Here is a 113,373-nt window from a genome sequence, read left to right on the forward strand (position 1 = left end):
TTCCTGAGTAACAACCAGGTCTGCACACCTGTGCAGGGGGTGGGTGGGCGTGAGAGACAGCTTTGGCCAGGGCCCTAGTCTCCAACAGCCTTCTCTGGATAGGCAGCCATGTAACTTGGTCCGGAATCAGGTGAGATGGGGCTCAGGTGTCCTGGAGGCCTCAGCAGGATTCCAGGAGGAGATGGCAACTGAGGAGAATCTGAGGCAGAGAGCGCTTCCCCCACTAGGCCTCGAACTTGGCTTCTGGACAGAAGCCGGTCACTGCAGCTTTGGGACTGGGAAGTGACATTCGGTGAGATCGTCTTCAGGAAGACTGGCCTCGTGGCATGTGCAGGATGCGAAGGCAGGGCCTGGGAGCCTGGAGACCTAGAGAGGCTGGAAGGCCTGGCGGGGCGCTGGGGTCAGAGGAGAGGTCACAGGTCTGCGGGTAGGGTGCACAGACCTGGCCAGACTTCACCCCAGCCTGTGGCTGGGCCTCACCGCACCTTGTCCCCTTCTCCTCCTCGGCTGATCAGGAGTGGAGGGGGCAGAAAGAGCAGGCAACTTGGGCAGCTGCTGCCCAGCAGCACGGGCTGTCCAGAACATCTGTCGCTGTGGGAGCCCCTCCCAAGGCGCAGCCTCCACCGCCCCCGACCACCAAGTGGCGGGATCTGGGACGCTGTGATGCCCAGCCTCAGGGGCAGACACTGCCCCCTGGTCAGGCCCTGCCGGTGCTGCAGCTGAGACGGGTGGAGCTCTGCAGCCTGGAACCCCCTTGAGCTCTGTGCTCTAGTTTCCCTGCCGACCGACTCGGCTCCCCCAGACGCCCAACCCCAACCCCGCCCGCCCAACTTGGGCCCAGCTGCTCCGTCTGCTCCACAGCTGGAGGGGCCAAACAGAGAGGGCCCACAGGCCAAGTTTTCATCAGAAAACAGGTGTCCCCAGCAGTTAGCAAATCGTCAGCTCCTAGCGTGCCAGGACCGCAAGCCCAGGGTTCCGCTCATGCCTCTCCGGGAGCCAGGGGTGCTCCGCGTCCCAGGAAATGTGCAGCTGTCAGCGGAGCGAAGAGGTGTCCGCAGACCGAGACGGGCTGCCTGGCCTCTGCAGCTGCAGTGGTGGCCCTGGAAGGGACTCAGGTACCCGGCGGCCACGCTCTGAAGCCTGCTAGGGGGTCGGGGGGCAGTCCAGAGGAGACACAGGAGGGACGCCAACTCAGGACAAGGTGGCCACCCTTCCTCATGGCCCACAAGGATCAGAGAGCATGAAACCAACCCTCTTAGGGACTTCCCTGGTGGTCCAGAAGGTAAGACTCCATGCTCCCAGCGCAGGGGGCCTGAGTTTGATCCTTGCTCAGGGAACCAGATCCCCCACGCCGCAACGGAAGGTCCTCCACGTGGCAGCGAAGATATCCCATGTGTTCCCACTGAGACCCAGCTCAGCCAGAAAAAGAAAGAGGCCCCTTACTTCACAGTCAGGGAGACTGATGCCAGCAAGAAGGGGGCCTATGTAACAGCTCTGCTGGCCCCCAGACTTGAGCCCAAACTCTGGGGGGGACAGCTGTGTGACCTCGAGCGTGGCCCTCAACCTCTCTGCACCTCCAGTTCTTTTCTGAAGAATACCAGTATTCCCACACTGGTCAGGGACGCTGGAGAACTAAATAATAGGTCGCCACCTCAGTAAGCACCCCCCGCACGCTGTGCTTCTCTGCACACGCAGTCACATGGCCAGTAAACAGTAACGTCTGCGGCCCTGGAGACAGTGTCCCAAGGGCAGAGCCTGGCACACGCCAGGGCTCCGGAAATGCTTCCTTTATGCCAGCAAACATGGAAACCTCAGCAGTGGCCACAGGGCTAGAAAAGGTCAGTTTTCATTCCAATCCCAGAGAAAAGCAATGCCAAAGAATGCTCAAACTACCACACAACTGCACTCATCTCACACACTAGCAAAGTAATGCTCAAAATTCTCCAAGTCAGGCTTCAACAGTACATGAACCAAGAACTTCCAGATGTTCAAGCTGGATTTAGAAAAGGCAGACAAACCAGAGATCAAATTGCCAACATCCACTGGATCTTCAAAAAAGCAAGAAAGTTCCAGAAAAATATCTATTTCTGCTTTATTGACCACACCAAAGTCTTTGACTGTGTGGATCACAACAAACTGTGGAAAACTCTTAAAGAGATGGGAATACCAGACCACCTGACCTCCCTCCTGAGAAATCTGTATGCAGGTTAAGACGCAACAGTTAGAACTGGACATGGAACAATAGACTGGTTCCAAATAGGAAAAGGAGTACGTCAAGGGTGTATATTGTCACCCTGCTTATTAAACTTATATGCAGAGTACATCATGAGAAATGCTGGGCTGGAAGAAGCACAAGCTGGAATCAAGATTGCCGGGAGAAATATCAATAACCTCAGATATGCAGGCGACACCACCCTTATGGCAAAAAGCAAAGAAGAACTAAAGAGCCTCTTGATGAAGGTGAAAAAGGAGAGTGAAAAAGTTGGCTTTAAGCTCAGCATTCAGAAAACTAAGATCATGGCATCTGGTCCCATCAATTCATGGCAAATATATGGGAAACAAAGGAAACAGTGAGAGACTTCATTTGGGGGGCTCCAAAATCAATACAGATGGTGACTGCAGCCATGAAATTAAAAGACGCATGCTTGCTTCTTGGGAGAAAAGCTATGACCAACCTAGACAGCATATTAAAAAGCAGAGACATGACTTTGCCAACAAAGGTCCATCTAGTCAAGGCTATGGTTTTTCCAGTAGTCATGTATGGATGTGAGAGTTGGACTATAAAGAAAACTGAGCACCAAAGAATTGATACTTTCGAACTGTGGTGTTGGAGAAGACTCTTGGGAGTCCCTTGGACTGCAAGGAGATCCAACCAGTCCATCCTAAAGGACATCCGTCCTGGGTGTTCATTGTAGGGACTGATGCTATGAAGCTCCAATCCTTTGGCCACCTGATGTGAAGAACTGGCTCATCGGAAAAGACCCTGATGCTGGGAAGGATTGAAGACAGGAGGAGAAGGGGACGACAGAGGACGAGATGGTCGGATGGCATCACCGATGCGTGAGTTTGAGTGAACTCCAGGAGTTGGTGATGGACAGGGAGGCCTGGCGTGCTGCGGTCCATGGGGTGAGCAATTGAACTGAACTGTCTCTCATCTTTGGGTCCCTGTCCACAGAAAGCACTCTGGTCCAGCCTCCTGGTTCCACCTCCACGAGGACCCCGAGAAACAACAACACAGAAAGGGCAGAGGGATATTGAGCCGGATCAACAGGTTCCATGGAAACGTGCCTGAGCCTCCACTCATGTCCCTCCGCCTGCCTGTGGCCCTCTCCCGTGCCAAAGTGTCGGATTAAATCTCGATTTAACAGGTGAGGAGGGAACTCCCTGGCGGTCCAGTGTTAGGACTCAGCGCGTTCACCGCCCAGGGCCTGGGTTTAACTCCTGGTTGGGGAACTAAGATCCCACAAGCCACCACGCAGCCAAAAAAACCCAAAAACAAACCCGCTTTACAGGTGAGGAGAGTGAGGCCCAAGGACCTACGTGAGTGGCCCACGCCATGGCCTGTGGGCCCTGGGGCCCCGCCCTCAGCCGCCAGGGCCCCCTTGCAAACTAGCCTCCCGACAAGCCTGCACACACCCCAAGGCTCGCAACACACCCGTGTCTCTTTGAGAATCAATCTCGGGGCTGGCAGCCCATTGTTTGAAAAATTCTCCCCGTGAGTGTAGCTTTCACTCTGGGGAGGCCTTAAGCAAAAGGGTAAAGAGGGCGGACCTAAGAGTACGTCCCTTACCCCGTGTGGAACCCAAAGCAGGGCTGGAACCCAAAGCAGGGCTCTGTGTAAACACGCTGCGTTTGCAGGAAGCCCTGAAGGCGGTTCTGAGGAGTTCTGGAAAGACCCGGAGGAAGGGCCAGCCTGTTGAGGAAACATAAGGCGTCCTGGGGGGCCCGTTGAACACTGGGTCAGCAGGCCCGCCTATGGCAGCAAGAGGGGCCGGGAGTGGGTCAGAGACATCGGGCTGGAAGTGGGTCAGCTTGGCCCTGAGGGGCCCGGAGTTCCGCCCAGAACCAGGCTGGCCCGGGCCTGGTGAGGGACGTGGGCCGTGCGGCGAGGGGTGGCAGGAGCCGCGGGCTTGGCCATGAGGTTCGCTGGCCTGGCCCGGGCCGGGGGTGGGGGGGAGCACTCCCCGAGCCCGCGCGGTCACTCGCCCAGCCCGGGGCCCAGCGAGAGGGCCGTGCTCCTGGAGCAGCTCGGGGAGGACGCGGGTCCCAGGCTTGGGTCCGCAGCCAGGGGTCAGAAGAGCCAAAGGCCTCCGTCCGGTGGGCCCCGGCGGCCGTGAGTGAGAACTGCGGTCAAGGACACGCGCGGCCCGCACGGGTGTCCCGCAGATCTGGAGCCCGAGGTCAGAGTGCAGTCCGGGTTGGTTCCTCCCGGGCGTCTCTTCCTGGCTTGCAGCCTCTCCCCGTGTCCTCACACGGCCTTTCCTCTGTGAGCAGCGCAGAGCTCTGGTCTCTCGCGCTCTCCCCCCCAACCCCCAGCCATGCCTCATGGCTTTTGGGGGTCTTAGTTCCTCAACCAGGGATCGAACCTGGGCCCTCAGCACTGAAAGCCAACCACTGGACAGCCAGGCAGCCCTCTCTCGTCTTCTTACGAAGCCATCAAGCCTGTGGATCAGGGCTTCAGCCTCTGCTGGGCCTTAGGGCTTCAGCACTTGAAGCTGGGAGCACAGCTCCGTCTGTAGCCACCTGCAGCGGTGGAGTCTGGAACTCCCGGGGTGTGGGGTTGGGGGCAGGTGTCTGGGGCGAGGTTACACCATGTGGCTTGAGACTCAAATGGGCCAGAGGCCAGCCTGCTGGGTGGACAGGCGCCTGCGGCCACCGCCCACTGCCCACGAGCCCGAGTCTCTTCCTGGCCATCACCGTAAAGCACCTGGCGTGGGGAGTGCCCCTCAGGGGTGCAACGTCTTAACGGGGGGACACAGACAAAAGTCAGGTGTCACAGCCTCACACCCAGGAGTCCCGGGGGGGAGGTTGCAGGTCTGGGCCAGCCACCATCCAGGCAACGCCTGCCCCTGGGGGTGGGGTGGGCTGCTCCCTTGTAAACCCCGCCCCTCAGGCCCCTTCCTCGGCCAGAATCCCATTTGAATCTACCCTTCCCCAGCAGCTGCGCTTCTTAGCAGGCGCTCCTGGTAAAAGAATCCGCCTGCCAACGCAGGAGATGCAAGAGACGCAAGTTCGATCCCTGGGCTGGGAAGAGCCCCTGGAGGAGGACGTGGCAACCCACTCCAGCAGCCTTGCCTGGAGAATCCCTGTGGACAGAGGAGCCTGGCGGACTCCAAGTCCAGGGGGTCACAGAGTCAGACACGCCTGAAGGAACTTAGCACGTACACAGAGCTCTTATCCCAGCAGCCCAGCTCCCCTTCCCAAGGGAGTTTCTGTTCAGGCCCGCCACAGGAGGGGAATGGAAGGGAGCTGGTGTGCAGACTGGGCCCTCATGATCTGGCCGAATGGGCCAGAGAGGCTCCCAGAGGGTCTGTCCCAAGACACGTGGCCTGTGATATGAGGACACCCAGAGGAGCAGCCGTGCCCCACCCCCCCACCCGCCAAGCAGTCTCCCTTCCCAACCTGGGGGCATCTCAGATGCAGCAGGGCCCCGGCTTGCGGGACCGTGACCGTGGCCGCATGACGGTCGCGCTGTGCCTGCTGTGGTCTCCCTGCCGCCCCGGGGGAGCTGGGTGACGGGCGGCCCCCATCCTGCCCGCTGACCCAGGGCATTCGCTCCAGGAGGCCATCAGGGCCTCCTCAACAGCCACTGTGTCTGTCGCCCCTCGCCTTTTCTGTTTATCTTTTCAGAGCTGTTGGGAACAGCCCATCACTCGCTCCATCATGGAAGTAATTCCTTTTAAGGCCACTGGGGCCTTCTTTTTTGCTGGGGGGTGGGGGGCGGTGTACAGGCTCTTCTGAGGTCTCTACACAGAATCCTGCCCATCTTCATCCGCCCGGCGTACATGTGTGATGCCAGGCCTCGGCTCGAGGCTAGCACAGTTGGCCACGTCTAGCCCAGAGGAGAGGGAGCTGGCCTGTGGGGAGCGTGGAGACACTGGGTCCCCAGCCTGTCTCTGCTCTTCAAACAGCCGAGACGGCGGGGGGGCCTCTGTGCAACCTCCGTTTACCCACCTACCAAGCAAAGGGCTTGACTCCGAGGGTCTTTGAGGTCTAAGGCCTCAGACCCCAGAGCAGTGAACGGCCCCACTCCCTGGTTGTGCCACTGGCCTGGGCGTCTGGACAAAGCCCCTGCTCTCAGGAACAACGGGGAACCGTCAGCTTGTCCCCAAATCGATTCCTCATGAGAGAGACGCGTTGGCGCTTTTCTTTTTATTAAAGGTTTTCGAATAGGACCCGGAAGGTAGGGATAGAGAGATGTAACTAGACTTTCAGGAAGATTCCCCTGGAGGAGGGAATGGTAAACCACTCCAGTGTTCTTGTGTGGAGAATCTCACGGACAGAGGGGCTGGGCCTGGTGGGCTACAGGCCAGGGGGTCTCAGAGACACAATGGAGCGTGCACACACACAGAACTGCCTTCCAGGGGTCAGATCCGAGGTAGGGGCCCGCAGCAGCCCTCTCCTTGTCAGCAGGCGTCAGGAGGGCCGCAGCACAGTGTCCATGCAGCTCTGCGAACGCCAACCCTCACGCCTCAAGGAAGGCACCCCGGAGCAGCCTCCAGGTGTTGGCAGGTGTCAAGGACAGCAATGCAGGTCCCCACCTGGCATGCCCATCTCCATGGGGGGCACGGCTTCCCTGGATACTGGGTGGCTTTTTCCGAAGGCAAGGCTGATGGCAGATTAGGGGACCCATGCTCTGCGGCCAACAACCCAAAGGCTGGGCCCGGGAGCACCGGTGGAGACCACCGAGGCTGAGGGCTTGGATAGGGCTGCTGGGCCCGGGAGCACCGGTGGAACCACCGAGGCTGAGGGCTTGGGCAGGGCTGCTGGACCCGGAGCACCGGTGGAACCACCGAGGCTGAGGGCTTGGGCAGGGCTGCTGGGCCCGGGAGCACCGGTGGAGACCACCGAGGCTGAGGGCTTGGGCAGGGCTGCGCTGGGCGTGGCTGGACCCCCGCCCCCGGCACTGGGCAATGCCCATGTCCCCGCAGCTGTTCACCCCAAACCCAACGGCCCCACGCCTGGCAGGGAGGCGGCATGTGGGCAAGCGGACGCCCCGGGCCGGGCCCATCTGCAGCGGTGCCCACCTCTTCGGGGAGGCCTCCTGGATGCCTGCCTGCCCACTCCACCTGCTGCCGCTTCCAGCCCCAACACCACCCCCAGCCCTGACCCATCAGCCCCATTGGGGGTGCCCCTGGAGCCCCTGGTCCCGGCGTTTCTATGGCAGCCACCACCACGGATGCAAGTCGCCTCAAGGAACTTTAATGAAAGCGTCAGCAGTCTTTCCCTCCCCTCCCTCTGTGGTGGGAGAGACAGCCGAGCTGGAACTCAAGACACACGGCCGCCTAGAGACCCACCACTGGCCCCAGCGTGCGGCCGGGCTCCAGACGCAGGGCCCAGGGCGGCGAGGTGGAGTCCGGCCACTGAGCCTCGTGGAAGGTCACGTCCGGCCCCCAGGCGGTCACCCGCCCACCGGCTTCGGAGATGCCTGGGGACTCAGAGCGACCGCTGAGAAGGTGGGCCAGTGAAGGAACGCCTCGACAGCCGTGGAAGAAAGAAGTCATCCCACCACGCGACAGCGCGCATCCTAAGTAAAGGAAAAGCTGAAACAGGGGGAGGAGGTGCGGCAGGGAACCGGAATTGGCAGACGCTGAGACGGCTTTCCAGTTTCAACGTGATGGGTGCAGATCATGAAGGCTCCAGGGAAACAGAGACCAGGCCACGGCTTTCCAGGCAGAGTGCGTTCCCTCGGCAGGGCTGGACGGGACGGGAAGCCAGGCTAGAAGAGGTCGGGGGCCGGAGGCCCCTAGGAGACCCGAGTCCAGAGAACATTCAGGGACAGAGGACACGCCCCCTGACCTCTGCTACACCCTCATCCCCCAGGGGGACCACAGCTCTCCCCACGAGTCCAAAGTACGACCAAATAAATACAAGATGAGGACGTAAGACCTTCCAGTGGCTTTTCTGTCCCCCGTGTCAGCAAGTCCGCGAGCAGACAGGATGGGCACGTGGCCCCCACGTGCCTGGAGCTTCTGCCCGTCAACACGACGGGGGTAGAGCCTCCCGCCCCGCCGGGGACACGGGACGGGGCCCGGGCAGTGCCCCCCCGTGACTGGTCTAATCCTGTGGCAAACCAACGCCTTTTCCTGAGTTGGTGCCTCTGCTACCCTCCTCTGGTTCAGCGCATCCTCTCTTCCAGCGCAAGTCCAGCCTGGAAACTTCGCCTGTTTCTTTTCTCCTTGCCCCCACCCTTCTTAGAAAGAGGCGATGCAATTCTTCACAGACGCACGTCTTCAAACTACCTAGAGGTGTCCCCAGTTCTGTCTTCTAAGTCAGACGGTCGGGAGGGTAACCAGCCACGTGCTGGCTTCAGCACAGGGGCGCCGAGTGTGTGCGCCGGGCAGGGTCGGCCCCTCTACCTGCTCTGGGGCAGGCGGCCCCACCCTCGGCCTGTTCCCAACCTCTCCCCCCAATTCCGGGTGCCCAGGAGACTTCCGGAGCAGCTCCCGATGGAAAGAGGGCTGCCGTGTGGAGGAAGACGAGATGCCGCTGTGGACACCGCGTGTCCACAGAGTACATTCTAACATCTTAGTGGGTATCTGAATCTTTTTAGGAAAAAAAAAATTAGAAACTGTATAAAACTCAAAAATATTCAAGTATCAAAAGGCTATCCGAATCAAAGTTTAAAACAAGCTGCCGCTACCACCAAGAGAGGAAAACCTTTACAAGAGTCTGCGGGGCGCGAGCGGCGAGGGGGCGCAGCCAATCTGGGTGTCAGGGGTTTGGGGGGGCGCGGTGTGATCAGGGGACTGGGAGGGCAGGGGGCAGACGCGCCAAGGGTCGGAGGAGGCCGGCGACCTTCTGGACGGTGCGCGGGTCCGCCCTCCCCCGACGAGCAGCGGCCAAGTGCGCAGCCCCGGGGCTCCCCTCCCCTGGTGTCCGGGCCCTGCACGTGACGCGGGTCGGTGGGGGGCTGCCCGCGAGATGGGCAGAGACAAAGCAACGGAGGGCAGAGCAGGAGGGAGACCCGCGTCTGCCGCAGAGCCTTCTGCAGAGAAAGCGAAGCCGGGAGGCGAACGGGGCCGGGCGCTGCACGGTGCAGACTCGGCTCCTCCAAGCCGGTTACAAAACAGGAGCCGGGCGTTCTGATCTGGGAAACCGACACGCTCCCGCCCGCACGCGAGGGGCCCGGCCCCCGGGCGTGAAGCGGCGGCGGCGTTTATTCAGGACGACCACCCGCGAGCCCGCGAGTCCGCTCCTGCCGGCTCCCTTCGCCCCCGAGACGCGCAGGCGGCCGTTTCGCGAAAACCGCTCGGCGCGCCCGGCCCCGCCCGGGCCCACGACGGGCGGCGCGCGCCCCGGCCGCTCCCGCCAGGGGGCGCTGTCTCTCGCAGCAGCGCGGGCCGCGGGGGGGGGCCGGCGGCTCCTCCGGGAGGCTCAGCTCCCGCTCTGCGGCTGGAGGGCCCGCGTCCCTGCTCTCTCGGGGCGGGCCGGGGGCCTCTAGACTTCGGTGGAGAAGAGGACGCTCTGCCTCCTGCTGTCCGGGGAGGGGATGGCCTCCAGCTGCAGGAAGTACAGCAGCACCTGGACCTGCGGGGCGGAGCGGGAGGCGCCGGCGGCTCAGAGCGGGAGGCCCCCCCGAAGGACCCAGGGCCGCTCACGGCAGGAGGACCGCCAAGCGGGGCGGGTCCTGGGAGCCCCAGCCAAGAGCAGAGGGGGTAGCCGTGGCCCACCCTCCCCACCCCTGTCTGCCTCGTGGCCCTGTCCCGACCTCGGCCACCTCCCCTGCGCGGCTTGGTGGGAGCCACTGGCGGGACACGGGGTACGGGGGGTGCGGGGGCGGGCAAGCAGAGGCCACAGGTCCAGGCCCGGCAGGCGAGGCCACCGCACCTGGGACATGACCTCCAGGGACCAGCTGTCAGTCATGGACATGGCCTGGCTGGGGTTGGCGGGCGGCTTGCTCTCCTTCTCTGAGGGCCGGAGCAGTGTGGGGCCGAATACCGTGGCGAGGTTGTGCAGGGACATCTTATTCACTGTCTCCTTTTCCGCCACCCTGTGGGGGATTGCGGGGGGGAAACTGCTGTTATGCCACCTCGGGGATGGGGGCATGGAGGTGGGCAGGGACCCAGGCCACCCCAGCCGGGAGGGCGGAAGGGCTCCTCCCCAGCTGACCCACCCCCACCGGGCCGCAGAGGGCTGGAGGCCCACACGGGGAGGGCGGGGTGGGGAGGGGACACCCGAGCCTGCGGCTGGCCACGGCGCAGGGGGAGGCGGGTGACGGTGGTGCCGGTACCCGGAGGGGCACCCCCAGATGGGTGGGAGCACTACAGAGGGAAGGCCCCGGGTGCCAGGGAGTCTGATGGGCACAGGGGACCCACTGGAGCCCTGAGCACCCCAGAGGAGGGGGGCTACCTCTTCAGGTGGTCCAGGAGGAAGAGGAAGGTGAGCAGGTTGGCCTCCGGGAGCGACAGCAGCAGGCTGAGCATGCAGCTCTCCTTTGCCACGGGGTCTGAGAGCGCTGCGGGGCGGGGGTTACTTCACAGTCACAACCCGGGGCTGGAAGGCGCCCCCAGGGCCCAGGCCAGTCACCGTCCTGCCTCCCATGCTGGCCCCCGGTGAGGGCCCTGGGTGGGAGCCTGGCCACCCTGGACACCTTTTCTGAACCTCAGAGTGGTGGAGGGCACCACAGGGACCAGCGTCAGGGGTGCTGGGCACAGCTGCCCTCCTGGCCCCTAGGCTCTTCCCATGTCCTGCTCAGGGGACGCGGGGGCCACAGACCCCCCATCACATGAGCCTTTGCACCTGGGTGGGGGTGGGTGAGGGCAGGTCCTCTGCTGAGCAGCCCTGGGGCAGGTGCAGAGGCTGCGGCCACCCAGAATGCCAGTGCCCCCCACCCTCCAGGTGGGCCCGGGGTCAGGGGGTACTCGAAAGCCCTGACGAGCCAGGGTCTGAAGCCAGTGAGGACAGCAGCCTCCGGACCCCACACTGGCGAGTCCACAGCGTCAGCCCCCCTCTCCGCGACCTCAAGGGACAAGCGCAGAGGTCAGCCCGCAGAGGCCTCCCAGGCTGGGTTCCCGGTCCCCCACCACTCGCAGAGTTTGTGCTGAAACTCGGGATTCCCCCCTCACCAAAGGCGGACGGGAAGGGGGACGGGGGACGCCCCGTGCTCACCAATGCCCTCAGCGAAGTTGGGGTAGAACTCGTCGGTGAAGAGGGGCTCGGGCAGCTCGCGGAAGTAGAGCTTCAGCGTCCCAGCAATGGCGTTCACGTCCATCTCGCTCATCATCACCGACACGTCCTTGTTGTCTGGGGAAGAGCGTGGACGTGGAGGGGAGCCCGCTGTGGACCCGGAGTCGGCTGCACCCTCTGAGCCCCAGCCGGCCCGTGCGGGTCAGCTGGCAGCTGTAACTACAGTGGCGGTGACCCCCACCCGGCGCCACACCGTCCAGGGCTGCAGGCCCCCTGCCACAGGAGAAATCCACCGAGGACAACCCTGGGGTCTCCCGCCGTATCTGGCAATCGGGGCAGTTACACCAGCTTCTTGGCACCAGACTCGCCGACCCCAGGGCTTGGTCACACTCACACACGGGGCGGGGCGTGGGGCAGCTGAGCCCCCGGGGGGAGAGCAGGGGCCGCCCCACGGAAGCCCCTGGTCTTACTTGGCCAGAGCCACGCGGGTGGTCAGGCCGGGTTAGGAACCGGCTTCTGCCAAACCGCCCTCCCCAGCGGCGCACGCACCACGCCCACCCGCTGAGACACTCACTGACGTCAAAGGCCGCCTTCAGGGCCTGGATGTCCGTGGCCACTCCGGACACGCGGTAGATGCCCACCTCCTCCATGCCCCGGCGCTCGATCTCCTCGACGCACTGGCGCACGATGTACGGCACCTTGGACCGCTCCCTCCTGCGGGTGGGGGGGGGGGGGGAAGGGGGCGGTGCCTCAGCGTCCGGCAGCCCCGCCCCCTCGCCCCTCAGCACCAGAGCCTGCCTTGTGTCCCCCCTGGGTTCTGCGTCTCACGATCGTCACAGCCTCCATCTCATCAGGGTCTTTCCAACAGTTCTGGGGGGCTGGACACCCTCCGAGCACACCCGCCCTGGGGGTGCGATCGGGAGGCCTTTCTGATTGAGCTCGGCTACTGGAGGTCAGTCTGGAGCCCCCAGGGGCCCTGGGTTAACGGCTGACTGACTACAAGGGTCCTGGGAAGCGGTCTGGTCTCTGAGTCAGGCGGGGGTGGGGGGACCCCTCCAGGCCTCAGGTAGAGGGGAGCCCCGCGCCCGGCAGGCAGCCAGGCCAGAGGACAGAGTCCGCGGGACCACCTTGGCCCTGTGCTCAGCTTGGAATCCTTCGACGCTGCCCGTCTCTCTTCCGCATCCTAACAGGACAATTCTAGCCCCTGCAGGCAGGGCACCAGAGTAAGAACTCTAAGACTCTTCACAGTAAGAACACAGTCTGGAGGGCTGGTTCGGTCTAGTTTAGCGACTGCATCCACGACCCAGCAGAGTACCGTCCCCAGCCCCTCTCACCAGTGTGCTCGTTGGGAGTCCCTGCTCCTGCCCAGAACCTCCCAGAGGAGCTGGGGGGACGGCTGGGTGTAGCCAGGTGTCCAACTTGACCACCAGTGAGGTCAGGGCCGGGCCAGGCTCCAAACCGGGGAAGGTGGATTCTGGAGGAAGCGGCTGTGCCCCCAAGGCCCGCCCTGAACCTGCACCCAAGTGTCTCCTGATGGCTGACCCGTGATGCGCGGGGGGCAGGACAGGAGCTCGGATCCTGACAAATCCCAAGGCAGGGAAGGGAACCCTGGTGAGCCCGGCTCCGGGGGCAGCACGGGCAGGGGGCAGCACGCAAGGCAGCCACGCACAGAGTGCTCCACGGGCCCGCAAGGGGTCCCCGCACAGCGACCGCGCACAGAGAGAGAGGCCCACACCGTCTCCGTCCTGCAGAGACACCTGGGGCGGGAGCGCCCTCCGCCCTCGGAGACGAGACACAGGAGCCCCGGCCACTCACTTGGTGACCACGGCAATCTTGACTCCGAAGACGCCCGTCTGTTTTCGGGAAGGCATCCTCTTCAGGCTGAACTCCCTGCTGGTGAACTTGATTGACAGCTTCACTTCAATCTGCAGGGGAGACGGGGGGCGCGACCGTCTCAGCCTCCTGGTCCTCAGAGCCTGCTCCCAGAGCCCCGCGATGGCAGGCTAGGGTCCGGTCGGGGGCGGGCCGGGAACAGCCAGGGCAGTCTGAGGACCCGCTCCTGCACAACCTCCCCCCACGACCCTGTGGCTTATGCTTCTCATTTAATCCTGATTAGAAAGCACCATGAGACTCCACGTTGCATGGCAGCCTGGATGGGAGGGGAGTTTGGCGGAGAATGGATCCATGTATCCATATACGTATCCACTGACTCAATGGACCTGAGTCTGAGCAAGCTCTGGGAGTTGCTGATGGACAGGGAGGCCTGGCGTGCTGCAGGCCATGGGGTCGCAAAGAGTCAGACACGACTGAGCGACTGGACTGAAACGGACATGCGTGTGTGTGTGGCGGAGTCCCTTCTGTGCCCACCTGAGACTATCACAAGGCTGTCGCCTGGCTACACCCCAAAACAAAACAGACAGCTGAAAAGAAGACAGCAGAGAAAACGCATAGAAAACAGCGCAGCGACACGCCACCGATCGCCTAGCAAGTGGTGGCCCTGTGCCCTACATGCAACTCGCTTCAGTCGTGTCCCACTCTGTGCGACCCCGGGGACTGCGGCCCGCCAGGCTGCTCTGTGCATGGGGTTCTCGAGGCAAGGGTGCAGGAGGGGGTTGCCACGCCCTCCTCCAGGATGCCCTACAAGCTTTTCTGGCGAGCGCCAGTGCTTTTCCTTAAGGTCTCAATTCTTATGGGGCACCAGAGTCTAATCAGGGGCCTCAGTCTGTATGGGCAGACCCCAGGGTCCAGGCCCCCTCCGTCCCCGTGATGCCCCTGAGCCCCACTTGAGGAGGGACGCCCAGTGCCTGGCGGGTGACCCGCACTCCGGCCACAAGACTCCGGCCTGCGTGGACTCGGGCGAGCACGCTGTGGCTTCTCTGTCTCCTCCAGCCCCGAGGGTCTCAGAAGGGACTGGAACCACCCCAACCCTCTGCAGGCAGCAGAAGCCAGCCCAGCGCCGGGGGGGGCACGTACCCCGTTCATGGCGATGACGGTCCGCTGCCAGTCTCTGTCCTGCAGGGTCTGAGGGTCCAGCTGAAAGCAAGGGGTTGTGGTTACCGGAAGCCCTGGGCATCTGAGCAGAGGCCTGGCCAGGCAGCAAGCCCAAGCCCGCCACTCCTCCACGTCCAAGCAGAATCAGCGGCGGGCCTCGGCCGGCACCTCTCTCCGGAGGCCAAGCGGGGTTCCGACGGAGGACCCGCTAGAAAAGTCCTGGAGCCTCAGAGCCGTTCCGCCCCCAGACCCTCGCTGCCTGCAGCCCAGGCTCGGCTGGGGGACGAGTCAACGGCCACTCCGGCCCTGCACCCTGCTCCCCCGGGAACCCTTGCTTCCCAGGGGTGCTCATGCCCGCCCTGGCAGCCTGGGGGGCTGGGAGCTGTCCTGCTCCCCAACGCCTAGCATCACAGAGGGCTTCACTCAGCTAGGAGAAGGCTGCCCAGTCATGTAGGCGGCACTTTGGGAAGCCTGATTTCAACAGCATCTTCTTCTGGGGGCTGGGGGGTGGGGTGATGTTTCATCTAAGAGCTGGGGACCCTGTCTTCCCCTTAGTGCGGCCCTCTGGCGTGGGGGCCTGTGCAGGCGGGGTCTTCAGTCCAGGCCTGGGAGGTTCTTGGGGCCACACTCTGGGGCCGTGGGGACCCCAGCCTGAGGGGCGGGTGTGCGAGCAGAGAGCTGGCACAGACCACTGGCCCGTGGGGCTTGCTGGCCCCCAGCCACGGTCCCACCTCCTCGGGGGCACCAGCGGGCGGGGGCACCAGCGGGCGGGGGCAGGGGGCACCCAGGGCCCTCGCGGCTCTAGGACCAGAGGAGCTCCTGGGTCCCGACCAGGCCAGGTGTGTGGGGGCGAGGCGCCCGTGTCCTGGCCTCCCAGGAAGCAAGCCTGCTCCCAAGGAAAGGGACAGGGTCCCTCCACTGATGGTAGTTCTATTATTTTAATTAAAAGCAAAGACCTTCTCTAGCCACGCTGCTGTGCAGCATTTGGGTCTTAGTTCCTTGCTGAGGATCGAAGCCTTGCCCTCTGCAGTGAAGCGCGGCGTCGGAACCACTGGGCCCGCCGGGGCATCCCTACGGGCAGCTTTAAACGGGGAGACAGAGCAACAGGAAGACGCCCTTTCCGGTTCCCTCCAGAGGCTGGGGATCCCTGGGCCCTTCTCCCCATCCCTCCCCTCCTCTTCCAGAACTGAGACCAGCACAGCCAGCAAGGGGACAGGGCTGGGGAGGGGGCCCGGTGGCGCCCACCCCAGGGATCCCCGGCCTCCCGCAGGCCCACCTTGCCCTTGTGCACGAGGCTTCGGATGTGGGTCCACAGGGAGGTGCTGCAAGCCCGGTTGCGGCCCGCCAGGCCAGGGTGGAGGTGCCGCAGGAGCGTCTCTAGCGCGGCCGCACCCGGCGTCTCCAGCATGCTTGGCCCCGCTGCCCAAGGGGCTGGCGGCGAGGCAGCAGCGTGGTGGATGGGACAGCGGGCAGGCAGCAGCATCGGGCCGGAGTGTGCCGGGCTCCGGCCCCGCTGCCTTTTGACCCGGCTTCTCAGGAAGCCCTGCCCCTGCAGGCTCGCCTAGTCCCACCGCTCGCTTTGTTTGTGTGGGAAAAACACCCCCACCGGCAGCCTGTTGGTTACGGGAACCCCGATGCGTCACGCTTTCCCTCCAGAGCCCAGAAAAGCCACTCTTCCTTCTCAAGGGGCTGGTTTCCTGCTGGGCAGTTTAGAGACGCTGAGTAACCCGTGTCTGCCCGGCCAGCACGCCACACGGCTGGACCTGCCCCCCCACTTCTAGGTTCTGCGAGAGCCACGGCCGCGACCACATCCATCCCTGCCGGAGGCGGACTCGGGTGGGAGAAGGCCCCACAACCCCTGGAACCGGCCACTCGGCCCGGGGACCAGGGGCTCAGTGCCGCCGTCCACCCCTCCACCTGCCTGCCCTCCGGCCCCGGGGGTGCAGGGGAGACGGTCCACAGGCTGGCCCGGCTCCAACAAACAGCGGGCGGAAGCCACGTGAGGATGGCCCCCCGTGGGCCAGGCTCTGTCCACAAACAGTGCTCATGGCGGACTCGCGCCCGGGCTATTTACAAGACAGGGAAGTGAACAAGCGGGAACCCGGGCTGGAAACGGAGCTCACTGGGGAGGACCAGGAAAGAGCCAGTGCCTCCGGGAAAGCCCTGGGCGCATGGGGTCTGGGGAGGAGCGCGTGGGCCGGGCGGGCGGGGCTCCTCCTCCCCGGACAGAGGTCAGCATCTCCACTTGCCTCCCCCAGGGCACGGGGCATCCCCAGGGCACAAGGGTGGGTGGCAGGCCTAGCGGACGGCTGCCCTGAGCTCTGCCTGGAAGGCCGAGGTGGCCTGGTAGTCAGGGATGGGCGGCCTGACGGACACACTCAGAGCTGCTCTCGTCCACCCGCCCCAGGAGGCAGCAGGACCAAGACAGGGCACGTGGCTCCCTCCTCACCCGCCTCCTTGGAGCTGCGGTTTCCTCCGGGACATGGTCAGCGCCCAGGACGGGCCAGCAGGGCCTCCCCGGCCCTCCGGACCAAGCCCCGCGCGGTAACCTGCTCCCAGGAGTGGTCAGGGAGGGGACGCGGCCCTCCAGCCTCCGTCTCTCTAGCACATTCCCGGAGCTCAGACGGCTGCGTCGCTAACTCCCTCCTGCCCTCCCCCGGCCCCAACCAGGCTCCAGCATCACCCCAAGACCCAGAGGACAGCTCTGATCAAAAAAAGACAAGACAGGGGACGTCCCCAGGCGGTACCGTGGTTGAGAATCCGCCAGGCAAGGCAGGGGACGCGGGTTTGAGCCCTCAAGCCACACCTAGGGAGTCCACGCGCGGTGACGAAAGAGCCTGCGTGACGTGGCAGGGACCCCGAGTGCCACAACGAAGACCCGATGCACCCCAATAAACAAGCAGACAGTAACAGGGGCTTGTCGAGGACGCTGAGAAAGAGGAGCCCTTGGGCACCTCCACGGGGACGTGAACCACTGCAGGCGCTCGGGAAGAGCAGGCCAACAGCTCACGGCGCCAACCCTGGCTGCCCGACCCAGCGATGGCCCCAGCTCTCCACACAGGAAGGAGGAAACCCTCGAGAAGAGCAGGCCAACAGCTCACAGCGCCAACCCTGGCTGCCCGACCCAGCGATGGCCCCAGCTCTCCACACAGGAAGGAGGAAACCGTCTGCTATTGTGCTGATATCACGTTCACACGCGCTCACCGTCACGGCCGCGAGCTGGAAGCAACCCAGGTGGCCCCACAACTAGAGAACAGACAGGGAAGCAAGACGTGCTTTGTGGACACACGGGCGAGGCCGGCCCAGCCAAAAAAGGGAATGTGGTGAGCGCACCGTGACACGGGTGACCCTCAGAAACGTTTCGCTAAGTGGGGGAAGCCAGTCACAGAAACCGCGTCACAGAGCGCAAGTCTGTTTACACAAAACACGCAGTGTGAGCAACTGCTGAGTCAATACGTCCTGTCCGACTCTTTGCGACCCCATGGACTGTAGCCCGCCAGGCTCCTCTGTCCGGGGGATTCTCCAGACAAGAATGCTGCAGTGGCTTGCCATGCCCTCCTCCAGGGGATCTTGCCCACCCAGGGATCGAACCTGCATCTCCTGCCTTGCAGATGGGTTCTTTAGACTGAGCACATCCCATACACAAAAAGCAGATCAGCCTGGGCCTGGGGGTGGGAACAGGGAAACCACTTTGAGAGGATGGAAATATTCTCAAATGTGATTGTTGTTAACAGTCGTCAAACACTGTAAATTACTAAGATCACTGACTTATCTCCCTGATGGCTCAGACAGTAAAGAATCTGTCGGCAACACACAGACCTGGGTTTGATCCCTGGTTCGGGAAGCCTGGCGGGCTACAGTCCAAGGGGTCCCAGAGAGCCGGACGGCTGAGTGACTAACACTTTCACTTTTCACTGGCTTCTTCTCTACTTGAAAGGGATGCTGCGGATGTCAGTCAATGAAAAAAGAGATGCAGGGGCCCAAGCGGGACCCCCGCTAGAGCGAGGAGGGCCTGGGCTGCGGCGCACCGCCCCGCACGGTGGCAGGGACCCTGGGACTAGTCCCGGGAAGCTGAGTCCCGAGGGGCTCCGTGGCTGCACACTTCTGCAGCCTCCAACCGGCCTCAAATGGTTAACAACCACCTGCACCCCTTTCACGCTCATGGGGCTGGAGACCCCGCGGACCTGCCCACTCCAAGGGGCTGTCACCGTTGACGCCCTGAGACAGGTTCGCACCTCGTCCATCCCTGACCACCCCCCAGCACCCCCCCCCCCACTTCCCAGCACCCAAGCGGCCCTGGCACGTGAATGCCCACGGGGAACAGGACGTGGCCAGCCCTGAGACGGCCCTGCTGGTGGGTGGGCCTGCGGACTGATGCCCCTGCCCATCTGCCTCCAGGGATCCCACCCGCACTCTGGCTGGCTGGGGTTAGGGGCAGAAGGCAAGTGCCCCGAGAGCTGAACAACGACGACGTCAAGGCACCCTCTGAGCAGAAGAGACGGACACTGCACAAGGCGGCGAGAAGGAAAACGGAAGGAAGCGACTCGCGACGCCTCGAGGCTCCACCCTCCCTGGGCTCTGCCGACCCCGTGACACCCCCGGCTCCCAGGCCGGTGGCTCCTGAACCCAGGACTCCCCAGCACAGCACCGCCCGGAGGGTCAGGTGGACCCAGAGCCCTGACCTGGGGGGCGAGGACCCGGCTCCCCGGACGACTGGGACGCCTCCGGCCCTGACACCATGTTCGGCCTCTGCCCCTGGCCCCTTGGGGCCTGCTGACCCGGGCTGGCTCCAAGCTTGGACATTGCTGGCTGCTGTGCCCACCCGCTGCTCATGGGAAGGGCTCTGCACTCAGCTTCTGAGTTGAGGTGTGTGTGAGGGAGGGGGAGAGGGCTGGCGGGGGTGTAGCCACCCCTCCCCCACAGCAGGACAGGGCAGGGCCACACACCCCTCGCACGTGGTCCAGCTGGGAGACTACCTAGAACTGCTGGGAAAGACCCCATTTAGGTAGACTGAGCCCGGGAGTCACCGACAGCCTCCCTGAGGTGCCCCCACAGAGATACGTGTCCACGGGGAGGGAGGGCAGCTGGCTGGGGTCCCAGGCTGTCAGCACGACCGGCCTCCCGACTGCCTTCCTTCCTCCTGCTGAGGATCCAGACTCGTAAACAAGCCCGGCTGCCCCCAGCCTGAGTCACAGACCCCCTCCCGGCCCTCCAGGACGTCCCCAGGACTGATGACGGCTCTGAGTCACGCCAGGGCCCAGGAGGGCAGCGGGGCTGGGGACCTGAGTCCGCAGACAAGCCCTCATTTTCCCGTGCCCCGCCATTTGCATCTTTCACAAGTTGAAGGTGTGGAGCAAGCCCGTGTTGACAGGTGCTGGTTGGCACTTCTTAGTAATGAAGTTTCGTGTTTTTCATTAAGGCACGTACACTGCTTTCTTTCAGGCGTGACGCTATTGCACACTCTGACCTCAGTACAGTGTCAACATACCCTTTACACGCACTGGGAAACCAGAAACGTCACGTGACCTGCTCCACTGCAGCACCTCTGAGGTATGCCTGCAGGTCTTGTCTCCAAGAGCTGGGTTTTAGCAAGAACCCTGCTGAAACAAAGAGTCGGACACGACTGAGCGACTGAACTGAACTGCCAAGTCAGTTAAGCAAAAATCCCCTGCCCTAGGGACGCCCCTGGTGGTCCGCCCTGCGGTGCTGGGGGTCGTGGGTTCAATCCCCGGTTGGAGAACTAGGGTCCCCAAGGGCCACAACACAAAGTCCAAGCCCTGAATGACAGCTCTTCTGTGCCGCAACCGCAACTAAGGCCCGACACAGCCAAAAAAATAGAGGGTAAATATTTAAGAAAAAATTTTTTAAAACTCCCACCCTCAATATTTAACCATCCTCAACATGTGACCACGCTGTTCGTCCCCGCCTTCCCTGGTGACGTCCGAATGAGCTGGGCCTGTCTTCAGCAAGAGTCCCACTAGAGCAGCGCCTCCAGAAACCCCCTCAGTCCCGCTGTTATCTGATTACTACCGCTCACTCCCTGGTGGTTCAGACGGTGAAGAATCTGCCTGCCACACAGGAGACCCCAGTTCAATCTCTCTTTCCAGAGAGAGAGCCTCACTCCATAAAGGAGGAACACGAGCGTTCCCTTTCCTATCTGAGACCCCCAGTTACCCAGCAGCAGTGCTCAGAGGCCCCGGTTCAGACCCCGCCACCCCCGGGGCCCCAGTCCTGCAGGAGGACGCAGATGACATCAAGTCCGAGGTTGGAGGAACCAAATTCGAGAAAAGGAATCGGGCACCCAGCCTGCCAGCTCACCACGGGCTGGGCAAGGTGTGGGCAGAGCCTGGGTGTGGGGCACGGACGCTGGGGCAGGGGGCAGGTGCAGGAGGGAATGAGGGGGTGGGTACAAAGGAGGCCAGCCGTCCTCGAGCACGTAGGCGATGACCAAGGCCCCGAGTGATGACCAGCACCAGGCAGCTGCCTGAACACCACCGTGCTCAGAGGCGTCCAGCTCAGGACGCCCACGGAACAGTCCAGTCTGGGCAACGCCCCGCCGTATATCAAGGACAGACCAAGGCGGCCTCCTGCCAGGGCGGGAGACATCGGTTCGATCCCTGGTCCGAGAAGACCCCACTTGCTGTGGAGAAACGTGTTCCACGTTAGCTGCTCACAACTCCTGAGCATGTGCTCTAGTGCCGGGGGCGCCACAACCACTGAAGCCCCCACCAGAGTCCGCGCCACTCGGAGATGAGGAGCTGCAGCGGTGGGAAGGCCGCGCCCTGCAACCAGCGTAGCCCCCGCTCACTGCAGCTACAGAGGGGCCCGCGCTGCGACAAAGACCCAGTGAGGCAAACGATACGTACGTATAATAACAAATTAAATAAAATTTTCTTTTTTAAGTAACCACTTAAAAAAAAACAAAACCGGGACGGTGAGCAGTGAGGTTGGAATCCCTGGGATTCCATGCAGTCACAGCCTCCTGCCCGAGAAGCACCCAGCCCCAGGCACCGTCAGCTTTCTGTCCTTGGGCAGCCAGGACTGGCCGTGCCACGCCCCCCCGGCACCCTTGCCCCATGGTGCCAGCTGGCAGGTGGCGGATGGCGGTAGAGACAGGTGATCAGAGGGACACCCTGGCTCTCAGACCCAGTCCCAAAGGACAGGGGTCCCTGGAGGCCCCAAGCCGGCCAGTTCCCTAAGCAGCTTCTCAGGCATCATGCCCCTCCCGGGAAGCCAGCCAGCCAGCTGTGGCGAGGACTCCCCAGGGTTGCAGCGGAGAGGAGGAACTCTGCGGGGTGTGAGTCACCCTCTCTGCCTGGAGGGTTTTCACTTCCTGCACCGGGCGGGGGGTGAAGGGCGGCAGGGGCTCCTGGGGAGCCCTGTCCTCCCATGGCTACCTGGCACGTCCAGCCACTCCCCCCAGGAGGCCTCGTGGTGGGGTCGGGGGTTCCTGGGGCACTCGGGGAGCAGTCAAGGCCCACCTCCAGGGCAGGGCAGGCAGGAGCCCCCTTAGCTGGGTCTGGTCAGCTGCCCCGTAAGGAAAGAGGGTGCTGGCGCTTCCTCCTGGGGTGCAGAGCCGTGCAGGTGAGGCTGTTAGAAGGACAAGGCGGGTGCTTCTGTGAGAGCTGGGGGGCCCGTCCTGTCCTCGGAAGGCTGAGGGCCCGGAGGGCTTGGACCTGGGGACCCCTCCCCGATCCTCTGTGAGACTTCCTTCTGACCCACCAGGGGCTCCTCTGCCAGCTCTGGGGGCTGGGGGGACCGGCGCCCGCCCCACGGGGGGAGGCAGCTGCAGGCCTGGAAGTGGGGTTTACACGCTGGAGAGGGGGCACCAGGTGGGGAGACTCAAGAGTCTGGTTTTTCCAATTAGAGGCGGCTCCTGACTGCCAAGGGCAACCCTGCAGGGCGCCACGTTGGGCTCTCCAGAGGCCAGGGTGGCACAGGCCTCCTGGAAAAACAGGTAGAGCTGGAATTCCCTCGGGACAAGACGCTGAGTGGCAGACAGGCTGGGTCGGGAAAGGACCCAGGACGGCGCCAGCCCAGGCCTCCCACGGCCGACGATTTGGAGCCGGGCCTGCCTTGCTGTGTCCCCCGACCCCCGCCTCGGTGTCCCCGGGCGTCAAGCGGGGAAGCGCACGGGGCACCCGGAGGCGGGGGGCGCGGGTCCGAGGCGGGGGGATCCCCCGGAGCCCACGGGCAGCGGAGGGGCCGCCTCACCTGCGCCTGGCCCTTGCCCACGATCCGGTCTGCGTTCTCCCCGCCGTCCTCCTTGGTGAGCCTCGTCTTGTGGTAACACTTCTCATAGCACAGGATCCTCAGGGTCTGCGAGCCCTCCAGCTCGATCTCAAACTCCTGCGCCCCGGAGAGAGGAGGAAAGCCCCGGGTTACCGGAAGGGCCCTGCAGAGGGGCGGCCAGCGCTGCCGGCACAGACAGCTCCCCTGAGCCCCCACGGCGAGACCCTCCCCGCTGTCACCCCGCGATGCAGACCCTCGGCAGCCGCTGCCCGGTGAGGATCACACCGCTGGCTAGTGTGGGAGCTTCCGGAAGCTCCGGGCGCCTCTCACGCCTAACCCAAGCTCCGGGACATCTCGCACACCTCCTGAACCACCCGCAGCAGAGGCCCCGGGGCGGGGGGCTGGTTACGAACGAGAACCCCTGTGGGCTCTGGGGGGAGTGTCTCTGGGGGCCCACTGATCACGACCAGCGCCCTCGAGGTGGGTCGACACTGGGGGGCCAGGGTCGGGGACATGGGCGTGCTCTGTCCTGCTGCTGCAGACCCTCAAGCTGCTCCGAGGACAGTCTATTTGAAGGGAAAACATAAACATCGACCCAGGGAGGCAACCCAGGCGAGGCGAGAGAGGGACCCGGGAGGAGAGGCTCTCCTCCAGGCTCTCAGCGTGTCTGCCGCGGGGCGCGCAGGGTCTGCTTCCTCCTCCGTCACCCCCAAGACACCCCAGGAACTCCGGCGTTTCCCAGCAGGGTTTCGCCAGCATGGGTTCTTGGTGGGGAAACGGGGGTCGGGGGTCAGGAGAGCAGGTACTTCTGAGCCTGATTGGGGGGGGCGAGGAACGGTGCGCGTGCTGGGAACCTGCGAGAACCTAGACGGTCCACACGTGCAACCAGGGTGGCGGGCTGCCCTGAAGCCCCTCAGCCCAAGCCCGGTCTCTACAGCCCCCTCGGCATGCGCTGCCTCTGCGGGGTCACGCCCTCCTGGATGAGCCCGCCTGGCTCCGATACCCCCGCCCCGCCCCAGACAGCCCGGGCGCCCGGAGTTCCACCGGCTCCCCAGGACCCCGGTCCAAGGGTGGAGTGTGGCAGGTCTAACGATCACAAACGTGATGCTGAGAACAGAGCCCAGGGTCCTCTCCAGCCAGCAAGGCAACCCCCGCCCCAGGAGCAGAGCCCTGGCTTCCGGGCCTCAAGAGTGTCACGGTGCCCAAGGCTCATTCCAATTTCGGAGCAAAAACACAATGGAAACCTCCCAGATAAACACTCAGCAATAACAAGGGCCTTAACGGTAAGAAGCACTTTGAAGCCCTTTTTCCAGACGCTCTGCCAGCAAAACAAGTGTCTCCGTCACTGGCGGTAGGGGGCGGGGCGGGGTGTGTGTGTGCAGGCGAATTCTCAGGAACACGGAGATAAAATCTCCTGGCCCACCTGCTCCCCCGGGAGATTCCGGGAACGGCTGCTGGCACGGAGGCCGGCAGGGAAGCCCTTGGTGGTCACAGCCCGTGGACCGAGCGCCTCTTGCTTGCCCGGAAGCGGGGCCTCACCTCGTTCCAGTTGGGCTCGGCCGTGTCCCTGTAGACGCGCGTCTTGGCTTTATTTACAAAGTAGCCGAAGGAATCCACCTCCAGGGTGCAGTACAGACCTACGGGGGCCACACGGAGAGCAGGACTGACCACCTGGCCCTCTGCCACCCACACTTCTCATAAAAGCAGGTGTTATTTTCTAAGTCATAAAGAAAAAAACAAGTGTCTTGGGGTATTTTTTTTTTGGTAGCGCTATGATGCCTGCGGGATCTTGGGACCCCAACCCAGGATGGAACCGGTGCCCCCCTCCATCCCCTGCAGTGGAAGAGCCAAATCCTGATCTCTGGACCACCCGGAAAAGTTCTCGGTTTTCTTCCTAAAACAAGACACCAAAGCAGAGCCATCAGGACAGCCTCACGTCTCACGAGGGCAGCTAGAGGCTGGCACCTGTCACGACAATAGCTCCCCTGCTCACGGGCAGTAGCTCCGCCCTGGGAGGGAAGTGGTGCAGGGCCGTGGAAAGAGCTCCGCCCTGGGAGGGAAGTGGTGCAGGGCCTTGGAAAGGGGCTCGGTCCATCGGCGTATTAACGAAGTTCTCCAGGCAAGAGTACTGGAGTGGGTAGCCTTTCCCTTCTCCAGCGGATCTTTCCCGACCCAGGGATCGAACCTGGCTCTCCTGCATTGCAGGCAGATTCTTCACTGTCTGAGCCCCCAGGGAAGCCCTGTTAATGAAGCTACTGTAGGGTAAAGCGAAAACGTGTATTTGAATAAGTATTCAGGCCTATTCAAATCAGTTATGGTTTTGACTTTTCCAACAGAAACGGTGTCGCTCCCTCTGAAAAGCGGCTCTGCTAAGGGATGAACGCCTGTGCCCTCACGCTCGCCCATGTGAGCGTCCAGTTGGGCGCCTTCGGGTGAGTCTGCAGAGCTCTGCAGGCATCACAACCGTGCAATTTTAGTGCATTTCCGTCACTCCTGAAAAGAGCTCTCTGGCCCATGTTTCCCATTCAACCACAAATCTATAATAAATCTGCTTTTTTTGTCTATCCAAATCTTTTGCTCATTTTTAAAAGACGGGGCTATCTCAGGCATGGCACTGTAAGCCTTCTCGATATATCCTGGATACAAAGCTCTGATCGTATCCACCCGGCCTGGAAACAGTTTCTCTTCTGGGGCTCATCAGGCACGTCTGGTTCGGTTTTGTAGCGACGGTGGCATGGTCAGAAGGGTGCGTGCCCCGTGTCCTCCTCCAAGGGGCCCTAAGAGCTTGGGGGTCAGGCTGACAGGTGAGTGCGTGCTGAGCCTGCGCCAAAATGCGACCAACCCCCACCACTCCAGAGTGGCTGGGACAGATGGCTCCAAGGGGAAGGATTAAAAGGGTATCCCTTCGGCATGTCAGAGCAGCAAAACCTCCCCGGCACCAGGGTCAAGGTGCCAGCCCTCAGCCTCCTGGAGACCTAGGCTGCATTTTGTTGATGTTCAAGTCGCTCAGTCCTGTCCGACTCTTTGCGACCCCATGGACTGCAGCACACTAGGCCTCCCTGTCCATCACCAACTCCCGGAGTCTAACTCAAACTCATGTCCACTGAGTCAGTGATGCCATCCAACCACCTCATTCTCTGTCGCCCCCTTCTCCTCCTGCCCTCAATCTTTCCCAGCATCAGGGTCTTTCCCAATGAGTCAGCTCTTCGCATCAGGTGGCCAAAGTATTGTAATTTCAGCCTCAGCATCAGTCCTTCCCATGAATATTCAGGACTGATTTCCTTCTCTGTAGCAAAACCTGACCTCTACAATTGCACGACCTGCCTGCAGGGAACAGCTCCCAGCTCCCAGAGTCTGAACAGCCAGGTGCAGGTGAGGGCTAGGTCCACCCCGGAAAGCAACCCCACACCCAGCGGGTGTTAGCGAGTACCACGCCTCCAGGGGGTCAGCCCCCTCCCTGGTCCCCGCACCCTCCGGCTCAGGGTCCGGCCACCTTACTCCCCACACCAGCCACCTACTTGAACTCTGCTTAAAGCCGGTGGCAGAGTGGACGATGACATTCAGGAACCCGTAGAGCCCAGGAGATTCGTCATCTGTGCAAGAGACCAGACAGGTGAGCGCCCGTCCTCCTGGGAGGGGCAGGCAGCAGGCAGGGCTCTGCTTCAAGGACCCTCATGGGTGGGGGTGGGGGACACCGCGTGGCTGTCACTGGCTTAGTTGGGGACCAGGCGACAACGTGAGCAGAAACACATCCGCTGTGGCCTCCACTCGGCCTTAGGATGGAGCGCTAAGTTCACAGTGTGGGCAAACCAGGGACGGAGACGAGCTCTCAGGACAGGAGAGGGGCGGGGAGCACGTCACGTGGATGAGGCACAGTGTGCAAAGCATGCTCTTGTGTGCGAGCGCGTGTGCACGAGTGTAACAGTGAACGCAGGTGCGGCACGACCACACGTGGGGGTGGGTGGGGGGACGGGAAGCAGGGCCAGACCGGAGCACAGAGGGTCTGAGGAGCAGCTCGGAACTCGGGACCAACTCTCTGGTCCCCTGGGTCACCCCAACTTGTCCCGTCCACTCCAGGGGGACGCCGACAGGAGCACACACACGCCCGGGCATGGAGGCCCCGGCCCCAGGACAGCGCCGACAGCAGTAAGGATCGGCGGCCTGGAGGGTGCGGGGTGGGGGCAGCCCACCTTCCTTGTTGATGGTCAGCGGGATGCTGTGGACGGTCTGCAGTTTGACACACGAGTTTGTCAGCATCTGCAGCTCCACGGACGTCAGCGAGAAGCTCTTGAAACCTGAGACGGGGAAACAGGGGCGCCAGCCAGTGAGTCCACCCGGCTCCTTGGAACTCCGGGACCCCCTGGAGTGTTTTTTCCAGCTACCCTCGCAGCAGGCCCTCAGCACACCCCGGAGAGGAGGCCCACAGCGTCCACGTGCTCCCAGGGAGGAGCCGCTAAGGGACGGGGGGCGTGGCCCGGGGAGTGTGGAGGGACTCTTTGCAAGGTGCTCACACAGGGTCGCCTGCCACCTTGGCTTGGCCATATGGCAGTTGTGAGGGGTGACCCGGGGCAGCTTCCTGTGGGGTCTCCCCCGACACCCAGCACAGCTCTGTCCGCTGCGCCCCCGTCTCTCCCCCAGCTGGGGGAACAGGCCTCACTTCTGAGCAGAGGACAGCCACTGTAAGTAGTCTGGGCCCCTGGTTGCAACAGGACACCCGTGACGGGAACATGGGCGGGGTCCCAGGCACCGGCCGTCAGCGCCACCAGGAGCACCCCATCCCCAGAGACGGTGCCCTGGGGGGGACAGGGCAGAGGCGTGTGGAGCCCCCCACCCACCCGGGATGCGGGGTTCAGCCTGGCTGCCCCTGCAAGAGGCACACGCGGGAACCTCTCAGCAAGAACGGCTTGGGAGTCCCAAGTCACCGGGCGGGGGGGCGGCAGGGAGCAGAGGAGGGGAGCAGGCAGCCGCAGCCCCGGGTCCCAGGCAGGCTCTGCCCTCCAGCCCTGAAGGCAGCCAGGCAGCACGGGACAGCTGTGAGCTGAGCAGGAGAGACCTACTAACACACAGGGAAGCGCCCAGAGAAGGGCCCGTCCTGGAGCGGGGTGCAGCCCTGTCCCGACAGCGGTCAAGCACAGGGGAGCAGGGCCAGCAAGGTGTGGCCGCCCAGCCGGGCTCAGCCAAGGGCCCCGTGGCGCCAGCATCTGCTGGGCTGTGTGGCAGGGTGGCGGGCAGGCGAGGAGGGGGTGGAGGAGTGCCAGGGGCAGGCAGGGGTCAGGGCAGGAGACCCACCAGGCAGGGTCGGGGTGGGGGAGTTCAGGAAAGGCCAGGGGAGCAGGGGGGTTCATGGGGGGAGGTCAGAAGGCAGGCTGGCGGTGGGCAGTTACGGAGGGCAAGGAGTCCTTTCAGGACAGCCCCTCCTCAAGCATCTTCTGTGTCAGAGCTCCAAGGCACACCTCACTTGGATGAGTTCCACGGCCCAGCCCGCTGGGGAAAACGAGCTCAGAGACCGCAGGGCCAATGCCCGAGCCCGCTTCTGGAGCCCCCGCCCGGCCCAGGGGCCACTCACACTTCTTCTGCTGCTCCCGGACGCTCTCTCTCCACTCGGCCCGCTCGTAGTCGGAGGAGATCAGGAACGTGTAACTCTGGGGGCAGGGGGAGAGCACGCCCCAGTCATCACCACCCTGCTGAGTGGGTGCCCAGCAGACCGGGCTCTGTCCCGGCCATCATGTGGAGCCAGCAGCGAACCCGCTCGGGGCGCCCACAGCCCCGCGCTGCACTTGTCAGAGCCGGGGGGTAGCGGGGTGGACTCGCAGCCCTGCTCCCGCACCCCCTGCCCACCTGGGTCAGGGTGATGCGTCGCAGCACGGGGCCACCGGGTCCCCAGGACGGATGTGCCGGGGGAGGGCTGATGCCCACCAGCCTGGGCGAGACCGGGCTGAGAGACCCCCGCAGAGACCCTGGGCAGGCGCGTGATGCCCAGAGAAGAGCCCTCAGGGTGGAAGGGAGGTGGTCCCTCAGGCCCACGGGCTCCCAGACTGCATCCTTGCACGGAGAGCCTGTGAGCCCCCAACCCTGTGGAGACGCCGCTGGAGTCCCTGCCACCTCCCAGCTGTGGGGGTTCGGGCCAGAGCCCCTAAGGGGAGCCCTCGGGCCCGTGTGCCATGCTGCACAAGCCTCTAGGGCCGAAGAGGGACCACAGGCAGCCAGCAGCCAGCGGGGTGGGGTGGGCGTGGCCTGGGGTGGGGGCGTGGCCAGTGGGAGAATGGCCGTGGTCTACAGGATGTGAATGGTGGGTAGGGCTGTGGCGGGCGGGGAGTGGGGCGTGGCCTGTAAGTGGGGCGTGGTCTACAGGGTGTGACCGGCAAGTAGGGCTGTGGCCGGCACGGGGCGTGGTCAGCAAGCTGTGTGACCACGCCCGTGACTGGCGGGCGGGGGGCGTGGCCTGTGGGCGTGACCGGTAGTTGGGCCGACATGTGGGCGTGGCCTGGCTGTCACATGGGCGTTGCCTGTGGGCGGGCGTGGCCTGCGAGGTGCGTAGTCCGCAGAGTGTGACCGGGGAGTGAGGGCATGGCCTGTGGGCGTGACCGGTAGTGGGGACGGGCCGGCATGTGGGCGTGACCTGACCGTCACGTGGACGTGGCCTGCGGGCGTGACAGGTAGACAAGGGGGAGGGGCGCACGCCGGAGGCATATGGGCGTGGTCTGTGGTGGGGGCGTGGCCTGAGGTGTGTGTTCGGCTGAGCGTGGCTGGCGGGCGGGGGCGTGGCCTGCGTGGCGTGGCCGGCGGTCACTCACCTTCCCGTTGCGGCTGTGCACGCGGAAGGCCATATTCGGGGACATGAGGAGCAGCAGCGACTCCTGCTCCGACAGCTTCTTCCTCAGCCTCTCGATGGCCTTGCTGCCCTTGTTCGCTCTCTGCGGGGAGAGGGTACGGCTACATGTCCAGCCCCGACCCAGCGCTGCGCGCTCCTGCTCAGCCTGCCCACGGGCCTGGACCCTCGGGCCGCAGAGGACAGAAGCCCGTGGACAGAGCCTCGGCCACACCGTCCAGGCCAGGCCCAGGCTGCCAGACGTGCTCACTGCACGCTCCCTGAGGGAGTAAGGCTTCCTCTCACTGACCTCCCTTCCTTCACTTTCCCCAAACTTTGGACAACCTCCAGGGGCCCGTCGTGACCCTGAGGGCCCCGCCCTGCTCCCGGGTCTGCAGATTTTGGCATCGAGTCACCTGGGAGTGAGGGTCCTGTGCAGGGCGAGACGCACCCCCAGGACCTGGTAGGGAAAACCCTCTTTTTTCCTGCCGTGCACCGCCCTCCTGAAGCCTCTGTCCCAGGGGCACGGCCTGGACACGTGCAGCAGTGGATGGGGCTCGACAGCCCTTGGGACACTGCCCCGGCCAGACTAACAGACAACCCAGAGTTTGTGCTGGCCCGGAGCTCCATGCCTCCCCCATCCCCCGGGGTTTCTGGAGCAGCAGGGAGGGCGGGGGGGGGCAGCAAAGGACGCCTGTCCCGCTGCACCCACTGCAGCAGCTGGGGTCCCTGGACGTCAGCCTTCTGGGGACCCACCACGTGTTTGGCTGCCACACAGTTCCTACAGACTGACCCCACAGGTTGGGGGCTTGCTTCACTGTTCCCTCAGAACACTGCTCCTCTCCAGAAACCACCAGGGGTCTGCCAGGTGCAGGTCAGACCCTCCGGAGGGGCCGTGTCCCCCACCTGGGACTCGCTCCCCATTGGGGCAGTTATAACAGGGACAGCAAGGCAAACCCCCCGCCCCCTCCGCCCGAGCCTGGACAGCTCCGTCTGATGGGATGCCTGGTGCTCCGAGTGCTCTTGGGGTCCCAGCAGGTCCCAGAGACCCACAGTGGGTCAGAGGCCCAGCAGAACTCGCCCACTGGGAGGTGCTGCTGCCCCCGGAGCTGCAGAGCCAGCCTGGTCCCCCCCCCGGCCCTGCCCGCGCACCTTCTCTCTCTGGATGTCACTCTTAATCTGGGAGATCTTGATCTTCATGGCGTCCAGCTCCTCATCCAGCACCAGGGGGATGCTGGGCGCGGCCTCCGACTCGTCCACTGTCTGGAAGCTCAGGTCCGTGAGCGGGATATACCACTTGCAGTCGTACTGCTGGGTTTTGCTGGGTGGGGGGGTGGGGGGCACGTTAACAGGCTGCCCACCTTCCTCTCCTTAAGTCACTGTTTTTCAGTCTGGGAGCCCTGAGGTCACGGCCACGACGTCTACCTGACCTTCAAACCCTGTCTGTGGTCCCCGAAACAGGCCAGGATGAGGTCACAGGGGGACACTGGCGACCCAGCCCCAGTGACCCCTGTGCAGGGACACTGCTCACGTGGGACGCAGGCCCCAGGGGTCTGACATGCCTCATCCACTCTTTCCTGACACGGCAGACCACCTAGGCTGCCAAGGACAGGACAGGACTGCAGACGCCCCCAGGGCTGCAAATCCACCCAGTGTAACCCCCCCACTCTTGACAGACGGGGAAGCTGAAGCGCTCTTCTGATTAAATCCACTCAGCACGGGGACGGCAGAGTGGCTGAAGAGCCTGGTCTCTTCCTTCGTTGCTGCCCCTGCACCCTGGGCGATCTGATCCGAGGGGCCGGGTGGGGTCTGCAGGCCACAGCTGAGAGCCACGCAGAAGCCACTGCGTTCTTGGCCATCGGCTGGTGATGTCTGCCAAGGGCCAGGGCGGGGCAGGCACCATGCATGCCCCACCTGCTGCAGACCCCGCACCCCGGACCTCTCTCAGTCACGACCTGACAGCCCCCCAAAGTCACAGTCGGGCTCCCCTGTTCCTGTTAAGAGTCAATAGCCCAGTCACTCACGCTGACCCAGGATACATGCTAATGATGACCTCTGACCTTGAGCCTGGCACTGCGTCCAGCTGGAAACAGACTGTAGCTTAACGAGAGGCCCACAGGAGGTGACCTCTGCAAGCTGACTGGCAAGAACACCCAGTCTCCTCCTGTAGATACCGCCCCGGGTGCCCTGGACCCCGCGCCGGGCCGGGGCGCCACACGGCCACTCACCCCCCGCTCTGCTTCTTGAGCTTGGTGCAGAGCAGCAGGTCGGTGAAGAGGAAGACGTGCCGCAGCTTGCGGGCCCCCTCCACCAGCTCCACCATGAAGCTGTCCTTGAGCAGCTGCCGGTGCTGTGAGCAGGGCGAGACGGGGTGGTCAGGGCAGGGGTCGGGGCCTCTGCCCCCACCTCCACCTCCCAGCACCCCCTCTGCCTGCAAACACCTCACACCCCTTGCCCTCTGTCCATTAAAGTACCCAAGAGCCTGGGGCACACGGCCTGTGGGGGAAGATGCGTGGAGGCCGGAGAGAGCAGCCCAGGGGATGGAGAGCCCGTCTGAGCAAGAGCAGCCCGGGCCTCCCTCCCCAGGACAGCCCTAGAGACCCGGGCGGGAGGCCGGCCAGGAGAAGAGGGGACAATCTCGTGTGGGGGACCACCACCACACCAGCAAGAAGGGCCCGGTGCTGAGGGTGGACAGCCGCCTGGTGAATGGGGAGGGGCCAAGCAGAGAGGACTCCGAGAGGGGGGCAGTCACGCTCAGGGGCAGGCCCGGATCTGCGGGCATCAGAAGGCCAGGCAGGGGTCCCCCAGATGGGACCCCGCATTCCAGTCCTGCTCAGGTCACGGCCCGCTGATGGACAGAAGCCCACACAGGGGTCACGTGTCTGATGCAGGCCCCGAGCCCCGAGGAGGCCTTGAACGGTGGGCGGACTCGAGGCACCAGCGCCCTGGCAAGCCCTGCGCCTCTGCCCTGGGGGCTTCCCTGAAGCACAAGGGCGGGTCTCCCCAGCTCAGACAGGTCCAGGGCGTATAGCAGTAGATCGGTCGCCAGCTGACAACCAGCAGCCACCACCTCGTCACCTGGACCAAGGCTGTGCCCTGCCGAGGACAGGCGCAGAGGCTGGGGGTGGGTCCTTGTGCCCATTTTACAGACAGGGAGCTCCGCCACCCACCCCAGCAGTGCAGAAAGCGAGCAGGGACTCAGGGGTCTGTGCCCGGAGGGAGAGGGACTCTGCCCACCCAGCCTCAGGGAAGGCCCCTCAGAAAATGCAACCTTCCCCCCAGTCTGCGACGGCTGGGGTTGGGGGGGGGGGGGGGTGGGGCAGTGCAGCGCGTCAGGCCCGCTCATCACGCAGAACTCCAGTGCTGCCTCACCGCGGCCGCCCCCGGCAGGTCCAGGCACCCGCACCCTACGTTCTTCTTGGGGAGGCTGTGCCTCTCTGAACCCCCTGCCAACGCTCACCCAGAGCCCCCCAGAAGCTAGTGCAGCCTGGGCCGGGGCCCCCACACTCACGTCACCATCACGTGCGGGTGGGCTCACGGCAGCCCGCCAGGCCCTGGCACAGAGCGCAGACGGTTCACATGGGCGCTGCCCACGCCGACCACACCCTACGTGCAAGAGTAGGAGGGCTGCCCGCGTGCCAAGGCCACGGCGTGCGGTCACAGCCCTCCACCAGCCTGTGGCGCTGGGGGGTGTGCGGGCGTGGGCACCTGATGGCTGGGTATGTGCTGGGGTGGGGGCAGGTCCCAGGATGCTTTAGTCCTCAAGAGACAAACGGGGCGATGTCCCCTCAGCAGGGACTCGGCAGAAGGTTCTCCAGCCCCGGAGGCAAGACCGGGGGACCTTCTGTGAATTGCAGGGGGGACCTTCTGTGAGTTGGAGGGGGAACCGAACGGGCTGAGCTACTGGCCGTCGCCAGCAGAGGGCGCCCGACCTCCAGCTCAGAGGAGGACGGTCCCCCGGGCCGCAGGGCCCGAAGGCAGAATCGCCCGGGGTCCCGGCCGGACGGAGCCCCCGTGAGCACCCCCTCTCCCCGCCCCGGGCACCACCTGCATCCTCCAGGGCCGCCAGCATCAGTTCCCGCACCCGCCCCTCCCGGCGCCGGCTGGGGGTGGGGAGACTCAGGGCAGACTTGGCTGGCAGCCAGGCCGCTCCCCATTCACCCTGGGGGCCGCGACGGGCTGTCTCTGTGTGTGCCTGAGTAGGCGCGGGCCGCTGTGTGTGTGTCCCCTTGGTGTGCCTGCGTGCACACACGTGTCCTCCCTACCCGTGTCCCCACGTGCCCACATCCCGGGGCGTGTGGGGGCTGGCAGGGAAGGTGCCAGGGCTGCGGACTGGCACCCCCTGCAAGAGACGCGGCCTCATCCTCGGGTAACCATGTCCGCCGGGCCCGGCCCTGAGTCCGCACCGCCCTCCTCTCTCTGCAGCGGGGTCGCTGGCTTGGCCGCCTGGGTTCCCCAAGCCTCAGTGTCCTTCAAGCTGGGCACGAAGAGACCTCCCCGGTGGGCTACCGGCCCCTCTCTGCCGAGGCTTCTGGGGGTCGGGTCCCTGGTCCACAGTCTCCCCGTCCTTAAGTCCCCGCTGAGCCTCACAACGCCTCTGCAGGGGAGACACCATCACCCCCATTTCCACAAAGGGGTTACACCAAGTGTCTCAGAGGAGCGCCTCTTTGCCAAGGGTCTCCCCCAGGCCGGCCAGCTGCCTCCGGCTGCCACCAGGACAACATGGCCCCTCGTCGGCCATGCGAGAGCAGGAGGCAGCCCCCACCGGACCCCCGAGCGTTGCGCACGCGAGCTCCGCTTCCATCTTCCAGAGCCGTGAGAAGCTTCCACCCCTCCAGGCGATGGTGTTTTGTTACAGCCTGGCCCCGGCCCCAGCCGACGAGGACACGCCCCCGAGGGAGCTGCCGTTCAACGGGGGCGCCACTGGAGGCGAGGACCGGGGTGGGCACGTTCTGGCACCTCGGTGGGGGTGGCCCGCGGCCCAGGAGAGGGCTCCGCTGAGTCACTGAGAAACCCAGGACAGGCGTCCTTGAGACGGCAAGGGCTGGGGCGGCCTGGGAGGGGGCTCCCTGATCATCAGTCGCTGACTGACTAGTCCTGTCTGCCCTGGACCGGCCAGGTGTCCGTGCACCTGCCTTCATGCTGGTCTGCTGGTGACAGTTTAGCCGCTCAGCCGTTTCCGACTCTTCGTGACCCCATGGACTGCAGGCCCCCAGGCTCCTCTGTCCGCGGGATTTCCCAGACAAGGATACTGGACTGGGTGGCCATTTCCTTCTCCAGGGGCTCTTCCCAACCAGGGATGGACCCCGCTTCCCCTGCCTTGGCAGGGAGATCTCCTTGCTGCCAGGGCACCCCGGAAGCCTGTGTCCCGGCCTAGCTGCCACCTACGTCCCTTACCGTGCTCCCGGCAGACAGCCCTGAACGGAGGGCCGCGGCGGGGCAGACCCCTTTCAGGGTCACTGGCCCTCCTCCTCGCTTTTCACAGCCAAGGCACCCACATGACTCCCCTCGAAGAGCAGACGCCACAGGCCACCAGGACCAGACGCTGGTGGGGTGGGGTGGGGTTGGGGGGCAGGCAGAAGCCCGGCTCCCACGGAGCCCCAGCCCCTCCGTACTCCATCCCGCTCAGGCGCCCCGGGACCCCAGCCACGGTCCCTGGGGAAGGAGGCCTGTGACGAGAGACACAGGAACGAGAGCCTGGCTGCCGACCGCAGGCGACACCTGACCAAAGGCAGCTGATTCCAGCAGCCGGAGGAGCAGGAAGGCTCATCTCCTCAGGGGTGCCCGCTGCAGAGGGGGGCGTGAAACAGACTCGACGTGCCCTGAAGCCGCTTCCCGGGAAGGGGGACAGAGCCACGGCAAGGCCGTCCTGACGGAAGCAACTCCCGTGTCTGCTGACCGTGAACTGGTGGCCAGGGGGGCTGGGCACTCAGGCACGACTTCCCCGGAGGAGCTTCAGGCCGAGAGCTGCTTGCCAGCTGCCCCGAGTGCCCGGCGGGGCAAACTGGGCACTGCTGAGCCCCGAGGACTCGAAGAAGCAGGAAGAGGAGGAGGTGGCTCCCGGCGGTGGCGACCCACACGCCCTGTCCCTGCCTGCACCCGCCCTGGCGCACGTCCAGCACAGTGCTCACGCTGGAAGCCAGCCCCCGGACTGGCATACCTCTGCCATCTCGCTGCAAGCTGCCTGGCACGGGCGGGCCTCTCCAGGGAAGGGCGAAGACTGCCAGGGTGGCACCTGGCCCCTCTGCGCCACACCCTCTCCTCCAGGGACAACGGAGGGCAGGAGGGGCTCTCAGTGCGGGGGGAGGAGGAGAAGGGGAACCCCCCCGAGGACGTCAACCCCGTTCTCAGCTATGAACACACCATGCCCCGCTCCCTTTCTTCCCCGGGAAGTCCTCAAACCCGCTGTCAACTGTCTTATCGTGAAAGAATAGTCAGGGGGTCACGGAGCAGTCTCCAGGCAGACAAATGCCGACTGCCTTCTGGCCCATCTCTGGGACCCCAATCTGGCAGAAGTGTGGGGGGCTCTGGACACAACCCCCGCAGTGAGGCTACACATCCCTGCAATCCCACCCGGACGCCCCGGCGCCGGCCAGGGTCCCCCCTGGGTCCAGGGCCCCCAGGGCCGGGTGTCTCTGTGCTGGGCTGAGCTGCAGGGACACAGCGGGGCAGTGGCCGCCGCACTCACCTCTCCCTTCTTCACGGTCATGGACTGCCGGCGGGGCGTGATCTCCTCGTTGATGCTGGACAGGAAGTTCTGCGAGATGCGGAGGGCGTCCTGCAGCAGCGGGTGGTCAGGGTGGCCGGGGGGCGTGTGTTTCAGCAAGTCCTGTCTCGGGGGAAGGGTTGAGTCAGAGCCTCTGGGCCCGTCGGACTCGTGAGCCGCAGACGCTCTGGGGGGACCCGGGGCCGCCCCTCTGACAGCCCGGGCCGCATGGCAGAGCTCCATGCCTGGGGGAGGTCCCGAGCAGAGCCCACAAGCCAATGCTGTTTGCACGCTGCCGAGAGGGGCTCCACGCTGCGGCTCTGGGGCAGGTTTCTCTCGCAAGGGCCGAGAAACTCTGGTGGGGCAGCCCCGTGCCCTGCAGGAGGCTGGCAGCAGCACTGGCCTCTGCCCACTCAATGCCAGCGGTGCCCCCTCGTGTGTGGTGGCATCAAGCGAAACCGCCTCTGGACGTGTTTCGTGTCCACCGAGACCACCCAGGTGCGCTGGCCTGTGCGAGGCCAGCAGAAAGCCCCAAACCTTCCTGACTCCTGCTCTCTCAGATCAGAGCCTGGGACTTTCTCTCCACGGGGGATGCCAGTAATTCGAGCTCAAAGTCAATGGCTCCGTGGTCCAGAGCCACAGAACCCTCTTGTCTCCCAAATCTTACGGCAACGAGAGCCTGGGAAGATGAGACAAGTCAAGGAAGACCCTGGTGTGGGGTCCCAGAGCAGCCTCTCCGCCAGGCCTGAGCTCATCGCTGCCCAGGGGCCAAATGGAGGGTCTCCAGGGCTCCAGCACCAGAGCCTGGCAAACGTGTGCAAAGCGCACGTCTCAGCTCATCTCCCTCCATCCACGAAGTCTCTGTGACGTAAGACATTACTAAACGTGCACTGCGTGGGAAACCAGGCAGCTCAGAGAAGCATGAGGCAGGGCTGCCTGGGCGCAACCGCCCTGACCCAGCGCACAGGGGCAAACGCCACGCAGGCAACCGCCCTGACGCAGCACACAGGGGCAGAGGCCACGCGCGCAATGGGAGGCCCAGCACACAGGGGCAAACGCCACGCGGGCAACCGCCCTGATGCAGCACACAGGGGCAGAGGCCACGCACGCAACGGGAGGCCCAGCACAAACGGGCAAACGCCACGCTCGCGACGAGAGGCCCAGCACGTCTCTGTGAGTGATTAGAATACACCGCGTGTGCTGGCACTAAAGATCCTCCTGGCGGTGGGTTTGCTGTGGGCAGGGAGCAGGAGAGGAAACGCACGCGTCACACGCTTCTGCGGGCCGGTCGTACATTTTTTAAAACGCGCGTGTAAGACTTGCTCTAAAGACCTGTGGATAGGGTCGCGGGCAGTAGGGCTGGGGGCCTTCCTCCCTCTGCTTTTGTTTCTCGGGATTAAGATGACCAGGCTGCCCAGGCGGTGAGTGGTAAAGAGCCCGCCTGCCAACACAGGAGACGCAAGGGACGTGGGTTCGATCCCTGGGTCGGAAGATCCCCTGGAGGAGGGCGTGGCAAGCCACTCCAGTATCCTTGCCTGGAGAGCCCCATGGACAGAGGAGCCTTGCAGGCTACCGTCCAGAGGGTCGCCAAGAGTTGGACATGACTGAGCACGCACGCACACACGAATGCCGAATGACAACCACCTAGTAACACATGAGTGACTCCCCGCTGTCCTCGCAAGCAGCCCCGCTGGGCGGGCCCCCTCACGCGCTGTCCATCTGGTGGGCAGCCCAGGTGGGCACCTGGCATCCGTGCCCTGCCCCCTCCCCCATTCTAGAGCCCCTCCCCATCCGTGCCCACTCTGATGAGGCACTGGGAGCCCTGGACCACTCCCCACCCCAGGAGCTGGGGAAAGGAGAGGTGCCTCACTTCCGCATGCTCAGTACAGGAGGGGGCAGCAAAGAGGGCAGGTGAGCAGAGCTGACCGACAGCGGCGTCAGCCCCAGGAGAGCAGAAGCCAAGAGCCCCAGGGCGCGGAGGCCTCGGGCCCCAGAGACTCACGTGCAGGACCAGCGTGCTCCGGGTCACCCGGTCCACGGGCTTGTACAGCAGGGCTGCGGGGAGACAAGCAGGAGCTGAAAGGTCGCAGGTGGAGGAGGCCGACCACCCGCCCTTGCTGCAAGGGTGGAGGAGGAGGTGGCCCTCACCCCACATCCCAGGGCACCCCACCTCCCCTCTGCTTGGGGACTGGGGTCGGGGGGGGGAACCCGGCGCCTTAGAAGGCTGGGGACGTCGCTGTGGGCTTTCGGTCCATGACGTCAGCGTCGGGTCCGGGGCTGATCCAGGACCCAAGCCTGCGAGGCTGCCTCGGCAGCAAGCACTCAAAGGCAGGGGTCAGGGAGCCAGGCGGCTCCCTGGGAGGATGGGCCGGCGCGGGTCCCTGCGGGCAGACCAGCCCGCCGGTCTCCACGCGGAGCCAGGCCTGGCGCTGAGACACAGCCCCCGGGTGAACCGGTGGGTCAGCTCGTTTGCTTTTTACTGCTCATGTACGCAGGCTGTGCCGGGTCTAGGCTGAGGCAGGCTCTCTGATCTTTTTTGCTGCGAGCAGCATCTCCAGCTGCCTGCCGGGCGTTTCTGGAGCCCCAGCGGCCGGGCCGTCCCCTCTGCTCCATGGGCGGCACGGCCCACTGCGGGCACAGGTCCCGCTGTGTTTCCGCCACTGTCGGCGGCGTCTCTGCCCGTGGCCCCCTCGAGCACTGCCAGCTCTGCGGCCACCCCATTTCACAGACACGGGGGAGACCGGCTCCAAGCGGGGTGGAGCTCCGGCCCGGCTCCTACCACACGTGCTCTGCCCAGCCACTCGGGACCCGCCTTCTACCCGGGTCCTTCCATCCTAAACCCGTCGTGTCATCCGGAAGAAGGGACGATGCGATCCCCCTGCAAGGTCGCTGGACGACACCGTGGCGCTGGAGAGGCCCGGGGGGGCGTCCCGCGTGATCCCTGGCGGCGGCCACAGGTCCTGCCCGCGTCCCGCCGCGCCCACCACTGCCCGCTCCCCACCTCACCACTGGAGGTCTGCAGCAGCAGAAGGCACCCCGGCTGGGCGCCCTGTCCCCTCGCAGCGGCCACCCCCCACCACTCCCCCGGGGACACACAGGGGCCTCAGCACTGAGAACTCACTTTCCAGAGAGTTCTTGGTCGTCTGGTCCTTGGCCTCCTTGTTGCTCCTGGCTCGCAGGTTCTGCAGAGAGAAGAGCGCGTTTTCACGCGAGGCAAACAGAGCAGCAGCGAGCTCACCCCCAGGAGCCTCGGCCTCCTCTCACACCGCAAACCTCAGGGGTGTGTCTGGGTCACAGCGTGGGGGGCAGGGCCGACTTCAGCAACGGAAAGTCTCTGCTGTGAGATGCCCTGGAGGCTGAACAGCCCCTCCTCCTGCTGGGACGTCCCCAGGCATTGCTAGGCATCCCCAGGGCACACAATCGGCCCTGGCCGAGACCTCTGACGCAGAGGATCGTGCAAACCCAGACCAAAGGCAGCACTCCTCCTGGGAGCGTGGACCGGCTTCCTTGCCTCAGTTAAACAGCATGCTTGGATGAAGGGGCCAGGGGCCAGGGGGGTTCAGAGCACCCCGCCTCAAGGCAGTCACCAGCAGGCATGCTGCCTCCATCCCTCTCCGGACTTTGCAAAAGTCCTTGCCCGGGAAGCAAGCAGGGTTTTAGCAGGTGGGTCATTTTTCAACATAACAGCACTAACAGGAGCTGCCGATTCGGTCCGAGGTACCAAGAGAAAGGGAACGGAAGGGCCGTGTGCCTGAAATCGTCCCTGAAAACCCAGTGCGAGGACTGGGAGCGAGAAACCCCAGCTGCAGACTGCGTTCCTGACCTCTCGGGCCGCAGGAAACCTCCGGGACCAGCCACCCGACAAGCCCTGGTGCCCCTCCGGGGAGTTTAGTTCTCCGAAGGGGCTCCTCCATCGCCTGCCTCAGCAGCTCCCAGAGGGCAGGGGAGGGGGAGTGGGGAGCAGGCGTGAGAGCTCAAATCTGCACACTTCAGGTGCTGCTCCGGTGAGCCGGGGCGGCAGCCCACGCTTGGTGCCTCTGGAAGGCACGATGCACGTGGGCCCCTTCATCGTCTGGGGGCTGAGGGGGGGGGGGGGACTGCCTTAAGGAAACATAAGTTTGGTTTAACCCCGCAGCTCCCAAGCCGACTACAGACTCCAGAAGCCCTTTTCACTTGATTCCCGTTACCTATTAATCAGGGGCTTCCCTGGTGGCTCAGATGGTAAATGAAATGCAGGAGACCTGGGTCTCATCCCTGGGTCTGACCCCTGGCTCGGGAAGATCCCCTGGAAAAGGGAATGGCTACTCGCCTGAGGAACTTCACGGACAGAGGAGCCTGGCAGACCACAATCAATCCACGGGGGTCACAGAGAGTCACACAGGACTGAGTGACTACCATTTTCACTGTTTCCCTCGCCACCTGTTTATTGTCCAGGGAGCCTGGGCTCATGGAACCCAGCAAGCGCAACTCCAGTCTGACCGGGCTGACCAGACGATGGCAAACGCGGATTGCGCAGGCTGGTCCCGGGAGAGATGAAGGGCCACTGCTCCGTGTCCTTGGAGGTGGAGCCGCTGTTCCCACGGCCGAGCTCTGACCCCCACCCCTGAACGCAGCCCCTACACCTGTGGCCTGCTCCGTGTCCTGGTGGCTCTTTTCTCATCCCGTGTGGTTCTGGCTTCTCTGGGCCTGTTTTTTTGCTGTTTGTTAGTGATCTGGCTCAGTTGCAGCACACGGGATCTTCGCTGCGGCATGTGGGGTCTAGCTCCCCAGCCGGGGATTGAACCCTGCACTGGGAGCAGTCTCAGCCACTGGACCCCCAGGGAAGTCCCTCTCTGCGTCTTTTTTGAAACAGGGATGGAGAACCCGAGTGGACACCGCCAGATGGTACAAAACTTCACGGCAGCCTGGCCGCTCGCTGCCCCCGAGCGCAGTCCTGTTTCCTGTTCCCCGAAATGGGCTCGGATCCCCTCCTGCACGTGGTCGGTGGGACCCCGTGAGCCCCGCGTGGTGTCCCACCGTCGCTTCCTCCCGTTTCTGCAGGAACCTGTCTGGGTGGATGTGGACGTGGCCCCGTTTAAGTGCAGCCTGATCTTAAAAGGTTACGAGTCTTCATTTGTCAGGGTCACCTGGGGACTCAGCGCCCGCACCCCAGCTGTTGGGGGCGTGAGCGCTGCTAGTTTAGTGAATGAATGAGAGGAACAGACCAACGCTCCAGGCCAACCAGGGCAGCTGTGGAGGGCAGCGTGGAGCCAGCCTGCGGCCCTGGGCGCGTGCTGCCTATGACCAGCAGCACCAGGCTCGGGGGAGGGCACCGTGGGCTCTGGGGGACGGGGTGGCACGTGTTAGCACCCTGGGGGCACATCAGCGCTGGGACCCGCAGGGCCCACCCCCTGACAGGCTATAAGACAGCACGAACGCTCCGCAGCAAAGCCCGGATGCGGCTGTCGGCACACATACGGTCAGTCTCCCGCAAGAGAGCCGCCCTCCCTGTTTCTGGCTTCCGTTTCTCTTCCTAAAGCTGAGTTCTCGGGGCTCCCTTGGGGGCCCACTGTTAAGACTCTGCGCCACCAATGCAAGGAACATGGGTTCCCTGGTGGGGGAACTAAGATCCCACAAGCAGGCAACAGGAAGAAATGAAAAAAAGCAGCTGAGTTCTCACTCAGAGGTCTTCCCATGCAGAATCCTTGCTTGGCGGGGCAGGCAGGTCAGGGCTCTGAGGAAGATGAGCCCCGGAAGAGGAAGGTGTCCCCCCACTGCAGGGAACAGCAGGATGGGCAGGGCGGGGAGGCCCATCTCCTGCCTCCAGGGGCTCTTCCAAGGCCCCTCCTTGTACTGACACTCCAGGGCTCGAGGTTTCAGAGCTGCTGGGCTGGTGCAGCTGGCAGCCTGCAGCCCCCCTGTCGTGGGTGGGCAGCCCGCCCCGCGCTGGCTGTAAGCCCCAGAGGAGCAGAGCACGAGGCCCCTGCCTGCTCTCTGCCCGCAAGGTGCAACGTCGGCCTCTGGCTCGGGTGTCGAGACCCCTCTGTTCCTGGGGATCTCATAGACAAGCGCAAGACAGCATCCGTCCAGGCTGCCCAGACGGACTCCCGAGCCGGGCCCTCGCAGCTGGGAGGGCAGGAAGTGCCCGAGGCTGCTCGGGACAGTGCCCCCAACCCCGGCTGGGGCTGACAGGGCCCACCCGCAGGCATCCGGAAACACAAGCTCACGACCAGACCTCGGTGTGCAGCGCGTGCTCTCAGGGGTCACGGTGTGCCCATAATCGCCCACGGCACTCCCCCCCGGCCCCACCCAGGGAGGCGGAGGGGCACACCTCTCTGAGCAGCATCACGCGTACCTCAGAGATTTCTGCAAACTGAGCGTTGGCCTGGCAGCACTTCTCGGCTGTTTCCATGGCAACTTCATAGTTGTCCACAAAGGCCCGGTACACACCCAGCTGGCTGGCCTGCAGGGAGGAAGGGGGAGAGAGTGGGACAGGGGCCGGGCAGGAGAGGGGCAGGTGGTCTCCAACTTCCCCTAGGCCCAGGTGCAGCAGCCGGTGCGGGGCTGCAGGAACCTCAGCTCCCTGCGCACTCACCGCCGCCCCCCTGCTTCCCCGGCCCACGCGCTGAGCACACTTCTGCTTCCAACTCGACTTGTGGGGAGGTGACTCACAGCCCCAGGCAGGCAGAGGCTCTCTTCCCAGCAATCTCCTCCTCCCACCCTGCTTGTTTAAACCGGGCCACCAGCAAACGGCTGCAGTCCCAGGATGTCAGTGAACAAAGATGAGGGTCTCCAGCAGGTGGGAGGGGAGGCCCCTTCTCGTCCCAGCTGCAGACGCCTCACGGGACCCGTCCCCGGCCTGGGGGGCTGCACCGCTGTTGCTGCTGTCCAGTCGCTCAGTCGTGTCCAACTCTTTGTGACCCTGGACTGCAGCCCACCAGGCCTCCCTGTCTATCACCAACTCATGGAGTTTGCCCAAACTCATGTCCATGGAGTCGGTGATGCCATCCAACCATCTCATCCTCTGTCGTCCCCTTCTCCTCCCGCCTTCAATCTTTCCCAGCATCAGGGTCTTTTCCAATGAGTCAGCTTTTCTCATCAGGTGGCTAGAGTATTCAAGCTTCAGCTTCAGTATCAATCCTTCCAACGAATATTCAGGGTTAATTTCCTTTAGGATTGACTGGTTTGATCTCCTTGGATCACAAAGAAGGCGGAGCACCGAAGAATTGATGCTTTCGAACTGTGGTGCTGGAGAAGACTCTAGAGAGTCCCTTGGACTGCAAGGAGACCCAGCCAGCAAGGAAGGGCTACACAGCTCTGCTACTCTACGACCTCTTCAGACACGTGAGAAATGCGCAGCTTAGCTGCCCACAGAGAAGACAGGCTCCCACTGCCCAGATGTGAGCCCCATCCAGACCCGCGACCGGGCTCAGGCGTCCCTCGGCACACCTGGCAGGCGGGAGGCCTCCACTGCCGGCTGCAGAGCAAGCGGCGTTTGTCCTGTTCTCCTGCCCCGACACTCAGCTGCGTCAAGACTTCCAAGGTCGGGGGCAGGTTTGTCTGCGGCCACCACCATCACCAGGGCCTGGGTCACCTCCAGAGGCAGCAGGGAAAGCCCAGCCCGGGCAGGTGAGGGCAGACCCCGTGACCAGCTGGCTGGGTCTCCTCCACTGCAGCCCGCCGGGAGCCGCAGGCCCAAGACATCTGCCGATCCTGGCGTTTGCTCTGCATCGAACCTAAATTTTATTTCTACGTGCATCTGCATTTGTATCGAATTTTACATTTCTTCGGATGGCAAGGGCAGATGCCCTCCGCACTGTCTGGCCTTCTGGCCCCGCTCCCTGTGGGGGTTGCACCGAGGGTCTGGGGGTGCCTGAGAAAAAACAGCAGCTGGAGGGGGCCCTGGCCGGCCCTGGCCACAGCGTTCACCCGGACAAGCCGCTGCGTCCAAGAGCCCAGGTCGCCTGTCATACGGTGGGACCCAGAGCCCCTTCTCCCCCCACTTCCCCGCTCAGTGAGAGTCTCCCGCCCAAACAAAGGCCCTGCTTCAGGCACCGTCACCACCAATCATTCAGACACAGTGCGTGTGGCCGGGAGCAGAGCGCTCAGTACATAAATAAAGAAACGCATAATATGACGGGTGGCTGATGGCAGAGCAGGGGAGAACAGCGGGGCTGCCGTAGGTACCGTGGCTGGGGTGACCTTTAGAAGAGGCAATGGCTCAGCCTAGTCTCGAGGGGATGTTACTACTGAAGTGTGTCCCTTGGAATCTCTAAGTCGAAGCCCTGACCCCGAGCATGTGACTGTAGCTGGAGATGGGCCTAAAGAGGTGATGGGGAGAAAATGACGCCATTACGGGACTTCCTGGGTGGTCCAGTGGTTAAAACTTCACCTTCCAGTGCAGGAGGTTCACCCTCTGATCAGGGAGCCGAGATCCTACGTGCCTCGTGCCTCGAGGCCAAAAACCCAAAACGTAAAACAAAAGCAATAGTGTGACAAATCCAATAAAGAATGTAAGAATGGTCCACGTCAAAGTAATGTTTTAGAATACATGAGGCTGTTCGCATGGGCCTGATCCAATCTGACAAGGGTCTTTAGGCGAAAAAAAGATTAGGACACAGAAACAGCCGGATGACCACGTGAAGACACAGGGAAATAACAGCCACTGACGCATGGAGGAGAGGCCTTGGGAGAAACCAGCCCTGCCAGCGCCTGGATCTCAGACTGCCCGCCTCCAGAAATGCGGGGAGGTAGACCTCTGTTGTTTGAGCCGCCTGGGCGGTAGCAAATACACCAACACAGAACCCCTTGTCTGTTACTTCTGCCCGCTCTTTCAAGAGCTCACATCTCCCACGTGGCTTTGGAGAGGTTTCAGCAACTCCTGTACCAATCCGAATCCAGCTGCACGCGTAACGGGACAGATGGAGCTCAGGTGCACCAATCAGGACCCGAGCTGCCCGGGTAACCAGGTGCACCAATCAGAAAGCGAGCTGCACGGATGACGAGACAGATGGAGACCACCTGCACCAATCAGAACCCGAGCTGCACGGATAACGGGACAGATGGAGACTAGCTGCACCAATCAGAACCCGAGCTGCACGGATAACGGCACAGATGGAGAACAGGTGCACCAATCAGAATCCGAGCTGCACGGATAACGGGACAGATGGAGATCAGGCACCAATCAGAATCCGAGCTGCACGGATAACGGCACAGATGGAGACGAGGTGCCCGCCCCACACCATGTGAGGCACCGACAGGACACAGCATCAGTGCAGTGGTTAAACACAGAACCTGAATCTCTTCCTGAAAAAACATCCGACCCAAACCGGCCTGTACCCTTAAGAAAAATGTCACGGTTGCAGAAGACCAGCTCAGGTCAAGGAAACGGTACAGATGTTAAACTACAGAGACCTGGTGCCCACATCCTGACTCGGAAGGAGAACAGCCGTAAAGAGCAGGACACCTAACCTGGAAGAGATCCGCAGAAGGAGGGCGTATTGATTAGCAGTGTCACGTGAACACGGACCACCTCCGATGGAGCACTGTCCTGTGGGCTGTGGAGGAGCCTGTCCTTAGCAAATACTCGATGACACACAGAGATAAAAGGCAGGAGCCGCACTTTCCTCTCCAACTATTCACTCTGTGTGTGTGTGTGTGTGTGTGTGCACGCGCGTGTATATTCAAAGAAGAGAGAAAAAGAGAAAGCAAAAGAGAAAGAAAGAGAAAGCAAAATGTTACAAGTGGCACAGCCGGCACAGACTACTCTGTGCGATCCTTGCAACAATTCAGGAAGTTTGAAATGATTAGTAACCAAAAAGTCTGAGCTAATGAAAATTCAGCCAGAAACAAAGCCCGGACTGGGTGGTGATTAACCCACAGGAAGGGAGTCAAAGCAGTGGCAGGGAGGGGCTTCCCAGCGGCGAGGCGTGGCTCGCGAGTTACTGGGGAGCGGCGGTACCAGGGCTGGGGCAGTGCGGGTTCCTGGGGGTCCCAAGACTCTCCCAGCCGGGGAGCCCGACCCCACTGTGCTAACCTGAAAGCGGTGGGGACGGGGACCCGTCCACCTGTCCATGGGGATGCCCAGCACCCGGCCCCGGGGGCACACAGGTGAACATGCAGCACGTAGCCCCCCAGCAACCACCTCCCACGGCGGCTGCTCTTGCATAGGGCCGCGCCTCCCCCACCTGCCCGTTGCAGCACCTCATACACCCAGGACACCAGGAAGACCAGAGCAAACGCTGCAAATCCCAGTGTTTGTCAGACTATTAATTTTTTTAAGTTTCTGGGTGACTTGAGTGTTATTTGGGGAAAAGCGTGGTTGCAGTTTCTGCCCACAACACAGGTCTTCAAAGATGGGGGTTTTGAGGATGGAGAGTACCGGTCTCCCAGCTCTCGCCCTGGGAAAGGGGTCCCAGGTGGGGGAATCTGAACCAAAGAGGCATTCCTCCCCTTCCTGGAGCCCCGGGCGGTGGACAGAGGGGACGGCTCACAGGAAAGCCATGCCCAAGCGGAACGCCAGGGTCCCAGCATGAGCCGAGGCTGGCCACCTGGGCGTCTGGGCAGCCCAGGAGGGCTGGGGGCTGGCGCTCGGTCTCCGTGTACTCCCAGCACTGAGAAGGGGGCCCAGCGACCTCGGCCACCCCAGCCCGGAAGGCCGGGTTCCCTCTCAGGGAAAGAGCACGCACACAGGAGGCCCGGGCAACCCGGGAGCTGGGATTCCAGGTCCCTGGAGGGGGAACCCCGGTCACACGGGCCGGCCTGGCACCCGCCTTCGAGGAGGGCTGGGGTAGGACTGGCAGTGCTGGGAGGCCGCCTCTCTGCTGGGCCAGCCGCACACAAACCAGCCCTGCCGCCTCCTCCACCCCCGTCCACGGGATGCGCCGCGTCTCCAGGGCGCCGTGATCACCATCGCTAGCGATAAATTCGGCTCCAGGTTCTAAAGCGGCGGCCACGGGAGCTGGGGCCACACAGGAGGCCTGTCCTCACCACGTCCTCAGTCAGGGACCCGCCCTGGCGACCAGAGGGCTCCTCGCCCCTGATCAACCTTCCCTCCCCAAACTGCCTTTCTCTCGTTCTTTAAAAAGTCCTTGACTAATCCTTTAACTCAAGAGAACTGCAAACATGCAGCAAAGCCCGACGAGCCCCGCTGTCCCCACCTGCGCGGGCGGCTCCCGGCTCCCCACCCCGGTGCCCGTGCCTGGAAGCTCAGTCTTGCTGCCCGGTCAGCCGCCTCTTTGTGGTCCAAAGAGGGCCCCGTCTGGAGCCTGAGCAGAACTCGGGCGGAGCCGGAAAGCACCAGCGACGTACCAGGGGCGGGCCGTGGGGAAAAAGCCTGGCTCGGCGTCCTCGCGTGGGGGTCCAGCAGGGGGCTGCACAGCACCCACTCCCGCGGCCCGCCCTGGGCGTCCGGGGCGGTGAGATGCGCCTGGACTCTCCCTCCCTACCACACCCCTGGCGGTGGGTGGGCGCCAGGCTCAGGGAGAGGCCTGGCCCCCCGCGCTCCCGCCCGTCACCCCCGCGAGGCCCCAGGTTCCTCACCAGCTTCTGGAAGAGGTCGCCCACGCGCTGCTGGTGGCCCCACTGCTGCACTCGGGGCAGGAGCCCGTCGTAGAAGTCCTTGTGGATCTCGTAAAGCTCAGGCACCTTGAAGAAGATGGTCTCGACCTGCTGGCTCGTCAGCACCGGCTGAGAGGTGGTGGCGGCCGCCTTCAAAGGCTTCATGGGCTGGAGGAGGGCACAGGCGGCGGGTTGGGGGGGTGGCAGGGGACGGGGCTCGCTGCGTGCCAAGTGTGCGCGGTCATGTGAACACACACGCGCTTCGGTTTTTAAATTTCAGTAGCCGCAAAAACGTGAAGCCGGCTCGGCTGGGCACCACGTCTCACGAGTGCGTCCACTGCCCTCCTGGGGAGGGCCAACCTCCGCAGCGGGGCCATGTCCGGCCCTCCTGCGGGTGTTGGCAGGGATTCCGGGGGCAGGTGGGGGCTGCTCCCAGGCCTCCATGGCAGCACTGCCCAGGCCTGCCCTGCCCACCCGGCACCGCCCTCCCCGGCCCCCCTCACCAGCAGCAGCGCCTCCAAGTGGCTCAGGTAAGTCTCCTCACTAGCCAGGATGCCAGACAGGACCCATTTTCTCATCTCTGAGCCCTTTTCCAAGTCCAACTCACTCTGCAGGACAAAAGGACAAATGTCAGGCCTAGGGGGGCGGGTGGGGGTGGCGAGGAGGGTCATCGAGGTGGAGGAACCCAGATGACCAGCTTCCCAAGAAGGTTCTGGGTGGGATGAAACTCAGGAGGCCTGGGGGTCCCCCGGCAGGTCAGCCCCCGGTTTCTGGTCCTTGCAAAGTCTGGCCAGTCATCCAGCAAAGCCGGGGGCCACCCTTGGCGTTGACGCCGGGCAACGGGCAGTGGGGAGCTGGGCAGGGCGGCAGGCAAAGCCCTCCTTCGCACCTTGAGCCCGTGACGGAGGAGGGAGGAGCGGCCGTCCAGGAGAAGTTGAGCAAGGCAGGGGGAGGGAGGGGGGAGGAGGGGCATCGGGCCCAGCGCACAGCCACCGTGGCCTCTCTGCCACAACCCCGCCTTGCCCAGCACCTGCCCAGCCAGCCTCAGCACTGCTGCCACGGGACCTTTGGACTGGCCAGGGCTGAGCGGCCCGCCTCCTCCCCAGTCACAGGGCGAGGCTGGGCCTGACGCCACCTGCCCAAGGGAAACCCCGTCTCCTGGGACCAGGGCCTTTGTCCCTTAAACCTGCTGTTCTGAGCCTGCTTTCTAGACGATGGGACCCACACACCTGTGGGCTACAGCAAGGACCCCCTCCTCCCCACTCTGCAGTCTCTGCCTTGAACACAGAGCTGGCAGGCCCCTGGACACAGACGGGGGTGGGGGCGGGTAGGGTCCTGGAGGCCAAGACCACACTGTAGCGCTGGGTGTGATGGTGTCATGCCAGGGGTGTGTCCCCGGCGCCCCAGAACGCGACTGTCCTTGGAGATAAGGGTCTTTAAAATCGTAATTAACATGAGGTCAGTGGGCTGGGTCCTAGTCCAAAACGGCTGGTACACCCTTCTAAGAAGAGATCAGGTGATCAAAAGGCACAAACTTCCAGGAACAAGACAAGCAAGTCCTGGGGATGTACGGAACAGCACGGTGACTGTGTGTTAGCCGCTCGGTTGTGGCCGACTCTGCGACCTCAGGGACTGTAGCCCACCAGGCTCCTCTGCCCGTGGACGTCCCCCTCTGGAGTGGGTTGCCACAGTCAGTACCATATTGTATACGTGAAAGCTGCTGAGAGAATAGATCTTGAGCGTTCTTAGCACACAAAAAACTTATAACCAGGCGTGGTGATGGATGCTGAGTCACAGCTAGCAACCATTTCACCATACGTCCAACCGCTGTCTCGTACACCTACGATGAACACCGAGTTATAAATCGATGCCTCGAGAAGACGAGGAGGAGGGAGGAGGGCATCAGGGCACGGACGTACCCGGCCGGAAAGACGCAGGGGGTAGACGGGCATCTCTGAGCCGAGAGAGATGCCAGGAGAAACCAGCCCCCCTGACACCTTCATCTCAGACGTCCTGCCTCCAGAACTGGCAGAAATCACTCTCTCTTGTGTAAGCCACGCGGCCTGTGGTGTTTTATTACAGACGCCTGGGAAACTGACATGGAGTGTGATTCCAAAGGCAACGAAACTGCTTCTTCATCAGCTTCCGGGCTGAGGTCGTCTGCCTGCTCCCTGACCAGCAATGAGGCAGTCTGGGGTCAGGGCGGCTGTGTCCACGGCCTGCGCCCCACCTGGCTGGGGTTTTCCTCCCTATACCCAGCCTGTGCTGGCCGGCCCCACTGCGGCCCGAGGGTGGTGCCAGGCAGCTGAGGCCCTGTGTCCCTGTGCCCAGAGAAGAGGACACAGCCCTGCCCTTTCTGCCACTGGCTCCCCAGCCTGCAGGTGAGCGGAGACAGCCCTGTCCTTGGGGGTGGAACCGGAGCACTGGCCGTTGGTCACTCAGGGGGATGTGACGGACGGGGCAGGTCCCGGCCTTGGCACCGCTGACATCTGGGGCTGCGGGAGTCTCTGCTGGGTGCCGGGGGGGACACCCGGTGCCACACTGGGTGCCAAGCGGCACTTCTGGCCTCTCTGTTCACTGCACCAGCAGGACCCCTACCCCCGGCTGCGACAGGGCAAACGTCTGTGGATGTCGTCACCCGCCATCCCACGCCAGTGCAGGCTTCCGGGCACTCCCGTCGTTGTTCAGTCGTGTCTGACTCTTTGTGACCCTGTGGACTGCAGCACGCCAGGCCTCCCTGTCTGTCCCCAACTCCCGGAGCTTACTCAAACTCATGTCCATCGTGCCGGTGATGCCATCCAACCATCTCATCCTCTCTCGTCCCCTTCTCCTCTTGCCTTCAATCTTTCCCAGCATCAGGGTCTTTTCCAATGAGTCAGCTCTTCGCATCAGGTGGCCAGAGTACTGGAGCTTCCGCTGCAGCATCGGCCCTTCCCGTGAACGCTCAGGGCTGACTTCCTCTCGGATGCACTGGCTGGATCTCGCTTTTCCGCTGCCGTCACGACTCCACTTGGCCATCTGTTCCCGGCCGTGCTGGGTCTTTGCTGCTGTGCGGGGTCTTCCCGAGCTGCCGTGAGCGGGGCTCCGCGTCTCTGGCTGCGCTTGGGCCTCTCTCAGCACCGGCTTCTTCTGTTGCCAAGCACGGGCTTCGGGGGCTGCAGCCGTGAGCCAGCAGCTCTGGCCCCCAGGCTCCAGAGCACACGCTCCACATCCGCGGTGCCAGGCTCAGCGGCTTCGAGGCATGAGGGGCCTTCGTGGATCAGGGATGGAACCCGCGTCCCCAGCATTGACACGCAGACTCTTTATCACTGAAGCGCCAGGCAAGCCTGGTTTGATCTTCCTGCTGTCCAAGGGACTCTCAAGAGCCTTCTCCAGCACCACAATTTGAAAGCAGCAATTTTTCAATGCTCAGCCATCTTTAGGATCCAACTCTCACATCTGTACATGACTACTGGAAAAACCATAGCTTGGACTATACAGGCCTTTGTTGGCAATGTCTCTGCTTTTTAATATGCTGTCTAGGTAGGTCACAGCTTCTCGTCTAATTTCATAGCTGCAGTCACCATCTGCAGTGATTTTGGAGCCCAAGAAAATAAAGTGTCTATTTCCACTGTTTCCCCACTGATTTCCCATGAAGTAATGGGACCAGATGCCATGATCTTAGTTTTCTGAATGATGAGTTTTAGGCCAGCTTTTTCACGCTCCTCTTTCACCTCAGCAAGAGGCTCTTTAGTTCCTCTTCACTTTCTGCCAGAGGTGGTGTCATCTGAGGTTACTTTTTTCCCCGATAGTCTTGATTCCAGCTTGTGCTTCATCCAGCCCAGTGTTTCTCATGATGTACTCTGCATAGAAGTTAAATAAGCAGGGTGACAATATACAGCCTTGACGTACTCCTTTTCCTATCTGGAACCAGTCTGTTGTTCCATGTCCAGTTCTAACTGTTGCTTCCTGACCTGCATACAGGCTTCTCAGGTAGGTCAGGGTGGTCTGATATTGCCATCTCTTTCAGAATTTTCCAGTGTGTTGTGATCCACACAAAGGCTTTACCATAGTCCATAAAGTAGATGTTTTTCTGGAATTCCCTCGCTTTTCCTATGATCCAACGGATGCTGGCAATTTGACCTCTGCCTCCTCTGCCTTTCCTAAATCCAGTTTGTACACTGGGAGTTCTCGGTTCACCTACTGTTGAAGCCTGAAGGATTTCGAGCATCATCCTGGTAGCCTGTGAGATGAGCACCACTCTGTGTTTCCATAATACCTGGAATAGGACCTCCCAGGGCAGCCCCTCTGTACCCCCAACCCTACTGGCCCTTCCCACCTGCCTGGCCTGGCGGGAGGGAGGTACTTTGTGGTGGAGAAATGGCAGATCTGACAGGAAGCACCCGGGGCTGAGTCAAGGGGTCGGGGTGCGAGCCCTGCGAGCCCCACTGTCTCAGGCTCCTGCCCTCTTGCCCGGAGCCCTGGCTGCCCAGGTGCAAACTGGAGAAAAGGAGCTCAGTTTCCACTTCCCCACCATCTGCTTTCTCCATCCTTGGGACTTTTACAGCACATCCTGGCTGCCCGCTGGGACCACCCAGAAAGGCTGCCCGGACCACCACTCTACTCTGGGAATTGCTGTGTGTGCATAAGCCAGGCGCACGTGTGTGTGTCTCCTGTGTACACACGTGTGTGCTCATGGGTATGTGTACACGTGTGTGCTTATGTATGTACACGTGTGTGCTCATGGGTATGTGTACACGTATGTGTGCTTATATGTACACAGTGTGTGCTCGTGGGTGTGTGTACACGTATGTGTGCTTGTGTGTGTATGTGCACATGTATACTCCTATGTATATGCACATGTATGTGTGCTTGTGCACGTGTGTGTCGTGTACACACGTGTGTGCTCGTGGGTGCGTACACGTATGTGTGCTTGTGTATGTACACGTGTGCTCACGCACACATGTGTGCTTCTGTGCATGCGTACACGTGTGTACTGTGTACATGCACGTGTGTGTCCGTGCACATGTATGCCTGTCTTGTGTATACACATGTGCTCGTGGGCATGTGTACACGTGTGTGTGCTTGTGCATATGCACATGTGTGCTTAAGCACACACGTGTGCATGCATGCACGCGTGTACTCCTGTGTATACGCATGCATGCGTGTGCTCGTGTTTATGTACACACGTCTGAGCTCGTGCTCATGCATGTGTGTGTTCGTGTGTGTGTGCACGCATGTGTGTGCTCATGCGTGTTCCTGTCTGTGTCTGCGTCTGTGTCTGGGGGATAGCCATCACAGTAGCTTTCAGCCGCTCTGGAGAAAGGATATCCACGTCCCACACCACAGCCCCACCCAGGCCATGCTGAGCAGCGGGCGCCTCTGGGCCAGGGCACCCAGAACCCCAGGTTCTTCACCAAGATCCACAGAATAAAGTGACCCGCAAAGAGGGCCCAGAGCTGCTGGCTGGGCCCTGGCGTGGCCACACCTTGAAGGTGCAAGGGTCCCTCCAGGGAACCGTCGTCCATGAGACGAGCAGGTCCCGGGGTCCAGGACTGTCCGGGCAGCTGGCTCCGGGGCCCCCAGCACCATCAGCAGAGACGTGCAGGGTGGGGGAGCCCAGCCACCCCCTCTCCTCTCAGACCACGGAGGCCACGTCTTGAATGGAGGCACCCCGGGAAAGCTGCTCCCAGGGGGCCTGCCCACACCTCCCACCGCGGCCAGGGTGAAGGCTTGTGTGCCCAGGGGGAGCTGCTCTCCAGCCCCGCAGCCTGGAGAGCCGGGTGGAACAGGATGGCGCCCCAGCCAGCTCTCCACTCCCAAGAGCCTGGCCGGTAAAGGAACGTCTGGGTGGGGCCTCGGGCTCGACTAGAACCTTCTCCTGAGCCTCAGAAGGACTAGGGGCAGCGGACAGGGGCCTGGACGCCGGCCACCCAACCCAGAGGCGAGACGGCAGAGGGGACAGGAAGAGGGGGCAAAGGGCAGGGCGGGACCGCAGTGTTGCACCTGCCGTGCACACGCGCAGGCTCTGGGAAGGGTGTGTGCAGGTGCCCGGGATGCGGAGAGGACAGGAGGAAGCTGGAGGAAAAGGGAAGAGGCCTCCACTGCCTGGGAGCGAGCGGGGAAGACACCACAAGCCCCGAGGCTAAGCCAGAGAAGAAACCCCCGGTGTGGCAGCAAGGTCGGTGTGGCAGCAAGGTCGGGGAGGGAGGGAGGGAACCAGGGCAGCAGAGGGGAAGCCCGCCAGCCAGCTGCCAGGCCCAGAGCTGCAGCCCCACCCCCACCCGGGGCGATCGCGGCCCAGGCCGCTGCAGAACAAAGGCCACCCCCTCCCAGGACGGCAGCTGTGGTGACGCCTGGACGCTCGTCTGCACCCCCGACGCGCTGGCCGGCGGCCCTGCTCCGGGCCCCCCGGGAGCCCGCTCCTCTCTGCAGCGTCTCCGAGGGGCTGGCGAATGCGTAACCACACTGTTCCTCGCAGAGACGAGGGGTGTGTGTCTGCTGGCCCTTGCCCAGGACTCGGGTCCCCAGCTGGCACTGCACAGTCATCGTTCCAGGGAAACACAGACACGCCCAGCGGGCCCTCTGAGGATGACCACTGGGAGGGAGGCTCTCACTGACGCTCTGCACTGGGACAGCCTCCTAGGGTCACAGGACCCACCCTACCGCCTACCTGGCTCCTACCCCTGTGCCCCGGGCAACTCCCTGCGGACCCCCTACTCACCCTGCGGGCATGCGTTCCTGGAACTGGCCTGCACCCCCAGGAGGCCAGCAAATCCCCGCATCGCCATGGGGTCCCCGGGAAGGTCCTCCTGACCACCCCACCCTCCCACACCGAAAGGGCCCAGGCTCGGCAGTGGAGGCCAAGCCCCACCGAGGGTGGGACTGAGGGGAACGGGCAGGCACCCTGGCCCTGGCGGATGGGGGATCAGGCAGCTGCAACCGCAAGACCACAGCGCTTCCTGTGGGCGCCAGGAATCCCCAGCCGCATCGTCCTCAGACCCACAATCAGAGACGAAAGAGGGAAGTGTCCCTGCGTGGCAGACGGGGCCCAGAAAGCCGGCGCTCTCCGCCGGTCTCTGGGGCCCCGAGCCCTGGACCACGAGGCTTCCGGAACAAAACCACCAATGCCTCATCTGGTCCCATCCCAGTCTCCCCCAGGTGCCTCCTGAAAGCCCCCTGGGCCAGGTGCCCGCTTGGGGCTGGAGCCCGCAGGCCCGACAAGCAGGTGCAGCCTTCTCGCCGTGTATAAGGTGAGACGAGTCCAGCGGGTGGGTCCCTCAACTGGGGATAAAAGGCGGGGCAGAACCCCAAGCCAGCGTGCTGGAGGCCTGAGGGCAGGGGCCTGGGGAGGGCCGGGAGGTCGCGTGCTGGGTGAAGAAAGCCCTCAGGGACCACAGACAGACAGGGAGGACCGCCCCAAGTCCAGGGATCAGCTGTTAGGATGCTCGTCTGCCCCAAGTCACACCCGCAACGCAGGGTGAGAGAGACCTCAGGAAGGGCAGGGCAGGGGCTGAACGGCTCAGCTGAGGGGTGGGGAAGCCTTCAGCGCCGTCACTCCGGCTCTCTGAACCTCCGTCTCTTCGTCTACGGAACGCTGGAGATGGCCGTGGGTAACCGCGCCAGGCAGGCGTGCGATCACACAGGCGCCTACCCACCGCCCCCGTTTCAGGGGGAGAAGCCTGCCCGGCAGCGGTGAAAGCCAAAGGGTCAGCGGCTCAATCACGTCCGGACTCCTTTGAGACCCCACGGACCGCAGCCCACCAGACTCCCCCGTCCATGGGATTCTCCAGGCAAGAATCCTGGAGCGCGTGGCTGTCTCCCTTCTCGAGAGGAACCTTCCCAACCCAGGGACTGAACCCGAGTCTCCCGCACCGCAGGCAGATGTTTTTACCGTCTGGGCCGGCAGGGAAGCCAGAAATCACAGAAGCCAAAGGGAAACGGCAGTCCTGAGCGAAGGCGCCGGCCCCGTGGGGGGGGCACGTGGTGAGGAGATGCGCTCCCAGCCACAGGGGAAACCACAGCCCTCACTCTCATTGCTAAACCCAGGGTGGAGATGCCCAAGAAACAGGCTGAGCGGGAGGGAGGTGTCTGTCATCAGGGGCAACACGCGCGCTCAGCCCAGCAGGGCGGGCCCGGGAGGTCAAGGGGGTGCCCAGCCAGGCCCTGACCCGCCTCAGGGGCGCTGGCCTGAGGCGCGGGGCCACGAGGACCAGGAGTCAGGCTTCCACGGTTGCTGCCCATGACAGAGGGCACCTGGGGCAGTGCCAGCTTCCGCTCGCCAGGGACCTCAGGGCCTCAGTTCCATCGCAGAGTGGAGGGGACGGCAGGAGGGTCACTAAAGATGGGGAGGCCCCCGGAGGAAGACCCCGGGGAGCGGGTGAGCCATCTCAGCAGCTCCTTGGGCAAGAGGGGGGGCCAGTGTGCCAGGGGGGTCCTGGACCCCGACTCGCCGTGCACCCTGCTGGCCAAGACAGAGCCCTGGGACCCCCGCACCCGCCCTCCATGCCCAGCCCCCGTGCACCCAGATCCGGGACGAGGGCCTCAGGGAGACTGGACCCTCGGTGGCCCCCCTCCCACCCTCCCGCCCCGACTCACCGCTCTGCTGGGCTCCGCCGCGTCCCGGCCGCCCCGGGCCTTGCTGCCGAGGTGGGGCGAGGAGGCGGGCGAGTCGTCGATGTAGGGCAGCCCGTCCTGGGGCCGGCGTGGCTCCTCTGCCCGATCCGAGGCACAACCGAACCCCGGCGGGGTCCCGAACAATGCATCTGCAAGTGTGGAGAAGCAGGCGGTGTCAGAGGCGGGGAGGGGCTGAGGGCTGTCAGCCTGGGGGTGCTGGGGGCGCCCCACCCGTCCCCTGTGGGCCTGGAACAGAGGCCTCCTATAGCCTGACCTCACCTCTACAACTGACTCTGCAGGTGGGCGGGGTGGGGCGCCTCCTCCCCAGACAACATGAGGCTGGGCCTTTGATCCTGTGGCGGTAGTGGGGCCTGAAGTGTGGACCCCAAACGCCCGAGTCCTGCTGTCCAGGGAAGTCTTTAAGCCCCATCTGGGGGAATCCAACCTGACCCCCCAACCCAGGTGCAAGGCCAGGAAGCAGGCTGTGCCCCCCTGCCCCTCAGCTGAGGGTCCCCACGAGCAGAGCGTGGCTTATCCTACAGCAAGCTCTCCCCGATTTGGGGGGGGGCAGTAATTGGCCACAGAGCTGACACCCTGTTCCTTCAGGCACCAGGCAGTCAGCGCTCCCCCCACCCCGCCCCCACGATCACAGGCCACACGGGCTCCAGAGCCCGCTTCCCAGAGCCGTTCTTACCGAGCGGACTCCCTGGCTGGGCCATCAGCCCGTGAGGGCCCGGCCCGTTCCAGCCTCACGTCACGGCCGCCCGTCCACTCCTCCTTCCAAAGGGCGCCCGGGCCTTCCCAGAGGTCATCCCAATGGGGCTCGGTCACGTCACTGTGACGCGCCCGCAGGCAGCCCGAGGTGCCAGCACAGGCGGCCTCCGGGGCGTTCAGTCCCCGGTTGGCGACACCTTCGGGCACCAAACGCTCTGCGTGCTGGCGGCACCCAGACCGCCCTGGCCAGGTGGGCCCAGCGCCCAGCACTGGCTTTCCGGAAGCTACTAGAGCGGAGGACGGGCCTCACTGCCTTCCACGGGCGCCCGCCGGCCGAAGTCCCCGCTCCCTGCCCAGCCCCCGCCTCACCCCACCCCTCCAGCTCTGCTCCCGGAAGGTCACCGTCCTCCAACAGGCGCCCTCAGCCCTGGCTACCCGCCAGCGTCATCCGGGGGCTCAGAAAGCATAACCCAGGCGGGCCCTGCACGTACTGACCGAGTCGGGGGGTGGCCTGGGCCCGCGTGGCCGTGAAGGACCCCCAGGGGGCTCCAGCCAGGGCAACCGCCTGCCGGCCCGGCGCTGAGGGCTGGCCACGCCGCTGCGCCTGGGGCCCTGGGGTCTGCACTCGGGGGCCGGTCACCAAGGCCAGGCTGGGCTCTGCCTGTGGGCCCGCGGGAGGGTACCAGTCCTCGGGGCTGCTTCTGGGGTGAGAGCCGCAGAGGACGCGGAGTGCTGCACGGAGGCACCCTGATACCTCTTAATGCACCATCTGAGGGGCCTCAGGGACCGAGATCACTGCGCTGGGCGGCACCCTCAGGGCCCTTGGGCTTCGGGGTCTCAATTTTTATTTTTTTGGCCGCACATCACAGCGTGTGGGTCTTAGTTTGCCGACCGGGGATGGACCCCACGCCTCCCGCACTGGGAGACGGGAGTCCTAACCACGGGCCCGCCAGGGAAGCCCCTGGACTGCGGGTTCTGTACCATCCTGAGGGGGCAGCCCGAGGCCACAGTCAAGCGCTGCCGCCTCCTGAGAAGACGCAAAGGCTCAACTCAGCATTCCTGAGGACGCAGGGTGGGGGGGGGCACAGAACTCCGGTCCACACCCCACCCCCCAAACAAGTCTGATCCCGGGTTCTTCTTTTTGGAATCACATTTTTTTTTTTAAAGTAAGGACCTGTCCTCCGGCGGGGTGGTGGTGGGGGGTAAGGTTGCAGACTCGAGAGGCTCCGGTTCCACACAGGTGGCGACACAGCTGATACGGCGACGATCGCGTCTCAGGTTCCCCGACTTGAAACTGGGCCCAGGACCTAGACCACGGACAGAGCCCGCCTGGCACTGAAACGCCGCCCGCCCAGCCCTCCCCGCCGCCTTCGGCAGCTCCACCCTCTGCCCCGGCTTCCCATTAGCGCAGAATGGCCAGCGTCCACCCGTCCCAGGAAACCTTCAGCTGTTTGTTTTTTTAAAATAACCATGTTGCAGAAAGTTAACATATTCTTCTTTTCGTGGAAGAACACGACCTGAGCACGTCATCTGATTTCCAGGCCCGTGAGCACACTGAGCTCACGTCCCAGTCAAGTCAACACCGAATCCCCAGTGAGAACCTCAGGATATCAGGGTCAGGCTTGGGACCCCAGGGCTCACCCCCGGGAACCGCAAGTGCTCACGTGTGCGACCCTCTCGTGCTGGTTCCACAACAGCATCCGGGCTACAGCCCGGTGTAAACCCAAGTCCTTGGTGAGGGGTCGCTGGCCCGTGTCAAGGGGGGCTGGCTGTCGGTGCTGCTGCGGAAGCTTCACCCGGCCAGGCCACTCCGAGAAGCCAGATCTGCAGCCAGACGCCAGGGGTCACAAGGTGGTGCCCTGGGAACTAAAAACCCAGCCATCTTCCCACCCTGCACACACCTCCCCAAACGGACATCGGTTAAAGGAGCCAGTGCCATTACGCCCTGGTCCTGGCCGGCCGGCCACCCCTCACGTTCTCACCCAAGGGCTCCATCTGCCGCCCAGCCCATCTGGACTCGACACCCCTCATTCTGATGACCACGCCCCTCCCCAGCCCCTCCCAGGCTGTTCCGATGCAAGGGTGTCACAGGAGGAGAGCCCCCACCCGCCGCCTGCTGCTTCTAAGCAACACGCGGGGACCTGTCCTCCTCTCGCTCGGCGGCTTCCACACCCGACGTCCCCGTCTTGAGCATAAGGCACGATTCGGGATGAGAAAGGCTGCGGTCTGCCCAGACCCACAGCAGAGCGAGGCAGGGCGTGCCCTCCAACCCTCTGCCAGCGACACCCAGGGGGAAAGCCTCTCCAGGCTTGGCCACCTCAGGCAGGACTGGGCACTTCCTATAAAGCTCGACCCGAGGCTGAGGCCAAACCCAGGAAAGCAGTGTGCGTGGCCTTGGTGGGCCTGGGACCGCAGGCTCCGAGAGTCTCTGGGAGATGTTGTTAGTGAGTCGCCAAGTTGTCTCCGACTCCTGTGACCCCATGGGCTGTAGCCCGCCAGGCTCCTCTGTTATAGCTGCAGTGGGTTGCCACTCCCTCTCCCAGGGGGATCTTCCCGACCCAGGGATCGAACCGAACGAACCGGTGTCTCCTGCATTGACAGGCGGATTCTTTACCACTGAACCATACGAGGCAAGAGAGGAGGCTTAGCTGAACAGCTCACAGTGGGGAGGGGAGGAGGTGGGAGGGCGTGGGGCTGAGTCACAGCTCCGGCTGAGTGTGGAAAAGCGTGGAAAAGCGTTAACGCAGTGAACCCTGAAACCTCCTCTGCAGGCAAGTCAGCCCAGCACTCCGCGCGCCTGAAATCCATTCTCTGACGCCTGGGGAAAAGGCAGCCTCCCTCCCCACCCCACAAAAGAGGCAAAGGAGTAAGTCCGGGGGGTGCAAGTTCACGTCCCCTTCTTACACCTGAAGGGCAACACTGGTTTAAAAAAAAAAAAAAAGAGTCCTTCAAAACATCGAGCACAGAACACCTGCAGGGTCCAGCAACCGCGCTTCCGGTACGGACTCGAAGGAATTCAAGGGCGGGTCATGCCCAGGCGTCTGCACGCCCACATTCACGGGCCAAACGGCAGAAGCGCGCGCCTGCCCGCTGAGGGATGACCGACACAGGATTCAAAGCAGAATACGGCTCGGCCTCAGAAAGGAAGGCTGCCCAACGCCGGCAGCGCCGTGGCTGAGCGACGCCGGCCAGCCCGGAAAGGCAGGCGTGCCCTCGGACCGCACCGAGGCTGAGCGACGCCGGCCAGCCCGGAAAGGCAGGCGTGCCCTCGGACCGCTCCGTGTAGCTGTTCTTGTCGCTCAGCCGCGATCTTTGCGACCCCGTAACTGCAGCGTCTTTTAATTTCATGGCTGCCGTCCTCGGAGTCGCAAAGAGTCAGACACGACTGAGCGACTGAACTGACGGGCTGAACGGCAGCATACCAGGCCTCCCTGTCCTTCACCATTTCCCACAGCTTGCTCAAACTCATGTCCAGTTGAGTCGGTGATGCCACCCAACCATCTCATCCTCTGTCATCCCCTTCTCCTCCCACCTTCAATCTTCCCCAGCATCAGGGTCTTTTCCAATGAGTCAGCTCTTTGCATCAGGTGGCCAAAGTATTGGAATTTCTGCTTCAGTCCTTCCAATGAACACCCAGGACTGATCTCCTTTAGGATGGACTGGTTGGATCTCCTCACAGTCCAAGGGACTCTCAGGAGTCTCCTCCAACACAACAGTTCAAAAGCATCAGTTCCTCAGTGCTCACTATATGAGGTCCCTAACAGTCAAGCTTGTATGTGCGGAACAAGAAACAGGGGTTACCAGGGCGGCAGGTAGAAGGGAACGGAGCGACACGGTTTAATGGGGCAGAGTCGGGTTCAGGAAGAAGAGGACTGCCGCAGCTGGACAGCGGGGACGGCTGCACAGCAACGAGAACGTGCCTCGCGCCTCCGTGCCGGGCAGGCACAGGGACTACACCGGCACACCCACCCATACGCACACACGCCGGGGGTCCCTCCTGCCAACGCAGGAGACACAAGAGACCCAGGTTCGAGCCCTGGGTGGGGAAGAGCCCCTGGAGGAGGAAATGGCAACCCATCCCAGTGTCCTTGCCGTGAAAATTCCATGGACGGAGGAGCCCGCGGGATACATACAGTCCACGGGGTGCAGAGTCGGACTTGTCCCAGCACACACACAGACACACACATTCCTAAGGGCCCTGCCGCCACTGGCGACGTCAGGGGCGCAGACGAGGAGGGCCTCATCTCTAGCAGCCCCTCGGCAATCACAGCCACAACAAGCACGGAACAGGGGGTGAAGTCAGTCAGAGAGAGAGAAACAAGTATCGCAGACTGCTGCTTATACATGGCATCTAGAAAAAGGGCGCAGAGGAAGTTACTGGCAAAGCAGAGACAGTTACAGACGTTTACAGAACACACCTACCGTTACCATGGGGGGCGGGGGGTGGGGTGGCACGGTCTCTAAGACACAAAACCAGCAAGGCCCTACTCGACAACACAGAGAACCCTACCCAAGAGTCTATAATGACCTATATGGGGAGAGAATCTAAAAGTGGACCTTTATGTATAACTGATTCACTTCGCTGGATATCAGAAACCTAAGCGTGTAAAGCAACCACGCGCCGATAAAACTTAAAAAGAAGCAGAAAATAAGCACAGAATCGAAACATCCAAGGGGGTGCTGCCTGAGCGGCGGGGAGAGGCCTGGGTGAGGGCATCGGGGCTCCAGGACACCCCAACCTGTGAACTCCTTCAGCAATAAAGACGATGAAGGGAAGGCTGGGCCTTCTCTGTAGAGCAGATCGGGGCATCACACAGCCCCATGGTCTCCGCTGGGCTTGCATCTCCCCTGCCCACCCACACACCCCCCACCTGGGCTGGGTGCGATCCCTGCCAGCCAGGCCCCCGCAGCGCGGGGAGGACCTGATCCATCGCAAACCACACCCGGGAACCGCCCAGGCACGTGCCTGCAGCCCTGAGACACCCCCGGCCTGAGACAGCCCGGCCACAGCTGCCCGGGAATCACCGGCCACCCCAGGAACAGCCTTCTAGCCCCTGAGGGGCCCCAGGAACTCCGACATGCCCCTCCCCATTTCCACGTCGAGCAAGACCTCTGAAGCCTCTGCCCGGCCCCCTGGGATACCCCGCCGCAGGGTTCCCCGGGGACACGTGCAGGACGGAGCTTGGACCAGTGGCCGTTCGTGTCCCGGGAGGGACGAGCAGGGCGGGGGGGGGGGGCCTCCTGGAGCCGAGTGCCTGGAGCGTCCGCAGCTCCAGCCCGGGGCGCCTGGCTGCGCCGGATCCGGCCCGGGCCCCGCCCTCAGGCCAAGGCGCCCCTGGGGCGAGTTTGTTTACAAAGGTAAACGCACGTGAGACAGCGGCTTCCTTCCAGCGGCTCAGCTCCGAGGACCGCTCCACCGCGCCCCCTCGGGCTTCCCCGCTCCCCGCCCAGCCCCACGGGCCTGGCCTAGTGCAGGCGGTGCTGGGCTGGGGACTCTCGCCGCGGGAACCCAGTGCAGGCCCACAGTCCCCACGGGACAGAGCTGGCCCTGGACCCACACTCATCCTCTGCGTTGAGCCCTCCGGGGGGCTCAGTGGTCAGGAACCCGCCTGCAGTGCAGGAGACTGGGGTTCCATCCCTGGGTTGGGGAGCTCCCCTGGGGGAGGGAACAGAAACGGTGTTCTTGCCTGGAAAGCCCATGGGCAGAGGAGCCTGGCGGGCTACAGTTCACAGGGTCGCAGAGAGTCAGACACGGCTCAGCAGCAGCCACAGCCCGTCGCCCGCGCAGAGAGCAGATTCCGGGGCCCAGGTTGGCTCCTGTATTTGCGGCAGCGCCTGGAGCAGTCAGGGAATGCCTGTGCTGCTCAGGAAAGTAAGTTTCCCACACAGTCGAAAACTCACATCTTTGATGTAACAAGTGGGTATTTTTGCAAAATTCCGGCTGACCTTTGCCCTACACTGCCTCTGGGCCAAGCACAGGGCTGGCCACTCACATCAGCTCCTTGAAACCACCCCCCCCCACCTCCATCCCCTTAGGAGGCAGGAACTTCCAGATGCCTGTTTTTCAGACAGAGGCAGTGAGTCCCCGAGAGAGAGGAACTGCGTCTGGGTCTGTCTGTGTGAGCTGCCCAATTCAGCCAAGTTACAAACACACTTCAAAGCAAAGGCATTTTTCAAAAGCCAAATTAGTAACCATGTGACTCAGAAATTCTCGTCCTAGGTATGTGTAACTCAGGTGAAAATAGGCGTTCAAACCAAAACTTATTACCAGAATGTTCAAATGTTCTTTCGCAACAGTTCCAGAACAATCGGAAGGTAAAACACCACAGGCATCCGTCAACTGATGAATAGGTCAGGAAGGGCAAGACAGAAGCCGGGGATGCGAGCACTCGCGCGCACACACACACACACACTCACACACTCTACCAAATGCACTCACACACTCTACCAAACGCACACTCACGCACACACTCTACCACATGTAAGACCTACTGTGGAGCACAAGGAACTCGGCTCAATACTCTGTGACGAGCTGTGCGAGCACAGAACCTAAACAAGAGTAAACGGACTTCCCGAGTGGGAAAGAACCCACCTGCCAACGCAGGAGACGCGGGCTTCAGCCCTGATCCAGAAGAGCCCACAGGCCTCGGAGCCGCTAGGCCCGTGGGCCACAGCCGCTGCGGGCCGCGCCCTGCGACGAGAAGCTGCGCGAGCAGGCTGCACGCCAGAGGAGCCCGGCTCGCCCCACTCAGAGAAAAGCTCACGCTCGGCAACGAAGCCCCAGCACCGCCGAAGCGAGGGAGGGCTTGGACTATGAAGCAGAACCAACACGCACTGCTCACCTGAGGCGGCTTTGCAGCACGCCCGGAACTGACACAGCCTCGTGAGTCGACGGCATGCAAGTGTCAGGCGCTCAGTCGAGTCCGACTCTTTCCGACCCCGTGGACTGGCCAGGCTCCTCCGTCCATGCGATTCTCCAGGCAAGAATTCTGGACTGGGTTGCCATTTCCTTCTCCAGGAGATCTTCCCGACCCAGGGATCAAACCCACATCACAAGCAGATTCTTTACCGCCTGCCATCTTCACTTTAAGTCAATTATACTCTAGTCAAAACAGACAAACCCTGACTTACTGATAGACACATGGACATACCAAAGTGGTCTACCCGTAGAAGGGACGACTACTGGCCTAGGAAGACCGCAGCATGGATGAACCTCTCAAACTTTACGGCAGGAAGTGAAGTGAGAGTTGCTCAGTCGTGTCCGACTCTTTGTGACCCCATGCACTACGCATACAAATTTCTCCGGGCCAGAACACTGGAGTGGGTAGCCTTTCTCTTCCCCAGAGGATCTTCCCAACCCAGGGATGGAGCCCAGGTCTCCCGCATTGCAGGCGGATTCTTCACCAGCTGAGCCCCAGTGAGGGCAGCCCCCAAACACCAGGCGGCGGCCTGACCCCATGTACATGAAACACCCACCACAGGCCCGACCGCAGAGGCAGCGGGCAGGTGCCCCGGGAGTGTGGGGCTTCCTTTCGGGGTGATGGAACAGGGAAGCCGACACGGGAGGCGGCTGGCTGCCCAACACTGTGAAGAAACCAAGTGCCCCGGAGCTCTTCACGTGAAAACGTTTCCTTTTCTGTTGTATGATCTCAGCTCCATCGTACAAAACAGAAAAACTGTTTTTGTCTCTTAAACCGGGAACACGGGAACATAATCCAGCTGTTTCCTGACGAGCTAGAGCGTCGTTCCGGACAGACGTCAGGACGGCCTGGCACCAGGACCCCAGGCCACCGCGGGCAGAGAGCCGGGGCCGCACGTTCTGACGCGGCTGGGTGGTTCCTCTGTTTTGCCTTCTGCCGCTGGCAGGCTGGCAGCTGCTCCTTCCTGCAACCACACCACGCGGGTCAACATCCTTTTCCAGAGAGACGATCCCCGTCCAGTCGGCCCCCGTAGCTCGGCGGGGGTTCTGTGGGAGGGGGAGGGACAGAGAGGGCACCCCAGGAGCCAGGCCTGCCAGCCCTCAGGCAGCCACCCAGACTGTGATACCCCTAGGCCAGCCTGGCAAGTCCCTGCCGTGCACAGAAGGCCCCAGGCTGGCTGAGGACCGCCCCCAGGCCAGAAAACTCAGTCGAGAGGGGCCTGAGCTTACCCCACCATCCAGACAGCCCCAGCTGCCCTGAGCCAGGCTGAGCTCTTGGGGGTGAGGACCCACCCGACAGCCACAACAGCCTGTCCCACCCAGCTGTGTGGAGACCAAATTATCAGGTCAACTTGGCTGGCCTTCCAGCACCAAACAGCCCCGAACAGCACCCAGGACATAATCAGAGGACTTTCCTCTGATTCCGCGGACCCACCCACCTGTGCCTTTGGCTCCCAGATCCCCCGGGGGGTGGGGGGTGGAAGGCCACTGATGCTTCGGGCCCGGACAGAGGCTGCAGGACCAGCTGGGAGCAGCCGCAGCCCTCGGCTGGGCCATGACCCAGACTCTGCACAGCCTGATTCTGTGACACGGCGCAGTCTGCCTCCAGACAATCAAACTAACATTTATTGAGCAGCCCATCCCCCGGGCCGGCACAGTGCCGGACACGGGATGGCAGGGGCACCCAGCTCTGGCCCTGAGAGCCGCAGAACCCCAGGAATCGTGTGACGAGGCCACCGACGAAGGGCAGCCGCACCCCTCAGGCGGGCAGCAGAGAAGGAGGTCTCTCCCAGGAAGTAGCCACGGGGTGAGGGGGCAGATGCCAGGTCCCCTGGGAAGGACAGAGGAGGAGGAGGCCAAGTGAAGACGGGCTGAGACTAGGAGGGTGAGGCCACAAGCCAAGGAGTGCGCAAGGCCACCCGGAGCTGGACGTGGAGAAAGGGCTTTCTCGGCGCCTCCAGAGGGCCTGGCCCTGCCCCGACTCTGTTCCAGAACTGGAAACGACTGACACCTGTCGTCTGAGCCACAGCCTGTGGTTGTTCTGTCTGGGCGCCCACGGGACGCTGGGCAGACACGGCCTTTGCCTGGAAGAGGTGCCGCAGAGCCAGCAGGGAGAGGGCTGCCGAGGAGACTGGAGGGCTTTCCAGGGGTGAGCGCCGGGTGGGACAGAGGAACCAGCAGGGACGCCCCCACGGAAGGAGGGGTCGGAGCCTCGGGGGACCCACGCTCAGGGAGGGTGACGCACCAGAACACGGCAGGGGGCCGCAGTCCTGCTGGGGGAGCCGGGGGCTGCGGAGGTCGTGAGGGTGGCCCGGGGGCAGGCAGGCGGCGCAGGCAGCCCATCTGGGTGAGGAGCTGGACTGTGGTGGCAGAGGCTTGTAACGGTCACTCTGGGGGAGCGGGTACAGGGCCTGGCGTCAGGGAAAAGCAACGCGGACAGACGCCAGGAACTGGCCGACAGCTCGGACACGGGAGGAACGGCCGAGAGGACAGCACGTCCCCACTGCCAGCGTCTTGGGCCTGGCCACGGGGAACCGGCCACAGGGCGTGGTCTGGGAACAGGGGGCACCACCGATCGGCAGGGCCCCCTCGGTGGCCTGGGCGCCTGGCCAGGAGCCGCGGCCCTGCCGTGAGGCCCCGCCAGACCCTCGCCTGCAGCAGCCGCCCTGCGCTCACCTCCCCTTCCTCCACGGCCCCAGAGTGGGGCCTGGCCCTGCCTTTCCCAGGGGCAGAGGCCCTGGCGCCCTGGGCCAGGCCTGGAAGGCCAGTTTCTCTCTCCTGCCCACGTGGTTCAGCGGAAGCCCGCGGCCTGCACGGGCCGCTCGGGCACGGACTGCACGACAGAAAGGCGCGGGTGCGGGCCCCTGGGCACCGGCCGCCTCGCAGTCACTCTGGCACTGGGCACCGCGCCCCTCCGGGGTCCCCAGGACGCTCCTACCAGGAGGGCTGCCTCCCAGTGGGCATCGGCCCTGCTGACCTGGTTACCTGTCCGCAGGGCTCTACGGAGACCCTGAGGGTGGCAGCTGGCAGCCCACGGGGTGGACGCTGCTCTTCCCGGGCTCGGCTTCACCTCTGGCTCCGGGAGGATCAGGCGTCCCTGACTCTGAGCCACTGTGTGAGCGGCAGGGTGGGCAGAGGCTGCGGGGGGCCCACCTGCCCACTTGCTGTGGCGCTGAGTCCACCCGGGGATGACCCGTTCGCTCCTCGGGGCGGGAGGGGCCCCCTGCCAGAGCAGCCCCTGATGAGCCCAGGACGGGGGGCTGGAGCCCAGCCCTCGCTGCTCCTCTGGGCATCCGGGCGTGGGGACAGGCTCGGAGACCGGGCATCAGGGGGCCGGCTGGCCTCGCTGCCACCACAGGGAGGGCGTGCCCCTGGCTGCCTCCAGCGGGCCCAAGGTCAGCTCCCCTGAGCCGCGTGTGGAGCAGTGAGGGAAAGCAGCTTGGGGCTGTGCCTTCCGCGGGTCTCGGGCACCCTCCTTCCACGCGCACACAGGAGGACGCGTGACGGCAGAGGCCCTGGACCCAAGGTGGCCTGGGAGCCCAGAGCCACGCACGCGGGCTACTTGGCGGCTGCTTCTCTCCACCTCCGGGGCCCACTCACTCGGCGGACACCCCCAGCTCACTTGTCTGACCAGGCCGGCAGCCGGCTGGCCACGACCCCCGCCGGGTCAGAGGTCAGACTCCAGGGCCCCGGCTCCCAGGTCCCCTGCCAGGGACTCAGGGGCGTGGTCTGAGCACCTCCCCGTCTATGCTGGGGGCTGATGGGGGCTGTCACTCGGGGGGCGTCCCTAGGGGTCTGTGAGGGGGCCAGGGCGGCCCAGGGCCCTCGTTCTGAGCCTCTGCGGTCTCCTGCTGCAGCCAATCGGAGGGTGGGGGCAGAGCCCCGGTCTCGCGGAGTCCAGGCTGTGTGACTGCCAGCCGCCCCGTCGTCCTGCACCCCAGCTGCCCCCTGCTGACAGCAGCGGGCATCCAGGTCGCATCCACTTTCCCAGGCTCTGCCATCAGGGAGCTTGGGGGCCCGTCGGTAAGGCGGGTGCACCCCAGTGGCCTCAGACCCTCCTCGGGCCTTCACGGTTCCCTGCCGTGGCCTTGGTTCACGCGGCGGCAGTTCTGACGGCTGCCTCAGAGCCCTCTGGAATCAGGCTACCAAAAACGACAGACACAGCCTCCACCTAGGCTGGCCGGCTCCCGGCCCACACCCTGCTCTCCTCCTCTGGGACCCGGAGGCCCCGCTGCAGTGGGGGCCCCTCCCCGGGCGGGGCAGGGTGCGGCGTCTCCCAGAAACCCTGCAAACCTCCTCCTCGGGCTCCGTGACTCACTGCCTTCAAGCGTCCTGTGTGCTGTTTTCCAGCACAATCTCTTCTTACGTATGAATCAAGACCCTGGGTCGGGCTTTCTGCTGCCGTGACTGGCATGAATTTTCCCTTTAGAAACTGTTCTTCCCACAGGACCCAAAGTCGCTCTTCCACTGAGCGTGCGTGTGCTCGTGAAGGCCGCCGCCACCATCGTTTTTTCTTGTGGCGTGCCGCCTGTCCATGTGTTCTTGGCAGAGACGAAGCAGTGCCCAAGCTGTGTGACAAGCTCCTCGGTCTATGGTGACAGCAAGGAACAGCCAGGTTATAAAACTGAGGAGGGGAAGGGGGTGGTGGCCTCTCCTGTTACTGGGGCCAGGTCAGCAAGCTACAGCTCCATCTGGCCCAAGGCTTGCTTTTTTGTAAATAAAGTTTTACTGGAACGCGGCTCTCTCTCCAAGACGGACAGCTGCTTTCAATCTGGGATGGTGAGGCTGAGAAGCTGCAGCAGACGCCACCTGGCTTGCAGAGCTGAAAAGGTTTAACCGCTGGCTCTTTGCAGAAACAAGCTGTCTGGCCCCCCCACACCCCGTTCAGGATAAAACGCAGAGGTGCACAGGCCCCAACAGAATGGCTCTACATACAGGATGGGCAGTTTTATCTTTTGAGTGAGCTTTACCATGAAGATGCCAGGGCCCTCATTTCCACCTGAAAGGGGCCAGAAAGAGTGAGTCTGGAGGCCCAGGTCTGGGCAGAAGTGACATTAGACCCGGCCTGGAGACCAGGCGCAGGGCCGGTGGGTGGTGACCTGGACGCGGCCTTGTATGTGCTTGAGCGACAGGACACTCTGAGCAAGGAGCGGCCTGCTGTGTACACATCTTCCCCTTGAGCTTGGAAAAGTCCCCTCGAGGCCAAAAGCCACGCGGACATGGAGCTGCCTGAACACGCCGAGTGCCTGAAGGGGTGGAGAGCAGGGCCTGGCAGAAAGCACCGGAGATGCGGCTTTGGACAGCGTGCGTGCGGACTGGCACTGAAGGTGCCTCTCGCTGCCGGTGCCCGCCCAGCAGAGCAACGGGGGCGGTCTTCAGGCGGAGGCGGGAGGGAGCCGCCGGGGGCGCATCGCCCTGGGGTCCAGCCTCGCAGAGAGGACGGGCCGCGGGCAAGCATGCGAGCTGCCCAGAGGCCAGAAGGCCGGACATCTGGACGCGAACTTGCTGAGACATGGACGAGCTGTCAGGGCAGCGGGACACGTTCCCACCCAGGGCGGCTCTGCCAAGAAGCTGCTTTCAGCTGCACCCTCCGTGCCGGGTTGTCGGCTGCCTCGTCGGCTCCCCCACCCAGAAGAAAACCTCTCCCCTGGTGATTCAGCGTCTCGCTCTCGCCTGAGATGCCCCCAGGAGCACGGAGCCCCCTGAGAGCATCCGAGGTCCTGAGTTAGTGCAGGTTTGGTCTCTGGGGTGGTGTTTATTTAAAATGCTCTTATTTTCGGCTGCACTGGGCCTTCACTGCCACACACGGGCTCTCTCTCGGCGGCAGCAAGCGGGGCTTGGGCTTCTGACTGCAGCGGCTTCCCCTGACGCAGAGCAGGGGCTCGGCACACGCAGGCCTCAGCAGCGGCGGCAAGTGCGCTGGGCGCTGTGGTTCCGGGGCTTAGCCGCTCCGGGCCTGCGGGATCGTCCTGGATCAGGGATCAAACCCATCTCCTGCACCGGCAGGTGGACCCTTTACCCCTGCACCAAGGAGGCCCTGCGACGGCTCTGGAACTGAAGGCTCTCTGAGGAGGCGGGACCATCTCACAGGGTCCAAGCGCTGTGCTGAGACCCTTGCTAGGTCAGGTCAGCCCCTGGGTGGCCTTGTCAGCCCCGGGAGTGGGGTGGGGTCGGGGGGGTGTCCCAGCAGGTCCCGTTGAGAGGAAACCAGACTCCGTCCATCGATGGTAACAAACGTCCCACCCGCGTGGGGGTGGTGCTGATGTGGCGGGGGGGCTATGCCTGTGTGGGGGCATATGGGAAGCCTCGGGACCTTCTTCTCAAAGTGAGGCTGAAACAATTCTAAGAGAAAGTTTAAAAAACAAAAGCAAAAACAGACACCCCCCACCCCCACCAAAGAAGTCACTGCCGGGACGTCCCTCAGGTGGTGAGGTCCCTACCCCGCCCTCTGGGCCCGTCTGCCTTCCGGAGCCCTGGACGAGGCCCCTGCACGCGCTCTGTGCATAAAGCACGCCGTGGTGAGTGGGGAAGGGCGGCGGGCATTCACACCCCTGCCCGGGAATCTCCCGTGTGTGAAGGTGCTCCCGGTATTGCCTGCTACCCACCCCACACCTTCCGAGCGTGCTGGTGACTCCGCCGCCCCAACTCTCCAGAGGCTTCTCCTGCGGAAGCCCCCAAGCTTGGCCCAGCTGACTGCTGTGGGCCGGCCCTCGGGGAGCCCCAGGGCCCCGACAACTCAGTGTCCGGCTCGCGATGCCTGGGAGCACCTCCATGCCACCCTGGGCCATGGCCCCCGCTCAGCCTCGCCTCTGCCCCATTGCAGCCTCCTCTGTGGATCCTGCCGTCCCGGCAGGGCGGCCACAACTGCACGTTAAATTCCTGCCCGCATTTCTGGGGGTGGGGGGGAAGGCTTTGGGCTCCCCAGGCGTGGACATCTTTGCCCAACACGCAGATTCCTGGAGCCAGAGGATCCTAGAAGCTGTCCCACGTGCCAGACCCGCCTTCCCGGTCGCCTGGAGAGCCCCACGGCCAGCTGTCACCCACCCTGCACAGCAGGAATCCGCCAGGAACGTGCCCTGCGCCCTTCCCTGGATACCAGGGCCGCCTGCCCCATCTGGCCGGGCACATGACGGTCCTCGGTGGCACGTGCCCCTCATGGTACAGGGCTCCTGCCTCTCCGCAGTGGGGGCGGTGGGTGGGTGGAGGGAGAGAGGGTCTGGGACCATCGGACGGGGCGGCGGGGAGCGTCAGGCGCTGACAGTTCCCCTCTGCGGGGTTCTCCCGTCTGTCAGCTGGGAGTGACTCGAGGAATCTGTAGGGCTGGGCTGGGACCCACAGTCAGGGCCGGAACAGCCGGCGTGTGGCAGGTGCCTCACAGAGGAGGGGCTTTGCACCTGACTCGATCCTCTCCGTCCCGTCCGCAGAAGGCCAGGCCGTGCACCCTGGACGGGAGCCAGGTGTGGAGGGGTGTGTGTGTGGGGGGGGGTCCGTCCCGGGGGCTAAGCTGACTGTGCCTGCCCCACCCCGCCCGTGGCCACAGGAGCGGGCCTGGAATCCAGCACCCTGCGTCCCTCCCTGGACACGTGGAGCGCGCGGGCTCGCCAGTTACGTCCCTGCCTACACCTGCTCCCACGCTCCTGCCCCGTTTCAGAAGGGGAGCAGACACCAGGCTAGAGTGTTGGGAGGAGGGGGCTGGTAGGGGATGAAAGTCCCAGGAAAGGAAGTCTTTGGGGTCTTCCCCATCCCCACAGGACGCCCCCAGCCTGTCCGAAGGCTGTTCGTCCCCCGCACACCGCCCTGCCTGTCTCCTCCAGCCTCCTCTCCCGGGGACCTGCTCACCACCCACTGGCCCAGACCTCAGCGTGACGTGACCCCCTAGTTCCACGTCGCTCCCCAGCAGCTGGGAGCCGGGGGACACAGGGCTCAGCCCAGGACGGCATCTGTGGATCCCGCAGGCCCGCGGCAGGCACCTTCTGGATGCCGCTTTGCCAAGCACGGGGCCTGGCACCTCCTCCTCGGGACTTGTGGCCAGCAGACCGGCTGAGTCCTGTTTCTAGTGATGAGAAGCCTGGGGCCCGGCGAGACACGACCAATGGCCCAGGTCACCCAGCTGGGCGGTGGCGGGGCCTGGCACATTGAGTTCTGCCCCAAGCCAGACGCTCAGGTGCCACTCAGGTGCCATCCTGCCAGCCGGAGGAGCCGGGGCCTTGGGGCAGACGGAGCCTGACCCAGCTGGCAGCTGCCCGTCATCTCTGGGACCCTCTGGCTGGTCAGCAGGCCCACCTGATGGGTCCCGGCCTGTCTTGGCCTTGAGAGGAGACGCCCGACTAGGGGGACACAGTGCCGCCGTGCTGCGGGGATGTGGGGAGGTCTGTGCCCGGATGGCATTGGTACCCAGCCCGTCACCTCATGTGTCCAGGTGCCCCCATGGGCCAGGGGTCATGCGTGTGGGTGTGGTGTGTTTCTTCTGATCCGGCCCTGGGTTGGTGCCTGTAAGGCCCGTGTGTCCTACTGGTCGGTGGCTGGAGGGGGGACAGGACTCGAACGTGGGTTCTGGCGTCTGGATGCAGGTCGGGAAGCAGGTGGAAGGCAGGGGGCTCTTAGGTGCGGAGGGCGGGGGAAAATCCAGCGGAGGGCCTCCTGCCGGGTTGGGGGCGGGGGTGTCGGATTTTTCAGGGAGATGCCTGAAAAGTGCCTCCCCCATCAAGGCTGAGGGGTGGTCCTGCAGGAGGTGACTCCCTGGGACCGAAGGGGGCAGTGGCAAGGGGCTGGCACGCCGCCTGGCTTGGAGACATCCCGTGACACTTCGCTGGACGCCGGCCAGCCCAGGTGCCAGCCAGGTTCTAAACCGCCCCCACCAAGAAAGGCTGGTCCCCTCACACAAGAGCCTCGAGCCACTGTCCGGCTCCACGCGGCTCAGGGCTCGGCCAGCTCCCCGCCAGGACACACCGTGGCTGGGCAGCGAGCAGGCTAGGGGCTGCCCACCTGCCCTGCGCATGCAGCCTTTCTGGGAGGGCCTGCTGTCCTGAGTCCAGCCGCTCAGATCGGGCCGCTCCCCCATCGGACCGCCCTGGGGGACGTGCCCTGGTCCCAGCCGGGAGCAGGTACCTCTCGGGCTGGAGTGATGTGAGACCCAGAGACGGCCAGGGCTGACTCTGGAGACGCTTTAGAAAGTCAGTGACGTGGGAAGGGTCTTTTTGCTGGCAGGGCGCTGGGGGACGTGGTCTGGTTCCTTCCTGGAGGAAGTGGCTGGAAAGGGCCTGATACACGGAGGCCTGCAGCGGGCACCAGGCTGCTATGTGGGTGGGCGACCCGGATGGTCTCCATCCCCGCTCCTGGCCGGGGGTTGGCAGTGCCCGGTCGGGAGGGACACAGACCTCGGGGTCGGTGACCTGAGGCCCAGGAATCAGGCTTGTCTTCTCCAGGCCTGTCTGCAAGTCCGAGCCCAGATCCCATGGCTTTAAAACAGGACCCCGGGAACTGCGAGCCTGAGGCGTGCGTGATCCGGGTGAGCCGGGCTGGGACTCCACCACGCGGGGCATTTCTGGAAGACGTCCTGGGCACAGCGCTGGGATCCGGCACCCCTGGGAGCACCTCCAATTGCCGTGTCCTTCTGACTCCTGCGAGAAGGGCTTCCTCCTGGTGGGCCCGGGGCCTCCTGTGGCGTGGGGATCCACGCTGCCCGTGTCCATGGGCTGAGTCTCTCTGGAGGACTCGCCTTTTCCCAAAGGCGTTCAGAACTGATGCCCCGTGGGGACCTGCTCTCCAGGCTGGCCTGCAGGTGGGCCCCCCGCCTGAGTCGGGGTCTGGCAGCTGTGCCTGTTGTGGGCATGGCCAGGCGGGTTGCAGAAGCAGGCCCAGCGCCCAGCGAGACTGGGGACAGAGCCGCGAGGCCAGGGCAGGCTGGCGCTCGCGATGACAACTGGGATTATCACCAGAGGCGGCAATTCCCACGCTGACAGTTTCAAGTTTCAGGTCGAGAGCCGAGGCCAGTCCTCCCGCGGGCTTCGGACGAGATCCTCACAGCTTGTTTCCCGTCTGCTTCCTCAGCTGCTTCTGAGACCCCGAGCCCCAGGGGGCGGGGAAGCCCCTCTCGGGTCTGGGACGGTGTCGGTGGGGGGGGGGGAGCCACGCCTTCCTGGTGGGAGGCTCTGAGACCGGGGTTGGGCAGGTGGGGGGTGCCCATTCGGCTTTCAGGGTGGACCAGAGGGACAGGATCGCCAGGCTAGGGTCCCCCCCAGACTCACGGAGGCCTGACGGGTGCCACAGGCCTGCGCCCATGTGACCCCAGCCCCCAGCACGGGGACCACCCCCCAGAGCAGAGCCTGCCGCCTGGCGTGGACGCGGACAGCGGCACCGAGGGTCCTGGGCAAGCTGGGCGGGGGTGGGGGGGGCACGGTGTGGATCTCGGGGACACGGAGCCGGAAGCCCTCCTGGGCTGGACCACGTGAACAGCTGAGGCATCTGATAATTAAGAGAAACGATGCCTGTGCTTCTTGACGCCGCCCGCTCCGGCAGGGGAGCCCCCGCGGCCTGCCAGTCACCCCCAGGGTGTGTGTGCGGGCTGTCCCCACTTCACTGGTGGGAATGGGGAGACGGGAAGCCAGCTGGCCGGCCTGCGGGGACCCCACCTTGTCTGCTGTCTCTCTCTTCCGCAAGGATGACTGGAGGAGCCCCCTGGGACAGGGGTGTCAGGGGCTGGGAACAGGGCATCGCGCTTCCTGCTCTGAATGTGCGGGTCCAGGTGGGCAAGCTCCTGGGCCTCTCGGGAGTCGGGGGGCACAGAACGCTTTCCCGAGTAGAGACAAGACTTCAGCCCTGACTTCTGCTCAGGTGGAATACGCCTCAAATTCTGGTGTCAAATACCAGGCATCAGCGCACCCCCTCACCCCCGAGCCTGGTGGGGAGGGGAGGGCCAGGGAACTGGCAGGGCCTGAAGGTCAGACTGGAGCTAGGGGCGGCACGGGGGGTGGCCCGTGGGGTCCTGAAGGCCTGGGCGCCCGGGGGCAGAGTGCAGTGAGCCCAGAGTGCAGGGAGCGGGGCAGGCCCCCACGCAACTTGGGAGGAAGCGCCCTGCTTAGAGGGGCCGGGGCCGGGCTCTCCGTCCGGCAGGGTCCGGGTGTCCGGGCCGCCCGCCCCAGCTGGCGGCCGGCTGGGCTGCGTGGGAACACCCTTCCTCCCTACAGCTAAGCATCCCACGTGGAGGTGGAGTGCGGTTTCCCGTGTAGTTATTTGCTTAACTTTTAATTCTGAAACAATTTCAAACTCACAGGAAAAAATCCGCGAGCAGAGTACAAACAGCCCTGTGTTTAGCACGGCAATGACCTAGAAAAGGGAGCCCCGGGGACAGCCACCCAGACGGCGCTGTCCTCAGACACCAGGCGCCCGAGACGCCTGTCCCCCAGGCAAGCACGCTCGGGGCCCACGCCTGCCTCCCGGGAGTGGCCGGCCAAAGCCTCCCACGGCCCAGGCCCCTGTGCGGTCCATCCACCCTCTGCCCAGCTGACACAGCACCACAGAGCCGGAGGGCGGCCATGCGCTTTCTTCCCAGAGTCCAGGCCCTAGCGTGCTGCACCAGCCACGCCTGTTCATCGGAAAGACCGAAGAGTCGGGTCCCCACCCCCGTGAGTCTCAAGCCAGGCGCCCCACGGTTGGCGTGAAAAGAACTCGTATTCTAAACCTATGCCATAAACACAACACCAGCGAAACTCTACAGACGACTTGCCCACGTCCTCACCTCGGTGACCATCGCCGAGGTTCGTTTCCCCAAGATCCCAGAAGTTCCTCCCCTGTGACCACATCACGAAAACCCCAGAGAAGGAGGTTCCAATGGGACACCAGGAGCCACACCCGCCCAGGCCCATAGCCCTGCCAGCGGGGAGCTGCCTGCCGCTCCCGTCCAAAGACAAGTTCTCCACCGCCCTGGGGCCTGCGGCCGACACAGCCACAGCCGCGGTGACGGACAGTGAGCTCCATGGCCTGGACCTCAAGAGGCCTCCCAGCCTCAGCCTGTATCCGCGGACCCCAGCCTCCTGCCGTGTGTGGGCACCCAGGCTGGACTGCGGAACGAGGGGCTGACGACAGCGACCGAGAGGTCCCCACCAGGTGACAGCCGACAGAAGAACTGCCCACCAACACGGATTCAGAAGAGAGAAACCGCTCAGCATGGGGACGGTTTGTTACACAGCAAAAGACGATAGATACAAATCCTGAGACGTTCGGCTCTATGCGTCACTCCTCCTTACCTAGGAGCTTGGACCCCACCTCTGCAGAATCTTCGCTGTCGCCACGAGCTGATTATATCGCAGTCCAGCCAGCTCACGTAACCCCTTTCCTACTAGGGGACTAGGTTAGTTTCTTTCCAGCTTTCCACTGTTATGGATACAATGAATCAGCTCGTACAATAATACCAAAAGGAAAAGGGAAAAAAAAAGTCCTATTTCCTTAGGAAAATCTAGGGTGGGATTCCTGGGTCTGAGTTTATAAACACTGCTAATGACTCCTGAACAATGTGGACGCTAAGAACCTAAGAGAAAGGGGCTGGGAGTCAACTAGGCTCTGCAGAAACCAGGCATCCGCGTTCTGAAGCCAGGCCAGGTCGGCCAGACTTCCTGAAGCTGGCAAAATGCAACGGACTCTGGTTAGTCTGGAAAAGCAGCCAGGTTTCCAGGAAAGGGCAGACGCCCGGAGACTCAGTCTCTGCCTGCTTTCCAGACTCCTGGTCCCTCAGTCCCCTCGCACATCCCTGTTGGCCGGCTCCCACCCGATTCCCAACCTGCTGACTGAGGGGCAGGACCCCAGTCCACTCCAGGGCCAGGTTCAGCGCTTGCCGGCGCTGGTGCCAGGAGGGCACCGACCCACCCTGCTCCCCTCAGGAAGCAGAGTGTCAAAAACACACAGGCGCGGGAGTGCCGGCCCACCTCAACGCTGGCTTCATCGCTGACTTGCCCAGGTGGCTCACCCAGAAAACCACCCCACCACCTCCCGGAGACCTGATCGGAGGTTCGCCACGTCCAGGAGCGCCTGGCTCAAGTTTTCTTGGCAGGCAGAGAGGGTGGCTGGCGACAACCACGGGATGCGCCACCAGAAACACGCCTTTCACAAAGACCCCTGCCTCTTATCAGCCCCCTGCTCCACCCCCAGAGGGCTGTGCCCAGCCCCATCTCTCATCCACAGCCGCGTGGTGCTGGGCACTCCCGCAGGGGGACCAGGTCGCAAGGGCTCAAGCGGAAACGCGTTCCAGCCACGCTCACAGCAGCCAAAGCGGGAAACAAGCCCCTGATGGACGCACAGGTAAGCAGAACGCGGCCTCTCCACACGTCCTTCAGTCCTAAGAAGGAGGGACGTTCTGACGCCCGCCACGGTGTGGACTAACCCTGAAGCCACGATGCTGAGCGAAAGAAGCCGGACACGAAAGGACAAACGCGGCAGGGTCTGTGGGGCACCTGGGGCGCTCAGACCCAGAGACACAAAGTGGAAGCCGGGGCGCCGGCGCTGTCAGCATTGCTTGGGGACAGAGTTTAGGAGGCGGGCGGGAGGTTCTGGAGTCAGGGCAATGTGAATGTACGCGCTGCTAAGCTGCCACCCAATTCCTCGTCATAATTTTAATTAAAAAAAAAAAGTTTCGTGACAACTGGAAACCTTGCCTTTAATCCCTCACGCATGCAGGTTCGGACCCCCCTACACACGCAGACCCAGGTTCCGAGCCAGCGCGCCCCCTCACCCCACCCCACGCCTGCTGACAAAGAGCTGGGCGTTCTAGGGGGCGGGTCCGTGTCTTGGCCCCGAGGAGGAAGCTGTACCAAGCTCCCTGCGCGGCTGACTTCTCGCTGGAGAAGACCCAGGCGCCCGATCTCCAGGGCTGGCCGCCCCCGGCCGATCCCCAGGACGGCACACACCTGGGGTCTCGGTGCTGGTGGGAGGCGGCCAGACGGGGCGGGCGGGAGGCTGGGCGGGGCAGGGCCCTGCGACCCTCTTCAGCTGTTTCGTGTACCGAGGCGTCGCGTAAAATGTCATTTGGAAAGAAGGGCTGTGCTCCTAGAACAAAGCAGTCCATCTGCGGGCCCTGCCCGGTGGTCTGGCGGTTAGGACTTCGCCTTCCCACGCCGGGGGGCGGGAGGGGCCGGTGCAGGCTCAATGCCTGGTCCCAGAGGTAGGATCCCACACCGCTCTCGGCCAAAATGCCAAAACATGGAACAGAAGCAATATCGTAACAAGGACAATGAAAGGCTTTAAAGATGGTCTCCCTGAAAACACACACCCCAACCCCGAACTATCCGACAGAAAAAAAACCACTGCTTGGAAACAGGACTCTGGGCGTTTCCGACTCTGATGGGAAACGGCGGCTTCTCAGCTTCCGCCGTGGCCCCCATAAAACAAACAGGCCCACACGTCCAGCCGGCCAACGAGGCGGCCGATGTCCTCCCCGCCATCCATCCTAACCGCGACGCACCCCGCCAGAAGAGCCGGGCTTCCGAGGCGCCAGGTGTACGTGCCGGCAGGCAGGCCTCGAGCGCGTCTTCCCCAGCACTGCCTCCCCAGAGCTCCACGCCGGCCCCCGAGTGCAGGGCCCGCTCTCCTCCCAGCTCACACACGGGAGACCCTCCTCCTCAGATTCGCAGGCAGAGCTCTCCTGCGCCTTTAAACAGGACTGCAGGGGGCCTTCCTCGTTCCTCCCTGACTTGAGGACACTAACTGGCGCCCGGTCACTCCCTCTCTGTGGCCGCCAGCCCGAGCGGGTGCGGGGTGGACACAGTGAGTGGTGACGGGCGTCCGGGCTCTGCGTCTCTCCAGGAGGGGGGCTCTCCACACCCCTCAGCCCGGGGCCACGTGGGTTGGTGCACCGCCCCTGGGATGCCCAGGCCCCACCCGGGCAACAGGCAGATGAGCCCACGCGTGAGAGGGTCCCATGGGGGCCCCCATCCTGCCCAGGATGCCACTCCCCGCAAGAGAACACCCTGCCTCCTCGTGCCTCCCGGCAACGGAGAGAAGCCTCTGCCCTCACGTCATCGCCGAGTCCCTCTGCGGACGCAACACTGATTTAGGACCCAAGGATCCGTCCCGCAGGCTGGGTAAAGCTCGGCGCAGGGCGGCCAGCCTGCAGCTGCTCCGGCCGAGAGCAGGGGCCCCCATTTTGCTCTTCAAAGGAGGGGATCAGCCAAGACACGGAGCCATAATCACCCCCCCGCGGCGTCCGTCAGAATCGGAGCCTGCGGGGGCTGGCGGGGGGCAGGGCACGCAGATGCTCAGAGGACGGCCCGCGCGCACACCTACACTGCCACCTTGGCCCTGGAAGCCCCTACCCTCCCAGAGGAAGAACAGAGGCCCCGCCGGAGAGAGCGGCCTCGGGGGACTCACCCCAGCCCGGCAGCCCGGCAGCCCGGGACACCCACGGCCTCAGCCCCGGCCGGCTTCTGGAAGCTGGACCCCGGACAGCGGGCGTCCCAACAAGCGCCAAACGCCACAGCGGCTCCCAGACACACGGGTCAGCCGTCCAGGCCGAGGGCCACGGGCGGCGGCGAGATCCGTCTTCAGCCTGCCCGGCCGAGCGTCTGCCCAACCTGACCACGGCCGGCCCCCAGCCCGGCCCAGGCCCCGCTGGGCACTCTCCTCCTGGGGCTGGCTATTCCAGCAGCCCCAGCAACAAAGGGGCCCGGCGGCCGGACTCACGGGGGCGGGGGCACTGCAGGGCCTGGGCCCCTTGCGGAGGCCACAGGGTGCAGCCTCCCACACGCCCGCCCCCCGCCGCCTTGGGGGACAGGCCAGCAGGGGGCCCCGTCATGGAGGACGGGGGCCAGGAAAGGGGCTTGCTGCCTGGTCCCCGGCGGGGAGCGGCCCCCAAACCAGGCAGCAGGGCCCCGGCTCGGGGAGGAGCTGGGGACACGCGACAAGGAGCAGCTCCTCACCCTCACCCCCGGCCAGGAAGCGGGGCCGCGTCCACCCGGAGCCACAGAGCCGCAGGCCTCACTCGTGCGAAAGGTCCAGAAAAGGCCAGTCCACACAGAGAGAGCACGCAGACGAGCTGCGCCCGGGCTGAGGGTGGGGCGGGGGTCGGGGTGATCACTGGGGGCTGCAGGATGAGGTTGTGGGGTGAGAGCACGCTGGACGCCAGTCCCCTCAGTCGGTGGACCTGGAAAGGCCACAGACGTGCAACGTGGGGACCGGGCGGGACGCAAGGGTCTCGGGAGAGCGGGCAGAGCAGAAGGGCAGGGGAGACGACCGCGTCCCCCGCCCGGGACGGGATGAGACAAACTGGTCGGAAACCAAAAAGGCGAAAACAAACACGCGCTAACTATGCGCTGGAGAGAAGGTTAAGGTAACTTGACTGCAGTGACCTCCACGCAATATATACCTGTTACCAAACCGTGAACACTGCAGCTAAAAACGAACAGTGTTAAATGCCAACCGCGTTGCTGTTTAGTCACCAAGTCACGTCAGACTCCTGCCGCCTCACAGACTGCAGCCCGCCAGGCCCCTCTGTCCACGGGGATTCCCCTGGCAAGAAGACGCGAGTGGGTAGCCGTGCCCTTCTCCAGGGGATCGCCCCAAGCCAGGGATCGAACCCAGGTCTCCTGCATTGCAGGCGGATTCTTTACCAGCTGAGCCACCAGGGGAGGCCCTAAATGGAAATTATGCTGCAATAGAAACGAGTGAGGGGCACAGTCCACAGGGTCGTTGAGAGCTGAACACGACTTAGCAGCTGAGCCACCAGCAAAAATGAATAAACAAAGGGTTCCACCTACAAGAGGTCCCTGGGGGAGTCAGAAACACCCTGGAAGGGGCCGGGCCGGGTCACGGGGTGGCGGGCGCTGGTGTTCAGTGAGGCCAGAGCTTCCACGTGGGAAGATGCACAGTTCTGGAGGCGGACGGCGGAGTCGACGGCTCAACACGGAATGCCCCCGATGCCCCAGCGTCGCCCGCTCAGAAATCTAAAGATGGCCGAGTTCAGGTAGCGCGCAAGTCACCACAGCTCAACAGATGAGCCCCGTGACTCTCCCACGGTCCTAAGCGGCCACGCACCCTGGGGCAGGCGGGGTGCTGACATCGCGGCCCGGGCTTCACGCAGCCACAGAGCCGCACACCACGCGGACACACGCCGCACGGACTTGGCCCCGGCAGGGAAGGGGCCTGGAGAGCAAGGGCTGCTGTCTCTGCCCTTGTCTGTCTCTGCCCTGTCTCTGCTGTCTCTGTCACGGACCTGTGGACAGCCGCTCCACCAGGGCCCAGAAGAACCAAGGAAAGTACCGAAGTCCACCCAGGCCGACGTGTGGCGTGTCTGTCCTGCAGGCGGGACACCACCCCATCCAGACAGCTGCTTACCAACAGGGGTCCTTGAGTCAAGAAGCCGGAGCAAAGGTCAGCACCAGGAGGCCACCTGCTCAGGCCGAGCCAGGCCGGCAGCCACCCAGCAGGGAGGAGTTCTGTGCGGAAGGGGCCCCGGAACCCACAGAGGCCCATCCTCCATTCACACATTGCCGGGGCTTTCTCTGGCTGGGGGCGGGGGGCACACCAGACCTCCCTGCCTTGTCACCAAAGCCCCGCTCCAGCTGTCCCGAGCCCCATTGCGGACAGCCAGGCCGCCCCACTCCACCTGGAACATCCTCAGCCTCCACAGTGGCCTGACACGCTCCTCCTCCGTCGGGTCCATTCAAGACCCAGCCAGGGGGGCCGTCCTCCTCTATGCGAACTTCCCTGAGCTAACCTGGTGCCCCTGTGGGCTCCCTGTGGTCAAGGACTACGTCGAAGCCTAAGCACAGAGCTCGGACTCCAGCAGCGTTACATAAACCTCAGATGAACAGATAGCCAAGTGGCTGAATCACGAAGGGATGGAGGGACGGAGGGTGGATGGAGGGATGAACAGACGGTGCATGGATGGGTGGATGGTGGACGGATGGATGGAGGGGGGATGGTGGACGGCGTGGCTCGAGTGCAGCTCGGCTTTCCCAGAACCTCTGCTACCACGGAACAGATGAGTAAGACTTGACTCACACATATTTGGAGCTTGAGAAAGATTCAGGATTCCAACATCCGGCTCTCTCAAGGTGAAGGGATTCTCTCATAACCGTGATCGATAAGTGACTATTTTCTTAACTTTTTATTAGGGGAAATTTCAAGCACACACGACATTGTCCGCACAGAATCACATTCCGGTCGCCCCACTTCAACCGCTGTGAACCCAGAGGCAGCCTGGCTCCAGGGGAGAGAAGCAGGAAGATGCCGGGGGTGGGGGAGACAGGAGCTGCTGGCGACCACTCCCCACCCCTGCGACACTCTGGGGGATGCAGGCCTCCCGGGAAAGGAGGACCAACCCTACCTGCCTCACGGGTTCTGTGAGGAAAGCTCACAAGGGCTCCTGAGCACGGAGGAGGGACACCCACACGCGGCAGCGTCACCTTATTTGGCATCGGCGGCCAGGACCTGGACACACCGCAGTGGGAGATGGCCCGCCAGCAAGGGGGCCTCTCGCCCTCTCTCTCCGCCCCGAGCCTGTCACACCTCGCTGCCCGACTCCCAGAGGTGGCCTTGGGGCACACACCTTCTCCGACCTGGCCTACAGGACCACACGGCCTACATAACTACACAACCTCCACACACTCTTGAGTCCTCAGAGGCATTGGACCCGACACCCCAGCAGCATCCTGCTGCCTGAGCAGAGCCACGTAAAGCGGGGAAGAAAAGAAAACTCCCCTTAACACTTGCTTCCCTGAAAAATGACAGTCAAGGGCGCCCAGTCGAGTCCGACTCTTTGCAACCCCGTGGACTATACATACGGTCCATGGGATTCTCCAGGCCAGAATACTGGAGTGGGTAGCCTTTCCCTTCTCCAGAGGATCTTCCCAACCCCAGGATCCAACCCAGGTCTCCCACACTGCAGGCAGATTCTTTACCAGCTAAGCCACCAGGGAAGCCCTGTTTCCTTGAAGCTTCCAGCAATTTATAACAGATTAGCCTCCCAGCTATGACCCTAAAGAAACCCATTCCCCCTTCCACACAGCAACCATTCAAGACCCAGAGCCACGGCTCGCGGATTCCACAGGTGGACAGTTCTCGGGCTGCACAAGAGATGTCTCAAGGAGACCTCCAGAACACCAGGCTGGCTCGGAGGAGATCAGACATCTGTGCAGAAAGTGCTTTATGAAGACGGGGGGGCCCCCGGGAGCCGCCGACGGACAGCAAGAAAACAGGGGTGTTCCCCTACAAACCACCAGAACTGATTCTGCCAACAAGCTGGGCTGCGAGGCAATGTGCAGTCCCAGAAGGGGACGACTCTCTGGGAGACCCTGAGCAGAAGACGCAGCTGATTCAGTCACCCCTGGACAGCTGACCCACGGAAGCTGATACTGATTACAAACAAGAAGGACCTCAGAAACCAGACTCGCCGGGAGTGACGAAGCAGGGGCGGCTGTGTGATTTTCCCAACTACGGTAGAGGCGGTCCCTGCGGCAGCCGGGACAGGAGAGGCAGCCTCCAGTCTCCACCAGGCCTGAAGCCCCGGTTCTGGCTGAGTCCTCGGGCCCAGCGGCACCACTCCGAATAAAAGCTATAGCCTGGACGCACCTGTGGATTCCAGGCAGGACTTGGACAACCAGATGACCCGTGCCACCCTGCTGACCCACAGGAGGCCCCAGTCAGGTGAACCGCAGACCCTCCCCACCTGAAGCCCAGCCCCGCCCGGCCTTCAGAAAGGCCCCCTGGAAGCAGCCGGCAAAGGGGACCGCTGAGGGACCATACGTGGGTCCTGACGCCCTGGTCCCACCTGGTCTGCACACCCGGGGCCCCGTGGGGACAGCGTCGGCGTCAGTGTATCCCGCTGACAAAGCGCGCACCCCAGGAAAGCCCTGCCTGGCCCTGTGATGTCCAAGGTCTTGTTACGGTCATGCCCCGTCACGCTTGCCTTAGAACTCAGTGGACAGAGTGACCCTCCTCCCTTAGCACGGGCTCCAATCCACTCACGGGCTCAGGGAGCCCAGGGCTCTGGGGCCAGGGAGGCGGGAGACAGAGAAAAAGAGGGTGGACAAACAGCCACGGCCTGCTCTTCTCCCAGATGTCCCGCTCGCTCTCTGAGATACTGGAGAGGCACTGGGGCTCTGGCAGCCACGCCCTTCCTGCTGCCCCCACCAGCCCGCTGGGATGCCCCCCGCCCACTGCCTGGGGGAGCCGCACTCCAGCCCGGCACCTGGGACGGGCCGCCTTTCCCAAGTGGTCGAGTCCCAGCCCGCTGACCTCCTTGCTTCCCTGCTGGGGTTCCTGCACCCGACACCACACACGTGGCGGAGACGAGCAGCCGCACGGGGCCCGCGGGCTGGGAAAAGCCGGGCGGTGGCGGGCAGGGCCGGGATGGGGTCTCCCAGCCCCCCCCAGGGTCTCACGGGCCCCTCCGCAGGGTCTCCCAGGAACCCCCCCCCAGGGTCTCACGGGCCCCTCCCTGGGGGTCTCCCGGGCGCCCCCCTGGGGTCTCATGGGCCCCTCCCTGGGGGTCTCCCGGGCTCCCCCCGGGGGTCTCCCGGCTCCCTCCCCGGGGTCTCCCAGGAACCCCCCCGGGGTCTCCCAGGAACCTCCCCCCCCGGGGTCTCCCGGGCCCCTCCGCAGAAGAGTCGGCTCTGCCGCGGGGAGTCGCGCCTTATGGCTGCTGACAAAGACCGCAGGAGGGCGACCCGCGCCGACGTGCATCATCACAGCCCGGCTGCTTCAGAGCTGAAGGGGACCGGGGCGGGGGCGGGCGTCAGGCAGCCCCCTCGACAAGGTGCCGGTCCTCCTGGAGCTGCCCAGAAGCACGTGGGTCCTGGACCCAGACCCTCCCCGCCACGCGGCAGGGCCCCGAAGCAGACACATTCACCCTTCCGTGTTCCTAGGGGAGACAGTGCCCAGCTTTCTGCAGCGGACATTCACGAAGGGGCTACGCTTTCCGTTCCGAGATCGGAGCAGACACGAATCCGGCTGTGCGCACACACTAGGCCCAGAGGGTGAGCCGCCGCGCTGAGCACCACCGAAGACGGTTCACAGGTCGGGTCTCCGGGGCTTCCTGCCAAGAGGACAGCAGCAGGGCTCTGAGGCCCGGCTCAGGGACCCCACGCCTCAGGGCAGACAGGCGACAGGGGCACGGGCCTGGTTGGCCCAGCAGTGCGTCCCGACCCACAGCCACACTGCCCCGTGACACTCGGGAGGCGGGGGGCGAACATCACCCCATCTCTTCCACCAGGAGCCTGAGGGTACCCCCCAGCCCCTCCTCAGGGGCAATGGGGGGGCGGATGACACGGGTGCCTGGCCCCGAGTGCCCTGGGCGGAGGGAACAGCCCAGCAAATATAGCAGTTGGCTTTCCTTTGAGGCCGCAGGGCAGAGAAATTCACTCAGACTGTACCTTTCACACTTGGGAACGTCACTGAGCCCAGACGGACACAGTAAGAGAAGCGGAGGGCCTGCAGGCTCCTGGGCCCCGGAGCTGCGCCCAACAGGTGAGAAGGCCTGTACCTCCCTTAAAGTTGCTCACCACGGGGCGTTCAATCGACTGACGCCAGCTGCTGAGGGGGCAGCTCTGTGAGACCAGAGAGGGGGCCACTGTCCCGGGCACCCAGAAGCCCCCCCCCCCCGGCGGCAAGACAGGGGGCATCCTCGCCGGCCGACAGAGCCCAGTCCCTGCACCACAGGCCACACGCTGGGCCTGGGGCACGTCCGGTCGCCAGCCTTCAGGGTCTGCGTTCTTCCCGAGGACCAGGTGGACGTCCGCTCCGGAAGGCTGCCCTCGCTCCACACAAGGGTGCGTCACAGACGCCACCTGCAGAGCAACTCTCTCCCCACCCCCCGGCAGACCAGCTGACCTGGCAGCATTCTTTCATGGGAGCATGTCAGGCCTGTAAATATGAACCTTCAAAGGCCCTTCTGACGCCAGCAGAGGCACCGTGGGGAGCACCCCCGGGCTGCCCGCCCCCGGCCCTCGTGGAAGCGGCGGGGACACGGCAGAGCGCCTCGCTCCCTGCAGAGTCCGCGCACCACGGTCTCTCGGCCACAGGCGGGGCCTTCCTGGCACCCCCCAGGCCGTGTGCTGACCCGGCTTGTGCACACGGCCGAGCGCCTCGGTCACCGCCTCCCAGCCAGGCCCTGCCTGGAGCCGGCCAGCGTCACGCCCCCTCCCCAGCTGGACGGTCGGGGCAGACGGGCGGGCAGCGTCCTCGCAATGCGCCTGTCCTCTCGGGCCTGCTGCCCAGCCTGCCGGCGGAGTCTGAGCCGGGGGCCCCAGGAGGACGGCCGGGTTCAGGGTATCTTGCAGCAGCTGTTCTTTCTTTGCTTCTGTCGTGCCTCATCGGGTCCCCCTGACCCTAGCGGAGGGGTCCCTCACTCGGGACCCACTCTCATGCGCTGGGCAACACCTGCCAGCCGAGGAAAGAGCACCCGGAGCCAGGCCCCTGAGCCAACGAAGAGATCTTGGGGGAAGGTACGGGTCCCACGCCCCCGCAGAGCCAGCCTGACGGACAGCGTATAATTACGATAATAATCGCACTCCAGCTGCTGCACAAGAATGTTCCGAGGGCACATGAAACAGCCTCCTCCAAAGCCAAGTTTTCACTTCCCAGGTTGGGCCTCGCGGTCCCCGCCCGCACCCCAGGCACCAACCACCACCCCATCCACACCGGGGATTCGGGAAGCTCTTAGGATTGAGCAAGAGGAGCCCCAGCATCAGCGAAGAAGCAGAAATGGCCTCGGAGGTCTCCTTCAAAGCCAACAAGCTCCCTTGCTGGGGTACCTGTGCTGTCGGGCCCCCAAAATCAGTGCCAATTATCAGATGCGGGGTCGGGGGGCGGTGAGCCCGGTGGGGTCAGAACACGGAGGGCCTGGCAAGCAGGGTCCTCAGAGACGGCGGGGGGCGTGGGGTCGCACTCCACCCGGGACCCCCAGACACCGCGGCACCCGAGGCACAGACGCCACAGCAGGCCTCTGTCTTCAGGACGCGCCACGCGGACGCAGGACTAACAGGAAAGCGCCGCGAGGGCACGGCTAAGGGAAGACACGTGGCCGCGGAAGGGCGGAAGGACATCAGCAAGGTTCCGGCTGCCCCGCTTCTCAAAGACGAGGCGCAGCGGGAGCAGCCTTCCCACAAACCCATGGATGCAGACCGGAGAGGCTTTCCGGGGGGCGGGCCAGGCACTGGGCAGACGCCCAACAAACCCCCCTGCGGGTCCCAACGGGGAGAGGTGGCTGCTATGGAAAACGAAACACAGCTGCAAACGGGCATAAAAAGAAAGGCCTGCAACGCTGTGCCCATCAATTTACAGGAAAAAACTCAGGGGACTTCTCCGGTGGGCCAGTGGTTAGACTTGGTGCTTTTTTTTTTTCAACTGCCGTGGACACCCAGGTTCAATCCCTGGTTGGGGAACTAAGATCCTGCAAGCCGCAAGGCCAAAAAAAGGAAAAAAAAAAAAGAATGGAAAGAAAAGATCTTTCAGCAATGCCAGGGTCCAACCCCTAACTCCTAGATGAGGAAAGAGACACAGCCAGCCCACGGTGCCAGCCTCACCAGGAATTCCTCCTAAAACCCTGGGGCGAGGCTGCTCACACACCAACTCCCTGCTGTCTGATCAGGGACTCGCTGAGTGATGGGGACCAACCTGAGTCCCTCCGCCCCCAAAACTCACACACTGAGGGCCTAGCCTGCGGCATCTCAGCAAGCGGGAGGCAGGCTTCTCATGAGGTGATAAGTTCAGGGTCATCAGGGTGGGGCCCTAAGCCAATGTGGATCGTGTCCTTATAAGAAGAAGAGGTTTCAGAGATGCACAGAGCCATCTGGGTCCACGGGCACAGAGGGACCACCCTGTGGAAGGGCATCAAGGGGGGCCCAGCTGCCAGCCAAGGAGAGGTCCCCGAGGAAACAACGCCCGCTGGCACCTTCATCCTGGACTTGCGGACTCCAGGGTCGAAGGGAAATAGGTTTCTGCTGCTGAAGGACCCCAGTCCCTGGCAGTTTGCCCCCAGGACGCAAACACACACGGGTGGTGGAAGTCAAGGAGACGCGGCCGTCACTCCCAGGGGTTCCCCTGAAGAGGCACGCCCATGAATCAGGACCAGAGCTGGCGTGGGAAGGTCCAGGGCACTGGCGGCAACATCAAGACCCCACTGAGGGAGACCAGGGAAACCCCGAAGTACAAACACCCACGATTCCACTCACAGGAGGCACAGGGCTCGGTACAGCCACAGAATACGGCCTGAGAGCACCGCGGTGGTGGCCAGGGGCTGGCGGGAGCAGCGAGTGACCGTGAAATGGAGCGGCTTCCGGCTGGAAAGACAGGCGCTCTAGAGATAGTGGTGGCTGCACAACAGCCTGAATGCCGCCGAGCTGGACGCTGAGAAACAGAAGACACGTCAGGCTCTGTTGTGTATACTTTGCCAGGATGGGCTTCCCAGCTGGCTCAGTGGCAAAGAATCTGCCTGCAGGGCAGGAGATGCGGGTTCCATCCCTGGGTCAGGAAGATCCCCTGGAGAAGGCAATGGCACCCCACTCCAGTATTCTTGCCTGGAGAATCCCATGACAGAGGAGCCTGGCGGGCTACAGTCCATGGGGTCACGAAACGGTCAGACATGACTTAAAGACCAGACAACAACAACGTTTTCTAGGATAAAGAAAAACCTGTCCCATGTCACAGAAGAACCTCATTTTAATTAAAGTTACTACTTTTTTTTTTCCAGAAAGAAGGAAAAAAAAAAAATCCAACGTGAACCACAGAAGTTCTAATTCCAGTCGGGGTCCAGACCCTCAAAGGGCTCCTAGTTTATAAATCCTCCACCACCTCCTGAGCCTTCATCTAAAAAGCAGACTCAGTCAAAACTCAGGCCTATTGTCCCACAACTTGAGAAGAGGCCTGTCCATTCGCCGTGAACCTGGAACCTTCTAAAACCAGAGGGTGGGCTGGACCCCAGGACTCCTGGCCAGGGAGGGGAGGGCACACTGAAGCCTAACAGGGAGGGATGAGGGGCGCTGAGCCCTGGACCCACACAAATTTACACCTCAGCTCCTTCCTCGGGGAAAGGTCCAGAATGCCGCCTTCTGTTCCCAAACCAGAAAGCTATCCTTTCCGAGCCAGAGAATCCTTGCACAGGTCCATCGAGACTCCCCTTCCAGCCTGTCGATCGATGACTTAAATGGTCTTGGACTCTGCCTCCGTCCCAGGGAAGGGGGCCGCAGTCAGGCTCAAGTTGGAGGTGCCCACAGGCTCTGTCTGGTCTGTGAAGCTGGTGGAGGCCGGGCCAGGCCCAAGACCCTTTTCTGCCCAACAGTTACTCAGGCAGGTCATCAGTCCACTCAACAACCCAAGGGAACAACAAAGCCGTGATCGCTCTGACGATAACATGTCACCAGGATCCAAAGGGCAAATTCACCGCTTAGCAGAAATAGGACGAAACAGAGCAGCCACCGGCCAGAGCCCAGGGAGAAACACAGACCCGCTTATGGGGGACACGCGGGCTGGGGGCGCCTCGGGAGGAGAGGCCCCAGCTGAGTGGCCCTTCTCAGGAAGGGGCGGCCAGGTTCCCAGAGAGGAATTTAAGGGACGAGGGTGGGCACAGCCGCCTTCCCACCCTCCTGACCCTGCCCTGGGCTGGGTGCGTTCCTGTCTCCTGCTGCCTTTTTAAGCTCCCAAGCAGGGGCAAGGACCATGCTCCCTCCTTCCACTCAGCTTGCACAGTGGGAGGGGCGGGCTTGCACACAGCAGGGCTTGCAGCCAGAAGGACCCCGGGACCTATCCAGCCCCATTTCTCAGGGGTGTGAAGGGCAACAGAAAGGACCGGGGGTCCGCGTCCCCAAGGGGCCCAGAGGCGCCTCTGCCACTTCCTGGCGGTATCCTTATCTGCAGATGGGGGTCGGGGTGGGGAGTGAGGCCAAGCTCCCGGGGGACACGCATGTCAGAGCACGGTCACCATTCCAGCTGTTTCCCTCCCTCCCCCCGGACACAGCAGCTTCTGCAGCAGAGAACAAGGTGAGGTCCCCTCCGTCCATGCTGGGACCTTCCCCACTGTCCCACGTCAGAGGCACGGGCCCTGGCCGAGGGCGTCTAGGGAACGTGGGCAAACTGTTGGGAAGGAGACAGATGGCCTGGCCCCAGCAGTCCTGCCTTCGCCTCCAGCCACACGCCTCAGAGAGCCCTGAGAAGCGGACTGGGCGGGCTCCCAGAGCTGAAACTGCCAGGAGCTTCAAAGACCAGCAGGAGACACAAGGTGGGACCCTGGAGGGCTTTCAGAGCAGGATTCACCAAGCGCCAAAGGGGCGGGGATGGTCCAAGTTGTCAGATGACCTCCTCGGCTGGGAGCCTACGTCACCCTGCGTCACGCACAGAGCAGAAGCTGAAGGCAGGCGAGGGGCTGTGAGCTCCGGAGACGGCCTGCAGGGAAGCCCCCCAAACACACCCCCTCCCCACCCCCGCAACGGGGCCCTACTCGCTGGAAACTCCCACCTCCCCCAGCAAGAGAACAGTTTCAGATGACAGGTCCCTGCGAAAGCTCTCCTTTTCGCAAGGCCAATCCAAGCTGGCTCGCCTGGCCAACAGCTGGCCAGACGGGGCTGGTGCCCGGCGACCACAGGGCAATGCTCCAGAGCCCAGAGGAGCTGACCTGCCTACAAAGCGGTCTTCTCCATAGTACCGGCTCCCCCACACACGAGGGGCCTGAGGGATGGACGCTGGGCCCCGCCACAGGTCCCAGCCACACAGCACGGGCAGAATCAACACGGAGGTGAGCCCAAAACAAACAGGACGGAGCGCGGATGGCAAAGAGGCCCCTTCACAGAGCCAAAAATAGCCTCACTTGCTTCAAGAGAGCTCACCAAGCAGACACGACTCCATCGGCAGAAAAAGAAAAAGTCAGTGGAGCGGAAAACCACATCGACTCAGCAGGGACCGGGACTCTGAGAGGTTCCCAACCGCCTCACCCCCAAGCACCCCAAATCCCTGTCCTGGCTTCCATCACAAACTGCGCCCAGCTCTCGAAACACAGTCCCATCAGCCCGGCGCCACGGGGCACCTGTACACAGATGTGTGCCCAGATGTGCACAGGCTACACCCATGGCCCTTGGGTTCAATCTCAGGACCAGGAGCCGGACCGGGACTCGGAGCCTAACATAAGCGTGGGTGGGCGAGGGGGACGACGGAGCAGGGGTGAGACGCCCAGCAGTGAGGTCTCCGCTGTCCAAACTGGGCCGGCCAGCACGGTTGTGGCCCTGCTGCAGCCCCGGATAGAGCTTTCCAGCCCCGGCTCTCCGGTGGCCTCCCTTCCTCCTGGTTTGTATTTTCCACCTGCTCTGACTTGCACGGGGGCTGCCAGCCAGAGAGCGAACCCGACGCTCCTCCAGCCTGGGAGCAGCTGGCATCCCGTGGGTTCCCCGGACGCGTCGTGGAACCCTCCAGGGCAGGTGGCGGGGACTGCCCAAGACGCAGATCAGTCCCTGGTGAAGTATCCACCCGGAGGGCAGAGATGGCCAAGGCGTCCAAGGCACTCCCGGTCTCGACCCACGGCCCACGGCGAGGAAGCACTCTCACGAGGGAGCACAGGCTCCAGACCCAAAGGAAGGAGCCACCTCCACCATCCTGACGCACCACCCCTCACCTGAATCCCACTCCAGACGCTGGGAATCTGCATTCAGGAGGAAAGCAGGGATGGAATTTGTTCAGCTGGGGGAATGGGCGTGAACCCTTCCAGCCCACCACTGGCGCTTGAGAACCACTCCACAAAGTACCCACCTGCCCCTACACCCCGGACCTCTCAGGTATGCCCACCAGACCGGCAGAGGCACTTACCTGCGTCTGCGTGGAAGGCGCCATCCTGAGGCAGCTTGCCGGACAAGCTGTCCCCATCGCTAGGCCAGATCTGCCCCGTCTTGCGGACGCCCACGATGGTGGCCTCGGACACCACGACGGGCCCCTGGCGGTGCCGCTTCTGGCACTGGGGCGTCGGGGGGCTGCTGCTGTCAAAGGACTGCTGGGAGTTCTGCGAGGGCGAGCGGCTCTTGTCCCGGAAGGGCCGGAAGGTGGTGGGGCTCGGGGACACGCGGCTGGACTGGCCGGAGGAGAAGTCCTCCTCGCTGGACGTGAGGTTCTCGTTGGAGCTGCAGTCCGGCGTGTAGCCGCCCCCGCTATCCTCGAAGCTCCGCGGGGAATAGGACCTCCGCGGCCAGGTGAGGCGCTTCTCCTGCTCCGAGGTGCTCTGGCTGCGCCGCAGCGAGCCCTTGGCTTCCCCTTCCACCATCATGCCCCCGACGTAGATGCTCTGGTAGGGCTGGTACTCCAGGGGCGGCCAGGGGGGCCTGCCGCTGCCGTTGGCGTTGATCAGGTTGTCCTTAAGGAAGCGCGGGTTCAGCTCGACGTCCTCATAGTCGCCGTCCAGGCCACCGCAGCCGCTGCCCTCGGAGGCGCGCCCGCGATACGAGGGCCTGGGGGCGTCTGCGGGGCCCGGCCCGGCGCCCTGCTGCTGCGACTTCTTGCGCTCCATCTGCATGGCCTGGCTGCCCAGGGAGCTGATGCGGTCTGACACGTCTTTGTCGTTGACCTTCACCAGGCCACGCTCGTGGTGGAACTCGACGTTCACGTAGAAGGGCTTCTCGGCGTCCGCCGCCGCCGCCGCCGGCTGGCCGGGGCCCTTGCGGATCCTCTCGAAGTTGGAGCGCAGCGCCGCCACGCTGGTGGGGGGCCCGCGGTCGTCTCGCTCGGCGGCGGCTGCGGGCCCGGGCCTGCGCGCGGCCGCGGGCCTGGCCTTGCCCGGGGAGCCCTCCCCGTCGGGCCGGGCCTCGGGCTCGTCGGCGGCCGGCAGGTCGGCGCCCTCGGCGGGCGCGGGCTGCGCGCGCGGCGCGCGGGGCTCGGCCGCGCCGTCGGGGGGCTGGGCGGCGCGCCGGAAGCCCCAGCGCTGCCGGTCGTAGCTCTTCTTCTCCTTGGCCAGCAGAGTCTGCAGGTAAATCATGCGGAAGCGCTCCTGGTTCACCTCCTGCTCCAGGCGCCGGATGGAGGCCTTGCAGCGCTCCAGCTCCTGCTCGATGTCGCCGACAGAGCGCAGCTCCATGCGCGGCGGCTCCGAGTCCGGGAACTGCGCCTTCCACGCCTCGGCGAAGCCCACCGGGTCCACCATGGCGCGGCCGCGGCTCCTCACCTGCGCCGCCTGGCTGCGCGCGCCAGCGGGGCCGGCTTCAGCGACGGCGCGGCGGCCTCGCCAGGCCCGGCCCGGGACGCCGGGCGGCCCCCATGCCCACGGCGGGGCGGCAGCGGCGGCAGCGCGCAAACAATGCCCGCCCCCTCCCGGGCGGCAGGTGAGGCCGCGGCCAGGCGGCCGGCGCGCGGGGCGGGGCGCGGGGCGCGGGGCGGGGCGCGCGCGGGGGAAGGGCGCGGGGCCGCGCGCCCGCTATTGTGTGCGGGGCTCCCGGCGCGCGCGCGCGCGCGCGGGGTGGGGCGGCCGCTGCCTCCGCTCGGCCGGCCCGCTAGCCCATGGCCGCCACCCGCGCGCCGCTGTCCTCGGGCTCCCGCGCCGCCGCCCGGCTCCCCGCGCTGCGCTCAGCCCGCCCGCTCCCGCTGCTCTGTCGCGCGCCGCCCGCGCTCGGCGCCGCAGGAAGGGGCGGGGCGGGGCGGGGCGGGGGCGGGGCCTCGCGCGGCCGATGGAGCGGTAGGGGGGCCTCTTAAAGAGGCCTCTCCCCGCGCGGCGCTCGTACCTCCAGCTCGCGCCGCTCTCTTGCGCGCCGCCCGAGTTCAGCGCCGCAGGAAGGGGCGGGGTGGAGGGCGGGGCCGCGGCGCGGCTGATGGAACCGGGCGGGGCTTCTTAAAGGGGCCCCCCCCCCCCCCCCCCCGCCGCGGCCCTGCCGGCGGTCCCCGCGCCTGGGGAAACTGAGGCCGAGACGGCGACTTCTGCACTCCCGGGAACAGGTGCCCCTCGCGCGTCACTGGCTGAGCGCGCTCCCCAGCGGACAAGTCGCCCGGCGGTCGCCAGCCGGCCTCCGGGCGCTGGGGTCGCGGCGTGACGGCTGAAGCATGATGGAGAGGGTCCGTAGGAATGTCTCGCGCCCCGGGCCGCTCAGCATACACGTCTCCCTTCCTGCAGCCCTGACTCGGAACTCATCTGTCGTCTGCCCCCGGGGGGGCCCCGGCCTCCCCTGGGCGCACAGGGATGGGGGACGGAGGCGGACAGCACGGCCCGGCGGGCACTGAAACGGAGTCTGCTTTTGGTCCGCGGGAGAAGCCCGGAGATCTCAGACACACAGCGGAGTGGACCCCGGGGGTGCGGTGGGGGCGGGGGGGCCTGAGGGCCGAGAAGACCCCGACCAGCCTGCTGGGTGGCGCGAAAGGAAATGGGACGTGTTAGCCGGAGACCCCGGCTAGAGGCCAGGCGCCTCTGGGCCGCTCGCGCCTGCTTCCCCGGGCGTTAGCGGGAGAACCAGAAAGCACACACACGCCCGCCCCCACCTCATGAGGGTTCTCTTAGCCGCCCACCCCTCCAGCTCCGGTGCCACCCAAAGCGGATGCCCTGACGTCTCATCTAGAGGGAACGGAGCGGCCTGGCTGGGCTTCAGGTCTCTCCCCCGGCGGCTTGTGTGACCTTGGCAGTTCCCTTCCCCTCCTCTTGTGAGCCGGTTTTTCTCACGTGGAACAGTGTTGTGAGCACCGTGCGGAAGCTGCCCGGAGAGGGCAACCATAAAGCCTGTGCTGCTCCTCCCGCGGTCGCCTTTCACGTTGGTGCCCTGGGGGCCTGGCAGGAAAAGCCCCGGGGCTGTGGGGGGCGGGGAGGGGGACTGGCAGGCGCTTCCAGGCACGGCTCCCTGCAGGCGCTCCGCGCTCTGCTGTGTCCACCCTCGCACTCCTCTGCCCAGCGGACAGGGCCCCGAGGGTAAAAAAAAAAAAAAGCCTGTTTTTTATCTGAGGAAGGAGAGCTTGAGGCCCTGACTTGACGGCCAGCAGAGCCAGGCAGGAACCCCAGCATCGTTCACATCCTGAACACCTCTTCAAGTCGGGAGTAACAAACCCTGGCCTCCCCGCCCATGGCACACGGCAGCTCACCGACCCATTAGGGCCTTCCTCCCGAAACCCCACTAGTGGATCTGGCAGAACCAGAACCCAATGCCTCTGGAACCCCATTCCCTGGCCGTCAGCAGGGAGAATCGCAAAAGCATAAACTGGTTCTTTTTTCCCTTGCTAACAGAGTCCCTGAGTTTCCAGGGGGTACTTGTGAGTTCATCTGGGACAATATCATTAAGCACCGGGGAAGAAAAAAATACTTTGGGGGGGGAGCTGGTTTGCAGGCCCCCAACTTGGCGCCGCCTTAAATCTGTGTGCGTTGGAAGCTGGCACTGCAGGTGGGGGTTGCGCACCCTGTTCCGTTCGCAGAGCAAGTGGCTTGCTGGGCACAAGGACACTGCGAGATAGCAGAACAGTTTCTTCTGGCCCCAAGGACATTCCTCTCCTCCCCAGAGTTTCCCCCGGAAGCACCTCCCACCCACCCCCCACCCCCCCCCCGCCCGAGGTCTCTGCTCCTTCCCCATGAGCTTTCTTATCATCCCTCCCTCCAGAGAAAGGGAGGGCAGAGGAGGAACGTGGGATCCGTATCCATTAACAGTCTGCGATCCCCTCTCAGTGTGTGTTCCCAGCTAGATCTAAACTTCCGAGGACAGAGATCTGTCTGTCTTGTTCCCCAGTGAACACTCAGTGCTTACGACAAAACAGGTGTTCCGTCAGTCCTGCCCCGGGGGAAGAGGCAGTGGTGAGCACAGGGGAGGGAGGAAGGGGTGAGGCGGGCCGAGCCAGGCCGCGGCAGAGGCCCAGGAGCTGTGTGAGTGGGCATCCCAGAGGACGCAGGTCTGGGGAAGGCTGGCTGGCGGGGGCGACGTCTGAGCTGGTCCTGGAGATGGGGACGGACAGGCAAAGATGGGGAGAGTTCGGAGGTCCGGGTGTGTTTGAGAAAGAGCTAGGTTAGGGGCCAGGCTGGTGTAGACTGCAGGAGGTCAGATCTGGGGTTTCACTCACAAAAACTATCATCACCATCAGTTAACAAACATTTCCATCGCTCCCGACATTTTTTTTTTTCCATCCCAAAACTAAAATGGGACAGGAAAGTGGGATTGTCGGTGATATTTCCCCGTTTCCACTTCCATCATTTTCCGGGACAAAGCTCTATAATTCATTTCAAAAGCTCAAAAGCTCTCTCTCACACACACACACAAACACACACACGCACACCCTCATGTACCCTCAGCAGCAGCCCTACGGGTTCTTGAACGCAAGACCAGGTTCGCGCAAGCCCCTCCCCAAAGGCTACCTGGTCCCTGTGCTGCAATGAGCCGCTGAGACTCGACAGCCCCCTCTGCTGGACAGAACTCAGAACTTCCGAAGCCGCAGAACCTGGGGGATGGAAACTCGTCAAGGGAATATGACGCTGGAATATTATTTGACCATCAAAGAAAATGCAGTGCCCGTGCATGCTGAATACCCACGGACCTTGAAAGCATTACGCCAAGGGAAAGAAACCAGGCATAACAGGCCGCACACTGTATGACTCCGTTTACATGAAATGCCCAAGCCTCTGGAGACAGAAAGGCTGGTGGTCGCCTGGGGGCCGAGGGAGGGGAGGCGTGGGGAGGGACTGCCAACGGCCTCACACAGCAGGAAGGGGGGCTGCGTTTCGCTGCTTCTCTGCTCTGTGTGAGCCCTCATCCCCACCAGCTTTGGGGGCCAGAGGAGGGCTCCCTTCAGGCGGGGATGTGGCCTCACGACCCCCCAGCTGTCATCCATCATCCTTCAGCCCCAGGGAGCTGCAGGCAAGAGTGGGACACGGGGGTGATCGATGCCGCTGTGCCACAGCCCTGCCCGTGGCGCTGTGCTGGAGGGCGCCTGCCGGGGCGCCTGCTGCAGGCCCCCAGCCCCGGCCCAGGGGAGCAGGGTCTCTGCAGGGCTTCACAGGCCCCGGGCTCCGAGTGAGCGAGCCGTGGACCTTTCCTCCCCTCTTGGCTGGAACTCCCCCGCCTTCTGCCGAATCAACTATTGATGAGGCCCTGCAGCGGAGGGTGGGGGTGCAGATCCCAGGGAGCCCCTCAGCGGCTGTTTCCAGCCTCGCAGAGACTGCAGGGGCCTGGACAAGATGGGCTAGTTCCTGAGGGCCTGGCCGGCGACACAGTCCGGGCCATGGCTTCCCGTGGTCAGAGACCTAGGGCACCCTTGGGCGGGGTGGGGGGATGCCACCCTTCCGTTGGGGACCAGGGGGTGGCGGGAGGGGCCTGTGAAGAGCGGCCTGTGGACGGAAGGCCCCACCCTGCTCCCTCCTGGGGATGCAGGCTCAGACAGGTGGCCGGGGGCCCGGAATGCCAGGGGGATGTCTGGATGAGGGTTGGAGGCCTGGGAGGAGGCTGCGGGACCCCACGCTACTCCCCATCGGCCTGACACACGGAGAGTGGTGGGGAGGCCGCCGCAGATGGCAGGGGAACCCGGGGCTGCTGGGCACGCGTCGTGTCGTCTTGGGGCCCCCAGCTCCCCCGCCCCGTCTCCAGGAACACGGAAGGCTCAGAGGAGGAGGGTCTTCTCTGAGCTTCGGCTGCTTCTGAAAGCTCCCGCGCCCCACACCCGCTCTTGTCTCTGCCCCGGGACTCCTGGGTCCCGAGCGCCTTCTACAGCTCACAGGCCAGGAAGGCCCGACCCCGCCGCCCTCCACTGCCCCCCCTCAGGTTCCTATCTGCGTGACTATGAGCGGAGTGGGCCCCCCGCCCATCGCCACGTCCCCTTACCTCCATCTCTGGCGACCTCAGGCGTCCGCCTCACGTGCCCAAGGCCCTCAGGAGCCCACGGTCCCTTGGGAGAGGGCTGTGTCCCGTCGCCAGGCTGAAGGAGAGTTCTGGACGCATCCGAGGCCCCCGTTTCCTCCAGACGCCTTGGAAGTGCTCGCACACAGCCCTGCATCGGCGCCCAGACACGTCACTGTCTCTGTGGACTTGTGCGATCAGTGGGCCCACGGCCGCTTCAGAAGAGACGCCGTAACAGCTGGACACACTCGGGGGGCCACAGGAGGAGAGCTTCCCGCCAGGCAGCTTAGAGGGCTGGGTGCACACAAGACGGTGGTCCTGGCTCAGGGGCCAGTGACAGCTGGACACAGTCCCCAGTGTTGGGGGGAGGGAGCCGGGAGGATGCCAGCCCACCTGAGCAGACTCACCCGTCCCGACGCTGTCTCTCATGTGCCCCAAACCCGGGCCTGGAGAAGCCAAGGTTGGGTCTGGTGGGCCAGCCCACGGGAGGCCCAGCTAGGTCTCTGCGGGGAATCCCGAGCGTGGGAAGCTGCCGCTGTGAGGACGGTCACCTCAGTGAAAAGAAGCGAAAAGCCGACTGTCCCAGGGCTGGGCGGCCTGAACGGAGTCTGGCCCATCTGCAGGAAGTCAAATCTACAGCCCTGAAGGGACACATAGGCTCGCCCAGCCTGGGAGGAAGAAGGCCACCCATGGGCCAGGGAGAGGTCACACTGGTTTCACAGCAAACAAGGAGCAGGAGGCCTGCACTGCTTACGTCGTGCCCACGGGAGGCACCTCCCTGGAGGCTGAGCCCTGTGCTGCCCCATCTCACAAGGCGAATTTGCAGTTCCTGCAGGAGTGCTTTATGCAAAGGAGTACCCTCTGTCTACGAAAAGGAGAGCTGAAGACATGGGCCACCAGCTGCCCCAGAAACGCTTGTGGTCCCTGAGGACGGAGGCCAGACGTGCGCCCCCCCGTGGCCGTGGGGTGGGGGCTCAGTAGGCCCCGTGGAGGAGCCCCACAGCAGCCTGGAGGGGGCCGGGCACTCTGGGCGGGAGCTGGGGCGGGGAGGCCAGGGCGCCCGCCTGTTCCGGGAGTCAGGAGGGCTGTGGAGACGGGGCGCCTGCCTGCAGGTGCTGGAGAAACTCCGATGTGCTGCAGAGATGTGGGGCTATCATGGGGGTCCCCAGAGACCTGCGTGCGGCACCTTGTCCCCAGGCGAGTGGGAGAGAGGGGCCGGGGGTGGGCAGGGGTGTGTGTGGCCCGTTCTGCCCATCCTCGGCCCCCGACCCGGGGGGCAGGATGTCACGGGTCATGGTGGAGCCAGAGGCGGCCCCTCGGTGGCCAGAGAGGGGACCCACAAGTCCACGGCGAAGGGACGGTGGACGGCAAGGCCCAGCCCTGCTCACAGAAGAGTCGGGGCCGGGAGAGAAACCCGGCTTTCCCTGGGCTTCCACTGACCTGCCTCGGCCCCTGAGATGAGGGGGACTCCGAGGCCAACCCAGGAAGGCTGGGGAGGGGCCTGGGGAGCCCCAACTGTGCCCGGGGTCTGGGGCCCGGGAGATAGGTGCTGTGCCTGAAGTCCTGAGCCTCTGTGGCTGGGGCTGACGGGCAACTCTGTAGGTGCAACTGGCCTTCCAGCACAGGCCCCTGGGCGGCAGTGGGGGCCCCCTCTGGCTCCCGCCCCGCTATGGAGAGGAGGAGACGGGGGGGGGGGGCCCTGGGGCTCAGCGCGGTGGGCGCCCCGCGCCCCCCTCTGTGTCCTGGACGCAGCACCAGCACGCTTCGTGGAGGGTCGGGAGGCCTCTGCCGCAGGCCTGGCTAACAGCAACTCAGGCTGGAGGACCTCCTGTTGTTCGGGGTCTCGGGTGGACATCCCTCCATCCCTGCAGCAAGAGGAGAAGTCACCTGGTGTCGACCGGGCACCTGAGCTGGCTGGCAGGCGGACGGCCTGCAGCCAGAGGTCAGTGGGATGGGAGAGGGGCCCAGACAAGCCGGGCAGACGGTCGAGTCTCGGCAGAGGTTGGTGGATGCAGAGGTTGGGCGTGAGCCCCTCCCCGGCCCGGGGGCCGTGCACGTACGGATGAGGTCCCCGCCGCCGACCTGCAGCGGGGCGCTGCTCCTCAGCTCCAAGTCCTTCAGTACCGAGCGCTCGAAGGCCAGGGCTGCCACGCGGCTGAAAAACGCCTTCACGTTCTCCCCTGCGGGCACGGGACAGTCATGACCCCCACCTGCAAGCACCCTCTCGGGGGCGGGGGGAGCCGGTGGGGCAGGAGGCAGGACGCTCCCTTCCCTGGGCAGGGGACAGGCTCCCGGCCCGGCGATTAGCCCTGGCCGCTCCTGACAACCTCTGAGCCTTGGTTTCCAGGCATCTAGTCTTTTAATCGGGCTTTCCAGGTGGCGCTAGTGGTAAAGAACCTGCCTGCCAGTGCAGAGACTTGAGTCATGGGTTAAATCCCTGGGTTGGGAAGATCCCCTGGAGAAGGGGCATGGCAACATACTCCAGTATTCTTGTCTGGAGAATCCCATGGACAGAGGAGCCTGGCGGGCTGCAGTCCATGGGGTTGCAAAGAGTCAGACATGCCTGAAGCGACTTAGCATGCACCGTTTCAATCAATCACGGCTGAATGCCCGCAGGCCAGGTGCTGGGCTGTGCAGAGACCACAAGTGGGCCTGCTTTCTCGTCACCTTTCTGCATCTGTCCAGCGGGCAGCCACGAGGATTAGTGCCCCTGGCCCCCACGTGGAGCCTTTTGTGCCTCCTCCTCCAGGAGGACAAGGCCACCCATCGGGGCACAGGGCCAGGTGAAGCCCTCGACACGCACAGTGCATCTGTGCAGGTAACACCCTATACAACCGCGCAAGGCAGTCCTGCTTGGTCCACAAGGAGCTCTCTGGGAATGGGCTGTTACTCCGATAAGAGAGTGGGTTCTCACAGACTTGGCGGTGCCCTCAGGAAGGGGCAGAGGGAACTGGGCACGGCCACCACTTTGTGCTGGACCGGAGGAGGTGGTGCTTCCACCCGCACCCCGGGCAGGCGTCCACGGTGGCCCCTCCCCTGGGGTAAGGACTCCGAGGTATAATTCCTGAGTGCCCACAGCCTTGGCGCCTGCCGTGCACCAGGCACTTCGAGTTGTTTCATTCCATCCCAACAACCTGTTTGCAAAGTCTGTTCTTTGCTTCTGTGCGTTCGCTCGTTTTTCCTCAGGGAATCCTGTCTTTTATCATAACAAGCGTGTTTTCCAGTGTTCTTGCCTGGAGAATCCCAGGGACGGGGGAGCCTGGTGGGCTGCCGTCTCTGGGGTCGCACAGAGCTGGACACGACTGAAGCGACTTAGCAGCAGCAGCATTAAAAATACAAGAGTGATGGCATCGCCCCACTTCCCGGGTAAGGATGCTGAGGCTCAGAGACGTTGGGGGCTGCGGTAAGCGGCGCCCGTGTGTGTGGTCAGCTCGGGCGCAGGGGAACCAGTGAAGCCAGAGCCGGCGGGGGCGTGGCCGCTGTCTCAGCGCCTTCTCTGAAGACGGCCGGGAAGGGAGGGACCCGTCAGCGGGCCCTTCCAGCGCGCATCCGTCCCGCGGGCGCAGCTCGGCCCGCGGGCGCTCAGCCGCGATTGGTTGACACCGTGCGCGCTACGCCAGGCGGGGCCTCCCGCCCGCGTCGGGGAGGGGGCGGGCCGACGCTGCGGCTCCAGGTGGGGCTGCCCCTGCCTGCCTGAGATGCCGCGGGATCCGCAGGGACCTGCCCACGCGCAGGAGTAGGGGTCTCCCTGGAGAGCGCGGCTGTGCCGCTCCTCCCCCCACGGGCCGGGCCCCCGCCCCCGATCGCCAGGCCGCGGCGGCAGCCCCGCAGCCACTCACCGGTCTTGGCCGACACGGACCAGTACTCAGCCTGCATCTCGTTGGCCAGGCGCACGGCCTCCGCCTCCGCCTGCTCGCACGCGGCCCCTGACTGGGGGAAGCGCCCTGCTGACCCAGCACCCTCGTCCCCCTCCCCGGCCCCGCGCGGGGACGCCCAGCCTAGGCACCCGCCTGGAGGTGATCCCGGGCGGGTCTGAGCTCCAGCGTCCCTCCCTGACTGGACGGGGATCGGGGACCGAGAGCTCCCGCCTAGGCCCTGGGGGTCACCCTCTTCTCCGCATCCCCCGAGGCCGCCTGGCCTGCCTGGCTCCGCTCACCAGCAGGTCCTTCTTGGTCCCCACAAGGAACAGGAAGCAGGCGCCCGGCTCGTTCTCCCTCAGCGCGTCCTCCAGCCATTGCCTGGAACGCGGGTGACAGGCTGGGATGGACCCACCCCACCCCGAGCAGTCGAGGGAGCCCGAGGCCCCCCCAGGGCCGGGGGTGCCGTGAGGGGATGTGGACCAAGGGCGTCTCCAGTGGGTGGGGACGCAGGAGCGTCAGGGACTCGGAGCCCCGCGGCGTCCCACACCCTGGGTCGGTCGCGCGCTGCCACCAACGGGACTGACCAGCCCGGCTCCCCTCACAGGGCTGCAGACGCAGCTGTGAACGCCCCAAACCAAAGTCAGGGGCGGGGGGCTCTGGCCCATCAGCCAACGACCCCCGGCTCTCACCCAGATCTCGGCCCAAGACAGCAAGTGCCCAGTGGTATCCCCACGCCTGGGGCCCAGGAGCGGTGAGGACGCCAGGCCCTTCCCCCCAAACTGGCTTTCAAGCTGAGCCCTGAAGTCAACGCGGGCCGCTCTGCACTGGCCGAGCATAACCGCAGCCGCGCCGCCGCCGCCCCGTGGGCAGCTGGTGCTGACCGGCCAGCCTGGTCAGTGGGATTGGGCTGCACACGCCGTTGGGCTCCAGCTCGTGGCCCAGGGTTGGGGAGCCCTCCAGGAAGCCTCCCCAGGGAGGGGGCCACTGAGCCCGGACTTGCCTGCTGTGCTCCAGGGTCTGCACGTCGGTGAGGTCAAAGGCCGTGATGATCACTGCGCGCACGGGGGTGGGGGGGTGGGGCGGAAGCCGGGGGAAGCCAGTGAGCAGCAGGTAGGCAGACGGTGTGACAAGGGGGCTCCCACACAACTGTCCTGGGGGACCCCTCAGGCAGCAGCCCTGAACCCGTGGCATGGGGACTCAGTCCCCACCCCTCTGATCTGCACCCAGCAGCCCAGCCGCAGTGGGGCCCAGGGAGGCAAGGTGAGCCCCCTGCCTCAAAGTTTCTCTGCCTCTGACAGCTGTGGGGAGCGCAGGGGAGGCCTGGACCGCTGAGAGGTCAAGCGTGACCTGGCGGGGACCAACCATGGCCACCTCGGGCCCTCAGGGTGGCCAAGGGGATTACGCTGGAGCGGCGGTGGGAGAGCTCTGGCACCAACTTCCCACGCTGGCGGCTGGGGCTGAGCGGCCACGAGCGCCAAGCAGCTTCGGGGCCCTGGCGGAGAGGCAGGCTCGGGGCGGGGGGTCCTGGCAGTGCAGCCCCCCACCCTCAACCCCTCTGTCACTGCCCTGCCTGCTCCCATCTGCCCTGGGTGGCCGCACGCCGGCTGCCCCCGGCCCCGCCCAGCCTGGGGGCCAGCGCGAAGAAGCACGCTGATGATGGTGGTAACTGAGGCCGGGAGGCTGCCTGCCAGGCTTATTCCTGGGGGTGGGGGCGCACACCAGCCCCCCACCCCGAGAAGAGGCCACAGTGGGCTTGGCAGAGCTGTCACTCCAGCCACGGCTTCCTGGCTTTGCTCTGCTCCAGCCTTTGCTCTGCTCCAGCCTTTGCTCTGCTCCAGCCTTTGCTCTGCTCCAGCCTTCGTGAATGCGTGACTTCTGACAGCAGCAGAGTGGATGCTGCCGTGCCTCGTCGCCTGAGTCTGGACGGGACGCCTGCGACCCCGGGCCCCCGCCTCCCACAGGAACCCTCTCCCTCGTCTTCCTGGTCTCGGTTGGGGCTATACTGCCACCGCCTGCTGCCCGGGAGGCCTGCCCAATGCTGGGGTGCCCTCAGCATGGAGGCAGTGGTCAAGGAGCCCCGCTGGTCTCCACGGTGTGTTGGGGTGGCGGGCACCCCCTCTCCTCCCTTCTGGCCAAGCCCCGGCCCCAGCTCTTGAGCCAACCCGCTCTTCTCTGTGGGGTCTCTGCCCAAACACTCCCCACCCTGAGCATCTTTCTGAGCGGAAACTGGGGTTGAGACCTTCAGTGGCAGAGCACGCGCCACCCAGGGCCCCCTAGAGCGTGTGGCAGGCGCCCGCCCAGGCCCGGCTGGAAGGCCAGGACTGGCCCCCCTATGCTTCCTCCGTGGCTCTCGGAAGACCCAGCTTCTCAGGGTGAGCCCGGCCAGGAGTTCACGGGGGACCCCCAGCTGCACGTGGTTGAGGCCCTGCTGATGGCAGTAGCTGGCCACTCACCCTGGGCACCCCGGTAGTAGGCAGATGCGATACACTTGAACTTCTCCTGCCCTGCTGTGTCCCAGCTGTGCCGTGGCCGAAAGAGAGAGGGAGACCAAGAGGCGGCAGGTTTAGCTATGCTCGTGGGGTCTCAGCCAGCAGGCTCATGGGACCCCCCGGCGGGAGACCCAGAGCCCTTCCCAGCAGCACGGACATTGGGAAGTGCCTGCTGCCAGCCCCCACCTGCTCTTGATCCCTTCCTAGGGTGCGCCCCCCGTGGTGTAGGGAGAAGACAGAGAGACGGAGAGAGGCAGGGGGAGGCGAGCAAGGGCAGGGGTAGGGGGATGTCCAGCCCCAGGAAGGCCTGGGGGCCACGTGACCTCCGCTAGAGCCTTGCACGCTGGGACCAGTTTTGGCCCCGTTTTCCAGGCATAAACAGCGGCTCAGAGGCCTGAAGTGACTTGCTGGAAGCCATGCCCAGGCCCGGTGCGTGGGATCAGAGGGACACGAGGCGCATGGGGTAGAGGGTGTGGGTGTGCCTGGGGCCTGGGTCTGCAGAAGCGGGAAGCCCAGCCTCACACAGCTGGCCGAGGCCTCCTGCTCCCTTCCTGGGGCCTTCCCCGGGGTTTCCACAAAGCCCGCCGATGACCGTCAGGAGACGCGCAGGCAGACGCCAGCCGCTTACATCTGAAGGCTGAAGGGGGTTCCAGCGACCTCAAAGCGCTCGATCTCGAAGTCCACCCCGATGGTGGCCTTGTAGTCATGGTCGAAGACATTCTTGCAGAACCTGTGGGACCCGGGAAGCTGTCAGAGGCCACGTGTGGGGGCTGCAGGCCACGGGAAGCCCGCCCGCGCGGGGAGGCCAGGTGGCGGTGGCCACAAGGACGGGCCACAGGCGGATGGAGCCGCCAGCAAGAGCTCCGTGGCAGAGGCTGCCGCAGCCAGAGGCTGCAAGTGGGGGTCAGGATGGGGAGAGGCCCATGCCCTCCGGCAGGGGGGCGGGGGACCGCCTGACCATCGCCAGGCTCCCAGGAGGCCACGCTCTCTGCACGCCTGCTGTCTCCCCGATTTCCTGCACCCCCTCCCAGTGGCCACACGGTCTCTGCTGTGACCTGGGACTGGGCCTCCCAGGCAGGCCTGACAGCGGTGCTGGGAGGGAGGGGGTGGCCGGCCGCGCACCTGTGGATGAGGCTGGTCTTGCCCACGTAGAGATCGCCGACCACCACCACCTTGGAGAGTCTGAGCCTGAGAGGGGCGTGGCGTGGTCTCGCAGGCGTGGTCACGAGGGGACCCTCACACATACGGGCCCCTCCTTCCCCGCAGTCCCCACTCGTGACGGGGACAGGCCACCCGTGAGACGCTCTGCGGTGTGTGCCCCCCTCGCTGGCCCAGGGGGGGGCAGAGGGCCTCCTTACCCCTGACCCCACCAGGCCCACATCCCTGTTGTAAGAATCATAAATGTGCACCACGGGAGGCTGAGTCCTGGGCGGAGGGGCAGGCGTGGTGGGGACTCAGAGGCAGCCCTGGGGCCCCAACACTAAGGCTGAAGCCCGAGGGAACAGCTGTGCTCAGACCTCAGGCACCGGCCTCCCCAAGGGCAGAGAGGGTCCTGCGGCAGGTGAGGCGGGATGACCGGCCCAATGGTGCCTGGGCCGGCCGGGCTGGCACTCACGCGGTCCGCTGTCCGAGGACCACGTCTGCCTCCACGTGCTCCTCTCCCCACCCTCCCCCGCGGGGACAGCTCTCACCCTATGGTCCCCGTGTTCCCGCGCTGGCAGGCAGCGCTGACCTGCCCGTGGAAGTGCTCCCGGAGCTGCAGGCAGGCAGCGGGCGTGTACCACTGCAGAGAGACAGACAGGCAGCCACGTCCCCCTGCAGAGCTCCGGAGCAGGAGCTGGTGGCCTACTTCCCAGGGTCCCCTCCCTCCCCTTCCAAGCCTCCGTCAGGTCCCTCCTTGTCAGCACCTCCCAGGCTCCAAGGCTGTAATATGCCAGGGAGCCCAGGCGGGGACCCAGAGAGCTGGGTCTTGTTGGAGGAGGGGAGCTGTGCCCTTGCTGTGGGTGCGTCACACCTCTCTCCCCTCTGGTGAGAGGAGGGGCGGGCTGTAAGGACCCTTTTAGCACCAAGACCCTCCTTCGCTTTCTACTACGAATTTCTGATGCTTTCTTTTTTTAAAAATATGCATATTCGTGCATGGAAAATGTCCTAGAAAGCACTTGCTTCGTCCACATTTTTCGGAAGGCAGGACCGAATAGTGGCCTGAGAGCACGGACCCTCAGGTGCTGTGTGACCCTGGCCAGCTGCCTCACGTCTGGGAACTGCAGCTTCTGCATCTGGAAACCTTTCGAGACTTGGGGGCGTGAATGAGGTCGTGTTTGTAAAGCCGCCAGCGCAGAGCTGGCCTGGCACATGCCTGCTGGGTGCTCTGCAAAGACGCCCCGACACTCGGGGAATGCACGTTTGTTCCACAGGCTGAAAAAAAATCATATTAAACAAACAAAGTGAAAGTCTCTCAGTCGTCTCCGACCCTTTGCGACCCCAAGGACTGTAGCTCCCCGAGCTCTTCTGTCCGTGGAATTCTCCAGGCAAGAAGAGCCATTTCCTTCCTCCAGGAGATCTTCCCGACCCAGGGATCGAAGCCGGGCCTCCCGCACGGCAGGCAGATTGTTTACCCTCTGAGCCACCAGGGAAGCCCAAACAAACGGTTTTGCGGTCAGATTGGCCGAGGCTAAGTGTAGGCAGTGGCCGGGGCATGGGCGGAGCCTCGCTGCCAACGGCGGCTGTGCTTTGCAGTCCGATTGGCCGAGGCTACGTGGGGCGTGGCCGGAGCATGGGCGGAGCCTCGCTGTGTTCCGCAGCTGCGCTCTGCTGTGGCCCCGCCACCTCCATCGCCCTGGCCGGCGGCTCGCTGCCCTGGCCCCCCTGCCCCCTCGCCCGGTGTGACTGCACCAGGGCAGCGAGGAGAGGGAAGGAGCTTTGCAGAGGGCGCATGCGGGGCCTCATGGAGCCCACGTCCTCAGCTGTGCGGTGGGGGCACTCTCGCAGCGCCTCTTGGTCTGCGGGCTGCAGGGGCAGACGGGCAGCTCAGGCAAGCGCTCAGCCCAGGGCCACGGCCACGCGGAGGTGGGTGGGCCTTCTTCTCGGGAAGGCTGGCTGCTTTTCTGTCCGCTTCTCTCCCTGTCGGCCTCAAGTCGCGGGAGGTGATGCGGCGGGTGAGGGATGCGGCGCGACCGAGACGCGGCGGTCAGGAGAGGGGGCCCACCACTGGTCCAAAAGCAATAAGGAACCTGGCCGCGCAGTGCGGCAGGAAGAAAGGCAGCCAAGACCCGACACAAAATAATGCAGTTCAGCTCGTGATGGTAATGAGCCAATGGAAGGACGCAGCCTGGCGCCCGCCAAGAGGAGGAAGATGTAGAAATGTTGGGGACAGAATGAAGAGGGGGAAAGAACAAGATAAAACGATGCAGTGGATCCCAGATTCTTCCTAAGAGAAAAGCGTTTTCAAATGTACTGTTTTTGTTGTCCTGAATAAAAGCTAGGAATTTCTTTTCAAGAAAACTTACAGCTTAAAAATAACTTTCGGGTGTGTGTTTTTTTAAACAGTGATAAAACGTCCTGATAGGCAGCATTAATTCCATGTCACGCTGATATATTGCGGGTTAGTGCGTAATACGGGCTTCCTAGATGGCTCAGTGCTAAAAAGTACACCTGCCGAGGCAGGAGATGCAGCTTTGATCCCTGGGTCGGAAAGATCCCCTGGAATAGGGAATGGGAACCCACTCCAGTGTTCTTGCCTGGAAAGTTACGTGGATGGAGGAGCCTGGCAGGCTACAGTCCATGGGGCCACATAAAGTTAGACATGACTGAGCGACTGATCACGCACCGCACCACTCGGGATGCAGATTAGAGAAGTGTGCTAGAGAAGGCTGGTGGGCCCTGCACACAGGGAGGTCAGACACGTGGGATGAAGGAAGGACCGGCCCGCCTGACCGCAGACTCTTCAGGCCCGAAGTGCTGTGTCCCCCGGGTGCGGGTAAACCTGGCCACAAGCAGATGGCAGAGAATCTCACCTTCTGTGGAAGCAGAGGTGCCCCAGGCTGCCCCCCAGGGCGGGGGACAGTCAGAGCTTGGAGTCAGCCATGGTCCGGCCAAGTCTGGGCTGCCCCACGCACAGCTGTGTGACCCCTGGCAGGCAGCCCTCCCTACCTCTCTGAGCCTTGCTATCACGCTCTGTAATTGAGGTCCTTCATCCCAGGAGACCTGTGCCAGCCACCCCTCCCCTCCTTCAGCTCTTCAGCCCCTTCATCCCCGGCCACCACTGACAAGGGAAGCAGTTGCTGGGCCTCTGATGAGATGGCAAGTCTTTCGGGAGCCATCCACCAGTCAGAGGCACACCGAGGCTTTGTGCGAGCTGGAGACAGAACTCAGAAGAGAGGAAGCAAGAGACGGGGAGGAAGAAGCGCTGCGGACCCCAAGCGCCCACAGTCTGCCCTCCTCCCCCACCGGCCTGAGCACAGATTTCAAGACTCAGAAGGGAGGCTTTCTCCCGCACACAGGGTGGCGACCACAGACAGCAGGGTCTCAAGCGTGCTTCCGCCGGAGAAGGCAATGGCACCCCACTCCAGTACTCTTGGACGGAGGAGCCTGGTGGGCTGCAGTCCATGGGGTCGCTAAGAGTCGGACACGACTGAGCAACTTCACTTTGACTTTTCACTTTCACGCATTGGAAAAGGAAATGGCAACCCACTCCAGTGTTCTTGCCTGGAGAATCCCAGGGATGGGGGAGCCTGGTGGGCTGCCGTCTACGGGGTCGCACAGAGTCGGACACGACTGAGCGACTTAGCAGCAGCAGCAAGCGTGCTTCCAGACTCTCTGCGTGTGGAAGCAAACGCGCGTGCAAGTGCTTCTTCTCTGCTGCACCTTTCTCACATCTGGCGCTCAAGCACTTACTTTGGCCCTCATCATCACGCATCAGCCCGAGAGGTGCTCGTCTCTCCTGCGCCTGTGTCAGGAAGCAGCATTTGCTGTCCTAAGTGGCCCCCTCTCGCGGACATCATGTTGTGTCTGACCTTCTGTGTTACAAACTGCTGCAGAACCTGGCCCTGAGCGGCGGCGAGCAGAGAGTAGGTGGAGCCTCTGCCGGGCTGGGAGACCCTGGTCCTCCCAGCCACTTCAGGTTGTATGGATTTGTGTCCCCTGCTGTGATTAAGGATGGATTTTAAGATAGCTGTGAGTTTTCAGTAGGGACAGAGGGCAGAAGGGTAAGGCGTGAGAGCCTTTGATTTGGTCCCAGGAAACTGGAGGAACTGTTCAGTAATCTAATAATAATTTTAAAATACTGATTGATTTTTGGCTGGGTTGGATCTTAGTTGCAGGCAGGGTCATTGTAGCTTCACAATGGGCCTAGTTGCTCCAAGGCATATGGGATCTTAGTTCCCGGGCCAGGGATCAAACCCGCGTCCCCTGCATTGGAAGGTGGATTCTTAACTACTGGACCACCAGGGAACCCCTGATAATGTAATAATTATAATGAGAAAAGCAGCAACCACCACCTGGGCAAGAGACCCGTTTACCGTGAACCGGGTGTCCAAAGTGAGCAGAGCTATCCTTGTGGGCCAGCAGCTCTGAGAGGTTGAGTAACTTGTCCGGGGTCACACAGCTTAATGACACGCAGGGTTCACACCACTGTCTGACTGCAAAGTCTGTGCTCTTAACCTCCATGTCACACTGCCTTCTAGTGTCACCTTTCACCTGCCAGCCCACCTTGGGCAAGTCCATGCCAAGCTCCTCAAGAACTCTGCTGAGTCCCTGGGGTCTATCGGCGAGGGACTGGCCTCCTGATTCACCTGCCTTGCTCCCGGGGGTGAGCGAGGCGGGGAAAGCTGGGTTGCGGGCAAGCTGTCCCTGGAGCAGTGCACACATCAAGGGCTGGCCTCAGGCCTCCCTACCTTAGGGAAGCTGCTGATGATGCGGTCCCGGCTCACAGAGGGCCCCAAAGGTGTCAGGGAGGACCTCATCCTTCCAGGAATCCTGTGCCCCCAACAGGGGAAAAAGAGGGTTAGGGAGTCCCTGGGGATTCCCCAGAGTTGATGCTGAGCATGGCTGTAGCTTTGAAAACAGTCCAAGCCTCCCTCTCCGTCGGGACTGTCAGGGGCCATCTCCCAGCCTGCAGGCAGTGTGTGCAGGGGGTGGGGGCGCAGGCCTGCCGCCCGGCCTGGGAGGGCTGGAGACCTGGGTCTGCCGCCAGCTGCCCTGCCGGGAGTGGCCCCTCCCTGAGCGCAGCGCTGGGCTCTGAGGGACTGCGGCACACACAGCAGGGACCCAGAGTCCCAGCAGAGAGAAGAGTAGGGAGGGGGTCCCCACTCCTGGCCTCAAGGGATGAAGGCTCTGGGTGCGCCGGGCCCTTAGGGCTCAGCCCACAGCGTTTCCCAGAAGCACCCCGCCCGGCGCTGGGCCCCTCCCGCCGATATCCACAGGCCCGGGTCTCCTCCTCCGGCTCACCGCCCCCCCCACTGAGTGGCCTCGATCGAGGCCTGTGGTCCTCCGCATCGGATCCTCCCTCTCCAGACCAGCTCTTGGGGGCCGGGGTGGGCGGTCAGGAGATGAGAAGCCCCGGGGGCCCTGGCCGCGTTCAGATCGTGAGGTGGGAGGGTATCACGCGGGCTGGCGAGGGGGACAACCCAAGGGGAGTCTGACTGACCTGCGGCCGCTGACACAGCTCCTGGCGCTGCCTAGTCCCGGAGGGTCGGGAGGCCGCGATCACCATGGCAACGAGCACCCCGCGGGCCCCGTCTGCTTCCGACGAATCCTGGACGCTGGGGGCGGGGCTCACAGCCGAAAGAGTCCCGCCAGCGCCCTGCGCCGCCATCACCATAGCAACCAGAGCCTCGCGGAGACTGGGACGCCGACCCAGAGCGGCGATCACCATGGCAACGAGGGCGGGGGCTGATGGGCGTGGTCAGGGCGGCCAGAGGCGGGGCCTGGGCGGGGCTGACCGTGGAGAGACTTGCGCACCTGACTTCCCGACGTCACCGTGGTAGGGGAGAGGATTAAGTGTTTATTTTCATAGTATGTCAAATATTAATTTTTTCTAGTTATCTAAATATTTCGTGTTTTGCTTTATATCTAGTATGAGATCCCTTGACTCCTTCCCATCACATCCCATGTCTGATCTATCAGTAAATCCTGTAGGTTTTACCCTGAAAAATTGACCAGTATCTTCTCTCTCCATCGCACTTTCACTGAGCTCGCGATGGTCCCAAGCATCATCGTCTTCTCTCCCCTTAACTGGCCTCCCCACCTTCCATCCTCGCTCCTACCCTCTTCCCAGTTCCGCGGTCCCCGGGGACCCCTCGTTAAGACACAGATGAGATTATGTCAGTCCTGCTGCAAACGCTCCGGCGCCTCCTCATCGTCCTCAGAATAATAAGTCTTTCCAGGAGCCCAAGAGGCCCCTCGTGATTTGCCCCATTTCTTCTCTTAGCTCGCCCCCTACTGCTTCCCGCCTCCCCTCCCCCGCCCCCCACACGCTCCACTGGCCTCCTTGCTGTTCAACACGCCAGGCACCGGGGATGCTTGCTCTGTCTGTCTCCTAGGCCTGGAATGCCCTGTCCCCAGACAGCCACGTTGCTCAGACGTCACCTCTAGATGAGACGCCCTATTGACAAACGCTGCATCCCTCCAGCCCCTTCTGCTCTATTTCTCCCAGGCACTTCCTGTTTCTAACAGATTATATAACTTCCTGTTCGTGTGGACTGTCTGTCTCCCTCCACTGAGCGCAGTGAGAGCAGGGGTTCAGCCCCTCCACTGATTGCATCGGCAAAATGCCTGCACATAAGCAGCGTGGAGTGAGTGTTACATGAGAGAAGGAATATTGCACTTAAGAAAGGAAGTGGAGAACACTGTTTGAAGTATGCTGGCATTACATTAAAAGGCAAATAAATTGTATTTACTTGTATCACTGTAGTGTATCCCTGGAAAGACTCCAGTGGGTCATACAGATGAGGACAATCCGTTGGCTGGGCACCAAGGAGGGAAGGAGACACACTCTCATACGCTTGGGATTTTACTCTATGTGCATATATCATCTATTTGGGAAATAACTCAAATGAAAAAAACATCTGGAACTCAGAGAATACAATAACAGCCTCCATCTGGGCCCTTCAGGTCAGCCGCCTTTCCCAGACACCTCCTCCTCTCTGTAGTCGCGGCTAAGACAGGACTCTCGCTGTACCACTGCAGCAGAGTGCCCTGCAGGGACAAGGGATGGACACGCCTCCCGTTTCCTGACCTTCATCTGCACAGCTCTGAATCTAATGATGCCTGAATATCACAGGCTGGCTTCTAGAGCTCATGCTACAAAGTTAATTTCCGTAATTAATGGCTGTGTAAAGGCTGACCTGAGTCACGGAGCTTCTGGGAGCTAGTTTCTGTTTGCAGAGAGAGGCAGGCGGGGCTCGACGGGCCTCCAGAGGCGTTTGTGAGATGCTAATCACAGAAGCAAGAAGGTAGCTTCGGAGAGAAGCACAAAAGAGGGGATGAGGGCACTGGCGATGTTCTCCTGGTGAATCCACGGGCATTCATTATATTTTTGGTCTCACAGGTGAACATATCTGCTGCACAGAATGCTGTGTGTATGTTTTCAAAGATAAGAAAAAGGAGATTGAAAATCAGACAATGGAAGGACGATTTTACAAAAAGACTCTGTAACCAAGGCCTGGGAGACGAGCTCCCAGCTTTGAGAACCTACTTGATTCAGCTCCCTGATTTCTCAGGGAAACGAAGGCTCACATGTTCCAAGGATTTGCCTAGAGAGTCGGAACTAGACCTGGAACCCCCAGCCCAGGGCTCTCCACACCACCTTCATAAAACGCTCAGATGCTCTGGGTTAGAGAGACCTTCACGACTTGGTCCCCTGACAGCGGTAGGGGTGGACCTTCATGGCATAATTCGGGGTCCACGGCACAGAGATCGAGGCCAGTTACCTTCGTCTCAGAGCTGAATGTGCTGGAGGCTGATGCTTGGCGCCTTGGGCTCCAGCCTCAGGGACGTCTGCTGGGGGAACAGAGAAGTAAGCAGAGAATCAGAAGGGGGAAGCCCGCGCTGGGGTAACTGAGCTCTAGGATCACTTGCTAATTTGGAGTTGGGGAGACGCTGGGCTTCCTGGAGGAAGAGTACGCCAAGCTGTGTCCTGAAGGACCAAGAGGTGGCTAGCAGAGTGTCACAAGCAGCCCAGCAGCAGCAAAGAGTTAGCGTCTGCGGGAGTAAGAATCCAGCATGGGTGGAGGAGTCCATCACCCAGGGCCTCCAGGGGCAGGCTAGGCGTCTGGACTCTGTCCTGAGACCAGCGGAGAGCCCGGGGAGGGTTTGGCTCAGGTGGCGGCTCAGCCTGGCTCGCTTTCAATGGCTGCTCCTGCCAGCGCTGCGCTGAGCCCGCCCGCAGCGTCCGGCCTGCGTCCTCACGAGCCAGTCAGCTTGCCGAGGAAGGAGCCG

The 113,373-nt window shown here is 63.6% G+C and overlaps 2 protein-coding genes and 2 long non-coding RNA genes across 11 annotated transcripts; 2 read left to right on the top strand and 2 right to left on the bottom strand.

Annotated features, from left to right (window-relative positions):
- Positions 1-7,400: 7,400 nt before the first annotated feature.
- On the bottom strand, positions 7,401-93,091 carry BCR (BCR activator of RhoGEF and GTPase). 3 transcript variants are annotated; one of them, XM_027956858.3, is made up of 23 exons: positions 91,627-93,091; positions 56,202-56,368; positions 48,128-48,232; positions 47,607-47,792; positions 42,421-42,528; positions 39,208-39,268; positions 38,089-38,141; positions 36,069-36,209; positions 31,609-31,730; positions 30,533-30,701; positions 29,367-29,486; positions 28,139-28,214; positions 26,763-26,867; positions 26,091-26,165; positions 24,112-24,209; positions 22,555-22,689; positions 14,323-14,382; positions 13,165-13,274; positions 11,924-12,063; positions 11,332-11,466; positions 10,573-10,678; positions 10,051-10,213; positions 7,401-9,750 (listed from the first exon to the last, which is right to left on the bottom strand). In XM_027956858.3, exons 1-23 carry the CDS (start codon positions 92,945-92,947, stop codon positions 9,661-9,663), a joined length of 3,846 nt encoding a protein of 1,281 aa, XP_027812659.2. In that variant the 5' UTR covers positions 92,948-93,091; the 3' UTR covers positions 7,401-9,660. The 3 variants fall into 3 exon arrangements, with proteins under 3 accessions (XP_027812659.2, XP_042090099.1, XP_042090098.1); XM_042234165.1 differs by lacking the exon at positions 91,627-93,091 and adding an exon at positions 56,914-57,001; XM_042234164.1 differs by lacking the exon at positions 91,627-93,091 and adding an exon at positions 56,499-57,001.
- Positions 21,261-25,136, top strand: LOC114108852 (uncharacterized). The gene is made up of 3 exons (XR_003585599.2): positions 21,261-21,924; positions 22,208-23,855; positions 24,341-25,136. It is a non-coding gene; the product is annotated as an uncharacterized LOC114108852 (long non-coding RNA).
- Positions 53,600-58,415, top strand: LOC121816889 (uncharacterized). 2 transcript variants are annotated; one of them, XR_006056601.1, is made up of 4 exons: positions 53,600-53,784; positions 54,755-54,856; positions 55,276-55,589; positions 58,174-58,415. It is a non-coding gene; the product is annotated as an uncharacterized LOC121816889 (long non-coding RNA). The 2 variants fall into 2 exon arrangements; XR_006056602.2 differs by lacking the exon at positions 58,174-58,415 and having other exon boundaries at positions 55,207-56,165.
- A 2,298-nt stretch (positions 93,092-95,389) lies between the features above and the next one.
- On the bottom strand, positions 95,390-110,704 carry RAB36 (RAB36, member RAS oncogene family). 5 transcript variants are annotated; one of them, XM_042234171.2, is made up of 14 exons: positions 110,582-110,704; positions 109,830-109,911; positions 105,630-105,721; positions 105,061-105,126; positions 104,567-104,668; positions 103,903-103,967; positions 102,450-102,501; positions 101,746-101,827; positions 101,429-101,519; positions 99,650-99,769; positions 97,997-99,454; positions 97,575-97,883; positions 96,116-96,198; positions 95,390-95,698 (listed from the first exon to the last, which is right to left on the bottom strand). In XM_042234171.2, exons 2-11 carry the CDS (start codon positions 109,896-109,898, stop codon positions 99,390-99,392), a joined length of 804 nt encoding a protein of 267 aa, XP_042090105.1. In that variant the 5' UTR covers positions 109,899-109,911; positions 110,582-110,704; the 3' UTR covers positions 95,390-95,698; positions 96,116-96,198; positions 97,575-97,883; positions 97,997-99,389. The 5 variants fall into 5 exon arrangements, with proteins under 5 accessions (XP_042090105.1, XP_042090108.1, XP_042090106.1 ...); XM_042234174.2 differs by lacking the exons at positions 95,390-95,698; positions 96,116-96,198 and adding an exon at positions 96,343-96,848 and having other exon boundaries at positions 99,672-99,769; XM_042234172.2 differs by lacking the exons at positions 95,390-95,698; positions 96,116-96,198 and adding an exon at positions 96,343-96,608.
- Positions 110,705-113,373: the final 2,669 nt, after the last annotated feature.

This window comes from Ovis aries, chromosome 17 (genome assembly GCF_016772045.2).
Source record: "Ovis aries strain OAR_USU_Benz2616 breed Rambouillet chromosome 17, ARS-UI_Ramb_v3.0, whole genome shotgun sequence".
Taxonomy (NCBI): domain Eukaryota; kingdom Metazoa; phylum Chordata; class Mammalia; order Artiodactyla; family Bovidae; genus Ovis; species Ovis aries.

What these genes read in the sequence shown, in the direction of transcription:
- BCR (XM_027956858.3), bottom strand. Translation starts at nt 92,947, where the DNA reads ATGGTGGACCCGGTGGGCTTCGCCGAGGCGTGGAAGGCGCAGTTCCCG. An exon ending in CCGGGAGCAGCAGAAGAAGT is followed by an intron (nt 26,868 to 28,138) that starts GTGAGTGGCCCC and finishes TCCCCGTCTCAG; the next exon opens with GTTTCAAGAGCTTCTCGCTG. An exon ending in CTCCTGGACCACCTGAAGAG is followed by an intron (nt 10,214 to 10,572) that starts GTAGCCCCCCTC and finishes AATCCCCCACAG; the next exon opens with GGTGGCGGAAAAGGAGACAG.
- RAB36 (XM_042234170.2), bottom strand. Translation starts at nt 109,898, where the DNA reads ATGAGGTCCTCCCTGACACCTTTGGGGCCCTCTGTGAGCCGGGACCGC. An exon ending in CAGACCCTGGAGCACAGCAG is followed by an intron (nt 101,828 to 102,449) that starts GCAAGTCCGGGC and finishes CCCGCGTTCCAG; the next exon opens with GCAATGGCTGGAGGACGCGC. An exon ending in GGACCAAGAAGGACCTGCTG is followed by an intron (nt 101,520 to 101,745) that starts GTGAGCGGAGCC and finishes CGCTTCCCCCAG; the next exon opens with TCAGGGGCCGCGTGCGAGCA.